General features: G+C 39.7%; 5 protein-coding genes across 6 annotated transcripts; 4 read left to right on the top strand and 1 right to left on the bottom strand.

Annotated features, from left to right (window-relative positions):
* Positions 1-7,451: 7,451 nt before the first annotated feature.
* Positions 7,452-48,100, top strand: cdon (cell adhesion associated, oncogene regulated). The gene is made up of 20 exons (XM_042487392.1): positions 7,452-7,918; positions 21,467-21,598; positions 21,824-21,833; positions 22,569-22,847; positions 23,363-23,509; positions 24,649-24,792; positions 24,890-25,180; positions 25,272-25,541; positions 31,015-31,292; positions 31,783-31,957; positions 34,304-34,420; positions 35,237-35,440; positions 36,530-36,711; positions 37,614-37,719; positions 40,058-40,180; positions 40,450-40,641; positions 42,289-42,584; positions 42,724-42,803; positions 44,866-45,128; positions 47,407-48,100. Exons 2-20 carry the CDS (start codon positions 21,533-21,535, stop codon positions 47,559-47,561), a joined length of 3,378 nt encoding a protein of 1,125 aa, XP_042343326.1. The 5' UTR covers positions 7,452-7,918; positions 21,467-21,532; the 3' UTR covers positions 47,562-48,100.
* A 27,335-nt stretch (positions 48,101-75,435) lies between these two features.
* Positions 75,436-109,359, top strand: bcl9l (bcl9 like). Of its 2 annotated transcripts, none has more exons than XM_042487386.1 (9): positions 75,436-75,783; positions 97,732-97,805; positions 98,675-99,027; positions 101,784-101,906; positions 102,246-102,420; positions 102,611-102,695; positions 103,086-105,474; positions 105,568-105,822; positions 108,127-109,359. In XM_042487386.1, the coding sequence occupies exons 2-9, from the start codon at positions 97,801-97,803 to the stop codon at positions 109,317-109,319; spliced, it is 4,578 nt and encodes a 1,525-aa protein (XP_042343320.1). In that variant the 5' UTR covers positions 75,436-75,783; positions 97,732-97,800; the 3' UTR covers positions 109,320-109,359. The 2 variants fall into 2 exon arrangements, with proteins under 2 accessions (XP_042343320.1, XP_042343321.1); XM_042487387.1 differs by having other exon boundaries at positions 98,621-99,027.
* LOC121943783 (C-X-C chemokine receptor type 5) lies at positions 109,358-112,766 on the bottom strand. The gene is made up of 2 exons (XM_042487391.1): positions 112,630-112,766; positions 109,358-111,203 (listed from the first exon to the last, which is right to left on the bottom strand). Exons 1-2 carry the CDS (start codon positions 112,660-112,662, stop codon positions 110,145-110,147), a joined length of 1,092 nt encoding a protein of 363 aa, XP_042343325.1. The 5' UTR covers positions 112,663-112,766; the 3' UTR covers positions 109,358-110,144.
* Positions 112,767-114,388: 1,622 nt separating this feature from the next.
* On the top strand, positions 114,389-126,914 carry ddx6 (DEAD (Asp-Glu-Ala-Asp) box helicase 6). The gene is made up of 14 exons (XM_042487389.1): positions 114,389-114,486; positions 115,250-115,858; positions 115,978-116,041; positions 116,694-116,798; positions 117,685-117,814; positions 118,198-118,344; positions 119,231-119,325; positions 119,468-119,590; positions 119,714-119,842; positions 120,057-120,173; positions 120,657-120,720; positions 121,980-122,081; positions 122,199-122,378; positions 123,731-126,914. The coding sequence occupies exons 2-13, from the start codon at positions 115,662-115,664 to the stop codon at positions 122,372-122,374; spliced, it is 1,449 nt and encodes a 482-aa protein (XP_042343323.1). The 5' UTR covers positions 114,389-114,486; positions 115,250-115,661; the 3' UTR covers positions 122,375-122,378; positions 123,731-126,914.
* A 187-nt stretch (positions 126,915-127,101) lies between these two features.
* Positions 127,102-137,027, top strand: treh (trehalase (brush-border membrane glycoprotein)). Its single transcript, XM_042487390.1, is given in 17 exon segments — positions 127,102-127,181; positions 127,895-127,992; positions 128,084-128,180; positions 128,258-128,327; positions 129,096-129,196; positions 129,363-129,455; positions 129,639-129,755; positions 130,026-130,126; positions 130,188-130,289; positions 130,900-130,941; positions 130,944-131,039; positions 131,042-131,059; positions 131,164-131,381; positions 133,408-133,519; positions 135,818-135,930; positions 136,023-136,076; positions 136,890-137,027. Coding segments are annotated over 17 exon segments (1,650 nt in total).
* The last annotated feature ends 7,152 nt before the right edge of the window (positions 137,028-144,179 follow it).

Below are 144,179 nucleotides of genomic sequence, written 5' to 3'. Positions count from 1 at the left end.
AGAGTGTGGTGACCTGTAACAGCTCCATGACTCCAGTGTGGGGCTTTAAAATCCACACGCCGGGGTCCTGGATTGAACCCACAGCAGACCTCACTTAAGTATAGACAAGGCAGCCCCAATGGGAAACTGATTGTTTATTTAACTACTGTTTTATGGAATACCTAGTGACAGGAAGTCCTTAAAACAGCAGCAGTTACTATTTATATAGTCCCTTTTCAGAGTAAACACCCTGGCTTGCCCCTCCTCCCTCCAGCAGACACCCTGCCGTTGAGGAATGCACCCATTCACAAGCTGGTGGCCATCTTGGAAGCTTGCCTCTCACTTCCTGTTTCCATGGCTACACTCCAGTGCTACGGGAGATGATAAGCACTAGCAGTCTTGGGTCCTAATCCTCTTCATCTAGCTCATTTTCTACATCACTTCATGCCATTCAGAATAAGCTGGAAAAGCCAGTTAGCCACAAGAATCACATTTTTACGCACATAATCGCGGCACCTGGAGCAAATATACACCAATTGTGGATGCATTTTTGTTTATTTATTTATTTATTCATAATCTGAAAGTATACAGTCCAAAGTGTTATTGATTTGAGTAGACCATTTATGCTTGGGTCTGGAATACACATGTTTGTGTGCAGCTATGGGGCAGCTGTATTCTGATCTGCTCCTCCAGTGCTGCACCATAAATCACAAGGTCACCATGAACCTGTGGGACCAGAGGAAACATCACTGTTAAACAGGAATGAAATTTCACTTCAGCCTTTTCCTGCTCCTCGACTCCCCTGATACCCACTACAACCAACTCCCGAATGTTTTATCATGACAGCTTCACGTCAGTGCCGATTCGCATGTTGGGGATGAGACCGGAACAACACATCCGTATGATTTGGGAATCCATTATAAATCTGTGCTTGGTGGAGGTGATATAGTGCAGGAAGGCAGTTTTCATGGCTTCATAACAGGAGTACCATTCAAAAAATAGCCTGGTAATAGATTTTGTTACTTTACTTGAGAAATAGTGCATTTGGATTATAAACACTTCTGCTCCTTTGCGAATGGTGGCAGGCGTTTGCTTATCTGTTTGCTTTTACATTGTAACACATAAAAAATTGCACTGGTAGTGGGTGTGGAAGGAAATTGTTACACACATTCTATTTTTTTGACTGATTACTTATTACTATACCTAAATACTATACCTAGCAACTGTTAATTGGATATGTCCATGTCATTTTAAAGGAAGAGGTAGATATTATAGATATTGATATTATATTATCAATAGCCTGTTTAGAACATGTGCATTTAACACCCCTGTCTCCCACGGTAAAATTGTGAAAGTAGCAGAGGAATTTTATTTTGAAAAATATTAAAAACATTTATGCCATAAAATTGATGCAGAAAAAGCAAAAAAAATGTGTATAAAAATTAACAAGAATGCAGGAAATTAAGTGTTTGATAATCAAAATGTTCTGGCGGAGGACCCCCAAAACCCCAGATTCAAATGTGTCTGCCAAATGTTGAAGCAAAACCTATGCCCTAGTTTGCGTGCTTATATCAATATCAACCAATACCTTTATGTCATGTACTGTTTGTGTGTGTGTGTGTGTGTGTGTGTGTGTGTGTATATGTGTGTGTGTTTTATCCCTTTGTGGATCAAAAAAGTGCCACTTGTCTGTCTAAAAATCTTAGCATCATCAAATCAATCAAATCAAATCATCAAATTTAAAATGTACTTCATTAACTCTATTCACTAAAAATGACAAAGGAGTGTGAAGGTGGACACCAGGAAGAGTAGCTGCTGCATATGTGGTAGCTAATGGGGATCGAAATAAACAAATAAAGGTAGAAAGAACATATTATTTGAGTTTGTGTTATGTTACTTGTCAAAAATTGGTGAGATCATGAGTATCTGCAAAATTCTCATCGGTTTGTCTAGTTCTATCCCTGTAGGCAAAACAGTGGCTGTGTTTATGTGAATGAATATGTTATATTGTTCAGCTGTGGACAACTGTGGCAAAACAGTGACTATTAAAACTGGAGTTTAGACAGTTTTATACCCCTTACTGTTCTCACAGAGGCACAATATCGGACAGGAGAAAGTTTTAAAGATGGTAAGAGGATGTACGGAGTCACTGTGGTGTCAGGAGGGACGCTCAGGATTGTTCTACATGGTAAAGCGTGGGGAGACGTGTGAATAAGTGAGATGTTACAGACTGATGAAATTCCCAGAGAGCCTACGATGGATAATGTGATCCTACCACAGTGATGCAGAAACCAGATGGAGAGAGGTGCTTTCAAATTTCTCTTTACATCCATGAACACACACAGGCACATACCCGCACCTATACAGAAAGACACAACACACACACAGTCATTGCACACACCTGTCTAAGTCTTAAGATATACAGCCTCCGAGGGGAAATCCATTCAGTCTATGTTGTAAAATATTGTGATTTTTCTCACTCGCGTATATATTTCTTTGCCTGAAAAAAGTTTTCCTTGTCTTATAAAAACTCATGAAAAGACACAAATAAATGTTTTAGATTTTTGCAATAAGCACTCTAGAAAAAAAGAAGCAAACATCTGCTTATTTGTGAAATTTAGTCCTCTAAAATTGGGCATCAGATCTGACAATTGCAACAAATAACAATTAGGCTTTGATATTTTGTCTTGCTGACGAATCCACAAACCCTGACTGGATCAAACAGAGGGATGGTACTCCTGTTATCTGAAAGTGCCTTTTAATAGCACTGGGAGTCAGGCGTCCCTCAGGCCCCTGCTGACAGAGTCAACACAACCCAGGGCTGCTTTGCAGGTCATAAACACTCTGTTGACAGTGGTCAGAGGCTTATTATCCTCAGAGCAAAGGACAGCAAACTGGAAGTACCAACTCCAAACAATCCCAGCCGGTGGATTTAGACAAAGCCTTTGTTAGCAGGACTCCTGCCATTTCCCCTTTTTTAAGGCTATATCAGGATGTCACATGAGAAGCGTTGGTATTTTAATGTATAAAGTGTAAACTGGCATTGTTTTGCAGCCTTTACATGATCATCAAGTAATCTTGTATTGGCTAAATATGTTGTAATCTACTGATATTTGATCAGGGCTGATATGACTAAAGAAACAACCTTCGTATCAGTTCAATGTGGGCCAGAGGTCACGGCTGCTTTGTGCGCTCAGTGTTTCTGCTGCTTCTGCTCACAGTGAGCTGCTTGCTGGAGCTGCTGTGGCTCAACAGTGTGGAGCTGGCAGCTCCGCACAGATAAGTGAGCATGTACCCCAGGGGGCCAGAGACAGCCGAACCCTCAGTGGATGAGAAGTGTCTGTGCTGTCAGCTTTGGTTCCCAGCGTGGCCTCTCCACCTCTGTCGCTCCTCCCGCCCCCACTGAGCCCCTCCCTGGCCCTTTGTGTGTGGACCCTGCTCCCTGTGGACTCGCCACTCTCTGGCCTTTCACATGCGACTGTGTCCAATCACCCAGCTCACCCCCCTCTGAACCCAGAGCCTCTGTCTCCATCTTCAACCAGCTCCTGACCCTGAGAGAGAGACAGACAGAGAGAGAAATGGCTAGATGGATAAAATGGGCTGTACTGTCTAATGAGACATACTAAATACATACAAAAGAGACACGCAAAAAGTTTAGAAGTTAGCTGAATATTGTTATTAGTGGTTAATAAGCCATGTATTCACACTATATAAAGCATTTATAAGAAATTAAAGGTATAATGTTCAGGAATTAAACAGTATTGCCAGTAAAAGTGAAAGCCAACCCCAAATTTACTTTCATTTTGGAACAAGCTTAGTCTGCCTGGTGTTTTGCTTCCCCATATTTGGCTTTTATTTACTGTGCTGGGTCTGCAATTTTTGTGGTTATCTCTTGGATGCATGCTGCTTATGGTCTGGCATCTGGTTGCTACCTTCTTATAAAGTCCCGACTTCACCTAGTGATGAATGATAATTCAGGAGATTATTGTTTTTTTGGAAAATCCTGCATGGTATACCTTTATGAAAGATAACTTTTGGTTTGCCAAGTTGTGAAAAATCAGTTTTTCTGGTCAATATCCACAGTTTACCTGCAGTTACACATGTTAATGAATTGTATTCAACGGCAGAGAAGAATCCACCAAGTCTGTGGTTTGATAGTTTACCCATAACTGAAATTGAATAAAAGCAATACTAATGTCACTAATAATAAATGTAACTATAATAGTCATCTGTAAACATTAGGAGGAATTGGTTGAACTTTTGCATGAGGAAGTAAAGACCCAGTTAGGTTTGAATAAAAAGTTTTTTGGTGGATTACCAACAACTGTCAAACTTCAGGCCACTGTTTGAGATCAACAAACAACAAAAGTAATTGTGTTGTAGTGAGTCAATGCTGTTTTCCCCTCAGATTTTAGGCTTAAAACATGACACAAAATGCAATTTTTTTTACAGAGAAATTATTGCTTTCTATGCCAGCATTTTGCCCCCCCCCCAAAACTGAGGATTTTAATCCAAAACATGATCTTTTCCTAACCACATCAAGTGTTTTTTGTTTTGTTTTTGTGCCTTAACCCAACACACATTAACCACAGCCATGCTGAAATGTAAAGTTTCTGCTATATCTGCTACATAAAAATGGGCAAATGCACCATAACCGCAATTTGCAGGAACGTACAATGCAGACATTTTTTTTCTGGCATTATGGTTGGCTTATTACATTCATAAAACCCATTGTTAAAACTTTTCTAATATATGATATTATAAAGTGGTGCTGTAAGTAACTGGAAAGTATGTGAAGAAAAAACACTTCACAAAGAAAAAAAAATTGGCAAAATGATAGCCTCTGTCCAACTATGAAAACAGAGGTGAAGCATCCGTCCTTCATCGGTCCTGCTCCACCACATCCTCCATCTTGTTTTCCCTCTCCTCCTGTGTCAGAGGTCTGCTGGTTTGTTGGCTTTGGCCCTGATCGCCTGAAGGCTCACACTGGGTCAACCCAGCCTCGGGAGGATTGGATCACACCTTCCATAGGAGTCAGCTGTCAGATGGTGAGCTGCACCTGCTGTCTGAAGCAGGGTGGGCCCGCCACCGCCACCGCCCGGCCAATGCTGGAGCACATAATTATTGCCTCAAAGATGATTATGCTGTTTACTCATGCCCATACACACAACAGATGACTGTTTCACACTCCCTGCTCCCTCTCCCCCGCCTTTCTGTGAAGGCGTTTCACCTAGTGATGAGGAAATAGCTGCAGCCAACCAACATTCAGCACATCCAAGCAACAGGTCTGATGCCAGAAATGACCCGTAGCTATTAGCTGTTCAAACATCCCCCTCCCACATAACTTTATTTCAATTCAATGGGACCAGTGAGAGCTGGTTTAATCTACAAGGCGCAGTGTATTCCAATGAAAAATGAGAGCTGCCTCTATGGCTTTGAGGCAGATGGAACTATCAGTCCTAAACAGAAAAAATCAACCTTGATAGAAATTCTAGAAGAAGTAAAGCTACTTACATTCATGCATATAGTGGATGGTAAAATCTAAACTGTTTAATTAAAATTTTCATATTTTGAGTTGTTTCTTCCTCTTTTCCGTCTGACAAATGTTCATGACATGAATCCTTTGTGCTCATGTCAAGTTTATGTCAGTTAAGGAGATTAAAGTAATGTTTCTGGAAATATAATTAGTTTTGTTTACATGGGTATGAGGTTTTCTCATGATGATCACCTGCCTTCACAAGATAACAGTTGATTGTACATCATAAATAAAACCTTGTTATTTTATCCCATCCTTTCTTTTCATGGCTGCTTCAACATGCAACTTTCAGAAAGCAATAGCTTTATAGTGGTCAGCTTGTTCACAAAAATGGACAGTTAATTTTTACTGATGTAATTTGGGTTTTTTAATTTTTTATTATTGTATATATTTGTCTGTCTTGGTTAACAAATAAGTGTGCCCTCTCACATGTTATCCATGATTCTGTGCATTTGATAGATCAATAAGTAAATCAAAAGTTTCTTCTTCTTTTCAGTCTCAAACAAATGTTTGTGACATGAATCCTTTGTGCTCATGCCATGCTGATGTCAGTTATGAAGATTAAAGTAGTGTTTCTGGAGATATAATTAGTTTTGTTTACATGGCGTGGGTGGTACGTTTTCTCCTGATGATCACATGCCTGCTCAAGATAACAGTTTTAAATAAAACCTTGTCATTTTACGTTATCCCTACTGATCATGGTGGCTTAAATGTACAACCTTGATATTGAATTTGAATATATTTTATTTGATAGGGACGATGCAATTTAATACAGTTCCAATATAGTATGAAATTCATATGTTGAACAAAGCGTGTAGAACTGCTTATATTCAGCTCTTGTCCTTAGTTGGGATTTTATATACAGATGTATATAAAAATATATGTTGTTATTAAAATATTGACATTCAAACATCATAACACACTATAAAAATTTGAGGCACAATGAAATACATTTACCACAATACACATACTACAGTACATATACTACAATACATACATCACAACAACTTATACCACAATAATAATATATTCATATAGCACCTTTAAAAGCAGAGTTTACAAAGTGCTTTGACAAACAAAGCAAAAGCAGAAATTTGACACATACAAGGCAATACAACAACAGAAAGCCAAACAGTCCTATTGAACACAAGTGCTAAGAAACTAGGGTAGAAGTAAAATTTCAATATAAGATTATACAAACGGACCAAAAACAACAAAAGCAATGAAACCACAAATAAAAGGAATAGGAAAAAATAGTACATTAAATAGGTAAAATAAATAAAAAGAAATAAAACGATGACATCACAACAAAGCAAGTCTATAAAAATTAGTTTTAAGAGGTGATTTAATAGAAGTCATTGATTCACCGAGCCCTTTCTCACATTACACATATTGCAACACATACCACAACACATATGCTAAAATACACACGCCACAATATACTTACACTAAAATCCCTTGGAAATGTTCAGCGCAATTAAGAGAGTGTACAGCTTTGGTATGCTTTTAGCCAACACTTGACCACTTGACTAGAGTAAGCAGTAACTGTACAGGTGAAATATTTCTTAATTGTTTTCTTAATAGATTTAAAGATTTTTATTGTGGAATTTTATACATTTGTGTGACTGTGTTTTTAATCAATAAATAAATCAAAATTCAGACTTAAAAGACTGATAAATGCTCTTATTTTGATGTAAATGTGCATATTCGAGTTAAACAAAGGGAAGAGTGTGTTCAGGTGGATTAACCTTTAAATGATAAGTCAAACAGGTAAGTGCGCTCAGAGGAGGAAGGAGGAAGTTTTTTTCTCTGTTTAGATTGTAAAACTTGTTAATGCACAGTCTATATGGGTAACACCCCCATGCCCTCTCTCCCTCCCCTTTCCAGGAGCCGTATTGAGCTGTGGGGCTGGGACATTCCTGGTTTGACGACCAGCTTCGCCGCTGCCATGATTTGCTGAGCAATTCGACACTGGCTTCAAAGATGCGTGTGTGGAAGAGGCAGCGGTAGAGAGAGACGGAGACCGAGAGCTGAAGGAGAAGTTACAATAACGGACAGACACACGCAGCAGAAAGTGAGTGAGGAGCGCAACGAGCCGGGACGTAACGCTTTTTATCCAAACACGCGGACTCCAAACTTCCCTAGAGAAAACTCCACTACCTCAACTCGAGTTTCGACCAGGGGAAGTTGTCGCACCTTGGCCCCGAAGCCTGCGCTGCTCTGCGCGTCTGAAAACTCTCTTCTTCCCCTCTCTGCACCTCTGGCTGTTTTCATGTTCCTCCCGTCGTCTCGCGCTTTGAGCCCGTGTCTAATGGAGGGCCCAGTACGGATTTGCCTCCAGAAGAATGCGTTTTGCTGCTAATTCACCCGACGGCTCGCAGCTTTTGCCCTCCTGCAACAGAGGTAAGGACGGAGGCAGACAGGGGGGAGTCCCGGGCTGGCTGGCTGGTTGGCTGCGAGCGAGTTTAGAGAGGCTTCGGTGTGCGCACCAGGCCAGCTGGTCTTCTCTGGGAATAAAATGAAAAAGTGACGTTCAAAGAAGCAGGGAGCTCCGCGGTGCCAGTTTAATCAGTTTTCCAAACATTGTTGTGTTTTCTTAACTTTGTATTGTGGTGAAAGTGGAGAGAAGCGGCACGGAGAGCAGTACATCCTCCGTCTGTGTGTCAGGCTGGGAAACGGTGGCACCCGTGTCCCAAGATTAATATTATGTTCTTGAATTAACTGCACATTATAGACTACATCAGTAGTTGCATGGACATTACACTCTGACTCCAACCTTACTTTCATACGTCAACATTTGCTCCTTTAGGTTCATATTACCTAATTACAATGACAACACTTTGATTACTGGAAATGAAGTTCAATGAAGTTTCAGGATATGAGTCTGGGCTATAGTTTGGATTTTTTTTTTTTTTACTTCAGGCTTTATCTTTGTTAGATTGTAGTCTGCAGAGAGAAAAAAAATGCACAATTGAGTTGGATTTTTGTGCAAAACCATGCATTGTATTTTTCTAAAAATGTACCAAAAAACATTTAGACTATATTATTATTACTCAGAAGTTATCTGTTATCTCTGTGCATTCTGATACAACTCAGTGTACTTTGTTGTCTGAGGTGAATGAAATCCATGAATATTTGTTTGGTAAACAGCTCTGGAAGGCAGAGGCACTTCACTTAACATCCCAGTTGAAAACAGATGGCCTGCGGCTGCATTTCTGCTTTGAAAGATGAAAGAACATTTTGAGATATGGCAAATATGTCCCTCCGGTGACACACTGGTGTCACAGTCATAAAAGGTGAAAATGGACTGGGGATATGTGAAGAATTGCTTTGTTCTAAAGATGTACTTTTATTATGGATCCTCTTTGGGAGCCAGCTTTCTGCTACAGTTACCACTGTGCAGGAATATGGTGGCTTAGACTAATATTTGAAGTTCTGTTTTTTTTCCTCTCTCCAAAGACAGAAAGCCTTTATTGTTAAAGATAAATCCCCTGAGGATGTCATAAACGTCAGTTTGGTAAATCCATGTTGGTGTTGCTGTAAAATTTGGCAAGTGCACAAATGACAAAAGCAACCCTACCTGTCTGTGTGAATGAAGGTGCCATTGTTTACTGATTTGGAGAGTGATTTTTTGCTGAATTTTGTTTTCAGATTAGTTTAGTTCCACATATGATAAAAAAGAGCCAAAATAGTGGATGGTAAAAAAACAGTAAATATGCATAATGTAGTCTGATCAAGATCATCTAACAGCTTTTACTTTGTTGCTGTTGGCTCCATTTCAAATATTTCTTTAGGATCTCACTCTTCTTTCAATGTGGGAAATACTTCAAAAGCAAGAAACATTTTTGATGTGTCAAAAAAATGCTCTCTCTAACAGTAAAGGACGAAGTGTGCAAGTGTGTGCATGAGCTATTCCGCTTAGGTCTTGTTGTGTTGTGATCTGCACCGCTGCACTTCAGGAACTTTGAGGAAGACAACTCAAACCTTTAGTGTTATTGAGTCAAATACCAGCTTTTAAAAAATGTACATGGATTTATATTGTTAAAATCTAAATTTCTTTCTGAAAATGTCCAATGAGCAAAGAAAGTTTTTTACATTGTTACTAAAAACATTTATTTTTATCAAAGTAGATCACACACCAAACATGCAGATTTACATGTACAAGGCACCATATATGTTGAGGATTGTGGACATACAATCATTTATAATCTAAGATTAGACTTGACTTGGTTTAGTGTGTCAGAACACAAATACATGGAATGGCAGAGTAAAAGTGATAGTAATGATGTGGCTGCAGAGACAAGCTCCTCACTTACATCCCTCAAGTAATTTCCTCTGTCTACTCTTTGCCCCGATTGTCAGAGCTTCACAGGGACTTTTGTTACATAGGGGTAACTCTGAGAAAACTGAACACTTATTGAACAAGTTATTGAGAACAAAGTCTTGAATCCCTCTCAAATGCATGACATCCAGTCAGAGGGACACACATGGCTGCTCTCAGATAAAACACTTTCAAGTTCAAACAGTTGCTCGTGCATTGTTGCGTCGGTGGGGGACAAGAAGACACTTCCGATGCCTTTCAAATCCTTTCAGTGCTCCCCAATATTGGGTGAGCTTTTGACAGGGGCAGAGAGAGATTTGCTCTTTGTGTTCAGGCGCGGACGCTGACGGCGTTCACTTTGAAAGAGCAGTCCTCCTTCAGAGTTTGAATCTGTTTAAGGAATTTTTTGGGGGGGAATGTGGTGTAATTTTGTTCCCTCCAACCTGCCTCATTCTAACTTAATTCAGGCTGTGATTAAGCATTTTTCCTTAAAGACCTTTCTCCCTTGCTCTAACTACTGCTGCATTGCATTCTGGTCAGTCTGCGGGGAAATTGGTTGTCCTTTGGCAACTTGAGCATCATGTTGTTAGGCAGTTTCATCATAGAAAGTATAAAAATACTCTACAACAAAACAGACCCATAAATCTAAGCTACAATACCAACAACGGCTGGATTTAAAGCTGAACATAAAGCATGTGGAGTATTTTTAGTCCAACTGACCATGTGGGATTTTCCCCACAGTAACTACATATTGGAAATGTGATGGAAGTAGACAATGACAGAGCCTCGGAGTCATTTTTTTGTTTTCACAACATTTTTTGTGACTTTTGGGGGAAATTAATAAACCATTAGTGGCCCGGCTCTTATCAGACAAACCCGAACAAAGCACAACTATGCCATTAAGCGAGCTCAAATAATGTTTGGCCATTAGGGTGCTCGATAATGATAAACACATGTTGCTGTAGGAGAACTATGTTAAGTGGGCAATTTGAATGTAAGCACGTGTAATGATACCAGCCGTTGCTTTCATAATGGCTCTTTGATTTTTTTTCTGATGCAGTATTATAATCACACAACCACATACACACCAACAGTGACAAATAATTGTTAAATAGTAGCAGTAGAGATCTTGTGTTTCCATGGTAATGATAAGGCTTTATTTGAGGTAAAACCAGGAAGTGAGGTTAAAAAAATCTTTCAGTTTTTGTCATTTAAATCAAGACACTTTTTCTGATAATTTGGGGCATTGTGATTGGCATTTTCAGTTCATAGAATGAACAAAAATCAATAACCCCAAAAAGTATTAGAAAATAATAGTCAGTTGCACCTACTTTCAGCTAAAAGAATTTCAGTGACGGTTAGGTGGATGAATGTCTATCGGAGGTCAGTGTGGTGAGAGAGGGTGTGTCTAAACGAGTGACTAAGTGTATTTTGGGAACCTTCCACATTCTCCTGTTTTCTAGGCCATACAGATTTAAGGGCCAGGCAGCAAACCTCTCAATAAAATTGAAATTAATTTAAAACCTACATCTATGTGGTTTAGTTGTTTATTTGTTTCATGCTGTGATCTGTGATTGATTACCCCAAAGGATCAACCTTTGGCTGGGAAAAATCAGCCAAAGAGACTCATAAAACAGGAGAAAAATCTAATTTTTGAGCAGCCACCTTATTTTTCATCATCGTCACAATATTTTGACAGCTGTAATTAGTCCTTTTGTAGATCTCTGATGGCTAATCCATTTCAGCTTCTTAGTATAATAAAGTAGTATTTAGTGGACTCTTGTATGGTTGGTGGTTGACCCTCCAAGCAACTAAAAAACTAAAACCTGGTTTGTTTTGAACCCTTGACACATAGCCATGCTTTTACTCTCATTGCTCAGGGATTGAGTCATACTACATCTCTTTTTCCCATTTTCTAATGCTGGCCTTTACTCTGTGAGCTTCAGCTCCAATTCGTCAAGGACAGAGCCAGAGATCAGGCCCCATTAGATGGACAGAGTGGAGTTTTGGGCAGCATGCCAAAGAGCCCCCATGTTCAAGGAGCCAGGGGGTGCTGATTGACAACACCCAGCAGCCATGAGCAAGGGGTTGATGGGAAAGATGGTCAGGTCGGAGAAAGGGTTTGAGTTCTCGTGACTGCTGGGTTGGTGAGTGCACCCTGCAGCTGCAGTGCTAACAAAAAAAGACTTTACTTTCCACCCTCCGTTTCCCTCCCTAAATTTATTCTAGGGACAAGCTGTGAGTGGAATTGGATAAATTGAAGCTGTGTTGAAGAGGCCGTGAAGGCAAGCGCAGTAGCTGAAGGTGTCACTCGTGTTTACATGAAGCTGTCATTAGTAACACCTCTTATCTGCTCTGAGCTCACACTGTCATTATTTTAACTACACAATGTGTATGTCTCTCAGTGGGACCCCCTCCCCGTTTTCTACCATGTCCCCCTACTCTGACAGATGATCCAAACAGCCCGGCGCTGACTTGCTTTACTTTGCAAGCATGTTACTCCAGCAGGTTACAGATAGGCTGCATGCTTCCTCTGGTACAACTCCTCTGAAATGTCAAAGGTGAGCCGACTGTAGCCTGATGTATACACCAGCTTTCAACAGATGGTCATATTGAGTTTCTAAAAATTCAGAACCTTGAAGGACCTGAAACTAGATAATGACTTTCGAGAGATTTGAGAAATGAAATGAGAAACATCAGGGTGTAATTGTTAAGACAAACAAACAGTGTTTAGAGCAGCAGAAACAGATGTTTCCAGCCAGCCACCGAAATGCAGCGGGACAAAACCGTACAGGCTGGAGATAGGCAGGCAGAGGAGGTCTGCTTCTTCTCTGGAGAGGGCTTGTTTTCTGTTAACGTAATGGAAACGCAAGCCTCAGCTAAATATGTATGTCTGTGTTCTTAATATGATAAGAGAATGTAAACTAATGCCACACACAGCGCTATTGAGGAAAAACACTGTGCAGGCGGGTAAAGATAATGAAAATACCTCAGCAGCAGATGGACCCTCTTTGATAAACACTGATTTTTACTGTAGGATGAAATCTTATATGTAGAGGAAAGACCAAAAGACTGCGACAGACTGCAAAATACTTTGGCCTAAGCCGCTTGAAGCACACTATGAGTCTTTTTTAGCCACACGGTTTGAAGTATGTTGCTTATGCCTTTTTATTATGTGCTTATAATGATTCGAGGGAGTGCTTTTTGGCATGTGTAGCTATATGTGTCTTTAACATGATGCAGAACCGCCACGTGCATGAGAGGAAACAAAAAGTTACCCAAGAAAGTTCGACGTGGCATTTTGCACAATACTTGCCTGTCGCCAAAACCAACAATTTTTCTCATAATTGTCGAGCAAATATATGATCAGACCCATTGTTCCACAGCCTTGTCTCATGTAGTGCTCATAATGATTCCTCAGCCCCAGGGAAGATTTCAGGGAGTGAACTTCTGAACCAGACCCTTGCTGACAGCTCTCACAGCAGAGTATTTCAGAACATTAGAGGGGAATTTTTTTTTTTTTGCATCCTCAGCGTCTTCCTGTTTGCAAGATTCATTTCTTTTTCCCTTCCTGAAACTGACCCTACTAAATATGCCTGACTTAGTGTGTCGCCTCAGCGCGGGCCCCTAAGAGTTAGTCTTTTCTTCCTGAATCTGTGAGCAACCACAGCTTTCTATTTCAAATGTTGAACCAATAAGTCACATCTGACATGGGTTTTCTGCGAACCAGAATGTGTGTGCTGTTGAAAAGCCAGCGCAAGGATCAGGCAAGACTATATTAAGGCAAAACTAGTGGCTGGCACTCCCCTCCGGCTGACAAACAGGCTACTTGTTTGAAGGGCTGTTTTTCTCCCAGATGAGAGTGTGAGGCAGTGTGGGTACTGCTGCTGCCTGCCTCTGGGCCTGTGGTTATGGGTGCCATTTTGGGCCTTCCCTGCTACAAGATTAAGCCCCTTAGGGAGCAATGGAACCCCTTATTTATGACAGATATTCAAAGTGAGCGCAGGAATCTGAGTCGGAGGGATTAAACATATGGCTGGACCTCAGCATTGTTCTGGGAAGATTGTAACAGATACTCACCAAACTGCAGGCTGTATTTCTGCCTTGTGATGAATGAAAACACATCTTTGGTTTGACTGACACTAATCAAGTGAAGTAAATCATCTCTTTGTGGTGTTCCTACAGTAAACAGTAGCAAACATTCACAGACCTATGCACTGAGATAACATGGTTTCTGTATCATTGCTGTGTTTTGATCTTGTCATGAGGTTGTGTTTCTTTTGGTGGCATCAGGGCACTATGTCATCTACCAAAAGCTCTTCTCACCTCCAACACCGCAGCAATGAGCAGCCTGGACCCTAAATATGTTGCAGAGGTTTTTTTTAACGCTTTGACCAAGAGCCAGAAATGGAAACCTAGCCGGTGTGTGTGTTGACGTATCACCACCAAGTTTATTTTGTGATCACTTGATTGCCGCACAACAAGCGTGGAGTGTTACATGGCGAGACGGATAAACATTTAGACAAACTAAATAAAGCATTTACACACTCTGTTTGGGACTGCGTATTTATCTTTGGGGTCCTCAAACTTGTTCGTACAAGGGAGCTGGTTTGTTTGTTTGGGTTTTTGCAAGAGATTTGTGGAGTTGGTGAAGAAGACTAATTATATTTTAACCTTTTTACATGTGTTTGTTTTTGTTCTGCTGTCTGGCTGTGCAGTTCAGGCAGCACTTTCTGTCCCGTAAATCTTCCCCCTGTGAGTATATGACCATCACTCCATTATATTTGGAGAGTCAATTTATCTTTCTGAGAAATGAGAATACTCTGTGTGTACAGTACTTTCTTTCTCACGCCTCTCAAGTGACAAACAAAGAAAAGGCAAACACCCTGAAAGCAGACCAGTTTTATTTCTGGTTGGTTTTAAATACTGACTTTGCAAAACTGAGTTTCTTGTTAGGATCTATTTGGATGCCCTGTCATTTTGTTTTCATTGCACATGTTTGAAATTACTTTATTTAATATATGTTTTAGTTTGAAAGTACTTTTGGTCGCCAGCCAGGGACCTATCAGGAGGAGACTGAACAGAAACTGTTGTCTGCGTCTTTGCCGCTTGTTGCCGTAGAGACATGGGCAGTGATGGAATCCAGGAGAGCTGGGGAGGGACGAGAGACTGAGGGGAGAAAGGGTGGGGGCAGCTGGATCGGATCACTGTATGCTCTATGTTAACAGCCCACACAACAGCATTTAAAAAACACAGATAGTGCCTTGACTCCCCCAGAGAAGGTGGACATTTTCAAGCCATTTGGCAGACTTGTTAATTTTTCCCCTCCCTTGCATCAATGTGTTTTCCCATCATCTCTCTAATCAACGCTGATATTGAGGAATGTGAATCTGCGGCCCTCCTCTGCTTCGGTGCCACGGCTACAAAATCCCAGCTCCCCTCTTGCCTGGCGTGATGAATCAGACTCTTGGCACATGTTGGAGATCAGTGTTATAACACACCCTGCGGGCAAGACGGCCTTCTTGTGCATTCCTCCTTTCCATCAGAATTACCTTTTCGTCCGAGCAGACGTTCCCCTGTGGGCTGAAAGGCCTGTGAAATCAGCCGGAAGGGCCCAGAGAGCTCCGACAATGGGGAAGGGTTGTTAGTTACATGCACTTTGCAAAAGGTCTCGAGGTGGCCTTGTATAGTGGCGATACCCAGGGATCTGTTTCCAGTGTCCGAGGCCGCTATTGAGTTTCAATCCTGCGGTTAATCCCGCTGTTCAGGACCTTGGGAAACAACCGTACCTCCCCACCCTCCTGTCCCTCCCCCTCGCAGATTCCCAGGAAAAACAAGACATTGCAGAACAATCTCCAATTAAGATGGGTCTAACGTACTGTACCATTCAGTCCCCACTCTCTCTCCCCTGCGTCTCAACCTCCCTCCCTTTCTCTCCCCATCTCAGCTCTCTGCTTGTGTCCTCGGCCAACAAGCCTCGGGGTAGAATTAGCGCTGTCTCCCAGGTCCCGGCCCTGGCACTTTGGGAGGGTCGGGCTTTGGTGAACGGAGATGTTTGGAGGAGAGGAGGTGAAGGGAGGGGTGGATGTGTGTCCTTAGTAAACAGGGCTTTGTGGGATGTGACTGTCTGATCCCTGGGGGCCTCTCCTTTCATTCCTCCTCTCTTCTGATCCCACACCACGACCGTGTTGTCAGGGCTGTGGCGTCTCTGGGTTCTGGGACCTGCTTGGCCCCGTCATCACCCTGCACCTTCCGGACTGCTTCAGCTCTGTCCTCCTGCAGACACATAGACAGAGACAGAGACAGAAAGAGAGAGAGAGAGGGAGAGAGAGAAAAGCAGCAGTGTCTGAAAACTGCCCTTGAAGATGAATCTCATTTGGTTTCTGCAGTCACTTTAAATGATTTATTGAGGAGACTTGCATTAACTTTCCGCAGAATGTCAGGTTCAGATGAGGGCAGTCATTCTGTATTATGGATCGGCTAAACCCTTTGAATGTGATTTTCTCATTGTAAAACAAAATCACCCCTCTTATCTCCCCTCTTAATTCCCTTATTTGATTCCAAATCATGTCTCTCTTTCTTTTTCTCTCTTTCTCTCCCCTTCTTCAGCTCACTCCCCTTCTCTTTGTCTGTTCCACTTTTAATAACGTCTCAGTCTTTAATCAGACAGAGTTAGGCCATACCAGAGGCCCAGTGTTTCCACTCATTAGTTTCCTCTGTGGCCCCGGGCTGCCTCAGTGGGCTCACCCAGACCAACAGAAGAAGCCCATAATGGTCCCCTAGAGTCTCCTCTCTTAGGAGGCTATTCCCAAGTTTTTTGGGTCGAGCTGAATGCAGTTAAGCTGAATCATCAGTCAGTTTTGGCAGACATGGATGCGAGCTCAGCCATTATCTGTACGTCTATCTCTGAGCCAAATCAAGAGGGAGGAGAAATGAGTCGGGGCTTGGCAACTTTTCACCTCCTAGTGAATGTTTCACCTCTTTTTACCCTCATCTCCTTTTACTCCTCTCCCAGAGAGTTTTTCTTTCTATGTTCTCTTGTATGCTCCCCCTCCCCACTGCCTCTCATCTTCTTGTTTTGAATTTATCTCCCATCTCTTGTGTATGTGTCTTTCTCTGTCTCTTTATGTGTGTCCGTTGTTCTCTCTCTCTCTCTCTCTCTCTCTCTCTCTCTCTCTCTCTCTGTGGAGCTGAGGAATGTGCACGCTGCAGATCCTCTGTCCGTGAGATGTGGTGCGAGTGCAGACAGGTTTGGGGTATAGCATGTGAGTCAGCTTCAGTGCACAGGTCAGATTAGACCATCATACCAGAAAAGACTTGCTCATTTTCTTACACCCCACTGCTCCTTCACCCTGAACATCTTTATCTTGAACTCTGGGCTCTGTTCAGTTCAACGCATTTGTTACAATTCTCTTTTCTGAAGATGAAACTGTCTGATATATTGGATTTTTACCACCCTTACATCGACTTCAGGAGCAGGCAGGATTGACGTTTGACTTTTATTCAGTTGTGTGCTCTTGTGAAGCAGAAAGGGCCAGGCCCCAGCCTCAGTCAGCGGCACCAGTTGTGACCTGTTCTTCTCCTGCCCTCCAGGTCTTTGATGCTCCGCCGCGTTGCTTTTGTCCCTGTTTACCCAATATGACAGGGATATGGGCCAGCCCCTCATGCGGGCAGATGGGGCTTTAAGTAGTTCCTGCAGAGAGGAGGCCAAAAAGAAGTGCAGGTGCGAACCCCCCTCAGAACTTGAACCCCTGAGGGCAGCCTGTCAGTGTGTTTATTTTCTCCCGTGTCATCACCAGGGATCCCTCTTGTCCTACCAGGGGATATATGGTGCTATTCCTGTGCCTGAGTTTTGTATAACGCCTAAGATGAATAAAGGTGCTGCCTGTCAACAGTATATCTCTACTATGGATTTCTAGGTAAGGAAGCATGAAAGCATGAAAAACATTAAAAAAAAATGCAAGTTACAAAGATCAACAAGGGGACACAAGTTGTTTTTTCTTGCTTTTACATACTTGAGCCAGGTGTCAGTCAAACATTTCCCAAACATACCTGGGTCAATCCCCCCACCCCCACCCTAAAAAAATAGGACCTTTCCCACTTGAACTCACTGACACTAACCTCATTTATTTTCATAAACTGTCTCTGTGTCTGCATATCAGCTTTCAACGGTGCAGAGTCTGTTTTGTATGCTGGATGTCTCTTCAATTTTCAGCCGGTCGATCCCGTCTTGAGAATGGCCATGCATCTGAAACACAAGTGCAAAAACAGAGGGTAACACAAGATCAGATTTGGGATAGGAGGAGGAAATCTGGAACACAGGCTTTTTTCCTTTAACCCTTTGAAACTTGGATCATCATCAGTTTTCTTGTGCTGCGTTCAGACACCTTTCACAAGCTTCTTGAGGACTGAGCAAATTGGTCTGATTTCTTTTGAAAATATTGGGGGAAAAAAGGAAATGACCAGCTTGGCACAAAATGTTCCACAAATTGCAAGAAATTAGTGAAAGGTCACAAGACAATTACTTAAAAACTGATAAAATGTAATGGTTATTAAAAAAATATCCAAAAAATTAGGGGATATGTCTACTTCTAATAATATTATATTTAAATTAATATTATGTTTGTAACATAATTTAAAATTATGTTACAGAAAAATATAATAAATCCATTTTTTTCCAGCACATTTTTAGCCTTTTTGTGTGTTACTGTTGTTTATTTTCAGGTTATTTTCTTGTTAATTTTTTCCACACATTTTTAATTAATTTTTCGGCCATTTCCTGTTAAGTTGCCCATTGCCTTTTCTCCATGCTTTTGAACAAAATCAAACTATTTTACTCAGGCTGCAAAAGGTTAAGTAGTACAGTCTGGAGTTTTGAGAAGGAGAGCAGAGGAGTGAGGGAGTGGGCTGGCTGCAGATCAACATTGGACCAGAGGAGACGGCTCTCAGGCTGATCAGACTTCATTTGACAGGGACTTCCCTTTCGTCAAATGGCCACTCCAGCTTTTGTCTGGGCGTCTGCTCAGGAAGAAGCAGGACTTGCCTTTCCATACAGCCGGTGCTGCCAGCATCAGGATGACTCTCTGTGATGGGGGATACAAGATATCCTCACAGTGTCTGTCTCCACTGAGGTGGCTTCATGGTGGCGGATGTTAGAGGAAAGCCAAACAGATAAGAAGCAGGAATGATGCCCCTGTATTTCCTCGTTGAGCCAGATCAATGGACCAGATAGGCAGCTGTGTGTGTGTTTACACAAGGGCACCCAGTCGGGGCTGTAGTGCCTAACTGCTACTCCCACTGGGAGGAAGTAACTGGTTAAAATGAGACAGGGAAAGAAAGGTGAATACAGAGGGCCCTGTCTGTAGTAACAGAATCGGCTCCGGTTTCTCATCATACCGTGTGCCAAGGTGCATGTGCTTGGCTCTGCATTTTTATAGCGCTGTTGTTATTATTGTAATTATATATCATTATTCCGGCAGAGAGAGAAAGATAGTTTCCACTGATGATATGGGGGCAGTGTGCAGGGCCTGTTGCAACTCGTGGGATGGAGAAAAGCTAGCCTTGAAGATGTGTGTTTGATCTGCTTGAATGAGCGTGCACACTTAAACTGGAGCCTGAAGTGCCGAGCGTACAGCACATACATTATGTAGTATGTTCAATCCTGAAGTGAAAATTACAGATTGTTGCACGTTGTTGCAATTCAGTCAGAAGCAAGATGAAGTGTAAACTTTTGTGGAATGACAATGAATGTGTTTTTACCCTTTTTAAAGTTTCTGTTAAGCACTTTTACACTTGTTTTGTGTGGAATGTTTGGTAATGAGTGTAAAAACGGTGAAAATGTGTGAGTGAAACAGAGGGAGCTGGAGGTGACCTCTGTGGGCTGGTCCAGGGCCACCAGACACCCGCTGGTCCACCCTCTTTCTCTGCTCTTCCCTGACCTTTGACCTTGGGGTGAGAAGGGGGCATGGGCCAGGAGCTGGGAGAGTTTATTATTTCCTGCCTCTTCTCTCCTCCTCCTCCTCATCTCATGATGCCCTCAGAGAGGGAGAGCAAGATGAAGAGAGTGAAAATGAATGCATGGATAAAACATCTGTGTATCACTGGTGAGATTATAGAGGAACAAACATTCTACCAGCATCTCTCACCTCTCAAATAGTGCTGAAACAATTAATCAATCAACAGAAACATATTTTTCTATATTGAGATGGTGCAGAATAGTATGGTGTAAGTGTGGTGATGGACATTTGGACAGAGTCGGTTCATGATTGTGGATTAATAGTTTAGTATGGAGAAGGGGTCAGAGTAGACACGCATTTTTCTTCTTCCTACTTCTTTTCAGACATGAAATGTAAAGTTTACATATAATTTACTTATTGAAAATCTGTTATTGAAAATCTGTATATATATTTGTGTGTGTGTGTGTGTGTGTGTGTGTGTGTGTGTGTGTGTGCGTGTGTGTAACTATAATTTTTGTTTGTGTTTTTAGTATATTCAAGTATATTCAATTAAAAATGAACTGACAATAGCTTTGGTAGGTGATTATTGGCTCAGGCCATTTATCAAGCAAAATATGCAGAACTTTTGCTTTTTCCAAATTGTCAAATGTGAAGATATGCTGCTTTTCTCCACTTTACATAATTGTACATTGAATGTCTTTGGGTTTGAGAGACAATTTGAAGAGATCAGATTGGAATATAAGAAGCTTAGAAGGGCAATTTCCACCTTTTAAACACATACATTTATTAATTGCAGCCCCACTGGGACCAACTTGTTATTTTCTAGCCGTACCGCACCTTTGAGAGAAGGCTAAACACACTGACCTGCTTTAGTGTGAAGCAGATGAAACAATGTTTAGGTTAGAGAATGAGGGTTAGAAACCTGTTCGGCTTCACCAATCTCACCCAGACATCATCCTTTTAATTTGACCCACCCTTTAGCCCAGGTCAGCCCTTCTGCTAACGTCTGCGAGCCACCGAAGCGCCAGTGTGAATATCACAGCTGGACGGCCATTGTCCCTCCGGCCTCAGGCTCAAACCCTGGTAACCAACCAGGAACCTGGGATCAAAGCTTTCTCGGATTACTCTTAGAAAAAAGGAGGAGGAGGTGCCGCAGTCGGAGGGGGTCGGGTTGAAAAGGATAGAGGAATGCTCCTAATTACGTGCCCTCCAGTGTGTCTGGGCCTGCACTTCAGGCTACAGTGAACCTATGAGGAAGCAACACAGTGTGACAAGAGAGTGATATTAAGAGTGAGGCGACAGTCTCTCCACGGCCACTCCATTAGCAGGAGATCTCAGCAGCCCAGTGGGAGAGAGAAGCAGGGGGGCAAAGCGGCTGGACATTCCAGCCTCCGTGGAGACACTGAAGTGGGTGAGAACAGGGGTCCAAGGAGAGGGTGGGAGGTGGAGATCAAGGGGTGTGTAAAGAGGATGTGTCGTGAAGATTAGAGGGATTGACGTACAGGATTCATTTGGAATCTTATAGATTTTTTTTCCCCTGCACAGATCCCACCTCTGAAATCCTCCTCTGGCTTGTTCAGTCATTTCTTTTTTTGTCTTCTTTTGCTCATGTGGATGCTGTCATGTTTCCACACAGAGCTCTGTTTTGATGTGTTTTTCCTCTCTTCTGTGCAGGTTTGCTGGACAGACGAGGGCGTGCGCACTGGGCAACACGGCTGCTGGCAGGGGTCAGAGTGCACCATGGACAGTGGCCTAAGGGTCCTCCTGTCCACTGTGCTGTGTCTCAGCCAGTCCCTGCTACACAAAGTATGGCTGTGACTTTATCGTTCTCACAGGATGTGCTCATTGCCAGTTTACACAGCAACAGAAAGATTTGTTTAAACCAAAAACCATTATTTTTATATTAACAATAGAGCAAATGATTGTGTAATGTGAAAGGTCACCCTCATGGTGATGACAGCACAGAGGTAATCACTAACTCTGCAGCTCTAAGCAGCTTTCATGCATGCTTTCATCAGTTTCTAGCAACAGTGTGGCAGCTGTTTCAAGCAAAATAGCTCAGATAAACCCAATCTGCGCTACCTTCCAACACCAAGCAGTTGAAGAAAGTGGCAATAATAGCAGCTGAAGAAACAGATATTTTTCTGATTATTGGAGTCTCTATCTATCTATCTATCTATCTATCTATCTATCTATCTATCTATCTATCTATCTATCTATCTATCTATCTATCTATCTCTCTATCTGTCTGTCTGTCTGTCCATTGCTCAAGATAATTCACAGACCTTGTTATGAGCAATTGCACGTAGGAACAATTTTTTTTCTACCATACTATGCCTGCCAGCCGAATTACTGTGCAGAAGGAAGCATGCAGCTACTGCTAACTTACTTAGCACCACCACTGAGCTTGATAATGTTATCGCTCAGCTGAGGAGGACACCATTGATGTTTACACCTCTCTAAGCACATGCCTCAAGTTGTAGCTTGACAGAAAGAAAGTAGTTCCCACATGTAACTGTTTACCAATAGATCTGTGGATTATCTTGAGTAACCAGGTCATGAAAAAAAACATTATTTTTTTGTATTAAATATCTGTAGAGCTATCTCCATGGTTATGAGGTATTTCTCACTTACCTTTCCTTTGAGCACCTCTATTTTATTGCGATGGGCTGAGGCATCTGCATGAGAATATGTTTTATAATTGATAATAATGAAGTATCCATAACAAAATGATTGATTTAGAAATCTGAACCTGTTTTTTCTGTCTCCCCACCAGCTCAATATTTCTCTTTCCGCTCTGAGCCTGCATCTTTGGTCCAGAGTCAAGGCTCTGTCGCTCGTCTGTTCTGCTTAGTAAGTCCACCATCAGCAGTGGTTTCTTGGCGCTTCAGAGGCCGTCCCCTGGACCAGGACACCCTGCCTGGTGTGGAGCTCAATGGGGGCTCCCTCACCATCTCCTCCCTTAAGCCCAGCCATGTTGGCATCTATCAGTGCGTGGCACGCTTAGACCATGGGCCAGCCATCGCCAGCCGCCATGCGCGTGTGGCTATAGCAGGTACGGATACAGAGAATTACCCTTCTGTGTATACTTCTACTCACTTCAAAGCAGAGCGCTAAAAAAGGAGGAAGTTGCCTTGAGAAAAGGAAGGCCATTTTGCGCGTGTTGAACACTCAGAAAGAATGCCTGTCGTCGGCTGCCTGCTGCTGAGCGGCGGAGGGGAAGGAAGCAGTAGGAGTTTGTACTCGGGCACCCATCCAAATGCCTCTTGACCAGTATCCTTAATGAGCCTTGGGCTTTCCTGTGTGGTGTGTTATGTTCCTGCTGGGATGCTGCTTGCTGTTGGACACTACACTACAGGGTTGACCCTGATCTGGAAATGAATCAGGCATGAATAGAATCTCTTACTACAACAATAAACAAACCCAGTGATCCAACACAGACAGCTAAACTCAAGTAGCGCTGCTCGCCTTCGTTCCTGACTGCTGATATTTAGCTTTTATAAAATGTCTAATATTCTGCAAAGAAAGTGAGTTTAACTGAAGGAGTCTTCTTTTTCTTTGTCACTGCAGAAATATCAGAATATGAAGATGGCCGACGACGGTCATTATCAGTGCAGGAAGGCAGCACTGTTCTTTTAGAGTGTCCGCTACCACACAGCGTCCCTCCAGCCCTTCCTAGACTGAGAGTACGAGGGGAGCGGATAGAAGTGTCAACAGGTTTGTTTGAGACCAGTAAAGAAAATGTAAAGTTTCTTTTTCTAAACAAAGAGAAAAAAACTCCTGCACATGGTCCTGCTTACTGCTGACAAATTTATTGAATGAAAATGAATGATTTTTCATTCAATCAATATGTCAGCAGGAAGCGGAATAGTGTGCGGGAGTTTTTCTCTTTGTTTAGAAGTTGCATCCTCCTCCAACACACCTGTCACACATTCTGTGCACAGATTATATTCAGAAAGTTTCTTTGAAAAAAAAAACATTTCAGGTTTTATTAGGTTATTTCAGGCAATGCTGAAAGTCATTGAGCAGGACTACTTGTGCATCAGATGTTCTGATACCACTTTTTTCATCTAGATACTGATTCTAATACCTGAACTTGTGTATCGGCCAATATGGAGTAACAATCCAATAAAGAATTAGCAGCTGTATACCACTGAGCCTGAACGGATGTAAAATGATTGCTATTATTGCTGTAAGATATGGCTCAGGTTAAACTCAATGAAGACCATGAACAAATGCACACAGAGAGTGAATGTGATAGGAATTTGCCACATTGCTGACATTTTGCAAACGGTTTGCACTTTCCCGCTGTAAAACAGAAGTTGCCATTGGCTGCACAGTGCATCTTACCGTGTAGGCTAAACTTTTAGAGCGTTGAAGAAGAAATGATTTCCAAAAAAACTACAGTTGTCTACTGGTGTGAAATTACATAAAAGTTTATTCATAAACTATGTGGTATCGATTGGTGCATTGCTTTTCGTACTCTCTGATACCTGATCAAGCATTTTAGTGAGTATCGGAGGCATTTACAGTACTGGTATCAATACTGGAACAACTTTAGCATCAATGTGATGACATTTCTTGATTTTCTTTTTTTTATGACAAGATTTATCAAAAACAATCATTTTCATTTGGTTATTTTATATATAATTGTACAACTTCAGAAAATGTATTAATACCACCATATAAAATCATATGTACTATCATTTAAAAAAAATTTCATTTTTTTTTCATTTTTTTCAATTCATTTTATTCCTTTGTTGTTTACCTGCTCATTGTGTAACACGCACACACTATCTTGATACTGTGGATGTTCTCTGTGCCATCACTGAAACTGCTGTTTCACTTTTTTTCAGATGACTATTTAGTTCTTCCGTCTGGAAACCTCCAGATTATCTCTGTTTCAGACCGGCACCAGGGCATGTATAAATGTGGTGCTTTTAACCCTGTTACTGGAGAAACCGTCATGCAGCCTCATGGTACTAAACTGTCAGTAAAAAGTAAGTCTGATAACGTTTACTTTAGGATTCTGAAGTTTTGATATTTTAGCTGTGTTTTCTGTTATCGTCTGCTAACGTGGCTCATTTGTTTGTTTAGATTCAGACTCCTCCCCCTCAGTGCGGATAGTTTATCCCAGTGCCCCAGTGACTATTTCGGTGCAGCAGTCACAGTCGCTGACGTTGGAGTGTATCGTATCTGGTAGTCCAGCACCAGCAGCCAGATGGTTTAAGAACGGTAAGGAGGTCACACCAGGACCTTCCCACCAACGACAGCATAACAATCTGGCCTTTGCTGCGGTGACTAGAAGCGATGAAGGGAGTTATACCTGTGCTGCAGAGACCAAGCAGGGGACTGTGATCAGCGCTAACTATACTGTGAATGTTCTTGGTAAGTAAAGCACATTGAAGGATGTTGCGGTGTGGTGATGGTTTGCAGCAGACCTCATGGAGATGCTGATCTTTCCCCCTCTTCTCCACAGAGCCTGTGTCTATCACAGAGGGCCTGACCGACCAGCTTGTCTCCCCTGGCTCCTCCACTCATTTTACCTGTGTAGCAAAAGGAAACCCTTCCCCAAACATCACCTGGCTGTTCAACACTGAACCCATCACACCATCAGGACACTTTCAGATCTCTGGATCCTCGCTTGTCATTACAGACGTGACATCACAGGATGAGGGTGTGTTTCAGTGTCTGCTCGACAACGGTATTGGCTCGGTGCAGTCATATGGAATGCTTAAGACACAATCAGGTATGCATCAGTCATCTTCAACTGATTTGTTACTTGGCTTCCGCTGTGGAATGTAACTAAGTACATGTACTCAAGGATTGTACTTTGGTACAAATTTAAGACACTTGTACTTTACTTGAGTATTTTCTGTTCATGACACTCTATATTTTTACTCCATTATATTTCAGAGTGAAATTTTGTACTTTTTACTTCACTACATTTATGTGACAGCTTTAGTCTCTAGTTACTTTATAGATATATATTTGCATTAAAATCATAAGAAAAGTTTATGTTGAAGTTGATACAAGTACAGCTGAAATGATTACATGATTAGTCTATAAGCTGATTGATAGAAAATACATTGCCGACTATTCTCTATAAACATTTAAGTGTTTTTCTATTTTTTCAAATTTTCTTTCTTTCTTTCTTTTTTTTTTTAGATTTGTCTGTATTGGATACACTTTACTTTTAATACTTTAAGTACATTTTCCTGATTATGCTTACTTACCATTATTTGAGTAACATTTTCAATGCAATTTACTTGGAACAGAGTATTTTCAATGTGGTATTAGTTGTTAATGGTATATAATATATAATAATGAAATGTCCAAGATCATGCCAATTTTTAGTGGGTTACGAGACATCTTTCAAAACTGTTTAAAGGTATACAATGCAGGATTGTTGGTTAGTGTTTGTTAACATGCCAACCAGCTGTGAAAGTAAAAGTCACCCCCAGATTCACAGTCATTATACATTTCGCCTTGCAGTTTTTGAGTTTTTGGTGCTGTGTCTCTTGGATGCCTGCTGCTTACAGTCTGGCACCTGGTTTTTATAAAGCCCCGACCTCACCTGAGTGCTGGTGGGGTGGGGATGCACACCCATAAAAGTGCTGAGCACAAAAAATTAGAAGAAGAGCAGAGTCTCTGCAGAAATATAAATTTCCAGATACCTTTTCTTGGGTCATAAGTAATGATTTAGAGGGATTACTTCTGTACAAGATTACATACTGTTCTTTAGGAAAATTCTTTACAATATATTTTGAAACAATTAATCAGTTAGTCTATAAAATGTCAGAAAACAATATCGATCCAAAAGCGACATCTTCAAATTGCCTCTTTAACCCAAACAACTTTCCAAAACGTCATAATTTGGTCGTTCACAGCAGAGCCCTCCATTGGTGTCTCCAGTCATCCCGATCCTCCATGCATCTGGTTAGCTTGCCACTGCTTTCTGTTCCTGCATCTTTCTTTAGGACATCCAAGTATGTTGATGTTGGACGTCCTTGTGAACGGTGTCCCTGTGTTGGCTGCCACAGCACCAGTTTGCTGGCTCGGAGCTTCCGGTGTTTTTTGGCAGTGACCAGCAAGTTTCTGGATACTATTTTCTTTCGCCCATCCTAGGCAGTGACGTGCATGCAATGGTCGATGTTCAAATTACAGTCATTTAAAATAGTCATAATAATCAATAAATCCTCACATTTGAGCAGCTGAAATCAGAGAGCGGTTGGCTTTTTTGCTTGATAAATGAGTTAAACAAAAATTCAAATTGTTGATTTTAAGTCATTCTGCATTTCCCAATATCCTGTTTAATTTCCCTTTACCAAAGCAAGACAAAACTGGATTCAGTACTGCATTGCCACTGTACTGTAAGATCATGACCAACCTCACGACATGTACGCTGTTGCTGGAGGCCTCACAGAGCTTAAGAGTTTACAATAGGGAGCATTTTAAGAATTGCCACTTTATTGTAAATTGTTGCAAAAGCTGTTGCTCGTGTTGGAAAGGGTTAAGGCATCTTACCAGGCGGGATCCCTGTGTGCCTGCACATACAGTATCTGCAGGGAGTCCTTTCTCTTTGAGTGTGAATGTGTGTGTGAATTTCAGAGGGCTGGTAGGAGAGGCTTAGCCAAGGCCGCCCGCCTCCTGAGCCTTGAACTGAGTTTGAGCGTGAGAGTGAGCTTTGTGCACGCCGTCGGGGATAAGCCCCCGTACACTGGAATGTAAGGAGTAGCCATGGAGGGTTATGACGAGGACCAGACCACCCAGCTGTCAACATCATACACAACTGCCTTTTATTTATTAACACATCACAACACCCCCCCTCCTCCACCACTCTTCCCCAAGCCTCCCCTCTCCTCCCTCCCCAGCCGCTCTACGCCAGGGCCCCATTCCTCAGCTCACCCCTCTATCTGCAAAATGATTAATACGGCTACATGTGGTACATAGGGAGTACAAATCAGACAGGATCAGCCGGGTTCACTGCAAAACATTTGCTCCCCGTCCACAGACTCCAGGAAGAAGAATGAGAATTAATATCTTTTGTGCAGATATACTCAAAATATGAGGCTGATAAGCAGGATATGCCAAGCAGAGGTAAACTCTCTGAGGTCAGATTGTGTTCAGGTTGTTTTTTAGGTACCAGGCACCAGAGCTTATCGAATGCCCTCTGCATCAAATTAAACAGTATCACTGATGTGATAAGTCTGGTATTAAGTAGTAATTCATCACAGAGAGCAATTTGAAATGTGTTTGATTTTCTGTTTGTTGTTTTCATCACCATGACAACTCCCCGCTGTCATCCGTTAAGTAAGATGCACCACAGTGGAGATGTAGTGTCCTTATTCTATCATGTGATTGGCTGTTTTGTCCTAGATCCCAAATGACAAAGCTAGAATCCCGCCTCTAGCTATTAGTGCTGAAATGATCATTTGATTACATGATTGACAGAAAATGCATCAAGAATAATTGCGGGAAAACATCAATATGTCATTAACCTCTTGAAACCTGGATCGAAATCAGTTTCCATGTGCTGTGTTGAGATTCCTTTCTCAAACTAACCCCTTTAACCCTTTAAACCTAAGCAAATTGGTTTGCTTTCTTTTGGAAACATGAGGAAAAAGGCAGTGAGCAACAAGAAATGTTCTGCAAATTGCAACAGATTAGAAAAAGGTTGCAATAAAATGGCCTGAATATAATAAATTCATACATATATTTTTTTAGGACTTTCGTGGGTCATTTTCTTGTTTGACTTAGTTTTTCTCTTTTCTTTTGTTTTTTTAATAAACTTTTTTCAGGTACGTTTCTTGTTACATTATAATAATAATAATAATAATAATAATAATAATATTATTAACTATTATTATTATTATTATTATTATTATTATTATTATTATTATTATTATTATTATTATTATTATTATTATTATTATCATTAATTTCCTGGTAATGTCTTGTTAAGTTGCTCATTGCTTTCTACCCTTTTTATTGTTTTGATTGTTTTTTGAAAGAAGTCAAACTAATTTGCTCAGGTTTTAAAGGTTGATAAACTGTTCTCTGTTCTATCATTGCTCATAGAATATCTTTGGGTTTTGGACTGTTGGTCTGACAAAATGAGCATTTTAAAGACATTTCCTCAGACTTTTTTCCCTATTTTCTGTTATTTCTAAACCAAAGGATTAAACAATGCATCTTCATAGAAAAAAAATCATTGTTTGCCACCTCCTCGCAACATCAGGAAAGAGCTATTCCAGGCAGTCAGTCAGGAAAATTAAGAAAATACATTCACTTGTCCTCCAATAAGCTGAGCTCTGTCCAAACTGAGACTCTCGTCTCTGTTAGTAATCCCCCGTGATTTACTTTCATATTTACTCCCAGGTTTTCATTTTTAATGTACTGACCTTTTTCTGGGAAGGACCTGGCAGTGAATCTCTGTCCAGGTATAGCTGCACTTACTTAAGATATATCACGCCTCTCCATCAGGACTGTAAGGACGCCGTGGCCTTAATTGCCTCCTCCTGTATCAGTGTGTCAGAGGAGGAGCCCCAGCTGTGGTTAAGCTATGAGTCAGAGCTGTGGAGAGGGCAGAAGGAGGGAATGAGCAGGAGAGTGTGCTGGGCTGGATGTAGTGCCGGGGTTTGATTCTCTCCGGTATTTTAATGGTTGGTGTGTGGAATGTGTGGCAGCTGGCTGCAGTCCCAGGATCAGGTCTAGTGTTACCAGCTCCGGGCCCGTTTGTTTTACAAAGTGAACCGGTGCTGCACACAAAACAGCCCAAAACTGGACCCAGGACCCCGCAGCGTGCCCCCTGTGGCAAGCCTCGCTGCTTTAACCTCGTTACTCACTTGTTTAGGTTTAATATTCAATTATGATGCTCTTTGACCTCAGTGGTGTGGCTCAGAGTCGAGCGGTCCCTGCTCCTGTGGGCTGTGCTCAGTGTCCTCCAGAAGTCTGTGAAAAATTCCACCCAGGCTCTGCCAAACCGGTGTCAGCCATAATAAAGCTCCCAGCTTGCATGATTCGTCCAGGTGGACTGCTCTGGCTCTGGCGAAGATTTAATGAAAAAAGCAAACAAAGCATGATTATGTAGTGCTGCGGAGATCCAGGTTTTTCTTGTTATTTTATGTAGATTAAAAAGCTTGTTCCAAATGTAAAACTTTCCAGGACTGGCTGTCCTTTGTGGACATGTAGGGCCACCTCAGTTAGTCGTTGACTGAGTAACTTTGTTGCCATTGCTTCAGCTTTCATTACGCTGTGCTTTCTCCAGTGACCCGTCTTTTTAATCTGGCAGTGTTGATACATGATTTATCAGTTATATACAATACAATATATTGTGATGCAATAATGTGACGATTTGTATTTTAGAGCTAAAAAAATATTGCAATATGAGTTAAATCTGATTGGTTGTGATAATTAAAGGTACTAAGTGTTATTTGTATAATCCCACAAGTTAAATAGCTATCAGAAGTCATGTCTTAATATCTAAATCAGTCTTTGTTCAGCTGTCTACATTTGGAGACGGTTACTCCCAAGAACAGTCAGGCTTTTCCGAGACATTTTTTCCATCAGTTTAGTTTAATCTTGACAAAGATATGTTTGTTTAAAAAAGGACTACAAGTAATGATTATTTTCATTGTTGATTAATTTGACTTTTATTTTTTTCAATTAATTGATTCAGCTCTTTGGTCCATAAAATGTCAGTAAATGGTGAAAAATGTTGATCAGTGTTTCCCAGAGCCTGAGATAATGTCTTTAGATGTCTTGTTTTTTTCACAACTTAAAGATACTGTGTTTACTGTCACAAAGGAGTAAACAAACCAGAACATTTAAGAAGCTGTAATCAATGAATTTTGACTTTTTTTCTCTAAAATTTACTCAAAACAGATCATCAAATTAATTGGTTATTGTATTAATAGTTGAAAAATAATTGACTAATTTATTTAGTATAGTATAGTTTTATAAAATAATTAATTTCCCATCTAAATGAGCCAATTAAGTGCATTTTGAACTAAAACCTCTATGAAAGGCTTATTAAAAGGAAAAGTAGTGAAATGTGAAAGCAGGTTTTTTTGTACATTTTCCATTTATGTAGAAATAAACAAGACATTTAATCACAGTTTGCTTTTATTCTAGCTGTAATAAAATGACTATAAATCTGACTGAACTGTGATCTGACTCTTGTTATATTTTAATAATGTGTTGATTTCTCTTTCTGACAGATCCACAGATGGACTCCACAACTGGTGTTCTGCTGGAGGCTTCTCCATCACTCCACCCCATGCAGAGCGACGAGGGCCACGAGCGCTTTCTCACGGAAAATGACGATGGCGACACGATCAACCTGCCTGCTGACAGGAGCAGTGACCGTCCGACTCCAGAGGCGCCGATCATCATCAGCCCGCCTCAGACTCACAAGCCTGATGTGTACGACCTGGAGTGGAGAGCAGGGCGTGACGGAGGGAGTCAAATCAACGCCTATTTTGTCAAATACCGTAAGGTGAGGGGAAAAATACATGGTGCCATGTTTCACTTCTTTCTTGCCATCGTCTTCGACAGATTTTAGTTTTACCACAAACACATGACCTTTTTTTGGAGTGCTGTGCCTAAACCAACTGAGAAGGGGCGAATGTAATTTGCTCATTAAATAAAGATGGAAGGACCAGGACCTGAATTGACTGATTTATTTCCTGTTTAAATCCCATGTTTTCTTCAGTAATAAGCTCACTCTGACTATTAAACTGCAGCGATACGAGTTAAGACTTTGCTGGCAGCAGGACTCAGTTCCGCTGGAGCTGGAAATTGTGACAGAAATCTCACAGGGATTGTTTCTGAGGCTGTTCCCTGCCGTTATTCAAGCTCGGAAGGAAAGAGAGTGAACTGTGGAGGATTGCAGAGCGACACATGATTTTGTTTTTCCCTCTGTCGTTTTTAGTAATGTGTTTGTGTTTGTCTGTGTGTGTGTGGCCTTTCATCTGTATGTGTGTCAGGTTGATGAAATGGGAACAGTGGTGGGGAGCTGGCACACAGTTCGTGTCCCTGGCAGTGAGAAGACCCTGCGGCTGTCGGAGCTGGAATCCTCCAGTCTCTATGAGGTGCTGATGGTCGCTCGAAGTTCAGCAGGCGAGGGCCAGCCAGCCATGCTCACCTTTCGCACCGGCAAAGGTCAGTTTAACCACGGGCTCTCAACAAAATAACACTTTAACTGCTCTTAATAGCAATTTACCTTCACTTCCTGTGTGTATTAGGCTGTTAAGTTTTTCTTCTTGTATTCTTGGGATGAACTGACTACTGGAAGACCCCACATCACCACTTTCCCAACACAGCTACAATAGAGAAACATTTTCAGCTGCCTTAAACATGAACTGTAAATGTCAGCTTTTGGTGTCATCTTCTCCAAGTTAAAGAGCATCTGGTTGTTTCCGGACTCAAGATTTTGCACCGACATTAAACAGACATGCAGAAAGGAATTTATCAGAAGAAGCAGAAACACCTGTTTCTTCCACCATCGATAGCTGTCTCACAAGAACAGAAAACATGTAAAGCACTTTGTGTTTTCAGAGTTAGGGGTGTAGGAAAATGTACTATAGCTTTCTGGGGTAATATCTGTGCTCCTATCTTGTGAGCATACCCATGTGTAATCACATTCTGTTTGGGATTTATGGAAAAGGAAGAACCATAAAATATTTTCAACAAGCCTACTACTGGCTGAAGTGCATAGCAAAGTAAAATCCCACAAAAGTCCTGTGGACTTTGAAATGTTAACCCTTTAAAACCTTGATTGACATCAGTGTCCATGTGCTGTGTTCAGTCACCTTACAGAAGCATTTAAAGCTTTAAAACCTGAGCAAATTGATTTGATTGCTTTGAAAAAGGTTAATCAGCAACTTGGCGTAACACATCCTCCAAATTGCAAGAAATTATTATAAGGTACAAGAAAATTACCTGAAAATTAGCTAAAAATAAAAGTGTGCGAGATAATTATAAGAAAATCATCAAAACAAAGTCCAGAAAATGATATTAATAATTCTTATGATTATATATTTAAAATTGGGTTACAGAAAAATGCTTTATATTTTTTAAATATTTTTTCTTTTTATTTACACAAATTGTTTTGCACTTTCTTCAGATCACTTTCTGTGTTTTTGTTTTTACTATTTTTCCCTTTTTTCATTCTAATTTCTGCAGAGATTCTTGTAACATTTTACTAATATTTTGCTAATATTTGGTGCATGTCTAGTTAACGTTCTCATTGCCTTCTTTCCATTTTTTTGAAAGAAATCAAGTGACAAACACCAAAACATAAAAAGATGACGTCCCCATGATAAACAATTGCTGGATGATTTTAAATGTAACAGTAGAATATTCCCTCAAATGACCACTTCTACCACAGTGTCCAATAATATTCCATAAGTACAATCATAATGATAAGTATCATAATCACAGTGAATGACTGAGCAAGTTTTTGGTGTTTTTTGAGACAAATAGAAACAAGAACAACCACAAATGTTCCAAAAACTATACTGCTATACCACAGCAGGGCTGACAAAATGTTCCCTGGTCAGAAATATGCAAAATACTGCCAGATACTACAAAAATGACTGTATCCCAAGGGTGGTTCTTTTACAAAATTGTCCTGGACCGAAAAAAATGCCAACCAGTCCAAAACCAGGCTCTTATGTTCAGCTGCAGCTCCAAAGTTGCCAGATCAACGCCACCTCCCCCAAGAATATATTTGGCGTATCCTCAATAAGGTCAATTTTTTGTCTCAATTGTATTCATTTGATGAGTCAGCTGTAAGGTGTGTCTCCTTCATACACAATGCTTGTTTCAAACCTTTCCCCCACACTGCTAGTAGTATAATCTGGTGGGGAAATATTGAAACAAATTAAAAAAAGAAAAGTTAAACAAATACATTAAAAAAATAAAAAATAAAATCAGCCTTTAAAACCCGCCACATGTATATAAATAAAAAGCTCAAATACATGGGCACAATATCAAGGACATTACCTTGGTATACTATGTGAAATAACTACAAAATTATTGTTCTTTAATCTTTACTTAAGAATTTAATAGCATTTATTTTTCTATTTAACCTTTACTTAACCAGAAAAAAACCTCTTGAGATTAAAATCTTTTTCAAGAGTGTCTGAGCCAAGACAGGCAGCAACATAATTTACAGACGACATTGAACAAAAAACACAAAATCAAAATTTGCAACTCCAAAACCAACATTAGCATTTCTGTCCCTGTAAAGTCTTAAATTGGACACATATTCACATCACACACACTCATCCAAGCCACAGCACAGCTCAGTGTAACTACAGTCTTGTCCAACAGAAACCCAAAAACTCACCCTGATAAAACCCAAAGAGCTCCAGAAACCAGGAGGAAATTTTAGATTTCAGAGCCAACATCCGGAGCTGTTCTATGTGCTTCTGGTGGAACTGATAGCCCTGAAGACCTGTTTGGCCCTGTTGTCCTTACCTGCTTTTCTTTTTCCTCTCTCAGAAAAGAGCACCACCTCCAACAAGAATCCGTCCAAGCCTCCTGTCATCTCCATGCCCCCTAAAGCCCCAGAGGACAAAACCCCCAACACACACTTTGGTGTCGTCATACATGACCGAGGTAGGTGGAGAGTCACTGAGTGTTTTGTTGATGCATCTGCTGGACTAAGTGCAGACAGTTAACGTGGGATGTTTCTGAGGAAGTTCTGGGGCTCTCTGTCGGGCAGATCGTTATTGTTGAGTTCATGACCGGACTCTGCTGAATAGATCTCAGAGCTTAATGTTTAGATGTGGTCTGCTTTGTTTCTTTGTGCCTCGCAGTACAAACAGTGAAACTATAGTTGACACCCTGTAATGACTCTTGATGAAACATGCTGTAAGCAGAAAGCTGTGAGATTGCACACGGCTTTGGGGTCAGACCTGTGTGTGTGTGTGTGTTTGTGTGTTTGTGTGTGTGTGTGTGTGTGTGTGTGTGTGTCTGTGTCTGCGTCTGTGTCTGTGTCTGTGTCTGTGTTTGTGTTTGTGTTTGTGTTTTGTGTTTCTGTTTCTGTTTCTGTTTCTGTTTGTGTGTCTGTGTGTGTGTGTGTGTGTGTGTGTGTGTCTGTGTGTCTGTGCGTGTCTGTGTGTGTCTGTGTGTGTGCATGTTTACTCGCATTACAAGCGGCGTACTTTCCTGAAACTCACACTGGTCTTTTCACTAACCCTCATTTCTCTCTCTCTTACTCTCCCCTGCCCTCTCTAACTTTGTGGCTAAGAGCCCAGGCAGTAAGTACACATTCCTCCACGTCATGCCGTCTATTTTTCTTCCTCTGTGAACTTGTTTCATCATTACATGAGTTGGGATGCAGTGGTGATGCTTGCCAGTTCAGTGTGTGTGTGTTTTTAATTGGATTTGCAGACATTTGCATGACTCAAAGGTTATTTGTTTCTGCCCCAGTGCCCGAGGCCCCTGATCGCCCCACCATCTCAATGGCCACTGAAAGTTCGGTGTATGTCACCTGGATCCCCAGAGCCAATGGCGGGTCTCCCATCACAGCTTTCCGTGTCGAGTACAGACGTGGTCGCAGTGCAGAGTGGGTCGTGGCTGCAGATAATATCTCACCTCTCAAGCTGTCTGTGGAAGTTCGCAATCTGGAGCCTGGTGAGCTTTTCACAAACTTTTCTCTACAGTCCAGTGAAGCATGACATGATTCCTCTGCACAGATAACACTCTCTTGATCTCAAGTTATCATGTGATGCTAAGTGACTAGTTTGCTTATCTGTCATTGTCTTTATTTTTCTGTTGAGATTTTGATCAGTCAAACTTAATCCAGAATAATGTTACCTGTTTCCCTGCAGCATACAGTGACCATCATCTTAGTGAAAGACAACTATTGGCCCAAAGTGAAAAAAGCATGTAATCATTGCTTTGTGGCGCAATGATGATATTGTTTTTGCAGCACGGTCATCACATTTTTTGTAAAAAAGTAGATAACACAAAGAATAAACCTATCAAATGATTAAATAATACAGCATTTTTTAAGCAAAAAAAAATAAAAATCAAACAAATTAATTTCTGCCCCTAACAATGACTATAGCACCTCTCAACTTTAGTTTTACAATTAAAATAAATCATTAGAAATACAGTCAACAGTCTGACTAAATTAACATGCAGTAAATATGCAAAACCTATCAAATGATTAAATAATACAGCATTTTTTAAGCAAAAAAAAAAAAAAATTTTCATGAATATTATTGTTTTCATGCAGCCGCGCATGCTGCAGTTTGTCCCCTTACATGTTGTTTATCACGTCAAAATAAAGACGTGATAAAATATACTTAGTGTGTTTACCACACACTAAGTGTGTGGTAAACTTAAGCTACACTAATAATATGACTGACTTTGCATAGTTATATTTTTTACAAAAGACAAATTCATATATGATTACAAACAGATGAGAGGCTGTGTGTTTTAAACCACAGTAAAAACCCCACTGAGACGTAAATTCTGACTGCGCCATCTACATGTACAAAGAATGCTCCTTAAACCTGAATAATATAAGCATATCCCACATGTCATTAGCATGCTATTTACATGACCTGCATTAAATTCAGGATATTGTCATATTTTTTTTCGGAATATTAGTTTGCATGTAAATGTAGTCATTGATCTATGCCACAGGATAATATTCAGTTGTTTCTCAGCACCACTGTAGTGTAACATTGCCCCATCATTGTTTTCCTTTCTCAGGATCCTCCTATAAGTTTCGTGTTGTAGCCATGAACATGTACGGTGAGAGTCCTCACAGCATTCCTTCAAAGCCATACCAGGTGCCACAAGCCAGCCCACGTATGGCAGACCGTCCTGTGGTCGGACCTCACATCTCATCCACAGACGCCATCAGTGACACACAGATCATGCTGCGCTGGACTGTGAGTACACTACTGACACAAAACATCTATAAAGCCAGTGGAGGAAAGTTTTTATATCTTTTCAATGCTTCATCAACATTTTACTAATTACTTATTTTCATAATTTTGATTAAATATCATTCTTATCAGTAAAACTCACATTACACTGTACTTAAGTTAATTACTGAGATCAGAAAAAAAAGTTGCTAAGAAGAAGTCAGACGGGGCAAATAAACCTACTCTACTTGTCATAGTTGCTGGCACACAGTTTTTCTGTACAAGGAGAGAATATAATTGATGTCAATTCCAGTTTGCTGCCAAATAAAGTAGTTGGAGAAGAGATGATCTGGATAAACTGTAGGTTTGTTAAAAATCTGCTTGATGTCTCATGTGTACTGCCTCATGTGTTGTTTTTTTTTTTTGTTCTTGGATTTTACAAAGTCAAAACTTGAATTATTAACTTTTTGACAGCACGTAAGACCAGCGGGTTACAGACTTACTTGGATGATGCAGTATGTTTTCCAGCTGGCTTACCTGTGTTTGAGCTACTGGTACTTCTTTGGCAGCAGAGAATCAACCAGACCTTTAATTGAGCTGCTGTGCTGATTAGAGCTCTAACAGAGATTAAGAGGCCCGTCAATCTACGTTTTGGATCCGCCCTCTTCAAAGCTGTTTCTCGTCCTCACCACAGTTTGGGCTGCAGATGGGCTGCAGATAGTTCCCCACATTTACTTAACCTCAAACAGTCTCATTATCTCCTGAACTTTAGACAGAAAGTGCAATCACAGTCTTGCTCGCAGTCCTGTACATCTGCTGATAACAAGCCCCGCCATTAGTTGCCGGAAAATTTCCCCTCTTTGTATAATAATTGCCCACCAGACTGCGGCAGTCTTAACGTAATCTTTTTTTCCATCCCCATCCAGTATAGTCCCTCGAGTAACAACAACACTCCAATCCAAGGTTTCTACATTTACTACCGGCCCACGGACAGTGACAATGACAGCGACTACAAAAGAGATGTAGTTGAAGGTGAGTGGAAATGCAGATTTGATTGTTGGTGTGTCTGTGTTTCGCTGCAGATTGACTGTGTAGCTGCTGTCGATTGTTTGTCGACAGCCCTGTTCTGTCCCGGATGTTAAGCTCGTGCTCTGCAAATAAACTTGGGGAGGGGGGGGGGGGGGGGGTGTTAATGGATAATCTGTGTAGAGAGGGTGTAGTAGTCAAGAGGGGCATTTCTGTTGTTTGATTTATAGAGAGTGCTGTCCCTGGGTAGCAGGGCTTTCAGAAATGTGTTTTTAATAAATGGTTGCCAGAGTTGAAATATGAGCCCGGCCAGAGAAGGGGAGCTCAGGTTGCCGGGTGGAATGCTAACAGTGGAGCCTGGTACAGGAAGGGAAGGAGGGATGTCCTCTCACTCCGCCCAACTCTGTTATATCTTAACGTCCAGTTTTCAACAAAGTCCTCACTGTCAGGGACATGTGTGTCAGGCTGGCTACCAAGGGAGCACTGTTTTGGTGATTTGGAGCTCAAATGATGTCAACATATTTAGATTTAAAAATTGGTTAAGTTCATTTAAAAAGGTGAAGGATTTTTTTTTGCATGATGAAGTTATAAATAACTGTGTTTCCACAACAATTTCACATGTAGTTAAGACCCCATTCCACTTGATATATAAGTATTTATTTAGATTTGTAACCCAGACACCTAAAACTTTATAACTAGTCCAGTCTCACAGCCATTTTGTGAGATTTAAAATCTAACTTTGGCACCCCAGTTTTAAAAGAAGATACTGACAGACTTAAGATATAGACTTTTAATTCAATTCAATTTTACCTGGATTGTCTAATTTTTCTACTAAAATGTATGATTATACAATAATTTGAAGGATGTCCATATATACAGTATATTGTTTTTTTAACCTGTAAATGTTATAAAAAAGTGCCAATAAGGCTTCAGCTGTATATGATCAAACTGAATATTGATGTTTATCATACTCTGTACATTTGCCCAGCTACAGTACTGAAAAGAAGATACAACCACCACAGAAGATGCATGCACATTTCGTTACCTTCTCCACTGCCTGTCAGACTTTTTATACATAGGCTACTTCGAGATATTATTTATTTAGTAATTAAAATAACGCATTTGTTCAAACTTTAAAAAAAACAACAACTTATAAGGGTAATTCTAACTGATAATAATAATAATAATAATATTGTAATACTGTATACAATGATAACTAACCACAATATTTTCTGAGACACTTATCATAACATGAAAATCTCATAAAATCGCAACCCTAGTGCCAATATGATGAGGGATCCAATTGATTCCATTGATTTAAGGAATATATGCACGTTTTCTGACATAAATTCTTTTATGTTCATGTATCAATAAAAGTTCTGAATGAATCAGAATCTTATGTCTTAACGAAAGTAACAATTTATAAAAATTTTGCCCAAAAAGCCCAAACTAATAATCTGAAAAACTGACTTTTGGTACCCAGCAGTTTTATTATTGGTGCTACAGTCACATTGCGATCAGCACTCAGTAAGTGCTAAGGTTCAGTTCGCTGCCTGTCATGCATGCTGCAGTCTCCTAAGATAATCTGTGCTTGTCATGTTTACATGTATTTGAAATCTGGGATTGAGCACAACCTGGTGTTTATTTGTGCATGAAACTTCTGCCTCTGTATTGACTCTGCTTTACAGCCCAGAATAGATTTAACTTCAGCAGCAGCTTTCTTTTATTGTTCCCACTTCCAACAGTTAAAATCTACCTTGGGGCAGTGGAAGCACTTGTGCAGTGATTTTTTTTTACTTCATATGAAACAGAACACAGCAAGAACAGCAGCTCATTTCAGCCTCATTTATTGGAAATGTAGCATTTCCATGTTGGAGATTGTAGTCTCATCTGCGATTCCAAAGCATGTAGTGGTGTGATTGTGTGTGGCAGTGCAGCGGCGGAGTGTGTGTTGTGTGTGTGTGCGTGTGTGCATGCGTGCGTGCGTGCGTACGCATGTGCGCGCGCGCAGGGAGTGGGAATACTGGAGGCAAGCCAGGACAAACATGAAGCTGCCATATATGGAGCTCATCTAGAGTAAGGCAACTGTCTGAGCTCTCGTGGGACTGACAAGAGTTAGAGAGAAGGGTGGGGGTGCTGAAGCAAGGAGAGAGAGGGGTGACGGAGAGAGAGCATGAAAGAACACGACCTGAGTTGTGAGACATGAAGAGAAGTTAGAGAAGGAGGGAAATACTGATAGTGAGTTTACATAGGAGCAGTGTGAGTCAACAAAGGGCTCATAGAGGAAATGATATCTCACCTTTGTCCCCCTTTCTTTCCACCTCCCTTTCTCCCTCCTCCTCAGGTGTAAAACACTGGCACATGATTGGACATCTCCAGCCTGAGACCTCCTATGACATCAAGATGCAGTGCTTTAATGATGGGGGAGAGAGTGAATACAGCAACGTCATGATCTGTGAGACCAAAGGTAAGAAAACATAAACTTAACCGCACAAGAAATGACTCGTGCGTCAACCAAACCTCCATTTTATCAGAAGTCCGGGCATGTTTCTGCAAAGGCTGTAACATCAATGATAGATACGATCGCCATAATTACACAACATAAATGTACTGAGTTTTATGAGACGAACAACAATGGTTTGCTTTCTATAGTTTGGCGCTGTGTTATTTTCCTTTTTTGCTAGCGGGTAAAAAGCTGTTCCTCACGGTACCTCCTCCCTCCTGTCTCTGCTATAGCACGTCAGTCTCCAGGGTCGCCCAGCCAGCACCCCATCACCCCACCTTACCCCCACCCGCAGGAGCCACCCAGCCCACCTGGAGGTCTGCTGTACCTGATTGTGGGCTGTGTTTTGGGAGTGATGGTGCTCATCCTGCTGGCTTTTATTGCCATGTGTCTATGGAGGAATCGCCAGCAGAACAACATGCACAGTGAGTTTATAGACAACCTCAAGCTGGATAATGTGTTAGATCTATCACATAGCATATGGAGTTTTTCAGTAGTGAAGTTTGCAGCACCAGCACACACACACAAAGAGTTAACTCCACTTTAAATGTCTCATATTTAAAGATAGTTGGCCCCCAGACAGCATGTGCAGCTTATTCCAAGTGTTCATAGTACATATATGGATCCCACAGCGCTTGCAAAAGTGTTTGCCATTATTGGACGGGCTCTTTACCAGACATTTTCGGTCTGTAAATTTTTGGGGCTTTGCAGCCTAAAAGTTTTAGGGAAAACGTGAAGATTAAGTCACAGGTGTTGACTTTCTATGTGATATTTCACATCAGAGTGAAGTCAACTATAGGATGATTTTCTTTAATACTGGTGGACAATTGTAATAGTAAAACGTTGTTTTTCATTAACTTGTTTTTACAAATATGAACAGTTTTGTATAAATACTGTCTCTTAATGTATAAAGTAGGCCAAACTTCTTTAAGTGCAAAGTTTCATGTTGATCTGACCCTTTGAACCAGGAGCGACATCACTTTTCTTGTGCTGCTTTCAGACGCCTTTCATTGGTACTTTTAACTTTTGAACCCTGAGCAAATTGGTGCAAGTTCTAACAAAAACATGGGGAAGAAGGTAATGATTGACTTGGTAAGAAATGTGCTGCAAATTGCAAGGAATTAGTAAATCTAGAAAATTATTTTAAAATGTTTAGGAAAAAAAAAAGAAAAAAGGTAGGGAAAAACGATATTTATTTAACAATTTTTATTTATTGGTTTGTTTGTTTGTTTTACTTTCTTTTTCTCCAGATAATTTTCTTTTATAATTACTTTACTAATTACTTTCTCATTTTTTATCTTTTTTTTTTTTAAATGAAGCCAGTAACAACAACACTGTAATTATAATGTAATTGTTAAAAAAAACTGCATAAAATGTACAAAATTGGGGGGCATTGGTATTTGAAAATTATCAAAAATAAAAGACTAATAAAAATTTGAGTGTTAGAGCCAATTCTTAGTATGTAATATACTGCTGTATGACAGAAAAAAACTGCAGACTGACAAATAACTGAAAGTGGATCCTCAGATGCAAAAAACCCCACTTCCTATTCAAAAATGTTAAAAGAGTCAGGATAAAAACAAGAAAGGTAAACAATGCTTTCATGGGACCATTGTGAGTAGAAGATACCACTTAATTCTGTGTTTCTGAGAATATTACTTATGATATCAGATGACTAGAAAAGAACAAATTAGCTTTACATTGTTATTGCACAGTGGTCTATGGACAGATTGTGATATGTACAGTTTTAAAGTTTTAAGCTTGAATACCTAGCTTACTTGATATTAAAATGATTTTCTTGTTGTCATGAATTATTTCTTTAAAGGTATACTATGCAGGATTGTTACTGTTTGCATAAACTTGCTCTTCAGTGAAAGTCAATGGAAAAGCCAACCCTGAATTCACGCTCATTTTGTATATTGGCTCACTATATTTGTGGGAGTTTTCGACGCTGTGTTTCTTGGATGCTTGCTGCTTAACTAGCCTAAAATTTGTCTCTACCTCTATCCTAACCATTCTACCTCTCGATCCTCTCCTTTCTCATTCTCTCTGTCTCTGTCTCTCTGCTGTAGAGTATGACCCTCCTGGCTACCTGTACCAGCCAGCGGAGATGAATGGCCATGTTCTCGAGTACACCACTCTGCCTGGCACTAGCCGCATCAATGGGGGTGTCCACGGGGGCTATGGGCGCAGCGGCCCCATGTTACCCCAAGGGTGCCATCACCTCCACCACAAACTCCCCAACGGCTTGGCTCTGCTCAATGGTTCGGGCAGCCTGTTCTCACCCGGCCACCCACACGGTCACGATGGCACCCTGCCCCACAGCACCCGAGAGTGCGAGCACTCGCATCCCCACCACCACCATAATGTGAGTGCTGCAGTCCATACCTAGAGACTGGACGCATTATTCCTATCCAAGTATTGAATGACCAAGTATGGCATTTTACATCAGTAGTTGCAAATCCAGTTTGCTCTGGCTAAATGTGGTGTTTGTGTTCTCTTGTCAGGGTGGAGGCATGTACACAGCTCTCCCCCAAACAGAGACATCTGATTGTATGAGCTGTCAGAATCTCTGCAACAATAACAGGTAAAAGAACAAGTTTTTGTCATTGATTTTATCATTTCATTTATGGATATCTTTTTCTTTTGTTGAGTACATCTGGAACACAATGGGGTAATTCACCATTATTATTATTATCATGATATAAGGTGAGGGTGAATGTTTCTGTAAGAAATGAATACCTTACTTTGAACGCTGCCTTGTCACTTTTTGTCCCGTCTGTCCGAACCCCCCTTGATGTTTTCTAGAGTGATCTGTCACTAATTATTAGATGGCATAGTACCTAATAACATAGCTCATGTTAACTGTTAGTGTTGTGCCCATTTTGGAAGTCCCTAAACCTTTTTTTAAAAAATGAAAATAATAATACAAATATTATAAATGAAAAAGATATTATTGTCATATAAATCCTATAATATAATTCAACTGTAGAACTGAAAAAAAATCACAATAACCCATTATTCTGCTCAAACATGTCAGCACAAAATGTGCTTAAGAGTGCTCTTTTATTTGCATAGATTCTGTTCAAATTGTAATTCAAGTCATCATCATCATCATCATCATCATCATCATCATCATCATCATCATCATCAAACCATTGTTTATTCAGGGAAGATTGACTGGGCATTAAGCTCCTTTACAGCTATGTCCTGAATTCAAATTAGTAAGCTAAAAGGATACAAACATATGATAGCAATCGCAAATAATACAATAAATTCAATAAAAGCCAATAAATAGCAGCAATGGTTGTCAAAAGTTATACATAGCCATAAAGTAATAAGGATGAAAAAGCTAAATATCAAACAAATCTGCCATTAGTGAAAAAATGCATATATACAACAACAGCAGAAAAAAACAACAGTAAAATGTTAAAAATAAAAACTATAAGTAAAGATCATGTCTGAGAATCAACCAAAGCAGGAGCACTGTACAGCAGCCATATTATCTAGCATACACTTAAAATGATCTACCAACACATGCCTATCTAATTCCAATGCCTCTTGTATCTTGTTCCATTCATTTGGTGCAAAATAACTCAAATCTAATTTACCAAGCTCAATACTGATCTGAGGAGTTTAAAGGGATAACTTTTCCTGTGAGCATGTGTGATGGAAAATAGATTTTAAGATTTTCCATTTAAATGAGAAAACATTGGTGAATGTCAGATTCTTCATAAAACCTGTGTAAGTGCGTTTCAAGAACAAATTTCTTCTTAAGAACGGTTGGTGAATGAGGCCCATTGTTTCTGAGTTTTATTTTTCAAGAAATCTGGGGAGTTATTGCTGTTAATTTATAATAAATAAATAAATAAACAAACAATAATATAAAAATCCAGGCAAGAATTGGATGTGTGAAAAACACCCCAAAGACATACTTTAGCTTAATCATTCTTCCTTGAAGGGACTCTTTGTTTGCTGTTTGTCACAAGTGCACAAACAGCTCAGACTGAAAAAGATGAGCCTTATGGATTTTGTAAGGCAATGCACATTGCTCATATTTCATAAGATGCTGCTAAGTAAAAGTGCACACCCACACACACGCACACACACACACACACATTTCCCCTCCTGCTAGTCTTGTTTATGTACTTAAGGGTCCCCAGCATCACAGTTTACCCTGTGTGCACCCAGCCAGCAGACCTAATGAGCCCTGTGTTTATTTACCTCCGGCTGCTGGGAAAAGAGGGGGTGTGGTCATAATCCAATCGTGTGCCGATAGAGAGAAGCTGAGTTCAGGGAAACATGGTGAAGCTCGCTGCGTGTAACTGTCTGCGTATTGGAACTTCACTGGAGAGCAAAACCACAATGTGTCTCAGTTATTTAGAGGCAGTGAGACTGGACGTTTAATCTCCAGTTGAACTGTTGAAAATGCATTTCGCAGCTGTGCGAGAGCGCTCCAGCCGTGTTAGAGCTGTCGTTGTTTTGTACACTGTTAGGGGTATTAACACAAGAGGTTCTGTGTCTGGTGGAAAACCCACAGATATCTGCAGAGAGGAAGAAGCAGGGCTCTCAGTGGGTCGGCGCCCAGCAGTGCACTGGCAACTTTATAAACGTTTGTTCTGATTTTCTTTCCATCTCCCTCTGTGCAGATGTTACAACAAGACCAATGGCACTTTCTCCAGCAGCACTCTGCCTGTAATGCATCGTGTGGCGCCCTGCCAGCAGGACGGGCTGGAGATGGTGCCTCTGGGCCAGGTCTCGTCACAGTGCCACGGCCCTGACAGCCATATGCACTCTGCTGACCAGGGGGCCGACGCAGGGTACCAGCCAGACGAGCACAGGGAGTCCTCGCCCTCGCAGCATTCCTGCTGTCTGGTCGGGAACAATGAAAACTGTCCAGCAGACAACACTGGTGAGACACATTTTTATACCAAGTGCCCACAAAATCTTTCTAAGTATTCAGTCTTTTTCCTCCTCCACTACTTTTGTCTTCCTCAAATACAGTGAACTGCAACTTATCACTGTCTTTCCAGCCCTGGTGATATATTTGAATTACCTATCGTCTTCAGAAAATCTGTAACTACAATTTACTTTCGGATAATATTTGAATAATGAGGCTAAAGACTAAGACTTTAGAAAATAAGATACACTAAAAGTAGATCAACTTTAGCAGGGATGATCTTAAGTGCATATAATGTCTTGTAATCATGTATTTTTCTTATAGCCAACAGTGGTAGTATTTGGAATAGTGATGGAACATGATCATAGAAGAAACAGTGACGTGTTTTTGTTGTTTTCTTATTCCAGTCAGTTTTCACTGCAAGAACATTTTGTTGTGTTGGATGCTAGTAGTGTCTCTGAACAGCAGCTTGTGGCCAGTGAAATAATTAACGATAAATGAAGAAATAGACAGTTAAAAGATTATCTAGATATTTTGGGAAGTATGTTTATTCACGGGGAATGGACATGGTCATGGATAACCTGGAAAAGTCATGTAATTTTGTTAACTATGCGCCAAAAGCTTTAAGAGCAGTGGGCTCGGACAACATTTTTAAATTATAGCTGAAACCTATTTATTAAATATTATTTCAAACCAATTCTCTCATTTTTACCATGCTTACTAGTCTCTGTGCTTTATATTTTTGTTTTTATATTTCACTTATCATCAACTGTCTTTTGATTATCTAATCTTGTTGTCTTTCTGCATTTGTGTTGCATTTTTATTGTGAAGCTCTTTGACGCATTATGTATCTATTGTATAAAAAGTGCTCTATAAATAAAAGTAATAATTATTATTATCATTAGGATTAGTAAAATCCTTGAAAGTTTTGAAAATGACATGGGACTTTGTTGTGTGTAATGAGATTAATTGTCACAGTAATCTCTAGTGGATAACCTAAATGTAATGTAATGTAACATAATAGCCAGTTTATTTGTGTAAGCTGTTAATGTAATGAACCCCTTATATGCATCAATGTGTGACAGCGTTTTGTTTACTATCATGTATGTTTCTTTATTTTCTTTCAACTTTCCATTTCTCCTTCCATATATGACAGCGAGCTGGAATTATGTTTAAATCGAGTTTGAATCTGATATAGAATGAAACCATTCTCATATCTGTCCAGTAAATATAATGCTACAACCAACAGGCACTTAGCTTTACGTAGCTTGAGTACTGGAAATTTTTTTCGTAACTTCCAGTAGTCTTGTCATCGCTTTGAAGTTGTAGCCAGTGGAGATTCCAGGAAGTCACTTCTACCTTCCAAGAAAAAAATCAGGCAAATTCCCCCCAAAATCTTAACTACTTGAAGCCCAAAATTGGCTTATTTTCTTTCAAAAACATGGAAAGCAGGCAGTGGGCAATTTTGAAAAAGTACCAAAAAAAAGAAAATTTATAAAAAAAATTACCCATAATTATCCAACTAAAAATAAAAATAAAAGTAAAAGAACCAAAAACAGAACCATAAATAAAATAATAATTTAATTATTATAATTATAAATATATTTTTTGGTATTTTCCTTAGTTATTTGAAAATTTTCTAATGATTTTCTCTCTCTCTCTCTCTCTCTCTCTCTCTCTCTCTCTCTCTCTCTCTCTTTTTCCTACCTAATTTTAAGGTATTTTTCTTGGTACCTTTTACATTTTTTTTCAACTCATGCAAAGTTGCTTAATAACTTTTTCCCCATGTTTTTGAAAGGAATCGCACAAATTTGCTCAATGTTGCAAAGGTTTAAATTCTTGGGAAAGGCACAAGAAAAAAATGACAACAATCAAGGTTTTAAAGGGTTTATTTGTCATTGTTAACTTGTCTGAATGGGCAAACTCTTCCCATCTGTTCCCCCTCTGTGTAAAGCTTAACTAACCTGCACCTAGCTATAGCTTCAAATTTGCAATACAGTGTGGTATTAGTCTTTTAAGCATATTTCCCAAAATGTCAAACAATTTCATTAAGACATTAGAGTGTAAAAACATTTACATGTTTCAAAACCATTATGAAATTGAACTCTGACATCTTTTTTTCTACATTCCTTACAAGTAAGTTTTTAAATCATTACCAATCCTCATGTTGTTTGCAGACAAACTATGCAGCGTCACCACAAATTACACTGTGGGCCTCTCCAGAATCTGTTCTTGTCTTTTTTAATATAAAGTATAAACCAAAGACTCTCCTCTCTCTCCATGTGTGCAGCTGAGGAGGAGCTGGAGTGCATGGACACGGAGGGGCCTGTGGTGTGCTGGGAGAGTCTCGGCCTACCAGACTTGGACTGTGACGAAAAGCCTGGGTGGATCTCCAGCAGCAGCCTGGCAGGCGAGCTGATACAGCCCAGCCCACAGGAGGTCTGAACACAGCCCACACACAAACACACTCTACTGCGGTGTGGAGGGTTTAGAGGAACCAGGCAGAGAGACTGGACAAAAGACCGTGGATGAAATATCATTGACAAAGTGGACCAGCAGTGGGATAGTCAGAGACACTGCATGTTTCGGTGACAAGGACACAAAACTTTGGATGGACTGAGCAAAGTGTGAAAAGAGAGTGACTTCAAGAGAGTGAGAGCAAAGCCAGATGGAGGGAAACACAGAGAGCGGAAACACTGCTCAAAGACAGACATTATATCCCACTGGAGGGAAGACTCTCATAAAAGATCAAAAACTCTTGAGATGACTTATTTATTTTTTGTAGTAGTGAAATATTATTTCATATGAATGTATCTGTTTTAAAGTAAAAAAAAGTTTGTCTTTTATATTATTTATGCCTTTTGGATGAGAAATACTTTTTATTTTTTGTTGTTTTGTCCCTCTGTGTTCCACTCAAGTGTGGAGATTAGCAATTGTCTGTGTAAAGTTTTGTAATAATATAAAGAGAAGATATGGAAGAGTAATCGACAACCTATTTTCAATGTCTTTCCTCCCCTCCTTCATGTGCAGCACCCAGTGAATGATTGCCAAAGTGAATTTCCCGGCCCGGGTCCAAACCCATCGATATTTCTGGCAGGCCTTTGATGTGGCTCTGTGATGGGCTGTTCCACTGCAGTGACCCCTGAACGGGGTGAACACTCCCTTCACTGTTCAAAATAAGGCTGCTGCTGTTTGCTTCAGTGAATACTTGATAGCTCATCACTTTACGCAAAACGCACTGTTGCTTTCAGAGCACTGCTGACCTACTGGCCCCAATCTGTTAGAGAAGTGCTTTAGTCGCATTAAAACAGAATTGTTAAGTGCGAACAGCCCTCTCACACAAATCGTTGGATGTTAAAACTACTCTGCCACTAGTGACACAATATTTTCCCATCCCTTCTACTTTTGAGATAGTAAAAGTGAAGTTATCTGACCAGGTGAAATTGTGGTTTCAGGTATAAACTCCTAGCCCTAGGAAATACTAAATTGAAAGTAAAACATTATCTGTGTCAAGAACACTACCAAATACTTCAAGAGGAAATTCTATCCTTGCTGATCAATCTGGCATTCTTGCTGTTAAAAAATCAGTTCACCCAAATATTGAAAAACATGTTTTATTTTTTTAATGAAAGGAATAGTGTGTAGTGGCATCTAGCAGTGGGGATTGCAGATTGATATCAGCTAAAACTTCTCCTATGTGCCAAGTGTGAACTCCCAGTTAGGATTCCTTCAGTGTTGTTGTTCAAGAGGTTTTAACCGGAAACACAATTATTTGCAGAGGCCTCCTTTTTCCCAAATCAAATGGACCTGCTGATTTAAATCAGTTAAAAAAATACTTATTAAGGCAGCTGTCTTGTGTAAAATCAGTGTTTTTCAGACACTGCTCATTGCGGACAGGCCCTGTCTAGAGCCAGTGTTTGACTTGTTCGTTCTGGGCTACTGTAGAAACATGATGGTGCAACATAGTGGACTTAATGGATCAGGACCCACTCCCTATGTAGTTATAAACAGCTCATTCTAATTTAACAAAAGCACAATGATGCTTCTTTTCAGGTGATTATAAACCAAGGAAACTTATTGTGTCATATTCCATTTCTGACAATATGTCCCCCTAAATCCCAAACTCTAGACCTTTAACACTGATGAATCATTTCATTGTACTGACAAAGAAGTTGGCCCAATTTGTGCCTGTGCATTAACAAGAGTAAAAGGGACATGCTTAAGGACAGACATTTCCATCACATTCATTGTACTGCGTTGTAGGCAAAAATCTTAGAAACTCAAAGCTTAAACATTTGAAACCAAAACTGTCTGCATGGCTGGTTACCACCAGGGGGCTGAATGGCAAAACATATTATTTTGTGATTTGGATGAACAAACCATTTAAGTAATCACAAAGTGGAAAGGTTGGTAAAAATGGCTATCTGTCCCAGTTTAATGACATTGCATCCCATGATTTCTCCAAATTGAAGGTTGCATTGCCAGTTGGAGCTGCTAACATGTAAAGTGTTCTGTACTGATGATCCCAGACTATGGGGGGTCCCAGGTAAAGAAACTACTTAACTTAGAGTCTTGAGTTGTCATTTAGTATGAAGAAGTGGCCCAACTTAGGGGTTTTTGGGGCAGTGATAGCTCACTGTATATCGCTTGTATGGAAGGTTTCAGGAGGTTCACAGTTGTTATTGCAAAATGTGCCAATATGAGTGGCCACCTTGAGGTCATTTTTTCCCCCATTTTTTTCTGGTTTGTCTCTCCTGACGGTGCACCCCTGGTTTTCTGTTGGAGCTTTCATATCTTTCTAGACAGCAGTGCATTAAAGACAGGCAAATGGCGAGTTGAGATGAGCAATTCTGTCGTCAAAAGTTGCTCTGTGCTGCTCCTGATGTGTGAAAAATACTGCGGAGAACTCATTCATAAAATCAGTTTTAATGTAGTCTTCTCAGGTTTCAGTCTGTGTTCGCCAAACCCATTTTCTGAAGGCTTAAACCCTCCATTGGTTTTAGAATAATCTCCATGGTGTGCTGGCTGATTGGAGTTGATAGGATTGCAGCGTGCAGATGACAGGGCTGGCCCTGCTTCACTGAGGATGACTGCGGTGCAGGCTTTCCATGCCTGGTGCCTGTCTGCCTGTGTTTGTGCCAGACTTGGCTGCCAGTCCTCAGGCCCCGGCTCGCCTGGCATCTCTCCTCCCACTGATGGTATATGGGATATTCCTGGCACCCAGATTTACTCGCCTGCTGCTGAGGCGTGGCATAGCCTCTTCCGCCTGTTATTTTTAGTCTTGATGGAGGCTGGCGGCATTCGTTCAGTTGACTTGACTGAAACTCTTTCCCAGGAGCAGCCTGCCTGAGTTTCTCAGCCTTAAAGTGTTTCAGATGTACACTCATTTGATTTTGCTTCTGATGTGTGAATCCAAAACTGAAAGTGATTAGCATGATGAAATAAACTGGCCAGTCCCAGTCCTTTCACCATTTATTTTATTTCCTCACAGTAGCTCACTCTAGTGTCCATTATGATTCCCTCTCTGCCATTAGAAAGAAAAAAGGAACAAAACAATGGGTAGGAAATGAAGTGGAAGGAAAGGAAGGAGAAATGGTACAGGGAGGGAGAGGGGCTGCTGACAGATGCAGGCTGGGCCGATGAGGAGAAGATAAGGGCAGGGTTGTCTCTAAATGAGCTGCTTCTCCATCTCCCACGTCTATCAGTCGGCACTCTCCCTCAGCCCTGCCCTGCACCCTCTACCCACGCAGCTACACCCCTTCATTAAGGAGCCCATGGGAACAAGAAAGCTCATTGTCTGCCCAGGAATTTCTGCCCCTTGCTGCAGAGCCGACCTGTTAACGCCAGTCCCTCTCCCCTCCGCCCACCATTCTTCCTCTCTCCCTTCTCCAGCACACCCTGAATGAATGCAGTTCTTATGAATCGGGCAGTGTGTTGTTAAGTTGCTTGTTTCAGCCCTGGGCGGTTTTATCCTTGAGATGTCACAAACTACAAATGAAGCATGTTGTGGTTGGATGGACTCCAGCACCATTCCAGCGGGTCCTTGCAAATGATGAGTTCATATAAATACGAATAATCTATGTCTTCCCTCAAGGATATCCGCTATTTATTTGTTATCAGGGTCAAGTCTCGGTGCAGGTAGATGCCTCACTCATGCTGATATAACCACGACATTTATAGACTGCACCTGTTGGATACAATCAGGGAAATACCATCTCATAATTATTCCAGCTGCATCCATTTAACCTCCTCCTCCTTTTCTCATTGCCAACAGACTTAACATTTTCAGTGCGATCATACTTCTCTGGATCAATAATGAGCATATTGATGACAAGCAGGTTGGGCCTGTTGACATGAGCTAACTTTCAGAATGAATTAATGGTGTTCTCATGAGCCAGAAGAGATTCTGAGAGCCAAAATTGCTGAAAAATAAATCATCCATGTAGTCATTTCTATTCACCAACCACTCCAGAATATCTGTGCACAGATATGAGTAATGATATGTTTATTTTATATGGATGAATTAATCAAGAGAACATTTGTCTCGTGTGCAAAGATTTCTATCAAGGTATGTGACAGTTCAAAGGAGCTAAAAGGTTCCCTCGAGTGACGTGCTTTAAAATGTTGACGTATTGGTCCTCTGTGGATGTGCCACAGTCTCTGTTGAAGGTGACAGCACATGCAGTGAAATAACAGCACAGCCTAAAACACTTAGAGAAAGAAAAACAACACAGCAGGGTGGTTAATAGAATTAAGAAGAAACACTAATGAAGAATATAATTCAAGAAAAACAACACCAGATAGTCTTATCTAATGAACTTGCTGCCCAGATGGTTTTAATAATCAACACAATATACAAGCCAAGTGAGGTATTTGAAATGGAAACCACAACCTTAGGTGAACATGGTGTCACGCTTTGTAAATTTATGTGGCTACCAAGACTGCAGGAGACAATAGCACAGTCTCTTACTGATCAAAGTGTTTCAGTGTGTATTACAGTCCAGTCTAGTGCTAAAACGTCTGCTCCTCAAAATAATAAGAAACACTTTTCCCACTTAGCCGTTGTGGTATTTAACCCAGTAGTTTTAAGTTTATTTCCTCAGGTTTTGAGTCACCTGTTTCTGCCTCCGCTCCAATGCAATGTGAGTGGAATTTATTTGTCATGCTTACAGAACTGAAAAATAACCTTCAGAAAATGTGCAGCAAAGTGTATATCCAAAAACATCCTCACTCACTGTTAAGATAATCCACAGACCACAATTTTAATGTTTTTAGAGACTATGACTTCAGCAGAAAGCACTTCTGATTAAATCCAATCCAATCCAATCCAATTTTTTTTATAAAGCACATTTAAAAACAACAGTAGACCAAAGGGCTGTAAATAATCAATAAATACAGTAAAAATGATAATAAAAATAGATAAATAAATATCAAATTGTAAACTGTACATAGCAAAGTCTGTGGATTGTGCAACAAAACAAAACAAAACAAAACAAAACAAAACAAAACAAAACAAAACAAAACAAAACAAAACAAAACAAAACAAAACAAAACAAAACAAAACAAAACACATGCATAATACACATTGAGAAAAGTTATAAGACAAATGTATCCTCCAACAATTTTGTGTTGGACTCCCAGTAAAGCCTGGGGACTCACAAATAACAGATTAAAAAGGGAATGTACAAAATCAGAGCAGCAGAGGCTGAGATATCCCAGTTTTTATTTTCTTGTATTTGTCAAGCCATGAAAATGCTGGATCCTACATTTCCCACAATGCAACTCAAAAGTTCTTCCTGTTGTGCTTGGAAAATACCACCATCTTTGAAACTCCACACCACCACAAGCCTTTTGTTTCAGAGTCATATAAAACAGCTGTTTTCACAGGTTAGGCCTAGTACTTTCTTGGGTGAGTAAACGATTTTGATTTGTAAATTTTCTTGGAAAGAGATGATGGAGAGGGCCGCATTTGTGAAGTCAAGTGAGAAATTGTCAGACAAAAAAAGCACACTGTGGTGTCATTAATAGTTGGTTCATGCTTGTTTTGAGTAGAAATGAATATCTTTAAAAACAGAACAAATGTTTGCGGGTAAACAATGTAACTTGCCATTTTTCTACTTCTGTTTACATCTGTTGTGCATCGTGCAATGCTCTCTGTTGACAACACATCCTTGATTATAATGGTTCTGGTTGAAACATGGGCTTCTTAGCTAGATAGCACCAATGTTCCAAGACTCCTGAATAGAACGGCTCTAGAACCAAAGCTAAGTGGTATCAGACAAAGATACCTCAAATCTTGGGCAAAAACAATCTGCAGAGATACTACTAGAGATAGGTTTGAGAGTAGGTTTTGAGGGATTAAACTCTTTAAAGCAGATGATTTGAAGATACACACATTTTTGAACTGATAAGACTAATGTGAACAAAATGCAACATCAATCGTTGTCCACATCCAGCCGGGTTAAGTAGAAAGTTATCCTGGCTCCTTCGTCTGTATCATACAAAGCCTGGCAGGTGTACATCCCCTCTGCATCCTTCTGAAGCTCCTCTATGACTAAAGCAGACGTGTTGTCAGGTACCTGCATGTGGCCTAGGCTGCTGGACTGAGACTGGAGCATTGGGCCTTGCCCAGAGTTGTAAGCCACCGCTACATTATTGTCAGTTCCTGGTTTGGTGAAGCCCCAGATGAAGATTGTGGGCAAAGTGGAGCCACAGTCCAAGGTGACTGAGCCTCCCACTGTCGCTGTAGCATTGGTGCAAACGTATTCCACCTCCTCTGGGTCAAGTATCTCCAGACCTGTAACACGAGACACCAGAGTCAGTTAAATTAGTGTAGAGAAAGAAAGCTCTTGTGTTGTTGTTTTCAACACATCGACAAAAACAGCCCCAACAACTTTAGTATTGACAGATGTTTATTAGTGAGTGTCTTCAAAAAACTTTAGCAAGACCTCACAGCTTGTTGGGAATGGACTGCATCAGCTTTTTAGGATGAGCTACACATAATTAAACACACTTGTAGTTTATTTGCCTCTGGCCTATTTGATGGATTGAATTTTATGACCCTGCCTTTGGCTGCACTTAGCAATTTGATATAATAATGGCAGCAGTTTGCGATTAAGAGAGATTCGCCTCAACTTGTCTTAAACTCTACATCTTTGTTGTCAAAGCACAATGATCTTTTACCTTGTAATGGAGGAGCCAGCCAGCAGAGGAGCAAGCAGAAATAACAAATCATCCTCAGATGCCCCATGGTGCCACAAAGCCTCATTTGGAAATCTCAAGTCAGGAGGCTATTAAAAGCCTATCACAGCGGTGGAAGCGTGTCTCCTCTCCAGTCCACACTGCTGTCTGTACACACAGAGAGTGACTGAGTGAGGCTGAAGGACTAACATGGAGAATTCTTGCAAACTACACTGGATTCACTTTAAATTATTCATCAGCGCGTCTACCTCTCCAGTGTCGCTCCATTTTGCCTTTCTCTCCAGCTCCTCCACTCATGACTGGGCTAATAGCTAGACCTGAGAGTGAAAGGTGTAGGGTGTCAGGGTGATGCCATCACCTAATGTATTATTGAATGAACTGCTGGAGATAGCCTTTTTAGAAATTCCATCACTTCCCATGTGAAATGAAAAACCAGGGCCCGGCAAGGGTAGAAAACCGGTGCGGAGGCTCCCACGCAGACACACGCAAGTTATTATTTACCCAATGGGAGGCATGCAGTTAGAATAAAATCACAGCTGATTCACATCATCTACTGATATTTCCCATGAATGAGTGTGCCATCGCCAAGCTTAGACATGTGAATCATGTAAGCAATGCACACAGACACTCAGAAATGCATTGGTTTTTGCATAATTCACATATGGATATTAAAATCCTTAAATGCCCGTTGAAGTAGGATATTTGTGAAAATATCTCTTATAATGAAAAAAAAGGCTCTGTTTAGACTATATGCAGGAGTAGAAAAACAGTGAACATTATTAGTAGTGCCACGCAGCCGCCACCAGTAAAAACTCTGTTTCCCAGAGCCTCTGGCTGATGTTTGGGCCTGCTAGCTGCAACAGAAGAGGCTAAAGCTGAGTAGCGCTGCCCTGCAAGCCGCCTGTAAACCGGCTTTTACTGGAGGCAGCCCCAGACTGAGAAGAAGGCTCTAATTAGTAGTGTTCGGCTCTTTTTGGGGGGAGAAGAGGAGGGCTATATTTAGAAGCTGCTGGAAGACAGACAGATGTAATAAAAATGCAGCATAAAACAACATGGTTTCTGAGGACAGATTGCACTGGCAGATGAAGTTCAAAGATGTTACAGGGAAACAGTGCGATGTGAGCAAGTAAACACATTGCACAATGATGTTTCTGCTAAAATTGCCAAGAGGTGTGCAGCAGTGGAAAATATTGACCTGTACCAAAGACCAAAATGTTGCAAATGAGCAATAAAAGTGGAAGACATGAAAGAGTCAGAAAATATGGAAAAGAAATACATGAGGATTTAACAAATTTGGGAAACTTTTAACTTGATGTTATCTTTCTTCTTTCTCTTTCTTTCTTTCTTTCTTTCTTTCTTTCTTTCTTTCTTTCTTTCTTTCTTTCTTTCTTTTTAACAATCAAAAATGAGAAAAACATTATTGTAAGGCTATAGACCAGGTAAAAATCAAATATTTGTTTACTGAATGTGATGGTGGCTGCAGGACTCGTGTTTGATGAGTTTTTATTTTATTAGTCCAATTCTTTTTATCAATTGTTCAGAGTTATTTAACACTACGATCAGTATGAAACTAGAAAAAAAAAACATATCCAAGCCTTCAGTCCCTTACCCTTTGCCATCTCCCATCTCAGGTCATGAAGCACATGGAGACAAGCCAGAAGAAGAAAATAATACTACTACTAATAATAACAACAGTGTTTAAAATAATAATAAAAATAAATAAATAATAAAATAGATAAAATATAACATAGAGAAATTAAATTGAAGGGTGGGGGAAGGGGTGGACTTGATGTTTTCTTTTTGGAAAGAACTATTAGTTGGATGGCAGTTTTAAGTTATTTGCACCTCACTGGCTCATACCCCGCCGTACATAACAGGCATGGCTCACAATACATGTTATTAACTGTGAAGGGCAGCATTCGACATCACAGCCTACAGCGTGCCAAAAATCCATTAGAGACGCTTTAGCTTTATTGTATCTGATCTGAATTAGGCCTTAAATAAGCAATACGGTCATCCTCGATATAGAGGCCGCAGACACAACCGTGACAGTGCTGTCTTGCAGCTGCTGCACCAGGCTTTAATGTCCAAGCTATGACAAAGACAAAGAGAGCAGGAGTGTGATTTGACATTAATGGGACCAGGAAGTCCTGTACTTTTGGAGTACGAGCTGACCAAATTCTTTACTGGTGAAGCATATCCTTTCTATGTGCTTCAGTCCTGCTCACAAGGGCCTGCCACATCTGCTGGCTGCTTGCCTGATTTGCTGCCTGGCTGCTTGCAACTTTAAAAAAAAAAAAAAAAAAATGGGAAGGAAGAAGACCAGGCGACTGGAAAATGTGAGTTGTTGCAAAACAAAATGTTTTGGATGGTGGTGGGTGTGGAGGAGGTGGCCTTTTTTGGGGAGAGTTAGCGACCATGGAAGGTTAAATCTTATCTGGACCCTCTTAGCCCTGTAAAAGCTCTCAGGTGCAGTGCCCCATTGAGTGGATCCGGCCACGCCAAGCATGAGCAACTTTTTTTTGTTATTGGCAGCAGATGAGAGAACAGAATCAGACCCAGATAGCTGAGACTATATGGGGATCTGGGTAACACATTACTGCCACCCCAACATGTGCCAGCCGCCCCGACTGTGAGCGCTTGGCAAGACTGCACTTTATGTGCGAGCAAAGCTGGCAAAACAGGTGGGTTCCATGAGCATGCCCTATGATTAGATCAGTCATTACCACTGGCATTGTTGAAAGCAAAGCTAACCTCTCATTTCAGAGGACCACCTGTATTGGAACGTGTTACTAAAGCTTAACAGCAGATGATTCAGTCTCTGGATGAGAAAAATAGTCTTGGCTTACAGTGAGGATGTGTGTTTCCACTTATCATCTAATGAGACTGAGATTCACAGTGCTGCACAGCCACTGTGTTTATTTTTGTAACTCAGGTTTTATCAGAGTTGTCCCGCATCCAACTATGTTGACTTCCTCTTATTTGTAAGTGTAGTTGTCCTCTGTGCCCTGCGTCCTTGGACTTGAGTCCCATACATTTCACCCTGGCTGCAGCTGTGAGGTTTCCTCCTCATCCTCCTCACCCTCCTCCTCTGCCTCCCTGCTTTTTCTTCAGTTGACAGTTGTGTCAGGGACCACACATTGCGGAGGTGGAGCGAAGCTGTTGTACTATTCTGGCAGACAGGGTAACATATATTAGCCAGCCTACCCATATTTCTGCTCTATCATCATTTATCTACCAGGCAGGCAGAGCGGAGGTAAGCAAGGCTGTGCAGAGGCTTGTGCTCGTAAAGCACAGGGGCCCACCCCCATGACCTCCATTTCCCTACTGACTCACTCATCTCACAGTCTCAGACCTTGCCATACTGGCCTCCTCGGCAGAGGGCTCCCTGTTGGGCCCCTACCTGAATCACAGAGCAGAGCAAAGCCACAGCTGACTGGCCTTGGGACAAGGGCAGCAGGAAGGGGCCCCTCTCCTCGTCTGAGCCCCAGGAGGACACAGGCACAAAATATTGTTTTACAGAAAAGCTGCTGATAACCTCTGCAGTTTTGCAGCCACGCACAAATGCATTGTTCTCTGCGGGGTTAGAATCAAGTTTTCTTCTGTGACAACACAGGTAAGCGTGAGTGAGATAGTTTTACTTGTCTTACAGAATGCTGAGATAATAATCAAAATATAACATTAGGCGACTTGCATCAGAAACAAGTATGAAAGTAGAGCTCACACCTCTATCCTCAAAGCAGTGATTGATTTTTTTAAAAAACATTTTGTGACTTTCCATTATAAATCCATTTTTTTTTTACCAAATACCAGGGTGGGCACTGCAGTGCACATTGTATTTATATCCTTTATTTAACCAGGTAAAAGACTCATTGAGATTTAAAAATTCTTTTCTAAGAGTGACCTGACCAAGAGGGCAGCTTAAAACATGTGTAACATGTACACTATGTTTATTCAGAAAATGTTTTATGCCCTTTGCCCTTAAGAGTGCCCCAGGGATGACACTTTCTGTAGGTCAGTCTGGAGATTAATGTCACCCCGGGTCCCTCGTCAAAAAGCCTACAGGATTTTTTACATTGGATTTTGGATTATTGAAGAAAAAAGGTTCTATGGTAAATTAATGTTTATGATACTTTATGATACTGATGTTTTGTTCAGCCAGATAACCTTCATAAATGAACACCACTTTAGGGATTTCTGAGTCCTAAATGTAATAGCCAGAAGTAAAAATCAATCGTAGTGAACACTACGGTTGCATCGCCTCCATTATTACGAGGCTGTTCAGCGTGACCATTTTCTGTAGTCTCATTTAGCTACTTTTTTAGCAACTGCCTTTTTTAAGACACATAAAAGCTTCAAAGTTTGTGATTGGGGTATGTATTAACACATTTTATTTTGTAGAACAAAATGTGAAAGTCTTAAGCTTGTATTAACAACATACTTTATTTAAGGCTTCTAACCAAAAACCCATTCAAAACAACCCAATGACTGTGAGGCAAGAGAACTGTTATTACTGGGGTTCTTTATTTGATTGTTCAGCTACAGAGTGAGTGGAAAGGGGGAGATGATGGGCAACATGTACCAAAGGGCCCCTGGGTCAGAATAAAATCTGGGCCACTGCAGCAAGAGCACAACCTTAGAACAGGGAACACATGCTCTATCAGGTGAGCTTCTGGGGCGCATCATTGTGTCGGTTGTTGCAGCTTGTTGTAATTCCAAAGTCATCAAATACTGCCACTTTCACAGTCCTCTCAGCATTTGATCCCGATGCCAAAACCACCACAGAGTCCACATGATACGCCTCTGGACGGCATCAGTGGAGAACGTGGCCAGACAGAGCTGGCCATGGCGTTATTAGACGCCACTGGAGGCCACCTACCACATCAGCCTGATATGTGGACAGGCGGTGTCACCTGAGAATGTGGACAGAAGGATTGTTGTGTCCGTGTAATAGAACGCCGTCAGGTTGAAACGCTGCAGGTTATGACATATTATAATGAGCATGACGGTAGACAGAATAGGTGGAGGATGGGTCCAACAAACCCCAGACTTTGTTTTCTTCACCTTACCATGTGCCTCCTTTCCCTTATCTCAACCATCTGTGGCTGCATCTGTGTTTGTTGACATCCCGACATTGGTTGTCATGTGCTTGTGTTGCTTAAACTTAACTACATTCAGCACAAACTCACTGTGTGCTTTGCTTTGACATCATAGTTATGGCATCCCGGAAAGTAATTAGCAGACACAGAAGGACACCTAGAGCATAATATGTAGACGTAGAAGTATACAGCAAAGCAGCAATATGTGACATCTTGGGACAAGAACATGTTGATTGTTTAAGTGCACACAACAGTAAGTAACAGGAGAGAAGTTAAGGCAACAAGCACTGGATTTGTTAATGACAACAGAACTTTGTGCACATAGACAGTTTTTACTCTTAAAAATTCAAATGGGTACAATGCAGAAGAGCTAAACTGATCACTTTTTACTTCAAAACAAAAGAATCATATCTGCAATATCAATATTTGGGTATAAATCCACCTAATAAAGACACCACTCTAATATTTGTCTGGACGGCTTAGCTTTGCTTAAAACAGGTAGAAACAGCCTGCTTGACTCTGTCCAAAGGTTAAAAAAATCATTCAAGCAGAAACTAGAAAGCTCAGTGTCATATTATTGTAATATCATAATAACATTCCTTGTAATAACTGAGACGCTTTAGTTTTAAGTGGATGAGCTCAGTTGGCTTTCAAAGATACATTTTTTCTCACAACCGAACTAGAGAGGATTTGATGATCACTTCAAACTGCACAAAAACTTAAATCATAGCAAGTCCTTTAGTTTAATATTTAGTGTTAACATCTTGTTTTTCTCAAAACAAGAAGAAGAATTTGTCATTGGGGTAAGATTATTTAACTTGTTCCCAATTAAAATCAACTTGTGTAAACGACTGACTTGAATCAAGTGTTGTCTCTTGAGACTAGTGGGGAGATATGCTTATTCTACTTTGTTTCAAGATGTTTACACTCACACAGAGTTCTGTAACAAGAGAACCCACATTGGATCGAACAGGAGTCTCACTCCGCTGACAGAAGTTTTATTGTGGTTGCAGAAGGAGGATGGATGGAAGGATGTTAAGACTTAGTGTAATGCTAAACTGGGTCTGGCTGTGGTCATTTTTTTACAGTGTGCTGGTCTGAGTGGAGCTTGCGACATGCTAGGTTGGATATGTAAACCACAGGACTACAGAGGGCCTGGCACTCTCCCCTCCTGTGAAGCAGAAAGCAGGTCCATGTCAGGGAACGTGTGTGAAGTCCTGGACAAGCTGACCGGAAAGAGCCAGATGGGGATTGGGGTTTAAGCACCATAGAGGCCTTTTGCAAACAACATGTGGAAAGGCTTTGGCGGTTAATGTAGCGTGGAGTATTTATGTACTGAGTGCAGACTTGACCACTGTCCATCAGGATCTGTAGAGCAGATATGCCACATACAGCCACGACCTCCACAACCATTTCCACAAGACCACCTCGTCTGGACCAGCCGACTCCCAACCCCATCCCCAGCACCTCCCCCCTTCTCTAGTCTTTCTCCCTATGGGACTCTCATACTGCTCCTGGTTCAGCTGTTTAGTGTACAGTAGCTCATACCCACAATCCTCTCTGAGCAGGTGGTCTGTCATAGGCCTCTTTGTTTTCCAGAGTCTCGCATGGCAGCTGAGGGCAGAGAAAAAGAGGAACATGCGATAATCCAGCACTTGAGGCTCCTTTGGCTGCCATTTTTCTGGTTTAATTCATTTAGTCAGAATGTCATCAGACTGGGAGGGCAAGTTTGACACTGTGGTTCTCACAATGAATATTTAATTTAGTGGTTTTACATACGGTGTTTTATAAAGCTTATAGGGCCATATTGAAACCAGCAGTGACTGCAGCAAGTTCAGCTTTGATGTTACTACAACGAAATGTGTACATTGTACAACATACGAATTTAAACTTATTCCTCCTTGATCTTAATGATTTTTGAGTGTGTCCTGTAACTATTGTAATTTATTGGGATGGAGTGGTGGTGAGGTTAATGAGACGTACCAAAAACTCAGAAACCGAATACCTGTTTTATATTCACAAGATGCCAAAAGATCAGATGAAAAATTTTGCCCTAGGTTAAATGCGTTTGTGCCTTATCAGAACCTGCACGGATACCCACAAAGGATTATTTTGTGTAACATCAAATTCCTACATGAAGTCTCATTGTGAAGAAATACCCAAGTTGGCACAAAAAAGTATTGTAATTGAGACTGGTGGGCATGGTGATAATTTAATTTTGCATGTTTTAAAATGAATAGTTTTGGCATGGCTTTCTCACTGAGAGTTAGATGAAAAGATCACTTTTGCTTTAATTCATTTAAAGTGTAAAAATCACCTAAATTCACCTAAAACGCCTATCCAAGGCTTACCCAAAGTAAATTGACAGGTGCTCCATTTTTTTAGTGCGCATTTTCTCATTAGAAATGCAACACTCACATTTAGCTGGGAGTTAGTTTAGTTAGCTGGGGAACACAATGGGGTCACAGAAGAAAGCCTTACCATTCCAAATTCATAATCACAGAAAATTGACATTTTACACAAGTTTTCAGGTTTTTTCATAGGCTAGCTGTACAATAAATTTGACTATAGCTAGCAGCTGGTTAACTTAGCATAAAGATTGTAAACAGGGGGAAACAGTTACATTTTTAATTGAAAACATTGAGATTAAAAAAAAACATTTTAATGACATCAAACTCTTTCTGGAAATATTACATTAAGTCATAGTATATTGATTTGTTTGCAATACTTGTATGATGCATAGTGCACTTTACTTTTAAACTCAGGTTTTTCAAATATTTGTTTCCAATATTTGCAGGAGGTATAATGCACCTTGATTTTAAACTCAGGTTTTAACTTAGTTCATTGTTTCTGCTCATTTTTTTTTTTAATCTAATGTTTATACTACTTTTATTATTGCTTTGCATGAAGGAAGACTGCATTTTAAGAATTTCATTATACCGCTGTGATTTTATTGTGCACATGACAAAACACTTTCTTAAATCTTGTTGCTGGTAGTGCACTCAATATCCCTTTAGGGCAAAGTTGTCTGTTGAATGACAGATGACAATGACTTCATATATTTTATTTTGTATTGTCTGCAACTGTGATGATGATGTGTGTAATGCAGACTTTTTTAGTCAATCTGCATTACCATCCAACAGTATGACAAAGTTGAAAGCCTTTGCATATTGATTTTTATTGTGTTCTGAAGTGAAAAGGGCTAATGGGAATACCTGGAAGTTGGTAAAAACAGTTAAAAAAAAACTTTAACTATAACATTTCAAAACTGGTTAGCAGTAATGTTAAATGTAAAGCATTTGATGTGTGGTAAATGGGATAAAACATGGAGAAACACAAGTGTTTAAATAGCTTTGGGCAGACACTAACTTAATTTTTTTCCTTCAGTGTCAGACAACATATTTCACTGTCACCGTGACCCTCGTTTTCTTGTTCAAACTGTTTATATGACAACATTTGGGGAACACTTTGTATTATTATCCAATTTATCACCAGATGTACAACAGTAAATTATCAGACTCCCTCAACAGAAGCCAACACTGTAGCATGTCGACAGTTTAAAAATGTTGAGACGTTTCCCTAAAACCAAAAATTAGCTTCAAAAATGCTTCAAACATGACAGTGAAATTACTATTTTGTTTCTACTGGTGGAATGGAGTTGTCAAACATGGTTTAACTCCTTCGTCCGATGGAGAAAAACTATATTCTGTGTGTAATTTATGAGCACACTACTAATTTGTGCAAGCGAGGGTGTGAACGTGCAGGATGCTGGCTGGCATAATGCTTGCTTATCCCGAAGTGGCAGAAATCTGAGAGTCCCTTCTGCAGAGTCTTAATAACATCTCCCATGAGTTCACAGTTCACTTAATATGCAGATTGAATTCGTTTCTGAAATTTCTCTCTCTCTCTCTCTCTCTCTCTCTATATATATATATATATATATATATATATATATAATATATCATTTTATCAAAAAAAAGTTTAAAATGCATCAAAATAACAGTCTTTTAGAACTTCTTCCCATTCTCTGCTTCTCCACACTCAAATTCACAGGAGGACAACTTTACAATAATTACGGGTTCATGTGAATTTCCGGACCTAACAACACAACACGTCTTCAGGCTAGAAAGTGTTGAAGCCTTTCCAGCATTGAATAAATATATCTGTAATCTATAGTGACTTAATGGAACCAACTATGATCTCAGCTAAACATCAAGTCCCTTCATAACTCCCAAGCTGCTAGCTATAATGTGTGTATATATTTCCCCACCCATTTGTTGGCTCACATCTGAAGTACTACGACTAGTGATCAACTTTCAGGCTGAGATATTAATAAAATACAGCCGATGCTGTTGCTGTGAAGTAAAACTAATGAAATCCCTTTTTTTCTGCAACAAAGGGAACATAAGAAAATGATCTTTAGCATTTGAACCATATCGTCACATTTAATGAGTGAAAGCAGGATAAACACACACGCCATTTTAAAAGAAATCTGGACAGCAGGACAACAGGGGATTGCGTTTCATTAATTTAAATTTTAAACTGATGCTTAATGCAGAAAAAAGAATATTGTCATATTCTGTTTGACATTTCAATACTGATGTTAATGCACTTAGCTCAACTAATTGATGACTCAGCCTGTAACATCTAATATGGAGGTGCCTGTTCTGCTGCTCTCTGCCTTTTAATTTTACTGATTAACATCATAAACTTAAACAGAGAGGCGAGGCTGCACGGTTTATGGCAGTATTTTATCAATGTTTAAAAAGTTAATGGCTAGCTGGCAATTTTGAATTTAGCTGCCAGCTTATTATTCTCAACTACAGTAAGAGCTTAACCCTTTGAAACATGGATCCATACCACTTTTCTTGAGCTCCGTAAGGATTCCTCCGTAAGTATTTGAAACCTTTAAACTTTGAGCAGATTGGTTTTATTTCTTTCAGAAAGATGAGAAATAAGGCAATAAGCAACTTGGCAAGAAATATGCTGCAAATTGCAAGAAATTAATAGATTTAGAAAATTAAAAAGCTAGAGAAACATTTCCAGATAACTACATTTAAGAATATTTTATAGAATTATCATAATTGTTGTATTTATTTATTTATTTTGCAAATCATTTAGTTGTTTTTTGTTGTGGCTTTTACTTTCCCATTTGTTTGTTTTTTTTTTTTTTTTTAAATCTTCTAATTTTCTTGTACTTTCATAATTTCTCGCACATTTCTGGGTAATTCATTAACAGGTTCATTGCCTTCTTCCCATGTTTTAAAAAAAAATCAAGCCAGGTTCCCATGTTTTAAAGGGTTAAAAGCTATAAAGCTTCTGAAACTACAGTTGTACATTGTAATTATACTTTTCAATGAGTATTGCCTCAAGGAGTTTCACAAAGACCAGTATACAGTGCATTATGACTTAAAGTAATCCTCTGCACAGTCATTTATACATTAAAAGAAGATGTTGATAGTGGGAAAAAAATCACTTTATTGTCACATTAATCTTCAGGACTCTGCTGGACTCTTTCTTGTAATCTAAAACACATCAGTGTAACACGTGACAGATGTTTCCATGTAAAACAAAGGTTAAAACCTACCATAGATTCCTCCCGTCTTTTTGTTCCCTTTAGCTGCTTTACAAGCTTCTTAAATGGATACTTGCTCATTCTGAGTGGTTTCTGCCATTTATATGAAGGAGGTCGCGAGAGCCTTTTGGGTGGGAAAGGTGACTGTTAAGTGGTTGGTAACTGTTGCTTTTATTTCTCCTCTTATTATTTGGACCATACGAGTGCCAAGAGACTTATGTTGTCACAGATGGAAAATGTGTATATTGTTTTATCTTTTGAAAAAACTGAACTTTGAATGTTTCCTAGCGTGGATTCCACACTTATGAATGAAGGTATAAATATAAATTAGTGGAGCTGAAGTCTTTTTTACAGTCCAGTAAGTAAAGACACACATCTTACTTTTATGTTCAACACCTGGATTGCCATCACTTTTCTTGTGCTGTGTTCAGATGCCTTTTACAAGCATTTAAATCTCTAAAACCTGGGAAAAAACTGGTTTGATTTCTTTCAAAAACACAATGAACAACTTGAAATGTAATGCAAACTGCAAAAAAATAGTTAAAGGTGATAAGGAAACGATCTGTACATTAGCTGTGATGATTATTAGATATTATCAAAAAGGGGAGAAATGTCCAAGAATATTTCATTTATAATTCTATTAATTATATATTTAAAAAGAAAAAAAACATTTTATAGTTCTTTTTGTTGAGGCCATTTTAACAGAGTTAAAACAAATTAAGTTAACAAATCTGGAAGACTTTTAACTTGATGTTTTCTTTTTCTTTCTTGCTTGCTTATTTTCAAGTGTTTTACTATTTTCTTGCTATTTTAAGGCCATTTCATGTTAAGTTGCTTGTTGGCCTCCCTCCATGTTTTTGAAATAAATCAAGCCAATTTGTATTAAAGGGTTAATGTGCCCTTAAGATGAAATCTAAAATTAAAGATGTGGATATTGTGTAAATAATTTCACCAGCACCTTAAGTGTGCACACAGCATAAACTGTACTCAAAGAGGCTGATCTGTTCCAAAAGCTCGTAAACCTTTTCCATAATTACTTACACAGTCACCAGGATCTTCTGTTCACACGTACAGTAGCCATGTAAACAAACACCAACAAGGATAAACTGAACTACATGGCCCATGAGTTCAAGAGAGAGACAGTTCTGTGATTGGCTGCATCATGTAGGTTTCTCCTTTTGCTGCACGGTTTTTGTAAGGTAAAGACATTAAAGCATTACATTTTTTTTCAAAAACAAACTTGAACCCCAGAGTGCCTTTCCCATCTGGAAGCAGTAGAGGGCTTGTCTAAAAGATAAAAACGATATGAATCGCTGCTGGCAACTCAAATGTCCAGTCTGGGATCAATTACCTAGACAGTATTCAGCGAAAGAGAGAGAGAGAGAGCAGGCAGCACAGATTCTATATCACAGCTACAGCCTGGTCCAGCATAGGCATGTAGCCCACATACACCCACAAACACCCCCCCACACACACACGCACACACACACACACACACACACACACACACACACACACACACACACACACTAAACAAACTGCTCTGTGACCTGCAGCTTGTGCACACGGCTCCCAGTGGTTATGGATTGGCTGAGACCACATGCTGCCATGTTCCCGCCCCGCTCGCACACTGCATTTAACAAGCGACTGATGGCAGTGCCAGATGAGGCCACTCTCAGCCAGCTGCTCTGTCATGTGGGTTGGGGCAAGGATTTCTGCTAGGATCAATAGAATGAGATGGCTGTCTCTTTTACAGCTCGGTGTGGCTTTAAAGTATAAAAGTAATCTCATACGAACATGTTAATTATTCAATTTTAAGGATTATTTTCCGGCTTTATGTTCAATATCCAAGTTTGTCTAACATTTCTGTGCAGAGGATTCATATGGTTCAGCACCATGAAAACATCTGCCCAGCAGCCTCAGCGAAATGCATTGTGGGATGCTGTGAGATGGAGGGGAGGAGGGCCGTAATGGAATGAATATGAATAACACAAAGTAAAAACAGACAGCACAACCAGGAGGGGAGAATGGGAGAGAGACAAAAGGATTTAATAGGATCCAGATTGTTTTGAGCTCTCACTGTTTCAAAAGGAGACGCTGCCATATGTATGTCTACACTCACTGGGTTTGTTGCAGGCCAATCCAGGCATTCAGAGCTTTACAAAAGGTCACGGCAACACCTCTAGTCCTCATAACCTTTTTAGGGTCAGGCTTCAATTCACAAATAGTGCGGGACCTCACCTCATGTGGCCCCTTTAAACTTCATAGGCATGGCCTGCATTGTGTCTCCTATTACCCTCACAAGTGAAGATACACAATTGCAATCAGTCGGTTGTTACACATTATCGCACAGTGATATTTTGATTTGTATGCCACTTACATGGACTATCAGATTTGTTAGATTAGTCTGAGTTCAAATAAAACATAGCCTATTAGTATAATGAGTTATTCTAAAACAGAGCTACACCTGCAAAGCAAATGTCCAACAGAGGATTTATATCCCTGTCTTGTTTTGATGAATAATATTTATACTGTAGGTATATTTGTTTTATTTTTTAACCTCTTCTTTTTCATAACTTAAGAAAAATGAGTTCAACATTAGTATATATACATCTTAATTATTTGTTTCAATTACCGGCACCTGTTGATTTTACGTTTTTATTAATGGTAACAGCTTTATTTATATAGCGCCTTTCAAAATAGTGTTACAAAGTGCTTCACATTACACAAAACCAAAATCCCCCCCACCTCCAACCACCCAAGAAAGAAGCGAAGAATTAAAAAATGTTTCAGAGGTAAGTTACAGAGAAGCAAATTTATAAAAATGAGTTTTAAGTAGGTACTTAAAAGAAGTTAGTGAAACTGCAAGACGGATTTCAACAGGAAGACTGTTCCAAAGTTTTGAGGTCCTGATAGCAAAAGCACAGCCTCCTTTAGTTGTAAGCCTTGATCGAGGGACTGTTAGTAGGCTTTTGTCGAATGATCTTTTCACCTTTTCACTTCATTGTTTCAAAACAGTTTAATATGAATTTATCAAAAACGTCTAATGTTTGTGAACTAGTTATTAAGTTTATCCTCAGATATGTTTGTGTACTAACCCAAGACCTAGTTTTGTGCAGTTGGATTTTTAGATGAGGAATTCTGAGCTAACATGGCACCAAAAAAGCAGTTTATACAAAATCTGAATTTGCCCACTTTTGAAAGACATTTGGATCCTGATGTGAATATTTTTGGAATCTAACTTTTTCTGCTTGTCAATGAGTCATACCTGCAAAGCAAAACTGTCTCTACAGAGGGAACAATGAATGAATGTGGCCATGATGAAAATTCACCAGAATAACTCCACTGCCATCTACTGTCTGCTCTGGTTTTCCACAGTGAGAAGTGTGCAAATGGTCTATTGTGTTGTGGAGTTGAATGTTGAACATTAAGTAGGAGGAGAATACTAAAAGAAGAGCAGCATTGGTTTTAACTGACTGTTATGATATGGAAGAGCCTATATAAGCTAGTTGTGCCCAAATTGGACAGAGTATATGTGTGAAAGGGAGAGAGTGGGGGGACAACATGGAGCAAAGGGTTGAGGTCGGAATTGAACCCGCAACTGTTGCAGCGAGGACTCAGCCTCTTTACATGGGGCGCCTGCTCTATCCACTACGCCGCCCCACCCCATCTGGGTTCACATTGAATGTATTCCTGTAGTTTAGTTATAGTTAGGGATGCACAATATTGGATTCTTTGTTGATATTCGACATGCAACCATGTAACAACTCATCTGGCCAGTAACTGATGCCAGTATAGATATATTCACTTTTATTCTAACACTAATTTTAGTGATCATCAAGTCTTGTCTGTAGTGGAATTCATCATAATATGCATGCATGCTCTCATCATAATGAAATAAAATAAAATGAATAAAAAACACAATAATTTTCACTGTAAATTCTATTCATTTATTGTGCACAAAAGAAAAATACTTCAACTTGTTTTGTAGATGTTCACTTTGTCAGTTAAAAAAAAAACCCATAAAATATTGTTTTGTCATATCATTAAAAATCAGCATGTCCGATACTGATATTTCATTTTAAAGCCAATATCGGTTGATACCGACGACCTGCCAATATTATTGTGCATCTTTAACTGTAGTAACTGTGTAAAACATTAACATTCAATCCTATCCCTATGAGGGAGTCAAAATTTGAACCTTTGTGTTTTAATGACCACTGTGCTGTCAGTGTGAAAATCACTGAGCCCACAAAAGCAATCTAAAATTTCCTTCATTCACCTCCTACCTGGGCCTAATCCAAAAACAAGTTGGCCATTTACTGCAGAGAATTGGTCACATGGGTATTTACGTGTGCCAACAGCCTTGATCATAACACAAACAAGACTGTGGAGATTAGATTGACTTCCTCAAGAACCCAGATGCTTATCTCCCCCCCGGTAATCAACAACACTACCTCTTGCACACAGCTGAGACGATTAAATGTATCCAAGACTGAAAGATGCTCTTCCTGTCTCAAACATGTCATAGCAATTTGTCCAAGTTCTTAACAATCATCATCATCATCATCATCATCATCATCATCATTCATCACTGCTCACTCTGGATCTGCCCACTTCCTCTCTGAGCAGTTTGTCATTTCTTTGTCTGTTGGCTGCCCTCCATCAAAAAGCTGCATGATTTTAGAGTAAGAGCAAGAGGAAAACATGATTGTTGCTGACTTTGCCCATCTGGGAAACCACCTGTTTGAGATATTGCTCCTGTGCATCCGTGCCTGCACCAGCCGCCACGGCAACCGCTTCTCCCCAATTACAATTACGCTCTCACCAAAAACATACACACCCTGCCATCAGACTGACTGAACAAACAAACAAATCTGAACATGACTGCTGGTTATTAGGTTATTCAAGCTATTTATCAATGTCAGCCACTGACGCACCATTGCCACTTTGTTTTGTGCTTCACTGCATACTCAAGTTGATCCTTTTCTGTTTGACATATTTAGGATTATGACTGATAATGGCAGCAAAGTATGTCAACATCACTGTACTGTTTCTGTTTACTCCAGTATTTTACATGTACCTACTGAGTCAATTCATGCCTTTGTTACTATCTTGCATGTTATGTGTTTTGTTATTATACGCACATCATTTTCTGCAACTATTGTCGATGAAATTCAGCATTAACCTTAAATATGAACCTTATGCATAAAGACGTGCACTGCATAAAGAAAAGTGTCTTTTATGCAAAATAAATATGACAAACTAATCTGCAAATGTTTGATACTTTTGCATGCACACACACACACAGACGCACACACACACACCAGAGCACAAGCTATTGTCTATCGAGTACATGCTGTTCTCAGATGTACTCTGTTTTTCACTCTGAGAGCAGCGGTAGAGATTGTAGGTGAGGGACTTGACTTCCTACACTGCTATACACAATGGCATGGCTAGTGTTTGTCACCACGGAAACCATTAGTTTCTTGGCAACATTCCTATCATCTCTAGCTGACTAAAATCAAATGTAATGATGGGATTCCAGCAGTTGACTGAAAGATTGCTGGGAAATGCTTTAGCAGTGGGTAAAAGTGTATACAGGTGAGAGGGAAAATGATGAGGTGTTGCAAACTTTCTCTGTTTTGGTCTCTACACAATGGGTTTGCACAGACTTCCTGCTGACAGGTGGCTTTCTAAAGCACAGACATTTAGGCATGAATCCTGTCATTTGTAATGTTCTTCAATGAAAAGCATGAGCAGACTACTGGTAAACTCCATCACTAAATGTCACCCGACACAATACATCCCTTTCATGCATCTTGGTCACTAGTGTGGACAACTATCTCAAGACCATTTTCTTGTATATGCATGAGTTTTGATTTTCTAGGTGCATGTAAGCTGCTACAGTGGATCATGTTACATCTTTCCATACACTGCCATCCACTGGCCAGGTGTTGGAAGTGCATCACATATCTCTTAAAATGGCCAAAGATATTAAAAAAAAAATTGCAACTTAAAATGATCCTTCTTTAACAAGCAATTCCTGCAGGTAAATCACATTTGGCATCAGCAAGAAACATATAAAGACTAAGACAGTTGCTAAAATTTCCAAATATTGTTTTATGTTGGAAGGAAACAATGATTAATCATCTGTCCACTGAAGTGGACATCATGCATCACTGGCCGTATTCAAACTACAGAGAGGTTCCCAACTGGTCCAGTCATGGGGTCTAGATTTTGAGCTTAGTCATGATTTCAAGGTCTACACATAGGACAAATTACCACATCTTCTTTTTTATTTCACCAAAAGTATGCAATACGTTGGGCTTAGAATACAATAAAATAAAACATTGCAAGAATAGAGTGAGATTACTCAAACCTTGGTAAATAAAAACCTCTGCAACCAAAAAAGTGCATGTTAAGGCACAGCATGTTAATTGTACATATAATACCAAGAACATAGCAATACAATAGCAGCTGATCAGCACAAAATGGTCATTCAAAATAAAAACTGTGCTGCAAATTCACTGTACTTAGAAATAAAGTGTGTTTTTTTACAAACATGATATAGTAGCGAGTCATTTACAGTCCATTCAAAATGACACATGCCCCACTTTTGGACCATGACCCACCATTAGGAACCACTGAAGAACAGTTAATACTATTTCTGTACCTTTGTTGTTCTTGAAAATACTATTATCTACAGTGACTCTTCGGCTTTTAATCAAATGTATCGCATTATTAGAATATAACTACCAGTTGTTATTTTAATATTTTAATATTTTTTGTGTTTTAGTGGAAAATGTTCACTGAAAAAATATAGATAGTTTAACAGGGGGAGGTGTGAGGGGTGGGCTAAGGAGTCAAGCAGAAGGTTCAAGGCTTTTGATTTGCTTTGAACACTATAGAATATGTTAAAATATGTGACACACAAATTTACAGCATTTAAAATATGTTTTTAAAGTTTCACATAATATATTTCTGTTTTTCTTTGGTTTTTATTTCTGTAGTTGAAAATTTTATTCTATGATGTCTACCCAAGTGGGCATATGAAAAACTGAAAAATATATTTTTAATTTTTTTTTGAATGTATACATCATAACTAAAGAGGAGTAAAAAAAACTCGACTGAGGTAGTCATAAATCATGCATGAAAGCGATACAATTCCTGATATGCAGCAGTAACTGAGCCACAAGTTGCTTCCCCAAATTAGTAATTCACACAACCACACTGACCTCTGCACCTCACAAACTGATACATTTTTTAATTAGTCATTTGTAAGTAACTGCTCAGACAGAGATTAGGGCTGATCCTCCCAACTACCACCATCTCCACCTACTATGGAGTCACACAAAGCTCTACATTTAAAGATCTATCTCTCTGTCATTAACATTACTAATATACGTTTTTTTGTTTCACATCTCTTTGTTTTCATAAAATTTTATGGAGGGTCCTCTCTTAAATACATCTCCCTGCTTATTTCTTCCCTGTAGCACCATCACATTCCCTAAGGGTAAACCAATTTACATTCTTGTTTTGCTCTTCAGATCCATGCCAGTTTCCATGACAACATAGTTTCACTTTCTCATCCTCTCTGTCTCACTCCCTCTATCTCCCTCCTCTCTCTCCCCTGTTCTCTCATTCCCCACTGCTCCTTTCTTATGTTCTCTTGACCTTCCTCCAATGTTTCATTTTCTTTCTCTCCAAATACTGGGCTCCAAATTCCTCCTCTCCTCTCATTTCCTCACCTAATTGAGCTCATTCCTCTGCTTGCCATATACCAGCAGAGAATAATGGACTCAGATAAAATATATCTCAGGGGGGAACAGTGGGATGGAATTCACAGCATCTTTTTGTATTTTCGTCATAAAATACAAATGCAGGCATACTCTGTCTGCAGGCTGTTTTATTTGCTCTTAAATATCCCTGGGCTGGTCTGTTTGGCAGGAGTGATGCCTGGAACCCAAAATGATTGAATCAAAACAATGTGCCACAGAGTATTCTTTCCTTTGATTGAAATAGTATTTTTGTTTGGCAATTAGTGTCCACACAATAGCAAACACAACTCAAAGACAATGAGAAAAACAAGATGCCTCTGTCAAATATCCATATACATTTCGTAATCCTTTAATTTAGTTATTCAAAGCTTTCATACTAAATCCAGTTTATTTCCATTTTGATTTGGCATATGACAGAACAATGTCTAGTGCACATCTCTACCTAGTGGCATAATTAAAATCTCAAGCTTTTTAATAACTCAATGATTAAAAATGTCTGCTGCCAACAGGTGTGATGGTCCTTCCTCGGCTGATTAATACCAGTCCCTTCTGCCTTATCTGAAAAGAGAAGGTCATGAAGACAGTGGTCCGTCTCCTGCATGTCTTTGACCAGTCTGGCTGCTCTCGCTCTGTGTCTGCAGGTCAGAGAGTCTCAGTAAGTCACCCCTGTGGGCTGTGATTACTTTCACTGCTCCATTCTGACCTGTCTTCACTGCATATCTGCATTTTATTCCTCTCACTCTCAATAGAAAGCATTGCTGCTTCCTCCTCAATGATTTATGATTTTATTGTATGTGTCCTTCCCTATAATCAGCTCATAGGATTTCTTAAGAAAACGGAAACATCCTTACACTATCATCCTAGAGCGGTCATGTCCATAATCTGGCCTGGGGGCTACTTGTGGCCCTCAGACTAATTTCAAATGACCCTCGGCTTGTCTTTCAAAATGTTCTATATGATTAACACAATAATTGTTAATAAAGCAAAATCACTTTATATTTTTTTTATTAAACTCAAGATGACTGGACAATCATACACTTTGTAGACATACACAAAGTAGAAACTATGGGGCAAAACTAATGTGTCTTCATAAACAGACGGTAAAAAAACAAATAAACGGTTACCTAACAACAGATATTTCTTGAAATATAGTAAACATGGCCACAACAAAGAAGCATAAAGTTGACAGTGAGGGCTGCTGCTTTAAGGAGCAATGGGAAGGTAAATACTTTTTTACTCAAAGATGAAACTGTTGTGTTTGTATCATTTGTATGTGATTTTTTTTAATAACCCAAAATGATGCAAGATGCAGTCGGCCACCAGGTATTTTCACATTATCTAATCTGGCCCTTATTCAAAAAGATTTAGACACCCCTATCCTACATTATGGGTGGTCTATAGACCTAGATCCTAGAGATTATAAGCAACTGTTGCAGGTGCAAATGTGGCAACATCGTGACTAAAAAGCATGTGAGATGTGCTCTTTGCCCAAACAATGTCACATGTTGATTTGATTATGGCCATTACCTTGGTAGGGCTTAGTATCCAGCAAAGGAAAGGTATTGATGTCTTATACTCCTAGATATAGCCTTCTCTAAGCTCTAAGTTCTTAACTGTATAAATTGCTGAAGTAAAACAAATGTCAGCATTTACTTTGTATCAAACAATGTATGACTCACATCTGAATTTAAAACACAGTCAGTGCACCTTTATCCCAAGTTCACTTGGATGCACTTTGCGCAGACTACTCCTGCTACCCACACCACCAGAGGGAGTATTAAACTGAAAAAGGGCTGGTTTAACAGTGCAACAACTGGATCTTCTCTCTGATAAACTTTATAATGGTTCCCCCAAACCTTAAGCTCAGTTCACAGTGTTTCTGATTTACATTGAATTTGAAATCTACTGTAGGATGGTGACTGATAGAAATATGGCATGAAGTGGAAAGAGTGTTTATTTTGATAAGATATGCTCAATTAAATGGAAATAAAACATGTACAATCTGTTATTTTAATGATTTATTGATTCTCCCAAGTTTAGAAAAATGAATCTACAGTGCATTTAAGTTGGAACATTTTATATGAGTATGTTGCTATATTCATCATCTGAAAATATCATAAATATTAATTCTGTTTTTTAAGTGTCATTCATGTAACCTTTAGCAAGATTATAGTTTCAGTTTCAAAGATCTTTAATAAACAATAAAATACAAAACATATAGAAGTGATATAAATCAATCATGATTATATCACAGGCTATACAGTAAACAAAAAGAGAAAGACAAATGCCAAAAGACAATATTCATTCATACAAATACATAAAAGACTAACACTACCATCATCTTAACTGCCTTCTTGTGTTGTATGTATTGTTTGGTTTCAATTTCAAATGTAAAGAATGAGGTTATTGTACTTTGTGGATTTGTGGATATGATATTTTTGCCCAAATATTTTTTGAGTTAATAATATATTATTTGATTTTACTGCCACTGTATCATTGAAACCAAACAAAAAATTCTCTAGGCATGAAGTGAAATCAGATCACAATAACAAATCTTCTCAAGTCCAAAAAAAAAAAAAAAAAAAAGAAAAAAAAAAAAACCCAACAAAAACTGAGCCACCACAGAAGTCCAGTATGACATATCAGCACAGTGACATACGGATACCCGTGTGGCCACACTAATTATTGTCAGCGGCTGGGAGTGATATGGACTCGCAGAGAAATGCAACGTCCTGCCCTTCTACATCTTGAATAGTGGGAGTCATGAACCGCTGCAAGGTGACGCGTCCCCTGATTTCAACCGAAACTTCAACCTAGACACGCCGTGTTATTTATCACCATCTGAACCTCCCGTCAAACTGCACCAGCTCCTTTCTTATCAAACATCGGGATCGGGACCATCTTGCGCAGTGGTACGGCGAGCGGAGCAAGCAGTGGCGGCGGCGGCCACTCCGGGGAATGTCGACTGGCCGTCAGTCCTGACATCGGCCTCTTCTGATCTCACACACCAGGTAGAGTACACAGCATTTCAAAAACACTGTCACTGCCGAGACATGCTAGCTCTTCGCCTATTTCAGAGCTGTCTCCCTAACGTGTGGACTCGTGTAACTTTCTCTTCCTTTTATGAAGTCTTCGGCTCGCTAGCAAGCCAATAACAAAGTTCAAATCCCGTTAGCTAGCATTGGTTCGCTTGCAGATGTGTGCTACGTCAGTTTACAAGCAAGTAGCCTAGCGAAGACATGAATTAGCATGCTAAGTTAGCCCGTGGACCTGGCTGGCGCAGCAAGTCTCCACTCAGGAGCGCAGGGGTTCACACCAGGGGCATGTGTCCTTAAATTCTCCTCACAAGAATGCGGTGCTTGCTCAACTTCTGTGCTTTCAGGTGCCGATAAGAGCATGTTAATCCATGATGTGTATACAACTAATATTAGCTTGTCAGGAGGCTAATCTGACAGATGCAGGCAGAGCAGCATTTGAATGGTTTTTGTGCTAAGCAGCCACACTGTGTTCAGTAAGGTGACAGACTGCGTAACGATACCTGTCACTTCAACACAGACTCAGCGTGGGCATGTGGAGACCAACATGCTGTGAATAATACTGCCACTGCTCAACACTATCTGCCTCTTTACTGCTGCCGTGGTCAACCTTAGCTTTAATGTAGAAATATTACATGCAATTCTTGTTTTAAAAATCTATATTTTAGTAGGCATGTTCTGCTCCCGCTGTGACTCCGGTACACACAGCATAATGTGCAGCTGGAGTAAATACCGAAAACGTTTCCTGGTTAGCTGTCAGAATGTATATGTTGAAATAATCATTACCACAATAAGGATTGTAGTTATTTTAATTATATAGCTAAATGCTGCCCCACAGACTGTGTGTTTAATCACACAAGTCGAGCTTATTTATATAGCACATTTTATATGACAGGCTCAATGTGTGTAAGATAAAATAACATCATAAATGACTAAAGTCATATAAAATAAAAACATGTACAATAGGAAAATATTACATATATAAACAAAAAAGATTTTAAAAAACACAGCACAAAACATAACAGTTAGGACACTATAAAGGAATCAGATAAAAAGGCATTATTATTATTATGCCTGTTAAAAAGTGAATAATAATGTGGCAACTTCAGCAAAAGTAGAGACAGGAAGCCATTCTATGTAGGGATATACGATATTGGATTTTTTGCTGATATCCTTTATCAGATATAGAACAACTTTTTGGGCCGATAATCAATACCGATATATAAACTTTTTTCCACACCTAATTTTAGTGATCATCAAGTCTCTTCTGTAGTGGAATTGATATCATATTAAGAAATCTCTTATCGTGATGGACCACCAGCAGATGAAAACATAACACTTAGTGTTGATGTTTTGTGCATGTTCATTTTGTCAATTAAATATTAATCTGTCTGTGATATTATCAGAAATCAGCATGCTGTTCAGTTCCGCTATTTCATTTTGAAACCGACATCAGCCAATTCTGATAGCAGGCCTACATTAATATCCAATCCAAATTCCACCTGATGGTAACTATGTATTGATAAACAACACAATTAGCATTGAAGTCAAAATGTAATGGGAAAATACAGCTGGAGAAATGAAAGGCAATCGTCAACTCACTGATAGTGTGAGCAACAATTTAACACAAAAATTGTATTATTCAACATAAAGCATAATGTTATGTATAGGCACATAACTAACACTAACAAAAGTGCCTTTTGTATTTTAGAACATCAAATGGCAAACTAAAAAGCAACCTACAAACTTCTCTGTCCAGCACAAGGCATGATGGAGCTGTTGGCATCACTACAATAAAACAATAAAAAGAATTTATAATAATAAAAAAAGTAATGTTAATAATGACTACAGTACTAATTCTTAATTAAAGTGCCACCAGTTATACAATCATTTATGTCCTAGCAAAAACACGCTTTTCCCTTTTCACCCTTTCTCTCTCTTTCAGCGTATTTGTGTGTGGTCTTAGTCCAGTAACCTTATGACAACCTATGACCCTGCTCACTTCAGCCTGTTGAATATGGTGTGACAATGCTTCACTTGAACCAGTTCACAGAGACATACTACAGCTTTTCTCTTTAGCTGTACATCATTTCCCTGTGTGTGTGTGTGTGTGTGTGTGTGTGTGTGTGTGTGTGTGTGTGTGTGTGCGCGCGCACACGCACGCACGCACAGGCGCGTCATGCTGTTTGTGTATCTACAATATCCTGGTGAGCTATATATAGCACCTAACAGAGTTTGCAACTTGATCTGAATTGTCTTTCAGGGCTACAGTGCACTGTACGTTGCTTTCCACTGGAAGTGAGATGTCTCTGAGTTCAGAGCATCTTTTTCTTTTTTGACTTTTTGTCAAAACGGACAGTCCACTGAAGACTTCTAGTGCAAGTTTCAGTTTGTGCTTTTGTTGTGTTTTATTCTTAGGAGTTCCTGTGAATGAGGTTGAAGTGGATAATAGTGGAAACTTAATCTAATATGTCAGGGCTTAATGGAACAAAGTATATTTTGTTTTTGTCCATCCAATTCTCAGCATTTTGCAAATTGACATTTTAGAAATCAACTATGTGCGCTTATGTGGGCTACATTTTTCTTGGATACAACACATGACAGAACAGGTGATTCTTATGACAACAAGAAGGCTAACGTGTCTATAATTGTACAGTAGAACAAAGTTTAAGCCTGCTTGTATTGACCGACATCCTCTAGGTGTGACTGAAAAGTCTATTTCCTGCGTCTTTTGTGTTTGTCCAGAGTTGATTTGAATGAATAAGCATGTGGCGGCTGCTGCATGTCCACACAGACTGCTACAGTGCAAGCAGAGACAGATTTGGTGAGCTGCTGACAAAGTGTTTCTTATCTGGTTAGGTGATCTGAGAACTTTGGGGTGAGTTACAGAGAGCACTGCTAAGGTGTGCTATGAAAGAATAATGTGACATTGAGAACGATTCCACATGACAGAATATACTAAGACACGTAAGCACTGGACTCTGTAGGCCTAGTGAAAAAAGCAAGGCCTTTCTAATCCTTAAATAGGAAGCATTTAGTCCAAACATTTTTGTCACTTGCATTATGGTTCACATTAATGTCCCGGTGTCTGGTTCTGTGCCTTTCTCTGTGCTTATCTTTTTGCATATTTTTGCATACAGTCTTTGTAGACAAAAGTACTCTGTCCACACTGTTGCTGGTCCTCAACCTTTCAAATCGCATAATATATTTCGTCACACCAGGCGGTGTATTCAGGCTCTTAATGTTAGGTTAGGTTAGGTTAGCTTGTTTGGTCAGGTGAGAACAAAGCCATTTGAACTCAGGTGTGTTGCAAATAACCACACTGAAACCTTGCATGTCTTTGGTAAACTGTGCTGCTGTTCACTTAAAGTGAAACTGTATGAACCAAATATAGGATTTAACCCTCAGACAATGTGCACAGCTTTATGGGTGCAAGAGGACAGATTTTCACCTGAGTCTGTCAGCACTTACTTGCGCTTGGAAAGCCTTGTGTAACAAATTAAGTCTCAGTGGAAGATATTGAGATATAAGATATTAAGATATTTTTTCATGTGTTCAAAGCTGATGTGAACCTGAGAAAATGTATGATTTACGAAAAAGCAGAGCCAAGTGCTTACTTGTTCCGCATTCCCACCAAAATTAGCGTGTGCACGTAGGAGTTTTAAATATGGGTTAACCCGCTAAATATGAGTGAGTAGCTGGTTTCCTACTGCCACTGAACTCACCTCTGGAGAGTGTGTTGGCCTTTCTGTCAGCTGGCATGTGTGTTGTTTTGTTTGTGTGTCTGTGCGACGTCACAGACAGGCAGGAGAACAGGTGAACAGTAGACAGCAGCAGTAACAGAGGTCTTTAAAAACATTTTACAGTGGTTTCTTCCATTTAAATATCTCTTGCATGTTCAGTCTCTCTTTCAAATTTGGTGCAGACTAATTTGGAACATTGTTTTAGTGCTGCTTTGGAGGACACAGACAGTAATTGGTGATGGTACGTCATTGCATCTTGCCGGTTAAGGAGCTGAAATTACCGCGTTCATGGTTGTCCCATCAAAGCTGATCGGAGCCAGAGGTGATAAAAACCTGTGCACTGTCTACTGCAGAGTCAATTGACCTGGGTGTGAATGCTGTTCGTACGCCTTCCCATTGCATTTAAAAGCCAGATGTTAGCAGATGTTGGTGGGTTTTTTGTGCAGTGGGAATGAGGCTTTGGTTACAGGGAGAGGAATTTTGATTTGTTTCAACTCCTGTCACAGCCACAATGTCCTAATATCCAATAAATATCATACTTGATGGTCTGTGTGACTTTTGTTTACAAGTTTGAAACATGTCTGTGTTATTAAACTAGATGACTCAAGCAGGAAAATGCGTCAAAGTAAACTTTTCCAGCTACAAACCCAACCGTAGGTGTGATGATCACAGGCTTGGTGACCAACAAGGTCACATTCCTCCTTTACCATGAGGCCTGAGCTCTGATCAGATCTAACCAGTCATCACAGCCACCTTTTTAAACAATATTATAAACTGGGTAAGCTAAGTTTGCTCTGTTAAAGAAAAATGTGGGAACTGAGTGTTGCCATCACATTTCCCAAGATTGATATAATGAACACAAGTATGGTTGAGTATGTATAGAGGATCTTGTTTGCTGTGAAACATTACATTTTAAAGTGACTCATTGATGTCAAAACAGGTAGCTTCCAAAACTTGAGTATTTAAATTACTATGGCATAATATCACTTGGATTTTCATCACCTAAAATCATTTGCAGGATTCTGTGACAGCATGGTGCTGAAAGCTGCTTTAGAGTGTTTAAGCAATATTTGATAACTGTGCAGTGTGTATTCTTTGGCTTAACTGTCGGCTAGTCAGTAATCCTTTATCAAAGAAAAGAAAAATTGCAAATATATTGAAGGCCCCTTTAGAGTCTTCTACATTCTAGTGGTGCTTCTTAGGGCCCTTTCACACTAAGCTGATGATCGGCCATTGGTCAGTGTCAGGCTGTCTGTGAGGTTCTGTCACACCTATTTAGGCCTACACCGTTTGCATTGCTTGGCCCTTGTTAGCCCTTGTTAGGCCTTGTTGGTCCTTGTCCTCTTTTTAGATTCTGCCTGTTAAATCAGCGTCTGAGATGGCAGAAACCTTTGGTGAGTGAAATCACTGATTGGCAGTGCAGCTCAGTACGCAATTGCTCGAGTCAAGAGGGCATGAGATTGGAACAAACGTTTCATTTTAGGTAAGACTATTTGAGCTCTTCAGAGGAAACAGAATGTAATTGTTTTTGATATTGTTCGCTATCTCACCATAAATATCCTTTGTGCTTTCAGTATCAGGTTGTTTTGTGAATGTGGCTAACTAGAAGCTTGAATCAATCCTGTTGGTCTCGTGGTCTCCCTTTTTGAATGATGAATACAGAATAACGTCGCCCGCTGGAGCGTTATTTCCTCGCAGTTGGAGAACGTATGTGCTAGTCGGCCATTAGCTGTAATCTTTGCACTTTTCAGGTGCAACATTCTAGTCCAGACACAGGTGACAATAGCAGATGCAGCAATCATCACTAGGGATGTAACGATGCATCGCAAGGCAGTTAAAAATTGATAAAAAAAAATATTTGAGATTCAAAATGGTGAGATGAAAAAAAAAGCCGCAATTTTTTTTAACAGCTGAGGGCGTAATCTACTTTTGGCTTTGCTTGCTCGCTGTGCACGTCATTACGTGTTTAACGTCCTATGTCATCACCGAGACAAGAGAAAGTTCGCTAACATAAATAAGACGAAGCAAAGGCTCCACCACAGGCGATATTGAAGTAGAAGACGCACTCTCCAGTTTCAAACGGAAGTGTGATGGCATGTGAGCCGGCATCATAGTGAGGAGCTCCGGTCAGCCCCGCCTGCACAAGTTACTTGTAACGACAACTATGCGGCCAACTCACATTGACAAGCGCATTTGCAACCCCACTCGCACAAATGAGTACAAGAGCCAGAGAGAGAGCCCATCTCATCACCCACGAGTAGGAAAGGGCCAACTTAGTTCTTCAAACACGCCCTCTCTGCTTTCCCCTCTAGCAAAAGCAAACCTTTCCACACCAGCCACCTCAGTCCCATGTGAAAGGTTTTTTTGTTTTTTGCTTTTTACCAGCAGGGGACATTGTGAATGTCCAGAATGGCATTTATTGCATAGTTTGTTTTGCATTTATACCCTACCTCAGAAATAATAAGGGACTCTTTAATTTTATATGGAAAAAAAGAGAAAATGTAGTATTTTGTACCATTTTTGTTTGATTGAATAATTAATAGAATATTTTTCAGTCATAATTCTTGTAATCTCATTTTATATTTAAAAAAATCATGAGAAAATCATATCGTGAAGCCAGTATTGTGGATTGTATTGAATCTTGACTTGAGTGACATGTTACATCCCTCACCATCGTCACAGCTAGTTCTTTGATGTCGGTTTGGTGTGTGCCTTTACACCCAAACCAATCTCAGTGTTTTGAACAAAGCAGCTAACAGTGCCATTATAATAATAATAATACCCATAGCAAGGCTAAAAATGCTTAAGAACAGAAGCTGTTGATAAACATGTGTAGGAACTCTCTGGGTGAAGAATGGATTTGCTCAAGTTTAATAACTGTCTGACTTTTATAAAAACCAAAGAACTGTAATTGCAAGCGCTGTTGGAGAATCAATACACAACATCTTAATCCTGCTATGTGAATGCTGAATTCTTCACAAGTTGACTTGTGCTGCCTGCTGTATGAATGCACAATAGTATTTTATCTTTGTGTGGGTCTCGTGGAGCTCTGTGTGGCTTTAACAGTGGGTACCATTATTCTGTCTAAGCAGTGTGTTCTACAAAAAATGTATTACAAACAGACGTACAAACAAACAGGCTCCAACAGGGATTCTACACCCGGATATTGCGTCTGTCAACACCTCTATCCTCCTTAAACTTTTTAGTCCTATGCTTTTGTAATTATGCCATCACTTACAGTTGGTGTGTAATTGGCATTTGTTAAAAACTCTTACCCAGTGAGTATGTTTTTATCAAAGAACACCAGTTTTCAACAAAAGTTTGTTACTCTACGTAATCTCTGTTGGAGTGCAAACTGTAAATTGGCCTGCAAAGGCCAAACATATGTGAACACTTTGATGATCTGGAGGTAATTTCCCACCTTGCTTATATCCACTGCAATAATTACAAGTATGCTTGTTTAATCCAGGTGATTTTTCCTATTTATTTTGCCTTTTAAAAAAATATCTTTTACATCTTAAGTTCCTCACAGCTTGCATCTTTTCTTCAGTTTAGGACACTTACCTTTCTTTTCTACCTTTACCTCTTTTCACTCAGTTATGCCTTGTAGTAGGGCCATGTCTGGGTTGGATGCCATTGGTGTCAATTTTGACGTTCCTCTAATTGGAATCCTTCTCTCCCCCAATTTCTTGAATTCTAGGGCATGTTATTTTAGTTAAGTTATGTTTGGGCTAATGTGTTGATCACTGTTTATGGTTAGTCTAGTGTTGTTTTGGGAAGAAGATGCTGTATTTAATGCTCCACAGGCATCCAGCAGTTAAACCTTTAGTTATATAGGTTAATTTGCCAAATCTGAATAAAAAGGTTCAGATGTGAAAAACATCTTCTACAAACCCATATATGCATTCTTAAATTGCTGATTATGATCATTGACCTGCGGGACAAATCAAGACACTATCTGGTTGAACAGACTGGTCATCCTCTCTTGAGCAGACTGGAAGGTGTGTGTTCATTTTAACACTTGATGGCTTCTGTCCATCAGCTTACTGCCTCTGTGCCATAATGCCTGCCTTCTGTCTGTTCTAAGGCTGCAGTTTGGTCTTTTTCCTTGCTCTAGTTGGCTTTTTTCCCAGAATGTGTTGGAAAGGATACAACCCTTGACCCTCTGTACAAAATGAGCCCAGTACTTCCCTGTCCCTGAGCTGAGGCAAAACCAGGGACTAGATGCCCACAGTCTGCTTACTACTTAATATCCAGCCTGTTGGGGAGGTCTTTATCACTGTTTGTCTGGAGTAGCCAACAAATCCTGAATAAAATGTCCACATTTCCATGCCTACCTCAGTTCAGCCAGTCCTGAACACAAAAGTTACAAACATGTCCAATATATAAACCACATATAAACCAAAGGTGGCTTCACTGAATCAGATATTTTAGCTTAAAGCCATTTTTCTTCCTCTGCTCAACTCTGTACTTTTTGTACAGTTCACAGTGTTTCCACTTGGTGTAAAGAGAAACGTACATCTTAGGTCATCTCTTTTGCCATCAATGTTCAGCGAGGCCGGTTACATCAAAAGACAGCGATGCTTTAAGATCTTTACAAATGTCTCACTTTTCCTTTTTTCCTTTGGCCTTTCCTCTGTTGCAGGCCCTTCTCTCTGCACATCGCCTACTGGTTAGCCTATATTTACTCAGCCCCATGACATGTTTTGTTGCCACAGCAACCTGCCACAACCCCCCTAGTGTGCTGATTTTTTTGTTGGCTGTCACCTGTGTACTGTCCCACAATGCACTGCAGTTACCCCCAGCAATTGCTACGAGCAGACTGAGAAATGTGAGTGCAGAGAGAGCAGCAATGCAGATCACAGACTTACATATAGAGTTTGTGGGTAAACTTCTCCCAAAAGAAAAACTACCTTTTAACACAATAAATGAACGAAGCAACTGAATACTTGGATGCTGACCTTCTGTAACCTCCTGTTATGCTTGTAGACTAATACATTCCAACAACACCAGGCTGCAGAAAAACAAAGTGTTGGAAGAAGAGAACAAACGTGTGATTGAAAAAAAGGCGAGAGGAAAGAGAAAAAAGTTATGGCAAGGACTATAAAAGCAAGAAATAGATATGGCTATCGGGCTGAATGTGGTCAATAATCCATGAGCAGGGTTCTCCCGCCTGTTACACTCTTAGCAGGCCCACTTCAGTGCTCTGACCAAAAATGCCAAACATCCAGTATTGTTTTTTTTCCTCCTGCAAGACTTTTGAACAAGTTCCAGTTGTGTCCTTTCCTTGCCTACAGCATACAAATATAGACTTCTCTCTACTTAAAAGTTCTGAGTTTTGAGTGTACTGCCTCTGTGCAAGACACATCCACACAGTCTGCATCAACACCAGATCATTTCCACAAGAGGGATAGTAGTTTCTGAATTTATTTTCTGGAATCAGCTGCTCAGTGTGATCAGACATGGGTTGGGTTGGTTCCAATTAAAGGGGTACTTTTTAGTGCCATTAAACTCCGCGCCTCCCCCTGAAAAGGCAAATTTTATTTTATTTTATATATAGTGCCAAATCACAACATAAGTCATCTAAGATCACTTTTCACATACAATAGGTCTAGAACATGTTTTTTTATTAAATAAACCAAATACATTTATGTTATTTATCAAATATATGTTTTAGTCTCTACGTCGTTGCTGTCAATTCTCCTCCACTCTGTCGGGGCTTCCCCCCCAACACGCACACACACATGCGCACATGCTGTTGTCTGTTGTAAAGAAGTGCCATCCATCCATTTTCTTTCGCTTATCCAGAGTCGGGTCGCGAGGGCAGCAGCCTAAGTGCAGCTTTTGCGATTGATACGTCACCTGACAAAGACCCAGAAATCATTAATGGAGAGATATCGACCCCAACCATCTGAAAAGAAGGCAAAAATAAATGCAATTATTGAGACACACACAGCATGAAACTAGCATCACTGGCAAAGATGCAAACATTAGCCCTGCTGCTATAAAGTACCAGCCTGAGTGCTAGCAGCTCTCTTGCTGCTGGTTCAAGTCCTGCACAGAACACTACCAGTTCTCCCGCTGGAACTTCATTCCCTGGCAAGCACCACAGGACTCACCACAAGATGAGGACAAGAGAGGATGAGGGACTATCCTCAGTCAGCCCAGCCCCTTTTTTTCCCCAGTTTTCTCTGGTGATTTAACACCATTTTTTGAACAATACCAGACTGAGAATTACGCAAGTCAAATGAGATTTGGCTGTTAAATATGAATACTCGACAGTTTGTTTTGTTTCTCCATATAAAGTTTGAACAAGCTCTGCGGGACATTCAGTGTGACAGCAGCATTTATGTCATATAGTAAATTAACAAACTAACAGTGCTAATGATGGGCCATGAATGTGCAACAACATTTTTTTTCCAACACTAAATATCAAACAAAAGCCAGAGTCTGTTTTTTACTACGTTGCTGTGAGCTGTAAATTCACCACTTCTCTCTCTCTCCTCCTTTGTGCCACTGCCTGCATGTCTGCTACTCCCTCTACCAGAATAGCATTAAAGTTAAGAGTACTCACTCTGCAGCAAAAACTCAGGGCCAAAACATACTCAGAGGCACACTATACAGCACACTGACTCACAAAAAAAACACCAAACAAGCATACAAAACCCTCCGCTCGACTTGAAGCTATCTCACTCGATTTAGGGCTCTCAGACTGATGATTCAGATCCCTGACTTTCATTGGGTGGCACTAACTGATTTCAAATGGATTTCCCTTTTTCAACTGCATAGGAAGCTCAGGTTGGTGAAAAAAAATCTTTCCAGCAGTGAAATATTTCTTAAAGTGCATTTTCAGTGGTCACATTGTTGCCCATTAGAGACTTTTTTTGCCTGCAGAATCTGAAACAGTAGTCATTAAAGAGAGTCTCAAGGTTTTACTTTACTGGATGCTGGCACCAATGATCTCTCAAAAAGTACTGACGGCTGTCACTTGGAAGCAGTGTCACGTTATTGGTGTCAGTTGGTTTTTCCATGAGTGAAAGTTGGCAGGGGCTTGATAGCTGATTCAACATCTTTAAACCTAGCAGAGCTCGCCTGTCACCATCCTTGTTGACTTTTCTAAAGTCGCATGGCTTGCAAATCAAGCCGGCTTTTGCATCAGAATGGTTGCTGACAAAACCATTTCAACTGTAGTAATTTTAATGCGGGAAAGTACAGCTCGCTATAGATTTCAAATCAGTTGGGATGTTTGAAATTCATTAGCAGATCTCTAGACAATTCTCACTGAGTTGAGGGGTTTATTTTATAAAGTGTTATAGTTTTATGGCACTGAAGCATACTTATTTAATATGCAGGTGGGATTTGAACCACAGGAGACAGTGACAGCACTCTTCTGTATTCTTTGTCCACAGGTCTAATCTAAATTAAACTCCTTATACCAACAACAGACTGGTCATAGCTTTGTTTTCTGTTTTACTGCAGATAGATTGACAATCCTTTTTTCAGTTTCAGTTGTGTGCTTTAGCTTTGTTTAGCTGTGATCAAGGATTGTAAAGGTTCTATTGCTGATATGTGTTCACCTTCACTCGTGCTGCAATCTGTAGTTTTGGTATTTTCAAAAGTAATGTATGAAGCAGCTTTGCCAGTAACTTACACAGTTTTGAGAAGTGACTCCAGTCATTGCTTTCCCCCTTAATTTTATAACACTATATCCCATGTTATAGCAGTGTGTCCCAATCAAACTGTTCTCTCACAGAAGCTTCAGTGTGGTCATGGTGGATATTTCTAAGATAAAAAAGGTTCAGAGCTGTCCGCGTCACATCACATTTCCTAAAATTTGCCATGGTTCTCTTAAAGGTTGATTTAATTTATTAAAGAAAGAGCACAGGTAGATCCACCAGCAGAAATTGAAATATTCAGCATGTCTAACTCAGTGGGAAGTGGAGATAAAGGTGACAATTTGGGCTTGTTTGAAACCTTTGTGTGTGGACATGAAGGGAGTCATTACACCAACCACACAGCCCACATTACATTTGTGTAACTTAAAAGCAGGCGAAGAAAAAACCCCTTCAGAGGTGTGTTGTGTGCTCCATTTGGGCAGGTTGTGATGAGCCCGACCAGCATGTTAATGTTTTAGAAAGCGTCACTTGAGCAAAGGAATTTCAGTTTTTGGTGGCACATACAAAAATTAAGTAGCACAGTAGATTTACAGTTAAATTAATGCTTTGTCTAAAAAACAGTCTTTAGTTAAAAAATTTAACTGTAAAGAAAAAAACAGCAGAAGATGAAAGTTTCAAACTTGATTTAATAATCACAATGTAAGTAAGTGCACTTAAAGTATTCAGTGATAAATGATAAATAAACAATAAAACTGTTTTGTAGAATGTCCTGCAACTCAGGATTTTGTGTTTAAAACTGAGATTTTGTTAAATATATACTATCCAAGATTTTCCAAAAAAACAACATATTGACTCATACAAAAGTAGTCTCTCTTAACTACCACTTATGATCCACTAGAAGTGTGTGGCAGTGTATTTATCTGAAGAGACTCTGCCCTCTGCCTGCATTTTCTTATTTTCCTTACTATATTCCAGACATTCCTGTGTACAGTGCACAGGTGAGGTTGGGACTTTATAAAAAGGTAGCAACCAGCTGCCAGACTGTAAGCAACCCCATCAGACAGGAAGCTACGACAATCGCAGACATAGTGCTGAAAAAACATATATTGCAAAGCGAAACACCAAGCAGATAAATTTCATTCCAAAAGGAATCTGGTGTTTGCTTTCACTTTCACTTTTACTGGTGATACTGTTAACAAACAGTAGCCGACAGTTCCTGCACAGTATAACATTAAGTCCTGACTGAAGTCTTCTTGAAAGTGCAACTCAGACTCAGGGACTTTCTCATTAGTTTCAAAACAACGCATTTACCATTTTCTGCAGTGCATGTCCCGACAGGTTTTTCATAAATAACGTGTTGGAAAATGGATGCAGTCATTCTGGAGGGTGCGACTAGACTTCAGATGAAGAATGGAAATATTTTGAACAACTTTATGATATGGTTAAGTGGAAACTATGCCTTAGATGGTGAGAATTAGCAGTGAAGACTCATAAACACTTGCCAAATATGAATGAGAAAAAGTTCAAATAGATAGACTTAAAAAAAAGAGTAAGAGCATGCTTATAAAAAAAGATAAGTACTGAGAAATGCATATTGTCACCTTAAAATTGTTTTGATATAATAGGACTGAACATTAAAAATATTTGGGCAATCTTTTGTTTTTAACAATTTCATGTGTTGGTGCTTGTCGCATTAAAAAAAAAAAATCCTCAATCAATCCTGTTGCATACTACGTCAGTTATAGCCAATAACTCACCACAGAGATCACCACAACAACTGATAAAAACTGAAGGACTTGGTTGACCCTGCAAGGTAACGTTTTTATTCAAGAAGTCCTTCACAGAGCATTTATTTTGGTAACAGTCATACATGTTGTGTTAGCCTTGTGCTAAGTTAGAGAGTAAAGTGGCCAAGCACATTTAACTTATTTTCCTTCTCTTGACTGGCGCCATGAGCAAATGCAGTTAAACTGTCAAAAAAATCTGAACTGTGTATCTTTGTGTAACCATGTGCACTCCTGCGTCATACACATTATTCATTCATCAGTACTGTTAAACACTTTGGCCTCAGTGTTTACTGGTGTCAATCCACAGTGCAGCACTGTGGCATCTGTGTTTTGGACTTGGCTTCATATTTTGTTCTCACTGTTGGCCCTGACTTCCCAGGACTCTCTGGCTCTATTAATACCAGCTCACTCTAAAAATACACAGTACTGTGTGACCCACTGGGACTAAATAGGAGCTCAACCTCTTACCGTACCGTAGGTACACTGACATACGCATAAACAGCAGACATAAATTCTGACCTGTAATATAGTTGTTGTACTGTTGTCCTGGGATTCACACTGAAACCTAGTAATGAAATCACCCGTGAGTTTTCTAAAATACCCGAATGGTTGGCTGAAAAAAATAAACAGAACAAGTATTTTCCACACTCAAAGACAAATACCATTTGGCAAATTCATTTAAATCATTAATCAAACCTTCAGGCCAACAGTAATGTTTGTTTCAGTTGATGTTAAAGGAATGTAGGGGTGTGTCTTAGTGTGTGTTGGCCTGCTTTGTGTGCACATGTACTTATCATGGCCCTAATTGAGCTGGCCTCATACGTAAAGACCATGTGCCATGAATTTTAAAACTCATTGGATTATTTCCTTAATTTGTTTGAAGCAATGGTTGGATGCATCTGGAGAAGGTCCATCTGTTAAATTAAATTCTTTTCCCAAACAACTTGTGAAAATGTCAAATGAGGAAAGGGAAAAAGAAAACATTTTATGCCCCAACACATTTCTTGATTGGATAACAGCTCACCTTTGCATAAACATTTGGCCACCTGATTGAACGGGAGCAACATGTTTTATATAAGGCTAAAAATGTATCTCACATAAAAGATGGCAATAACACAAAACATGTACATCAGGATATAAACATGGTAGTGCCAGCCATCATATTTCTCTTTTCAGTTTGTCTGCTGGCTCAATGTGTCATGGACAGTGATTTATTGATTCAGAAATCTTTAAAAGGAGGTCAGTCCGACTGGATTCTCTTTACTAGATACATTTTGGTAACTTTGGCAGTTATACGTTGTCATGAATAATTTTTGTGTGGTATGCATGATGCTTTGGAAGGTGTAAGACAATAACTTTTTTGTTGCATCTAAAGGCACCAGCATATTTAATACCATTTGATACCAGCAAACAGTGATTATCTCTAATGCCTCAGTTGGAGATATCTTCATTAAAGAATTGGCTCCCCCTTGACATAACGCCTCCAGTGCTGAAATATGTTCAGTTCACTAATGGTGGAAACTGTTCTCCACATACAGTTTCTTGTACATATGCTGCACTACACAGGCTGCTATGGAATGAACAGGGATGACTTTAGGTGGTCTGTTTGCAACAAATCACCTTTTGCTATCTAAAGATATAGCAGAGCAATGGTGAGCCGTTTGGGACAGTTTTGTTAGTTTCGATTGAAAAATTTCTGTTGGGTTCTAGAGAACATGAGAATCATTTCTAACAAGGGGAGACTAATTGTAATACCCCTTTTCCATCAAAACTTGGTACACAGTTTTTTTATACATAATTAATCTCACTAAAAATAGGCTATAGATTACTTTAACATTGGTAGACGAGAGCTGTGTTCACGGCTCTACCGAGGACCAGCATGTATGTGTGGGTTTTTTGGTGTTAGTAAACATTAGAAGGCAGCATGGAGGCCTATGAAAACTTTATGGTGGTTACTTTTCTTTATATCGATTCCTTATTCAGTCTATCTTTCAATCGGTGTGCAGACTAATTTGGATCAATGTTTGAGTGCTGCTTGGGCCAAGACGAACAGTATTTTGTGTGTGTCATAGCATCTCGACGGTTAATGGGCTTAGATTAGAGCATTCACCCAGGTGTTGTATTTCCATCAATGCCAATCCAGAGCTGATAAATACCTGTTACTGCTGCAAAGTCATTTGACCCTGGTGTGAATGGCAATTATAACCTTTCCCATTACATTAAAAAGCCAGATGTTAGCTGGTGTTTTTGTGCAGTGCAAAATCAGCTTAAGAAACACCTTAAGATGATGCAATATAATTCAACAGCACCATGCACTGCATGTCCTAAAATGACCATTCCAGCCGAAATTGAATATTATAATCTCCACATAATCTTCATTTATTGTTATAGATTACTTAAATTTAAGCCAAAAGTGAAATTTTCAGAGATATTTGACTTGAGAGGATTCAAACAAGAGACACTATTCTAGTCTGAAAGACCCCACTGTTCCAGTCTAGTGTTGTCATAACAATTGACTGATACATATGGATTTTGATATTTGAAACTATTTCAGTACTCATTTTGTGTATTGATACACAGGTGCCAGCTGCGTTTTCTCACTCTCTTTTATTGTTAATGTTTTCTACAGTCATTCTGCTCTGCTACTAAAAAGAAAAATAATCATTGTCATGTTTTAGCCATGTCATATTTGTCTCTAAAAAACATACAAATTGTATGCCCCCAATGTCAACCTTTCCCTGTGGGATCAAAATATAGTCAAATGTCAATATTTTTCAAGGCAAAATTCCAGTATGATGACAACACTATTTCAGCCAGTCAGTATGAGTCTGTAGAGTGTACATTCTATTGAAGTAGTAGTACATTCTCGGATGACTGAGCAGATGCCTGAATGAAAAGGTAGCATTTCTTGGTTATCTGGAAAATTCCTCTGTACCCAGGTACCCAGGTGTCAAGGGTAACATTTTTTGAATGTGTAAAAAAACAGTATTACCCTTAAATTACAGTAATTGTTTGTGCTGTCAAATTCTTTTTAGAATGTGAATGTATGTTTATTCATCGTTTTTCTCAAAAGAATACCATCAAACTGTTCAGCAGTAAGAACTGAAGAGACAGTTTGCAACTCAAAAACCCAGAGCAGTTCTTTTTTTCTTCAGTTGTGAGTGCCAGACTTTAGGGGATCCAGATAACCAAGAGTTTGTCTATGGTAGATTGTCTACATTTTGAAACACTGTTTTTGAGTGAAAACACAATTTTTCAGGTAGTTTTTGTCGAGGCTTATGTCCCCTGTAAAATGCCTGAACAACATGAAAACTGCTAAATCTCCTCTTCACCCTCTGTTCATTTGGCAAACAACAAAAATGCACATCACAGAAAACATCTGGTAAGGAGTGGGACAGACCGCCCAGCTGTGCAAACCATTATTTCATGGTCGGGACATCATCTGACAAGATCAACAAAATATCTACAGGTTAATGACAACATCTGTGGTGTATGATCAGCTATTTTGATATTTAAACAGTGTGATTATAGAAAAAGTTAGAGACAAGAGAAAGTTGGGTTAACTTTGTTGTCTTACAGCCTGTTTCTCTGTCGAATGGCCGCCCGTTGCACCTCCATTCAGTTTCCTCCTGCTCACTGTGGTTACCTATACTGTGTTGTAATACAACCAAATTCATAATATTGTTCTCATTTACAGTTTTTTTCTGTTTCTGTTTTCAGATAACTAAGCACAGAATTATTATTTAATTGTGGTGCTTTAAACATTTATTGTTAACAAGCAGTGATTTCCAAGCTGTAGCACTACAAACAGGGCTCCGCAGGATGTTCAGCATGTCAGTGGCATTCACTTAATATAGTAAACACGCCAACGCCGCTAATGATGTGTCGTAAGTGCGCAACAACATATCAAACAAAAGCAGAGAATGGTGAATTTACCACTTCTAAGCAGAGGAGAGAAGATAATGTTATCACAGAAAGTTACAGTCCAGAGCGCTCCCCCAGCAGCAAAATCTAGGGAACACCCTTAGAGGAGGGCAGAAGGATAAATTATTTTATGAAATGCATCAGATAAATGGCTGTGCTTGCAATTATTAGATAAAGGTTTGTAGATAGTCAAATAGTCACAAAAAAGTCCTAATTTTCAGAGCATTTTTTGCCAACTTTTACTAATTTCCCCTGTCTTTGAAAGAAATTACATCATTTTTTAAGTCATGAGATTTTTTAACAGGCTGTGACCTTCAACATGAAATGGTGATGGCACATACAGTTTTTCTTGCACAAGAAGAGCATTAGATTTCCATAAAAAGAAATATTTTTGGTAACTGCTGTCTATCAACTACAATACAAGACTATTTTTCATAGTTGTTCCCATGAACCAGTACGGTACTTGGCAGTCGTGCACCTTATTAGGAATTACTTTCTTATTTTTTTTTCTAGCTACTGGGAGCTGACAGTGTGTTATCTACTGAGCGATGTACATTTAAGTAAATCCAAGAGTCAAATGTCACCTTACTTTAGCTGTAATTATTTTTTTAAGCTTTTAGAAGTGTGAGAAACGATTACAGTGGTGTCTTTTCTCAGCAATTGGTCTGCTGCGAGTCAATATGGGTGATGCCAGATTTTTGATTAGTCAGTCTCTGTACATACCAGGTACTTGTGATTATAAATCATAGGAGCCAGTGTTCTTTACATACCAAGCTAAACTGGAATTTGTGCATTTCCAAGTGTGACAGCATGCATCTATCTATCCATCTGTTATCTCCTCTTGCTTATCCTTTTCACGGTTGCTGGAGGCTGAAGCTGATTCAAGTTCAACTTGGATGAGAAATTTTTCAGAGACTTTCACGTCTAGTGTCAGATATTACCTCTTGTCCAAACTATCTTACCCATTTGTTAAATGATAGTCTGAAGAAGTGCAATAGGCATTTTGGAACCACAGATTCAAATAAATGCAAGCAACATATTTTCATTGCCACTGAGAAGTTGTTAAACCATGAGAAGAAACTGCAGGAGACCCTGTTTGATAAGGAAAGCTACAGTCTGTCAGGCCAGATGGAGATCTGCAACCTTGTCAACATGAACACAAAAGCTAGACTTAAAATGAGTGTTCCAACCTGCTTTGGCAGAAACAGTTTGACTGGGTAAGGGGGAGGGAATGTGAGAACGCCTCCCTTAAGGGACATGAAGTTTGATTTTACAACCTTGATTTTATTGCAGATTAATTGCATAGCAGCCAGGCTGATTTGATTTAATTAATCATTCAAATGTCACCATGATTAAGTACTAATCATTTCTCAAGCTTAGGTGTTAAATGTCTTGTTAAGTTCACGTGTTGAGATCAGGATGTAATGAATGCAGATGACACCAATTAGGTTGAGTGTTGGTGTGTGTCTAGTGTGTCTAGTTAGTCAACGTTGATAAACAAAAATCAGAGCTGAACATGCAAATCAGATTCTGCTTGTGTCTTTGCTACTGTTCAATGTACAGAACAGTACATGTAACAACTATTGAAACATGTGGCATTTTCTTTTTTCAGTTCTACTGCATTGAATCAAAGTGGGTATAATTTGGCTTATTATTATCATTATCAAAACAAACTGATGGAAATTAAGGACAAATACAATACAGTAATACCATGACACACCCAAGTCATCACCGGTGCAACCAGTTGTTTTATGATGTTGCATAATAAATTAGTTGGAAATCACTCATGTGTAATAAAGGTGTGACAAATGAGTTTTGAATTCATAAGCTTCAAATTAATAACTTGTTTAGTTAATCATTTGTATTAAATTTGTAGGATTAGTGTGATATATTGGCAGAAATTGAGTATATTTTCTTCAGTTTATAATCACCTGAAAATAACAATCAATGTGTTTTGATAATGAAACGTCAGCACCTAGTCCAGGTACTCCTGCAGAAGGTCAAGGAATTACATTTTTGTAAATATTATTCATAAAGGTCAGAAATAGTTGTAGTAATTTTCATATATTACAGAACCTAAAAAAACGCTTATAACCCTCTCAAACAAAAACTCATGCAGTTTGAAAAAAGCTTTAGCTGCTCTAAAGTCACTGTAATGTTCCTTGAGGCTGATTACTTAAATACAGGCTCCATACACGTGGCATGGAGTGGGGATAATAGTAGTGCAAGGCCTGACTCCAGGTTTACAAAATGGTCAAATGAAACAAAACATCTAGTGCCTTTAACCCTTTGAAACCTGGACCGACACACTTCAAAGGGATTAAAACCCTTTGAAGTGTGAGCAAGTTGGTTTGCTTTCTTTTGGAAACATGGAAAAAAGGCAATGAGCAACTTCGCAAGAACTGTTGTGCAAATTGAAAGAAGTTAGTAGATTTAGAAAATTGTTCTTAAAAAAGCTTGGGAAAAAAAAATGGAAAAAAAAACACTATATTGATAATTACCATAATGATATATTTAAAATATTTTATAAAAGTATTATTATCATTAAGAATTTCTTTAGGGTTTTTTTTTATTGTTAGTTGTTTTTTTCTTTCACTTTATTTTTCTGTTATTTTTTTCCTCTCTAATTTTCAGGTATTTTAAGTGTACTTTTTACATTTGTTCTTTGCAAATTTTTGGGTCATTACTTCCCAAGTTTCTCATTGCCTTTTACCTATATTTTCTGAAAGACATCGAGCCATTTTGTTCAGGTCTTCAAGCCTTGAGTGACTTGTTCCTGTTTCAGTGTGCTTTTACAGCCTATAGTGGACTCAATAAGACTTCCTCAGGCTTCTCCAATGTTGATCGTATCAAGTACAGCAGAAATGACTGGGAGTCTCCTGGATATCTCTTAGACTGGCATTCACTTTAGATAGGCCTATCTTTTCTTGACTGTCAACTCGAAGGTCAGCGACTCACCATATGATTAGTCTGCCTCCACTCTGTGTCGCACAAAGCAAGTGAGTCACACTTTGTCAACAGGAGCGACGTCTGACTGTCCCCGTTTGAGTTAATGAGTGATGAAATCCTAAGCCAACGAACAAGGCACCTTTCTGTGCTGACATGAGCCGGTGATAGTTAATGACTAATTACAGCATTGTGTTTACCATTACCTGTCAAGGTGAGTGAGTGGTACAGATGGTTCTGTAAGAGCGTGACAGCTGACCTGACTGACTACGCCGTGTGGGATTGTGTCATTGACCAAAAATGGAAACCAGTGGAAATGTTTACATGAGATCTGCAGCGTGTCAGCCAAATATCTCGGCTAGATGTTTTTGAGCAGGCTGTGATGACTGTTTTGACCAACTATTGTTCACCAGCAACAGGTGTGGAAGGGTTTTGTTCAGACCTGCAAATACTGAGGAACTGTTTAATGCTCTGTGCACACGCAGCTTTTGTGGGATGCACAGCAAGAAAATTTTGTGTTTAACAAGTTACATACAAATTCTTTGACACACAGAGAAGCACACCCCAGTTGCAAAGGTTAAAATCTGAAGCTTGGGGTTATGGACACAGGCAGGTGGTGGTGTCAGGAGGGCGTCAGCTTGCAGCTATCGACTTGAACCCAGAATGAAGCCTCGTGTGCTGCAAAGTGTCGTCCATTCTTAAAGTTGAACTTGAATCCTGCTCAGTTTAAGGCTCATTTTGTTTCCTCACATTACTGGTAAACCTAAAATGAGATATCTGAGAGCTGAGGACTTATCATCTGGGCTCTTAGGTCACACTTAAATAGTTTAAAAACAAATGCTGATAAACCCATGGGGTCTAAACAGGCCTAAATTAAAATCTGTTATAATCAGGTAATGAGTGCTTGCCTGTTTGTGCTTTACACAAGTGTGAAACTGAGAGAAAGAGTCTCTCTGAGTGAGGGAGGGAGGGAGAGACAGGTATTGCTACAGACAGTGTTGTGGAATGTGTGGTGGAGTTTTTGTGGTTTGCAAAGTGTTTGGTAGAGGGAGGGACCTATAACACTGCTGAGCTACTTCTGAGCTGCAGATCCCTCCCCCCAGCTCAAACTCACTCTTTGCTCTCTTTCTCTTAAAGGAACAGTCACCTCACAGTAGTCCCTTTTACACAGTTCGTTGAAGGTGGGACTGTGGTGCTGTTATTCCTCCACTCTGTTCTGTATGAAAGCTACGGACACAGAATTGGGCGGTCGTAGTCACAGGGCCAAATCGGCGTCTATGTAAAATAGACAGTGGGCATGAAGGGACAACGCACACAGATAGATGCTGATTGTTGTGTTTACACTAGGGTTGCAGCGCTCTACTGGTTTTAAGGTATACAATGATATGAAAGTTGAAGATGATTAAACTGATCAAGCTTTGCACATTTGCATATCTATGATTTTGAGAAAAAATGCAGCCAGATAGAAAATTTCACCTTTATTTTAGTTATTATCAAAATAGTGATAAAACATTTGTTCAACTAAATTTAAGCCTTCTGTTTTCATTCCGTTAATGGTCCTTCTGAAACATAATAATGATAATAATACCACAATATTTTCTGAGACGGCTATCATACCATGAAAATCTCGCTCCGTTGCATCCCTTGTTTACAAGTTAAACCTCTTTTTGCTTCTTAAACACCGGCATGCTATCTAAAATCACACACTGGAGCAGCATTATGCTGGCATTATTTGGTTCTGTGCAAAAAAGCACTTGTGTGTCTTTGCTCCTGCTCTCTTATCAATCTTTTGGTCCCTTCTCTCTTGTCTGTCTTTGCTCATGAAGTTGATGTTGACCCACAGATAAAGCTGACTGTAAAGGCTGCTATCCGGCTCCAATGATGAAGTTTCTCATTTGTTGTCCCCAGGTCCATGTGTGGTCAGTGAAGCATCCTGGAGAGCAGCATGGCATTGTATCAGCTGAGCATCTGGTTGAGATGAGGTGAGTGAACAGGCGGAAAAGTTTGCTCTCAAGGCCTAACCTGGAAGCTAAGTGTGTTACTAATCAGCCACTCAGTTAAGGCACAATATCAAGTTTATTTTTTTGAAAAACGTAAGCTGAAATAGATCTATAAACCAGGGTTCAAACAAGGTGCTCGAGATGCTTGAAGTGCTTGAATTTGACACTCAGAAATTCAAGTTCTGGATTACTTTGAAAATCAGACTTTTTTAACTTGCTCCTTGAAAAACTACTTGAATATCAATGAGAAGAGGGCAGAAGGATAAATTATTTTATGAAATGTATCAGATAAATGGCTGTTCTTGCAATTATTATATAAAGGTTAGTAGACAGTCGTAACCAGGATGTTTTGGAAGCCTCCACAACACACACAGTGTTGCAGTCAGCCATTAGCACAACGTTGAGCTTCGTCAGTAACATGCCTGAAAATTAATAACAAACTGATTAATAATTACTTAATTGTAGGCCTTGGTAGCATGTTTGCTATAGCAAATTTGCACAATTCTTTTGCAATTGATAGTTGGGTGGAAAAAATTTCATCCCTTAAAATAAGTGCTTAAACAGTACTTGAAAGTCCTTGAATTCGACTTCCCCCATCTGTATGAACTCTGATCAACTCTGTCCTGTAGCAACTATGTGATTAGTAGTTTTCATTTCCAAATTGCTGCTTGTGCAGTGGTCAGATTTGTATTTACTCCCAGGTCAGGTCTTGTGGAGAAATGGTCTTAAATTTTCTTTCAACTCCTAGAGGATTTATGTCTGAAATATTGTCTCTTGATTTTTCTTTTCTTCATCAGTGTCGCTTGTAAGCAATGTGAGCTTCACTGACAAACAGCTTTTCTCCATACCAGACCTCCACCTCAATCACCAGCCAATCAAATGCACCCAGACAATAAACTGGCCAATCATGGCAAGCAGGTCACCAGTGACGGCCGATCCCAAATACCCAATGTAAACCAGCAGGCTCAGCAGCAGCAGGGAGCTGCTGGCCACCTGGGTCCAAAGGGCGTTGGTGCCGGGAGCCATGGAGTCAAAACCAACCAGATTTCCCCCGGCAACCCTGGACTGAAGGCTGTAAGCCAATCAGTGAGCAGCATCGGAGGGATGCTGAAAACCAAATCCAAGCGGGAGCGGAGCGTCTCAATTGACTCTGGCGAATCAAGAAATGCTGTTCCTCCAGCTCTTGAGACTGATGCCAAAGGAGGTAAGACATGAACACACAGATGAAACTGTGTCAGCGTCTGGGACGTATACACAGTGTGTCTCTGTTCTAAGTATGCACAAGTTCACTTCCTTTGCCTTCCTATCAGCCAAATCTTTACCCGAAATAAAAGATTACGTGCATTCACCTCCTCCACAGCAGGAACTTGTTTTCTTTCTCGTTGAAATGCCCTGACCTTTCAGTGAAGCGTCAAAATTTCCCCCTGGCTTTTGATAGTTTTTGCTATGCCCGCGCTGCAGTGACGTGCCTCAGATGAAAAAGCATCTGGGCTTTCAGTAGTGCTCAGAGGGAGAGACAGGTCATGAGGTTGCGAAAACTTAGTAAGCCTAGAGAGCTTGTTATTAAAGCAAAGACGGTGAGTGGGTGGGAAGAGTTAAAGTTCCTAAGTTCCTTTTGTGAGTGTTTGGTAAACACTTGTGTTCATGTGGTTCAGTGCAAAGTGTTTGATTTGCATTCGTTTGCTGTTGCTTATTTAAGCCTCCATGTGTTCATGCAAGTGTTTGACTGTAGTTGATAATATGATTTTGTGAAACTCATCTGGGCTTCCTGTTCATGACTTGAACTTCATTAAACACACACACACACACACACACACACACACATGTTGACGCACTGTGAGGGAGAGGTGTGGTTCCAACACAAAGAGCGGCAGGGTAAAAGAGGGAGAGAAAGAAAGATAGGGTGGATCATTTTAGGGAAAATCTTTTTTGGCTCTATTTGACCTCCACACACACACACACACACACACACACACACACACTCTCCTGTCTGTCTGTCTTTGTGTCTCACTCCCCGCGATCTAATTTCTGCTTTTAGAGAAGTGCAATCAAATAAACCACAAGCCTTAAAATCACTCTGCCATCAAACCTGTAGAGAGTCAGTGACAAATAGTCTAGTTAGGTTTCTTTTCATACTAGGTTTCTTGTTAAGATAAACCAGTAAATGCTGTAACAAAAACATTCACAGAAGACAAGGTCAGCTCTTTTATAGTGCCTCTCTGTGTCAAGGTAGCAGCAGCCCTCCCTCTGCTGTCCTTTTCTCTGTATTGTCACTGCACACTTCCTTCCTCCCTTACTGTACATTTGTACGTCTTTTAAGTCTGTGGTTACCCGAGCTCATCTGATGTGTTTACTGCAAGGTAGTTTTCTGCCACAAAGTCAGCAAGATGTTGAGTAATGAACCTGAAAAATCTTCTCTGTTTTGTTTAAAGAGCTTCTCTAAATATGTGACAGTAATCAGGGACATTTCCAGTGTGCTCTCCTCTCCTATCACTATTTAGAGTTTAAACCCGCCGTTGTATTTGCTGTCAGAAGTTGGTTCTTCCTCTTTTCCTGCCAGTTTACCTTCTGGAAATGTTAAAGCTGCTACATGTTTCCTGCAGCTGCTAGCAATCACTGCTGCATAGCAGCTTGTGCATCCACAAAATCGTAATTGCACCATGTGAGAAGGCTCAGCACATGCTTCTCGAAACATTGCATCTGCAGATGTGATTAGCATGCACGGCATTTTGTTGGGAAAAGAAAAAAGAACCATAATAGAGAAGAGCAGAACTGCAAATGATTTCTAGTGTTTCATTTTTACCTATAAGTCCTTAATTATAATAATGTATAATTCAGATGTGTATTTTTTTTAATTATTTTATTTAACCAGAAAAAAACTCCTCCTGGCCAAGACAGGCAGCAATTCAAGTTACAGACACAAACACAGAACAAAAATACAAAATCAAAAAAGCAAATCAAAGCAATTAAAACACAAAAAGAACACAAAACGAAATTCCTACAAAGAAAGACTGAGAAGTACAGTACAGTACAAGTACACCCTGGCATTGGCGGTGATGATTTACAAAATTCCTGCAACAGTGCTTTGAAACACCCTGAGGAAACAAAAAGAGCAACTTCAAATCCTGCTGCAGAAAGTCAAATTTTTAGGAGCTCTAGTTAACATAATTCATAATTTAACATGACTTTGGAACATTTTACTAACATGACTTCATGATGCAGCTAATTGCCTTTTTTTAAACTTAAAGCATTGGATAATGCTTTAACTGATTCGGACATCCTTTTCAGATTTAAAGTGATTTGTTGCATTTGTCAAGACAGCTGTTAGCTGGGACGAAATAACTTCTAGCAAGTAATACAAACTGCAGCAGTACATTACCCAGCTAGCAGGGAACATTCCCACAACATTGGTGTACTTTACCTACTAGGTGTAACAATGTTTTAAATAAAACATTTTAATCCTATGTTCAAAGAACATTCTAAGGATGCTTATCATGCTGAATAATGTTCCTGTAACATTAAATGCTGAGTAAGACGTAACGTTTTAATTGCAACATTATGATGATGTTTTGGTGATGTTGAGAGGTGGCAGATCATAGAATGTTCTTTTTATTAAACAGTCCCACAATGTTACATGAGAACAAAGGAAAAACATTTTCAAAGCAACATTCAGAAAAATGTCTGTAATGATGATAATGATAATTATAGAGAATGTTACCCTAACCATGAGAAGAACTTTCTAGGAACTATAAGAAAACATTACTAAAACATTGCATAGTACCATTCTTATAATCTTTTTGTAACCAAAAATTGCAAGCTGGGTAGCGTCTGGCTCTGGAAAATACAGCAGTGGATTTTGACCTTTTGTGGTGAATTATACAAACAAAGTAGTTTTGATAATACCCTTTAAAGAAACAATACTATAGAAGTTAATGTTGATGTGTGTGTTTTATCCTTTAGAGGGTGTTATGCGCAGTAAGCGGCGCTGTGTCCTGGAGAAGAAACAGCCGTACAGTGGAGATGAATGGTGCTCTGGACCTGACACAGAGGAAGATGATGACAAGCCGCACACTGCGACCAACCGTGAGTCTGCCTGTCTCCACAGATAGGGAAACACACTGCCAGTTGCTGTTGTCTAAATGTAGTGAAGTCCTCACTAACAATTGTGTCATTGTAGCCACAACTTTGAGGTTAAATCCATAAATTATCCATAGCTGTTTTCAGGTCCTATACACACACTCAAAGGAAGATGATGTAAGCTTGGAGTGCCATACTGTTACTTTCCACTGATTTGACTTTACATGTTTTTTAGCTCCATCTAGTGTTTAGATGTTGCAGCCAAAAGGATGTACTGCTATCACAATTATAAACCAGGACACCACTTAAACTAAATTAAACCAGTGTACTGCTGATTTTTCTCAGGAGAGCGTGGGCTGGCAGGTCCTATCCAAGGGCTCTCTGACCGCCTGTCTGCAGGACCAGTGTCTGAACCTACTGGTGCTGTAATGGGATGTGGAGTGGGAGCAGGGCTAAAGACAGAGCCACCTCAGCCTTCACAGCAAGTGGTGTATGTTTTCACAACCAGCCTAGCCAACAGGTGATAACCATTCCCAGGCCCGACATGCAGGTTATAATTCTCAGAAGTGGAGAGGTCTAGATTTTCTTTATCTAATCAACCAGCCTATTTGTTTTGGGATTTTTTGGATTCAGATTAGATCTTCAGTTAAAAACTGAAGTATTTAACTGCTGTGATCATATGATTTGTAATACTGCTCTTTGTTTGACAGTGCTGCAGAGGCAGTAATGAAAGGACAGACCGATTCCATCCTTCTGTTTCACCAGCAAAATGTTTCACTCACCAAGTTGGACCAGGTCAGAGGCAAATTAAACAAAATGTCAAGTTTGTATTAAACCATGGGGGAGTTAAAAGTGTTTTCCACAGTACAGACCACAAGTGCAAAGTATGTGGGGAGGTAAATTTGTTAAGCTATTTTGGTCTTACATACCCCTTTGTTCCTGTTTCTATTAGCAGCTGATACGACTGCTGTTGGTGCTTGCACTGAGAAAGTCAAATGCAGTGTGTTGTTTTGACAAATAAAGTATGTCTATCTATCTATCTATCTATCTATCTATCTATCTATCTATCTAAAAATACCAAACAGACAATTTACAGTGTATAATAACTACAATTACTGCTGCTATTGCTACTGAAAATGAAAATAATACACTTAATATAAATGTTTCTTTTTTTGTCTGTCACAGGGCCACACATCAGGGAAGCTTGCTAACCAGTCTGAGAAGGTAAACTCCAGCAGCTCTCCACCCACAGGCACCCCAAAATCCCAAAGTGGAACTCCGCGGCCGGCCTCTGCAGGAGTTGGAGGAGCGTTACATCCTGCAGGGACGCCATCATCAGCAGGACACTCAGATAATGAATCCTCTCAGACCAGACCTGGCGGAGCTTCCAGCAATAACAGCATCAGCGTCCATAGGTCAGAGGGAGGGAGCACGGCCGCACCTGCAGGCTCAGTCCCAGGAACTGGAGATGGGGAGTGTGCAGGAGCTATGTCACTTCCTGTTGCTACTGTTTCTCCCTCTCGGAGTCCCTCCATTCTTTCTGCGCACCTACAGGGTGATGCAGGCCAGAGGGGGGGGCCAGGGCACACGGATGGTCTGTCCAAAGAGCAGCTGGAACACAGGGAACGCTCTTTGCAGACACTGAGAGACATAGAGAGGCTGCTTTTGCGCAGTGGGGCAAGTGGAGGTCCTGGAGACACAGGAGGCCCCAACAACAATGCAAGTAATAACTCCTCCAACCTTAATAATAACAACAATACTGATAGGAGCGGTATTCTAGAAGATGGTGACAGTGGTACTAATAACTCTAATATGCTATCGTCAGCCTTGGCTCCGATGGGAGGTATGAAGAAATATGAAGAACCCCTGCAGTCCATCATTTCTCAAACACAGTCCCTTGCCGGACCTGCCCTTGACAGCCCTCAAATGGACTCTCACCATAATTTACCACAACACCCCCATCACCAGCTGTCTTCACCTGGGGTCGACATGGGTCCTTTACTCGGACCAGAAGGGCTGACCCCAGAGCAAATGGCATGGAGAAAACTTCAAGAAGAATACTACCAAGAGAAGAGACGGCAACAGGAAATACAACCTCCAACGCATCCACAGCACTTTAGAATGATGAGTGAAATTGGTATGCATGGAGGTCCAATGATGATGAGAGGACCCCCTCCACCCTACCACAGCAAGCCTGGAGACCAGCAGTGGGGTCCTGGCAATATGATGGGAGGAGGAATGGGTGGAAATGCACGAATGGTAGACATGCACCAAGAAGGGCCCCGTGGCCCAAGGTTCCTGGGACAGATGCAGAGAGGGCCACCTGGAGGAGGTGGTTTTCCTGGTAACCCTTTATCAGTAGAGGGTTTAGGGCCCCAAAGGCCCACCAGGTCAGGGATGATTTGGCTCGATGATATGTCCAACAACATAGGTGGTGGAGGTCCCTTTCATGGCTGCTACCCTGGTGGACCTCCTCAGCACTTGCAGGGCGACCCAGAACATCTGTTAACACATGAGGAAATGTTTCGCCTCATGGAGAAACGGCAAATGCAGGGGCTTCCCAGATTTGAACTTGACAGATTAGCTAAACAGCAGCAACAGGGCAACCTAGGCTCAAGAATAATAGATAATCCCGGGGGCCCAGACTTTCACAATTTGGGAATGGGCCGAGGTCCACCCTCTTCACGAGGTGATCCAATGGACTTTCCTAGTTCACGGGAGATTATGGGCTCTCCTGGAGGGGGTCCTCAGATAAGAGACCTGGTGGATTCTCATCTGGGGAGCAACCTCACAATGAACATGAACCCGCAGATGAATGTTCAGCAACAACAGCAGATGATGCTGTCTCAGAAGCTCAGAGGAGCTCCTGTAGGAGGGGGGCCTATAGGTGACATGTTTAGTCCTGGAGAGATTTCGCGAATCAGGGCATCACAGAATGGAAGAGGGGGAAATAAGGGAATGATCCCAGGACCTGATGGCCCCTTCCAGTTTCCCAATCAAGGGCCCTTCTCTGGAGGACAGGTGGAAGGGCCCTATCTTCAACAACCTGGCCCTGAAATGTTTGGGCCTGACCAACAAGGTCATACTCAAATGGGAGGTACGTCCCGGCTTAGTCATATGCCGATGACTGGAGGCCTCAGGGGAATCGACCTCGTTTCGAGGCACCCTTCTGACCTATCAATCAACGTCAACCCCCTGACCTCTCCTTCAGTGCCTCGTCCTCATCAGCTCAAGTCTCCATCCCTCAACCAAGAGCCATCTCCTCTCCTACCTTCCCCCTCTGCTCCAGGACTGAAGTCACCCTCACAGGTCTCCTCCGCAGGGCATCATGCCACTCTTCCCCCTGCTTCTGGTGCTGGGACTCCTTCCTCCTCTTCCATGAAGTCCCCCCAGATCATGGGGTCTGTCAACCTTGGGTTGCACTCTCCGTCTGCCTCTCCTGGAAGACTCAAGTCCCCTGCAATGGCTGTGGGCTCTCCAGGGTGGGCATCTCCCAAAACAGCTCTTCCAAGTCCAGGTGGTCCAACCAGTGGGAAGATTGTGGGCAATGGAGGAAGTAGTTCCACTGAGACAGGTACAGTCAAAATCCACAATGACATTTGATTATTTTAAATGCTTTTTTTGTATTGCTATAGCATTAATCAATTATTTTTAATGTTCTTTGCAGGCCAATCACTTCCCCCCAGGAGTTCCAATTCTACACCTATAAGCCAGCCAGGCTCTATGAATCCTAGTATGCCATTTACTTCCTCCCCCGATAATCCTCCATCTCAGAATCCTTTATCTCTTATAATGTCTCAGATGTCCAAGTATGCCATGCCCAGTTCTACTCCTCTCTACCATGATGCAATCAAAACAATTGCCACTTCAGATGATGAGATGCTGCCAGATCGACCTCTTCTATCTGGTGTCAGCATTGGAGGTATGAAAAAAACAAAACAACGACCCTCATTTATTAATCAAACATGAAGCCCAGCTCAGATCTGAGTGCTGAAATCATTGTGGGATAGGGTTCACGTCCGATTCATCAAATGTTCTTATCTCACCAATCACAGTGTATGAATGACTCGCTGTTGATAAATGTGGTCGCTGAAAACAGTTGTCATTTACAAAAAGTTACCCCAAAAGTTTACAACAGGGAGAGGTATAATATGTACAAAAACAGAAACTTCTCTGGGCTAGAAATGGATATGCCGAGGTCCAATTTAACCAACTGGTTCTGTTTAGCAGTCAGAAAAGTGTCATCAAAGGAAGTCAAAAAAACACAGTATGGAAAGAAAACAGAGCTGCAGCTGATAGCGTTACAGTGGACAATCGTACTCCAGCTGAGGTTTAAGTATTTAATTTATACATCCATATTTACCAGTCGATAGACAACATATATTAATAATATTAGCCCATATATTTTATAACACTGATATTTTGTCGAGTTCATATAAAAAATTTGAACTGACCAAGAACGCAGATCGTGTGGCCATGCATATCAGGGTTGCATTCATAACAGGTAACAAAGGTGAAAGACGCACCGCTTGTGTCTGAGCCGGGCACCAGTAAAAATCTAATTGCCTAGGCTGCTAAAATTTAGATAATTACAATGTTTCAGAGTTTATTTCCTTGTAATGAAAAATGATATAGATATTTTTTGGCTTATCAGTGTTCAAAATAAAAGTTTCACATAAATTAGAGCAGGTTCCAGTGCTTTTCAGCTTTCGGTCAGCATTTGCACAGAGCCAGGATACTGCCAGCTGTGATACAGACCGCACAGATGCAGGCCTTTACAAAACATATTTTCTCAGTTAACTCTACATTTTCCAGTGATTAATATGTGACTGCAAGTACTAAGATGCCAGTCAGAATGTGGTCTAACAACAATTCTCCAGCTCAGCCAGATTTACTGTGTTGCATCTCATGTCCACGCTGACTCAAACCTGCGTACACGTGTTGACTTCGCTCACATCCATATTGATTTTTTTTTTAAATTTCATTTTAAAGGGCCCATGTACAGTAAAAAAAGTAAAACATAAATGCTACCATTTGATGCGCCGTTCCAGATTATAGCTTAGAGCTAATGCAGCTCTGCAGTCCCTTGGCAGGTCAGTACAATAACATGATTATATAAATTTGTACAAGAAAAAAGATGAAAAAAAGAACCACACAAGACAAATAATACACACAATAGAGTGGTGAAGTAATGAGTCCTAAAACGCGGCAGTCTGTCAGCCTGGTTGGCCTACAAAAATATGTTATTCCTTCACCACTCTATAGAACATGATATAAAATGATACAAAGACAAAGACACAAGGCAGACGATACCTAATAAAACTACACAAAAAAACGCATCTCTTACAAAACACAGAATAAAAAGCTACTCACAATAGCGCATCACAATTGAAATTGTCGATTTTAAAACAAGTTATAAAGTCCAGAGTTCAAGGTCAGTGAATACAGCGCTCAGTAGCTTTTAAACGTCTTTTCAAGGCGGTTTTGAAAGTCCTGATAGAGCTTAAGCTCCTCACATGGTCAGGCAGTCTTCCACTGACTTGTAGCTCTTAAAGAAAAAGATGATTGCCTAAATGCAGTGCGACAAAGTGGTATGTTAGAGTCTTGTATAGAGGATAAGCTAGAGGATTAAATAGAAGCTCAGTACATTGTATTTCTCCAGTATCCCACAGTGATGATAGTGCAGGGCCAAGAGAGAGACCGTTTCTAATTTGTCTGAAGTTTTCCAGGTTAAACTTTATAGTTTTCACCATTGTATTTATGTGTTTCTTGAAGTTGAAATTTTTATCCAGAATCACACCAAGATATTTAAAATCAGTAACTATGTGATAGAGAAACTTTGCATGGAAATGACTAAAGCCCAGTTTTGTGTTGTACGTTCGTTTCATAAATGAGGGCCATTGTGACACAGACAGAACACGCATTATACACTTCAGCAGCATGTAGAAGGGTGGTAGTAGAATGACTCTGCTTCATTGTGTCATTTATAGATACCGCCATGCCATTAAAGAAAGATTGCCTGAATGTATAAATAAAGTGTGTTTATTCTTAGATCTATTTAGCTTTTCCTATGGAAACCATCTCTCAGTCTAAACCTTCATATTAAAGTATTGCTGCGTGAAAATAGGAATACACCTTCATTGATATTTCATCAGCATAATGGGTTAAGGAAAGGGCAGTCTATTCTTGAATGTTAATGGTGTGATTTTTCTTGTTTTATTACCAGGAAACATGGGGAACCCCCAGACCTCCCAGATACTTGTCTCCCAGGGCTCCATTGGTCCCCACAGTGATCCCCAAAGCCCCATGAGTATTGTAAGCCAAGGCCAGCAACACCTGCCCCATGATGCCTCAGGACCTGTGCTCTCTTCCCCAAACCAAATGGGCATGCCTGCCATGAATTCTGCCATGATGGGAGGAGGTGCACCTGATGGAATGGGGCCCTGCAATGTCTCACCTATATCTCAGAACCAGATGACTGGTTTCCCTCGCATCCAACCGCCACCTCATGGGCACATGCACTCACCTATTGGAGGAATGTCACAGAATTTCTCTCAGTCTAATGAGGATATTCTCTCTCCTCAACAGTTACACCTGCTTAGAAAAGGTCATCCTCACCAGCGTCCCTCTCATCACTCAGACTCATTTGCCTCTGTGCCCATTGGGGACGGCCCCGATCTAAGCGAAGTCATTCGGCCCTCTCACACAGGGATACCAGAGTTCGATCTCTCCCGCATCATTCCTTCTGATAAGCCCAGTAGCACTCTTCAGTATTTCCCCAAGAGTGAGCCACATCAGAATCCACATCAGGGGCCACCATCCCAGCAACCTACTCAACAGCAGCTCCTCAAGCAGCTGTCGTCTTCTGGCCCACCGCACAGCAGCGGCCCATCATCCAACCCCCACTTAGCAAATCTGCAGAATATGATGGCTGAACAGCAGCTGCCACTTCATCCCTCACATGGTGGAATACGCCAAAACATGGGCATTCCTCAGGGGGGCTCTAGGGGTATGGTGTCTGGTGGGGGCATGGGCCCAATGTGCCCCCCTGGACATATGATGGGAAGGACAGGCATGGGGCCTCAGCAGCAACTCCAGCAACAGCAAGCCATGATGGCAAACAGCCTTCTCCACCATCCTTCCAATCCTTACCCCGGCATGATGTCCTCCCAGCAGCACCCACACAATCTGATGGCACAGCAAAACATTATGATGATGCAGGCGAAGCAGCGAAGCATGCCAATTCCAGGGGATCCCTTTGGCCCCCAGGGTCCTCTCATGTCCCCTCAGGGTCCCATGATGGGCCCCTCCCACCCACAGTCTGGTATGATGGGCCCCCAGTCTCTCAGACAGCGGGGAATGTCTTTGGACAGTCCCATTGGCTATGGCCCTGGAGGTATGGCCAATATGCCGTTTTGATCCAGCTTACATAAAATGTAAAAAAAAAAAAAAAAAAAAAAAACAAAACACAAAAAACATGTCCACTAGGTCACCTTCCCATTGTGTCTGATTTTTTTCATTATTCTTGCAGTTATTTGAAAAGAGGAACTGTAAAAACAATATATCCAATGATAATCTTTAAATTTTGGAATACAGCTAGTTAAAATTGAATATTTAAAAGCACTGTAACACAGTTCAATAACAAATCTGAAGCCATTTTCTAAAATACTGTAAAATATGTATATTTCAAAGATGTGTGTACTTGTCATGGGAACAGAGTGGCAGTCGGGAGAGGAGTGCCTCAAATTTCTATTTGTTTTAATATCATTGATTTATTTTCTCCAACTACCAAACTGTTGTGCAAAGGAATTATATATAATATATACTTGCTGTATATAAGATGCAATTTGTGATTGTTTGCAGTTGTTCTGTATAACAGTGTTTTAATAGAAGTCTAAAAATAGAATAATACTGATCTCTAAGGTGGTTTTAGTTTTGGTTATTGTGTTGTCAATTATTGTTGTTTAATAACATTGACAAAGGGACACAGTGGCTGTGTAATATAATGACATCTTTATTAAATTCAAGCAGCAGAAGCTAAAATACAAACAAAAACCGATTCCATGCAACAAGAATTTTTTTTCCTTGACTGGGTAAATAAGACATATTTTAAATGCAATCATAAAGTTGTAATGGGTGTTATAATGTCAAAACATCTGATAAAATTTAAAAAATAATTCCAAAAGAAATGCTGAAGAAGAGAACAAAGGCATTTAATTACAGCTGATGTAGTACAAGAGTTAATTAGATGAGGATGGTGCTGCTGGTTGTTGCTCCATCAGAAATGGACGGTCGACTGTGACCCTGAGCTCTGATGAAAGGCAGGCAAACGCGGCTGCAGCCCAGCTTATAAAGTAATTGTATTAAGTCTTTGCGGAACCGCACTCCCACAAAGGCATACAAGAAAGGGTTCAGGTAGCAGTGTGAGAATCCCAGTCCCTTTGTCACATCAAGGGCTGATAGCAGTTGGACAGAAAGTTCACAGGTTTCAATTAATTTCAGGTCTACCATCGTTTTTATCAGTAAGGTGATATTATAAGGTAGCCAACAGTAGAAAAACGCAAGAGTGACAAGTAAAGCCAGTCGAATTGCTCCTTTTTTTGCATGGCTTCTTTGACTGCTGCGCAAAGTAACCACCACTGCCGTGTAACAATAGCTCATGACAGCCAGAGGTAGGAAAAAACACACATGATCAAAGACTCTGCTGGCCAAAACCCAGTTGTTTGCATTTATACCATGAAGATGATAGGAGCAGGAGAGTCTGTGTGCATGTGTGTCTTCTACAGAAAGAAACACAACATTAGGTATTGATAAACCAAAACACACCAGCCATAACAAAATGCATGTTTGGTGCACCGTTCTTGGACGTCGGCTCTGCATACTAGGAATAGCATGAACAATAGCCAAATAGCGATCAAACCCAATGCACGCAAGAAGGAAACACCCACAGTGGAGGTTAAGATTTCTCATCAGGCCTGTCAGCCTGCAGAGGAACTCCCCAAACAGCCAACCTTTGATACTGTCAACTATATCAATAGGAAATGTAATAAGGAGCATGAGGTCAGCCAGGGCGAGGTGCATCAGGTAGATCTCAGTGATGCGCAGGAGGCGCCAGCGTCTCAGGAGGACAGTCATCATCAGGCCATTCCCTGCCATACCCAGCAGAAAGATCAAGCTGTACAGCAGGGGCTTGAACACGACACGAATGGTCTGCAGGCCGATCCCCTCATCCTCTGCACAGAAGGTTTCCTCTGTGTCGTTTAAGTTGTCTGTGGAATTCCCAAGATCTATTGTATCATTCAGCTGTAAAATATGAAGAGAGACATGTTCATTTGAACTACCTCATCACAGTTTGAGAGTTATGTTGCTTTGCAATAATACACAATTGCACACTCAAATGATTCAGGCTAAATTTGCATATCTTTTTAAAACTAAATGAAATAGTAATCGTAACATAATCTTAAATCAGCTTTAAAAGCACTACATTGATTTTTTGCTTTTTCTTCCTTGTGGTTTTCTCTGTAAAATAATTGGGCAGGAAACAGGCCAGATTTTTCTCACTTCCCCTTCGCAGTAGTAGTAACATTTAATGGCATATATGCCAACACATCCTACTATGGCTGTATATTAATAAAGTAAAACTTAAGACTGTTTACCCCCATTCAAAAGCTAAGTTAATATTCTATCTGTTGGAGAAATCACAGCTATTAAAACTATTGAAATATCAATTTCTTCTTTTTTTAGTGATGGCATTAAGTCAGTGGCTGAGGAAAACACCAAAAATACATTTTTTTGTATCCTCTTAAATTTAATTGCATTCAGATGTAATATTAGTAACATATCTGTGCTAATTACTTTCTTACTTTCATGTAATTTGTAATAAACAGAAAATGTACATGTATGCATGATAATTTTCTGATACATCTCCCTTCTTATAAAGTGAAAATTCTGTTTGACGAAACAAAACTTTACATTGTAAACTATATAAACTAAGTAGAAGTTACATGAACTAATTATTGATATTTCAATTTATGTTAATATTAATCCTTATTAAGGAGAAAATATTAGAATAGATTTTTTCGACAATCAAGTTTATACATTTAATTTATGTTACAAGCAATAATTATTAGGATAGTATAATACGTACTTTTTTTTATACTTAAATCAGTGCGATGATGAATGAATGATGAATGAATTGCAAACCATTTGAAGCCTGCGATTAGACTCTCTGTTAATGACAAACCTATAGGATGCATTACAGTAAATTTCTTCTTCGCTTATTTCCCTGGTGAGTTAACAGGAAAGAGGCAGTATGTAACAAACCCACATCTGTTTAGGTGCATTTTTACGGTCCAGTAATTCAAGCCAAGGAAGTTTTATGAATTATGTTTCTCAACTTTGTGTGAATGTATAAATATCGTAGTTTAATGTTGATCACAGAAAGCAGCTACAGGTTGCATACTAACTTAAAAACTTGTACTTTAAAATGCAAGATGCTGCAGTGGCGGCTTAGGAAATTTTAATTAGTTAAACTGTCTAAACAGCAAGCTGTAGCACCTGGAAGGTGTCAACTAGCAGTCAAAGGATAATTGACAACAGATTAAATTAAATTAAGCCTTTTGCTATAACAACCAATCAAAATTACAAAGTAAATATACACATTTTACACATCAGAGAGAAAAAAAAATCTACAGCAATTTCCCATTCACTTCAATAATTCTTGCCTTACCTCAAAAACTGTAAAAGTGGTTGTTACAGCCATGTGGGTAAATCTTGGTCACTTGATTGTATATCTTAATAGTGCCGTAGTGAAATATGATAGCACTTCCTGATTCTTCTAAATGTGCTTTGCTGATGTCTTCGTTAGGGGGTGCACTTGGAAGAAACAGCAAGTCAAATCGGACAAAAGCTTTAAATATCAGGCTTTCTGTAGTAAACATGAGTGAGCAGTGGTGCAAATCCAAGTAACCACACCCACTAGTACAATCTTACCATTAACAAACAAGAGGCAACCATACAGAACTAGGCAGATTTTATTTATTTTTGACAACTCTCACACACTCATAAATTTTACAACATCCAGCCATCCAAACAAGAATAATATGTGGGTGTGAAACATCATCCAGCTTTGTCACTGGTATCAGTCCAATGCTTTTGATTGCAATAAATAAAGTACCTTAAGTAGCTATTTTGCACATAACTGGAGGGCAGTGTTAAGAGCAATTGGTTTGCGACCAGAAAGTCAAATTTGTTATAGGTTGTTGGTTTGCAGGATACATTCAGGTTGGGAAAGCCTCTGAGGAAGTCTTTAAGAGGGCCCTGAACCCCCAGCTCTGCTTTAGAGCTGCTCCATGGCCAGCAGATCAGACTGTGGTTGTACTGGACTGCTTTTAGGTGTGAGTATGTGGGTATGAACGCAACATTGACCACATTTCTTTCAGTGATGTGGCCCTAAAGTTTTTTTTTTTTTTAAAAAAAAAAAAAAGCTGAACATGAATATTCAGTAAATGTCACATACTGATTTCAGCACCGTTATAAAACTGTCCCCCTTATTATCTGCATGCTATTTAGGAGTTCTGAGCTACTCAGCTGTTGAATCAAAAAACTACAAATGTAATATTTATGTAGACCTTGAAACGTTTGGTAATATAAGTGACAGAGCAGAGTGAAGGTTAGGCTATTGAACTGTAAGAAATTTGAAATACTGCCAAGGTATTTGTCTATGGAATAGCAAAATATGGTGTGTGAAAGAGATTTTAAAAAAAAATCAAAATATACAAAAATAGTCTACCTTAATCACATTGGGGTGTTTCCTGTGGGTTTACTAGATATTTCTATCATGTTTTTGTTTTCATATTTTAATTTTTTTTTAAATATATAGATATATATTTTTTTAGATAAATACTGCCAAGTTATTCATCTATGAAATAACAAAATATGGTGTGTGACAAAGATTGAAAATAAATAAATAAAATCAAAATCAAAATATACAAACATAATCTACCTTAATCACCTTAGGGTGTTTCCTGTGGGTTTGCCAGATATTTCCATCATATTTTTTTCTTCACAGTTTTCAAAAACATTTTTTTTCATCTCAAATGTTGTTACAGATAAATACTGCCATGTTGTGTGTGTGTGTATGGAGTGTGACAGAGACAAAAAAATACTATATATATGTGTGTATGTATTTTTGTGTAAGTAATGATATAAGTAATAATAGCGGTTAAAATTATGTTGTTTTTGTTGTTATTCTCACACTTATTTTATTTGGCAAAAACCCAAAGAAAGTAGATCAGCATCACGTGCACACATTTAAGTGAAAGAAAACACTGACAGTACAACAAAACTCGTAAGTGAGGTGGAGTTAGTGAATTAAGATGGTTTTAAAGTATAATTTTGGCCGGACTCTCGATAGTAAATTCCTGATTTGAAATGAAATCAGCTGATCAGTTGGTTGGGGGCGGGCTCAAATACGAGTGGAAGCCATCTTGAACGCTTGGTTGACAAGACTCTTTCGTAGTCAGCTAAAAAATTGAGTACATCTTACAAACACCGCACAGGGAACCGGTTATTTCAGTTATCCAAGGTAAATGCGTGTACATCAAAACAAGTTGTACTTCTGGGGATGCCTTAGCGAGATATGTTATTATTTTGTGGCGAGTTTTACAGCCAGCGTTAACTGTAAATGTTATTTCGCCATCTTTAGCCAATTTGTTAGCTTGCTAGCAGCCTTAGCACGACGGTCGGGTCGGCTGAACTAGCTAATATTAGCAAGTAGATATCATGTTTTGTATGTTAGCTAACAATGTAAATTGTGCCGAGTATTACCTACACCAGCATTGTAACCTGCCGACTGGATTACAATAATATCATTTGGGAATTTCAACGTTAGTTCACGGAACCAGCACAACGTAAGCATGAAGCTAAAGCTACGTGTGCTAGTTAGCCAGATGTCGGTGGCTAGCTAAAGGGTAACGTTAACTTGGCTCGCCACTAGCTGGTTGTATTTAACAGATAGAAAAGACTCCTTGCCCTTCATGTGGTCAAATATTTATCTGCTAGGCTTTTTAGACTACAAAGTTGGGGGTAATTGTACAGACTATGCATTTATTTGACTAACTTTTCGAATATTTACGTTGTCTCCACTATTTTGGCAATGGTTACCTAAATAATACGAGCCACCGCTGTGTCGGTTAACTTCTTACGCTAGGCCATCAATTTACTGATACTCTTATTGATCAGCGAATTATTAACTCGACAAGTATAATTTCCCCTCAAATACAGTATATAGTTTTCTGCCACACAGTATCATGGCATTGTTATTTTTCTCTGTGTCTCGTGTGTTTCAGGGTTGGAGAAACCTGAGAAAGGACGCAGCGGCTCAGTCAAGCTACACAAGCCGGCTTGCTTAACAGTTTGCCAACACTTGAAAGCTAGCTAAGCCCTCCTGGTGTATGGTTTTCCTTTATAACAATGGAAGATTACTTCCGTATTAAACCCGAATTTGTTTAATAAACCCATGCTTAGAAGATTTAGAAACATTGTGAGGAAGAATTTGTTTTTTGACACTAGATGTCTCAGAGGCAACAGTATTGCTGAGTAACCTGCTGAAGCAAAATATTTGGAAAACCTGTATTTGGATATTTACTAAAGTCTCATCAGGGAAGGACAATCTTGAGTTTTGAGTGGTCCGGGCATATTGGACCCACTTCAACCATAGGTTTTATTGCTGTTGTAACAGAAAAGTTAAGCTAGGTAAACATGAGCACCGCCAGGACAGAGAACCCAGTGATTTTGGGATTGTCCAACCAGAATGGACAGCTCAGAGGCTCAGTGAAGCCTGCTGGAGCACCAGGTGGAGGTGGAGGAGGCCCGCAACAACAGCAACTTAATCAGATGAAAGGCACAATCAACAATGGCAATTCCCAACCAGCCCCCACAACTAATGCTGTCATCAAGTAAGATATACAATGCTATAAAATCTGAATTTTGATTGTATGTTTTCTGCATTTTGGCGCTATCATCACTGTCAGTTCTTTATTATGCTTATTGCTTACTATAACTTAACCCCTCACAGGCCTGGAGATGACTGGAAGAAAAGTTTGAAATTGCCCCCCAAAGACATGAGGATGAAAACTTCGGTTGGTACAAGAAAACTGTCCTTAAATTGAGTTGAGAGTCATCCAGTTTGGGACTAGAAATTGCAGATATGTTACACTTTTTGCTTTTGACTTGTCCCTCGCCAGTCATGTCAATGATATGCAGTGATTTTTAAATTGTGTTCATTAAACACCATGCAAATTATGTGGTTTTTGCTGGCCTCTAGCCATGCTAGACAATCCTCCTAAGCTTGGCTCTTTTAATAAGGAGACATATTGTCTGTAGTCTTAAAATAAACAAGGCACAGATGATAAAACTTTTGCTTTAAAAAAGTGCTGAGCAATACACAGGTGTCATTTTTATTGGGATCACCGTACCTTTGGTGTATGCCTTAGAGGGAATTCTGTACTATGATTCCTGTGCTTTACTATGGATTTTTTAAAGTATATATTTGCACGCCACTGTTGTACTCACAGTCATGCAGAAAAAAAACAAATTTTTTTGGCTTCTTTGCAATTGTTGCAGTTGCCTGCTAAGTTTTCCTAACATTGCCTCTCGTCGAGCTCTAAGAGAAACATGCTACATAACTGCAATTTACAGTTGTTTTAATAACATTAGTTTACAAGCTCACGATCTGTTAACATTTGTTGTCACTAAATGCTAATTAATCTACAATTTATATGATGATTACAGGATGTGACTGCAACTAAAGGCAATGAGTTTGAAGATTATTGCCTAAAGAGGGAGCTGCTCATGGGAATCTTTGAGATGGGCTGGGAAAAGCCCTCTCCAATTCAGGTACATTCAGACACACAACTCAGATTTGATCTCTTTCAAAAGCTTAATGAGAAAGTGTCTTTGTGCTTGAGGAAGGACATGCTTTCATAATAACAGAATTGGGTATATTTGACATATCCTGGCAGTCATTCCAGTACGTTGACTTTGGCATGCTACCAAGCTTTTCTTTGATACCTTTGTTTAATTAAAACAATATGAAATGCTACTTTAGTAAGTCACACTCTAATTGTCTATCATTAAATGACTTCAGTGTCTTAACTAAAAAATTAAGATATAATATAATGTACTGGGTTTTCATGTGAAAGAATTGTTCTTTTAGTTCAAAGTTAATCCTAGCGATGGGGGTTGTCTAAAATCTGGTTAGTGTGGGGTCCAAGGCTAAAAAATTTTTTTAAAAAAGGTTAGACTTAGGTTTGATCCTAAATCAGACTCCAATGCAACAAATAAGAGAGATACTTGAAGTTTATCTATTTTTAGCCATGCTAGTGAAGTAGCAATGTAGGCTGGCTCAGACTTAAATCTCAAAAGCTATTAGATTGATTGCCATGGTTTCTAGGTTTTCTACATGAATGTTCCCCAGGTTATGTATTCTTCTATCCCATGATTTTTCCTCATCTGACCTATTCAGATAGATCCTCTAAGCATGTATAACCTACATTGTGGAGTGATCTTAATGGGGAATTAGTGAGCAATTGACCCCAGATTTTTAAAATGACTTTTCATTCTGTCAGTACATGCCATTAATGTGGCCAAACCTCTGAATTAAATATTTGAATATATTTTGTTAAAGCTGACACCATCTGGTATTTACCAAACATGCACTGTCTGTACCAAGTTAAAAAAAACTAGTATTGTGTATGAATCTGTTGTTACTGATTTTGTGCAGGAGGAAAGCATTCCCATTGCACTGTCAGGAAGGGATATCTTGGCCAGAGCCAAGAACGGCACGGGAAAGAGTGGAGCCTACCTCATTCCCTTACTTGAACGCATTGACCTGAAGAGGGACTGCATACAAGGTGAGACACTCATTTTATGGCACGATAACTGCTGGGAAGTTGACTTTTGGCTGTGACCTAATCTCAGTCAATGTCAGTCATAATTTTAAAGGCAAAATTCTCCGGTTTCAGGTTTTTAATTATGAATATTTGCTGGTTTCCTCATTTTTATGTATACTCAGTATCTCACAAAATCAACTGATAGGTGTAAAACTACTTTCTTTTGGCACTGTATTTAATATCTAAGTAAAAGCAATAATCAAAGTGTCTTTGCTTGTTAAATATTCAAGCAGTTTCTACCTGTAGTTGTTGTAATTTTATGGTTTTGAAAAGCTTTGTTCATGTGTCCACTAAGCCGGCTGGTTTGAGGGCTCTATCACAAAAGTGTTTCTCGTTTTTTCCAGCTGTTGTCATAGTGCCCACCAGAGAATTGGCTCTGCAAGTAAGCCAAATATGTATCCAGGTCAGCAAACACATGGGTGGAGTGAAGGTAATGGCAACCACAGGTGGCACCAACCTCCGCGATGACATCATGAGACTTGATGAAACGGGTAACTCCACAATTTTAAAATTTTGTAACGTTCTGTTGGGCTGTTTTTTTTTTTTCTTTGTCTGTTTTCTAAAAGCTATGTTTTTATCAATCAGATGTGACTAAATATTCATGTGGGTACTTCAGCTGTCAGTCTAAGCCATCCTGTTTGACAAAAGCCAATCAATGTGTAAATAATATTTCAATGTAAGCAAATAGAAATGGCATCTTATCATTTAAAGCATAATTCCTAATTTCTATGTATTGGCACTGCACTGCGGAGAAGAGTAAAATTAAATGCAGTGTAGATATTTTGAGGTCCAGATGATGGAGGTCAGTCTGGCTCATGTATAATGTCTGGAGTCTGGAAAGTCTGTCTGATCTGTCAGTATCAGACACAGATAATGAAGGGGCTCTGTCTTGTTTTCTTGGATATTGGCAATCCAAGTCTCCCAAAAAGCAATCTATTTCTAACTTACTGACCACATCACAAAATCACAATGTGAGGTGGTTGATTCTTTCTATTGTTAATTATTGACCATACTGTTTGTTTTACTATGGAATATCAGACAACTTCATCGTGATTTTTTTGGTTTTAATTACTGGTGGATATACAGCTACATTTTTGCCAGACAAGGGGTGCTGACTATTGAAATATGTCAGCTAATAAAAACACATGCTCTGTGGCTGAGTGAGCTGTGCCAGATAAATGGATTTCCCTTTACTGCACTTTGATCATTGTCTATATATTTCCAAAACAGACACATAATCCTTGACATTCAAAATGGTACTCTGTAAGCTATACAAGCTATATTAGTCCTCAGTCAAGTAGTAACACTGCTATTATTTTCTGCAAATCCCATGTATATGTGTGAGTGTATTTATTTGCCAATGTTTTTATTTTACAGTACATGTGATCATTGCCACTCCTGGGAGGATTTTAGACCTCATCAAAAAAGGAGTGGCCAAAGTCACTCAAGTGCAGATGATCGTTCTGGATGAAGTGAGTTAAATCGCTCAGTTTTTCATTTTGTTTGACCCATTTTGCTTTTTTTTCCCTAAATAAATCAGAGTGCCTTTGATATTTAACAGCTGCTTAAGGCAGCTCTCAATGTGTCTTTCCCTCGTGTCCCTCTGCTCAACAGGCTGACAAACTCCTGTCTCAGGACTTTGTGGTTATGATGGAGGAAATGCTGGGCTTCCTGCCCAAACAGAGGCAGATTCTGCTTTATTCTGCAACCTTCCCTCTCAGCGTGCAGAAGTTTATGGTGCATATTGCTCATTTTTCATTTAAGTACTTGTTTCATCATTTCTTATTGCTGATAAACAAACCAGCCTTCATAATGTGTAGCACAAGTTGAACATAACTCCTTTCTTCACCTGCTCTGTAGAACGCACACTTGCAGAAACCCTATGAGATCAACCTGATGGAGGAGCTTACACTGAAGGGTGTGACTCAGTATTACGCTTATGTAACTGAAAGGCAAAAAGTCCATTGCCTTAACACCTTGTTCTCCAGGGTAAGTGGTGCCTTATGCGTGTCATGATCCTGCTTTAATTAACTTCAGCTGTTAAATGCAAACAGCTGTAAGAGGATTTTAATGCAGATGGCTGCTGTCATAAATCAGTTATTTTTGATTCAGTTTAAACACTTGTGCTTTGCATTGGACATTGAAGTATTTATTATTAGATGCTTAAAAGCATTGGCTGGAATCCTCTGTTCTGTTTTTTCAGCTCCAGATCAACCAGTCTATAATCTTCTGCAACTCTTCTCAGAGAGTTGAGCTCCTTGCCAAGAAGATCTCCCAGCTTGGTTATTCATGTTTCTACATTCATGCCAAGATGAGACAGGTTAGTTCTAACTACTGCCTCAAAAATACCAACTCAACCCGCTTCAAGACCAGAATACACACAGGTGATGATGGATGCATGCCAGAACAGCTGCTGCAGTTACTTTTGGTGTGCGTCAGAGTGGTGCATCTTGTAGATGTGCATGGACCTCTACTTGATGTGTTGCTACAGTTCACACCAACAATCTATTTCTGGAGTGTTGCTGTTGCCACTGCCAGTTTTTCCCCAATGAGACAGTCCTGTTGACATCTGAGTAACTGGACGACATGTACTATGTACAACAATTTTTGGACTGTACATTATTTGTTATCAGCTGTACTCACATTTGACCCTAGTTTTGCAACTTATCTTGTGCTCTACATAGTTTTACAGTCTATAATTTTAGGCTACATAGCACGGTTCTTTTCCAGAGCAAAAAACAGAATTGCACTGCAGAATTCACCACATACGAGATTTACATGACATCTCTTTTCTGCTCTTCAGGAGCATCGCAACCGTGTGTTCCATGACTTCAGAAATGGCCTCTGCCGGAATCTTGTCTGCACTGGTAGGTGTTGAAGCCATGTATCAGGGTCCCGGCCGATCCTTAAAAAGTTTTAAAAGGCGTAAAATTCATGAATCTAAAAATAAGGCATCGATTAGTATTAAAATATCTTAAACCAGTCTTTTCCAAAATGTCTTCTTAAATACAAAGACATTGGAAGAAAAATGCTATGAATTGCTTTTTTCTGATGTTACATTGTAAAATCAAAATAATTCGTAACAATTCCTCTTTTTAGATTCTTCATGATAAGAATTAAAGCAGTGTCAGGTTTTTAAACTTCACCACTGAGATGCATGTTCAGATGACTTTAGTATCAACCCTGCTTGCCACTGATTTTTTTAAAGTGTGTCCAATCAGATTACATGTGACCTAGATTCTGAAAGTGTCTGAGATGCCAGAGAATTAACATTTGTCTGTTTAAAAAATTAATACTTGAGGTGCTGGAATTTCAGTTCTTGTTGAAAGTGATGTGATGACATATCAGTGTTGAGCTGAGCTAATGGTACCAACATAGTCCAACGCAGCAGCGAGTACAGTTCATATGTGTGAGAAGCTGAAGTTCACCTAAGGGGTCATCTAACCTAAAGTTAGGACATAGCGTGATTGATGCATCACTCAAGGTGGTGGGTAAATCTTTGTAACTGTGCTGCTTCTACTTGTAAAAATATAAATATTTGTTGAAGCTTTTGCACAGAGAAGAAGAATAAAGAAAACAAAGAATACGCAGATAGGATTGCAGTACACTCAAGGCCGCATAGTGATCTATACAAGATCCGGTTGGCACAAATCCTTGTACTGGAATTACCCATCTTATCATGGAACAGTGGAAACATGCTGATAGATTTAGCTAGCCAGCCTGAGTGCACTGATTAAAGCCAAATGGGGTGCCACAGTTCAGCCACAATGACCTCATGTTGCCTCTGGGAGCACACCAGACAGTTTTGTTGAGAGTGTGCTGTTGGCCTTGGTTTGGCACCGGGAGGGCTCTGCAGTTATGATAGGATTGTGAGAACCGAAAGAAGGTGAAACGAAAGTATGACACATCCTCTGTGTAATTTGGATGACAACATTCACACGAATACTGTCATGGTGCCTTGTCAGTTAGACTTCTAGCTTCTAGCTTCTTTTGTTTTTAGTTTGTAGTGACTTGGTTTTAATAAGCTAATGCTTGTTTCATGAAATTCTTTTTCTGCAGTTACTCAACATTTTAGTCCAGATGTATGACATGTTTGTGTTGTTGTGAATTGATTTATTTTCTGTAGACCTCTTCACAAGAGGAATTGACATTCAAGCTGTGAATGTTGTGATCAATTTCGATTTCCCCAAGCTGGGAGAAACATACCTTCATCGCATTGGTAGATCTGGTAAGAGAATGTGTTTGTTTTTCAACTATGTAGCCTCTTCTGTTATACAAATATTTATTTTAGGTAGCAAACAATGATAAAATAATAATTTTCAACCCTCACATCCTTAATATCCAGGCCGCTTTGGACACTTGGGTCTAGCCATCAACCTCATCACTTATGATGACCGCTTCAACCTGAAAGGGATTGAGGAGCAGCTTGGAACAGAGATCAAGCCTATCCCTGGCATCATTGACAAGAGCCTATATGTGGCAGAGTACCACAGTGAGAGTGGCGAAGAAGTCAAGCCATGAGCCAGTGAGTACACAGACATTGACAGCCAATATACACATATATTTACTTTTTCAGGACAATTACAGTATAATTTACCTGCTTTTCAGTCTTCTCATTTTCATTTTGATGTCAATCTGAGCATTTTAGCACAGGAATGGATAAAAGATTTTTATAAGTAGACTCATTAATGGCAGACATTGCATTTTGCTCTGCTAGTGCTTTGCTATTGGGCATGCTGGTATAACTCACTAGCACAACAAAAGTTAATTTAGGCATTATTACTGTCAATACTTAGATGGTGCATTTCCTGCTGTGCCAAATAGAAATGCCCCCTGTGTGAAAGGTCTCTTACCTTATTAAACATAAAGAAAGACTTGAGCAAAAAAAAAAAAAGAGCAATAACTCCAGTCAATCAAATTGTCCTTTTAATGCAGTTGTTACTGTGCTGTGACAAGGCTGCAATTTTTGAGCTTGAAAGATTGTGTTTAAGTCCCATGTAACACAAGGTGTCTGACCTGAAGTGTCCTTGAGCCAGATATTTGATTTCCACCAGCTATATTCTATGATATTCTTTGTTATTTTTAAGAGGTTTTTGTTGCAAAAGTTAAAAGTAAATCTGAAATGTCATCAAGTGTTTTTTTTTGGCCCCAATTCGAGTTCTTAAATATTGGGCATTTGCTGATACCAGGACCGATCTGCTACTTGGTGAAATATGTATTTGATGCATTGAAAAAAATAAAAAGTGTACAAAGTTCCCATGGATCCTTAAAAAGTCTTAAAAGCTATTAAATTCATTAATTTAAAAGTAATACCTTAATTGATATTAAAATGACTTAAATTAATCTTTCAAAAGTCTTAAAAACACTCAGACATGAGAAGTGGGATTTTATGAATTCATTTCTCTGACGCTGAGTTGTTAAGTCTCAAAGAAAGTGGTAATATCTCTTTTTTTTTCTCGTTTTATGCCAAACATTTGGGCTAAATAAAACTGTCTTCAAGTTTAAAAGATTTAAAATATAGTTTTAAACTTCATTACAAGTGGCATTACAAAGTCCTAAATGTACTGTGCTTCCAGCTGCAGGAACCCCAGTGTAGCTTGCTAAAGTTGTGCCCCTCATTTGTCAGGGTCAATTTTTTTTGTCTAAATGTCTTGGTTCAAAACATATTCTGTTTGTAAGCTTAAATTAATATATGAATTAAAGTTTCACTGGAAAATGCGCCTGTTGGAGTTTTAGACTGATTGTAAACTACAAGTAATCTTCAAAATCCTGCATGCTGAAATCATTCCAAAACTTTAAAAAAGCCTCAGGGGCACTGCTGTAGATACCAAATTTTGTTTAAATAACTCACTTATTTTCACTCTCCTCTCTCAACAGATCAGTCCATCCTCCATTCCCCTTTGTATCTTTTTTCATCCCTCCCCTGTCTTGGAGTTCTCTTTTTTTTATTTTATTTTTTAATGTACAGTTTCTGTCTGTCTTCCTTTTTTGGATGCCACCATAAGGAATGTGTATTTTGATGGACGCGTTTCGGAAGAACTCATTTGCCTTTTTAATAGGGCTCTGTGCTGCACCACCACACCCTGAAGACATAAAGCACCGTGAGGAAAGCATGGGACCAAGTCGAAAATATATCAATGCACATTATGAAGATTCATATCCACCAATGACACAAAGCCAGCACCAATAGACCGCTCTCTGACACCCTCCATTCTCCACATTTTATTTTATAAGTTTTAACCAATTTGTATCAAGTGCCTTAACAAGCAGTTCAACTCGTTCTAAAGTAATAACCCATCATTATTCGTCATCTTGCTCACATCATACCACACACTCACGTTCACCTAATTAAAAATTTGTTACACTAATTTAATGTTCAATCACGTAGGTGAATTCATTTTTGGTTGGGTCATCTGTTTGCAAGCAAAGGAGATAATTAGGAGGGAGGCTGGTCTGAAATATCTTTTTGCTGGCTTGGCTGCACTTGAGTCTGGCTGATAAATGTGGACAAACTTGGATGTTCCATGGACAGAGATGCTGGATTTTTTTCCAAGAGACAGCCAGACTGTCCAGTTGCTTGTGAAGAAGCTTGTGCTTCTAAAAGACCCAGACCCTTTCCTCTGTCTTCAGCACCAGAACACTAAAAATGAATAAGCAGCCTCTCAACACCATGAGTCATGAGGATTCCTGTTTCGGTGGAGTTTAATTGTAGGGAAGGCGTTTTTCCTTTTTTGTCCTGTGTTTCACCTTCCTATGGATGGCCATACTTACATCAGCGAGATGTGCACCCAACCTGTGGGGTGCATCTTACACCTTATGTATATACCTTCATTTTAAGATTGTTTTAAACAAGTTCAAAAGGCTGGCCAACAAAGTGAAAAGCTTTTTCTCCCCCTTTCTCTCGTTAGCACTGGAGACTGTTTCCTTAACTGCCAGTTTGTTTGTTCTGCAATATTGGCCTGTGAATTTATTTATAATTTTAGAAATTGCAGAATTTATTAGGATCCAAAACATTTAAATGACCTTGTGCATGAAATGTTTTTGGAGGCAGAGTTATTACTGATCATCTTTTAGCCCCTCCAAATTTGATTGTGAGTGCAATTCTTCAAAGCTGCACTAAAACTGAGATGGTTTAAATTATTGCCCTTATTCTCCTGCTACCAGTGTTAACAAGTGTTCAGTCTAGACAGATGGCTTTGTTAAGCTTGTGCATTTGAGTAATGAATTCTTTGTTGTCACCAGCCTTAACTTGTGAAACCGACTCTTGAGAAACACTCTAAGATCTCCAGTTGTAGTGTGTTGCTATTGGAAGAGAAAATAATCATGTAGTAGTACTACTTGCTGCAGTGCAGCTGAATTGGCAGAGAATTTGTTTTCTGGGGGAGGTTTTAGCTGTTACATTGATCTATGTGCTCTTTAAGCACAGCTACATTGCTTCACAAATGTTGAGGAGGAAGCTGTGGATTTATTTTCCCCCTTTTTGAAGAATGTTGGCCAAATGCATCAAAATGAACCATCTGACATAAAATGTAGCAGGAATTCATTCTCTGTGCATCACAAGTTAGCTGGCTTTACTGAAAACCAGCTAACAAAAAGATGCCTCACTTAAAACAACCTGAGCAGGTTGGGCTGCACTTAACGCACAGAGAGATGGGTTCAGGCAATAACACTGACTGCACTGCTTTTTGTACACCCATGATGCCCACATGGGAGAGAAGTCTGATGCAGAACATACAAAAAAAAAAAATTAAAATTGGCAAGGGGGGGGGGGATGGGCATGAAGGATAAAATATTACTATAAGTCGGACTGCTTGTTTAAAAAATAACCTGGGCACCTCAGACTGCTGAGTTTATGGCTTATTTTGCTGCCCTTTATTGCGTTGATATTTTTGGGGTTTGGGTTACAGTTGTTTTTTGCATTTTTATGCAACATAACCTTATTTTGCATTAAGGTCTTCTGACCACTTGTTTGTTCAGCTGAAACCTGTCTGCATATGAGGTTCCCCATGTTATGGTGAGATGCTCTCTTCACTGTTCTAATCAATGAGAAGTACTATTGCACATTTAATTGAGGCTCTTTTTAAAATATAAGTGACAATGTTGATCAGTTTGAAATTACATCATTTTATTTCTCATTGGTTAGGACTGTGATTCCTGTTCACTCAGCTCTGTTGTTGTCCCAGAAATACTTGCACATATAATTTGGCTGTTGTGGCTTATGGGTTGGGTGGGAGGGCTGTACTTGATCAAAATATTAAGATAAAATTAATCATCCGTTGAGTGAACAGGGATCTAATTGTTCAGGCACTTGGCAGCTGCTTGTTTCTTGTCAGTTCACTGGCAGTAATCGCCACAGCAAATGCTTTCATGTCTAAATCTGAAAGTTTTAGAGTATTGCTACCTGCGGCTTTACTGCCAGGGGCTGCCATTTTGATAACCTTAAAGACTGAGACAAGAGCATCTTGCCCCAGATTGGGTGTCTAAATTGGATAGTTTGTGTAACTAAATTGTCTCATTTTTTAAGGTCTTTTAAAAAAAATCTTGTGGGGTGGTTAGATTAGCGCTTTTGCTGCCCTGATGCACATGTTCATCCTCTCTTGATAGTTCAGATACATTTACGACAACACAGCTTTTGTGTACAATCTGGCTGTCCTATTACTCATCTGTCGAGGAGGATGTGACAGGAGTCCCTCAGGGATTTCTTTCAAAACTGATGCGTCGGTCAAATAAAAAGGAGAAGAGCCTTTGGGCATTACAAAAACAAAATATGATCTAAAGATCCAAAGTTATGGTAATGGGTATAAAAAGTTATGGAAAAATTGCCCTAAGATTTGGATTTTTTTTGTTCAAATGAAACGTTCAAGTGGAGTAAAGTCTCCAAATTTAAGTGAAGAATTTAAAGCCTGAGTTTTTTTTTCTTTTTTATGAGAATTTGGTCGTTATTTAATTGGCTATTTTTTTCAGTGAGGCAAGTTTTACAGTGGATTAAGTTTAATGGATGTTCTGAATATTGAATACAATTGGAAAAAGTTTTGTTGAGAATAAAGCTCACTGAAATTTATTGTCTGAAGTTTGTGTTTTCCCTTGTAACCACAGTGTGGTGTTAAACTGCTGTTTTAAAACTAGGGGTCAGTATCTTGCTGCTATTCTGTTTAGATGTTATGCCTTAATATGAACTCTGACCTGGAGGAAGTTCTCAGATCACAGGCTTACTTTTACACTGCTGTCGCTTCAGTGTATAACTCGAGATGCAGGAGTTAGTGTTTTGCTTTTCATCAGTGGCTCTTTTCGCCTGTGTGAACAGTGCTTTTCCACCACCATGTGACAGGTAAGAAATGTTTTTCTGAAAAAGGTATTTGTATGTAAGAGACTGTATTGAGACAGTTCCCTGTCATTGAACTTTTGTTCATTATTATAAATTCTGGTTAATTGATGGCTGTTAAATTGTTCGGTTAATCTAAAACCTTCATCTCAATACATAGGAAATCTCAGATTTTTTTTTCTTCTTTTCATTTGAATTTGTCACAAAGAATTATTGATCTGTTTGATTGAAAATTGTGATGCTTCCAGTCTAAAATATTGGAATATCTCCATTTTGTCAAATCTACTTATCCTTTTTTTTCATCTGATATCCTAGATACTGTGTGTTTGAATTTTTTTCTAAAGAAATTACACTGTGGTGGCAGAAAAGCATAAAGTTATCTTGGCAGCAGTGAGCCATTTTTGCTTTTCTTAGGCAAAGTGTTTATGGAATAACATCAGCCCTTGGCTGCTGAACTCCTGGAATGGGTGTTGTTTTTTGTAAATGTTGAGTCAACACTCTTCTGCAGCCAGCAAACAAACATTTCTCATAATTTTTGTGTTGTATTATCTCCTTCAGCTTGTATTATGTTGTCAGCAGACCTTTGCCCTCACCTGCTTTTTTTCTTGCGATATGGTTTAATTGCTTCCTTGCGGGACTCTAACAAGAGGTCGGTAAATTGCACTGATACACATATTTTCTGTCTTGTCTAACGATTCACAGCTCTAAATGAATTTAAATGAAATATACTGCACTGGGCCTGTCTTACAGGTGCAGAAAGCCAAAGTGTTCGATGATGACAAGCATTTTGTTGACATGAAGCTGAAGGAATTTCCTGGTGAGTCATAAGTCAGTCAGTGATTCCTTTATGTGTGTTTAGCTGATCATAACGTGACTGCTTTTGTTGCCCTCTGTGTCTGTTCCTGCAGATGTAGTTTTGTCTGCTTTTGTCAACCTTTCGAATGAATCGCCAAACACAACTGGGATGGAGTTTGAGTCATGGACACCACATGACTGGCATGACAAGTGAGAATCGGACTCGGATAGTGCTGTATTTTTTTTGTTAGTGTGTGTGTGGCTGACATGGGCTGATTTTTATGCAGGCTGAAGTTCCTGGGAGGAATAGCAGACCAAGAACTATGCAGCTGGGCTAAAAAGACAAAATCAGACAGAGCACAATAAGCAATGAAAGAAGAAATTACCCCAAAAATGACCTAGGAAGCTGTAAAAAAATACAAGAACATTACCTGAAAATTATGGGGAAAAAGTTGAAGGAAAAACAAAACACTAAGGAAATGATCTGGAAAAAGTACTTTAAAAGTTATTATTATTTTGTAACATAATTCTGATAATTATGAATAGAGTTTTTCCCTCACTTTTCTTTATTCTATTGACATTTTAAATCTACTCATTTCTTGCAGTTTGTGTAGCATTTACCAAGTTCATTGTCCCCCCCATGTGTTTGAATGGAATTGCACCAATTTGCTCAGAGTTAAAAAGTTTAAATACTTGTAATAGACACATGAAAGCAGCACAACACAAGTTAAAAGAAAAGTAGCTCTAGGTTTCAAAGGGTTAATTGACTTTATTTAGCCTAACCCTAACTATTTCGTAATAATTTTTAATCGTCATTTTGAGCAAAATGCTAAAAAATAACTGGTTTCTCTAACGTGTATTCATTCGTAGTCTGTCAGTAAGCTGAATGTCTTTGGCTTTTGTGCTGTTAGTTGGACAAAAACAAGTTATCTGAGTATGTCAAATTGGGCTTTAGGAAATCCTTATCGACTCTTATTTAAAAACCAAATAGCCATTTGAAAAATAATTCAGATTCATCAACCATGAAAAATTATTGTTAGCTGCAGCCCTGATAATATGGTTGAAGCATCCATGTATACCATGTGAGCCAACAGCTTTTAAATTTCAAAAGGATTTCTCTTCCAGATCCACGCTGGTGTTAAAGATCACCCAGAGCTCTACTTGCAGATATACACCCCACATCCTGTTGTTGTGCCGGGGGGACGCTTCAGGGAACTCTACTACCGGTGAGTGAATGATGAAGCCTGTCTCAGCTGCCTGTGTGAGAGGAAAGAGTCACCAGGTCAGAACGAGGAGAGATCACAGCCAGGCTCAGTCAGGGGTCTCTGCTGTTGAAATCCCACCCAGGTGCCATGTGCCGACAGTGACGTGCGCCTCTCGGTGCCCCAACAGGGACTCCTACTGGGTCATCAATGGGCTCCTGCTGTCAGAGATGACAGGCACGGCCTCCAGGGTGATTCAGAACTTCCTCTGCCTCGTCAACAGGTAAGCCTTACAGCACATTTAATCTTTCATAGCACTTTAAAGTCCAGCTCGCTGCAGGTTGTTCAGCGGGCTCATTTTGAATAATAAGTCATCTAGCAACCCAAGTTGTACACTTTGGATGCGATGCTCTTGGGAAGATTTCAAGACTTGTGGAATAAAAGATTTTTTCAATCACTCCTACAGATATGGCTTTACTCCAAACGGTGGGAGGATTTACTATGAAAGGCGCAGTCAGCCTCCATTCCTCACGCTAATGGTAGAGAGCTACTATCAAGCAACCAAGGATAAAGACTTCCTCAGGTGATATTTAGGCCTGAGCTGATGTCTTGCAAGACACATTATCATTTTTCAGCTACCTCGCGTCTCTTCCAGAATAGAAAGAAAGGCACATTTAACATCAAAACCTCAGTGCTCGTGTCTGCCTGCGCCTCGGGTGTTTTGTTTTTTTTCTGATACGCTTAATTAGACTGTGAAACCCAAACTTTTGTGTGTAATGATATTAAGGACTGTGAAAAGTAGTCTGAATTAAAACATGGCTCTCTGCTGTCTGTAAAAACGTGTTTGGTTTAGAGCAGCTTTCCCAGCTCTGGAGCAGGAGTACTGATTTTGGATGCAGAATCGCTCTGTTGCTGTGACAGTAAATGGGGCAGAACATGTACTGAACTGGTATCGTGCAGGTGGGCTTGCCAAGGTGCGAAAAATATATCTAGAGAATAATAAAACAAAATCAAGATATTGATATTTTTTAGTTTGTGCCTTGACCTACACTAATCATGTCCTTTACGAATGAATCCTACACCGATGATCTGGAATTAGCCAAAGGACTTGCTGATGGTAATGGCTTATTAGTGTTCTTTGTTGCTGAATAAATCCCCCTTCATGAGCCCTGCTATGGGCATTTTATTCTATGAGAGAAAATAAGGATAATGATGTGGCGTACGCTGTCCTGAATGAATGTGCTTTACAGTTTATAATTGATCTTCAATAATAAAGTAAAATTTATTCTCCTCGATTCAAGGATCCCCTGTACAAAACAAATTTGTCCTGAGAACACTTCATTACCATGTTTGAATAAATATATATGTTAAACACAGTCATTTTTTAATATTGCAGCTGAACAATTTGACCACTAATTTGTTTGCTTAAATGTACAATTTTGTCTGCCAGCAAAATGTTTTTGCTTAGATTTCTGAGGATTATTCCCATCAATGTAAGAACATATCAACAAATAGTCAAGGTCAAGTTATTTCCTCTTCCAAAGAGGACACATTTTAGCTTTTGAAAAATGTTGCAAAACTGAAGCAAACATGTTGTTCAGGGGCTGCATATTTTACTTCCACATCCAGTTGACAAATGGCACACACATGAATAAATAACACATTTTAGATGCTGATTTGTTGTGGCTCTACTAGTGACTTAATGTTTTTTTCCCCCTTGCCCTCAGACCGTAAGGAGCAGCTGTGGATGAATCTGAAAGCGGGTGCAGAGTCTGGTACATAGACAGTGACGGCCACAACAACGGCACCCTGGGGGAGACCAGCACCAGTGAGATCCTGCCCACTGACCTCAATGCTCTTCTGTGCCTCAGTTTCACAGGATACTAGGCAAGTACATGAGCAGCCTTTGACCTTGGAACTGACTTTGGTCTGCACACTGCTTCTAGCTCCTAACTGGTGTTACATAACATTGATGTGCTGTTTCCTGACAGGTGATGGTGACTCAGCTGCACTGTATAACCGAGCTGCAGCCTGCAGACTGCAGGCGATGGAGTCTGTGCTGTGGAATGCTGAGAGGGGAGCATGGTTTGACTACAACCTGGTGACGCACTCCAAACACTTTGAGTTTTACCTCTCCAACCTGACACCTGTTTGGGCACAGTGCTATTCTCGGCCTGAGATGGGAGAGAAGGCGCTGCATTAGCTGAAGGTCAGTGGACTTTCTAGATTTCATTGCGGTCTCATAGTATATAACTAGTTTTTAAAAGGTTTCATCAAAATTACAAAAGATGCATGCGTATTTCCTCCACTTACCTCCAAAAATATCTGCTATTCACTAGTATGTGGAAACTGGGAGTCTGAAGTCTCCAAGTTGTCTATTATTTTGTTTGAGATAATCGAAGTTTGTTTTTTTTAAACAGCAGTTTACAACAAAAGTTCCCCTGTAATGTATGGTACCCACTGTCAGTAGTGTAATCATAGACTGTTAAAAAAAAAAAATTTAAAAAAGTATTTAGGTATTAGTTCCAATGACAAGATGAAAATAGCCAAATTACTACTAACCTCCATCTCTATATTGCAGTAGCATCCAAACCTGTCTAAAATAAATCAAAAGATGTTTTTATTGTTGTCTTACCTATTTACATAAATGAGGTTTGGGGGCAAAATATTAGAAACATCTCTGAATATAATGCAGTCCAAAACCAGAAGCAAACACGTAAGTGCCAAAAACTACAGTTCCACAATCACCCACTTGAGGTTGGCTCCAAGATCGAGTCAGTAGACCCCATGTTAAAATGCCCAACTTCACAGCAGAAATAAATATTTTTCAGCCTTGCACAAAAAAAGTTTTTGGTCTAGCTAATAGCTAATTAGCTAATAGCTAATAGCTAATTTTAACATTCACAACAACTTTACAGGGGCTTATTTGTATAATTTACCATTTTAATTTTATTACGGCTATATATACAGCAATTAAGTGCCTGGACGCTTTGAATGACAGGCTGTCTGCGAATCATTGCTACAGTCCGAGTCAGATCTAACCCTTGCTCCACAGCTCCAACTTCTTATCTGTCACCTCAGGTCACCTCTGGCTCCAAAAATCCAAAATGGTGACAGCTAAAATGCTTCCTTTCTTTACAATACATCCATGCCAGAATGCCAAGCTTTAGGGCTCAAAACAGAAGTCAACAGACCAATGAGTGATGTCATGGCTGCTACATCTATCATTCAGATAGCTGAATTATAATAGTATGACAATACTAAACATTATAAGCATCATAAAAAGAAAATTTGTTGCAGATCTGTTGTGCAGCTAATAATTTGACCACAGAGTGTATGTATTCATATGTAAAATAATTCTTTAACCTGTATACGTCCTGATAAGGTTCACAACTTTCCAGTATGATTAGTCGGACTGTGCCCAACTTGGAATTATGCCCAGCCGAATTGGGCTGTTCAGTTCAAATATTCAACGATTCGTTTTGTTTTCCATGCAAAGTTCCCGCAGGACGTTCAATGTGACAGCGGCATTCACGTCAGATAGTAAACAAGCTAATGGTGCTTACAGTGGGTCGTAAATGTGCAACATTTTTTGCACACTAGGATCAAACAGAAGCCAGTACTGTATTGTATTAAGTTGCTGTGAGCTGCAAAATCACCACTTTCAAGCATGAGGTCTCTGCCGTGCCATTGCTCAACTTGAAGCAATCTCAGTCAACTGAGGGGTCTCCGACTGGTGATTAGAATCTCAGACTTTCAAGAGGCAGCCCTAATGATTTGTCTCCTCCTCTGTGGCCACTGCAGCTCCTCTTACAGATACAGCAGATCCAATTAACCACTCAGCTGTGGCACATTAAACACATAAACATACCTGCAAATGTCACTTCAGGCTTAGATGCTGGTGTGGTCCTTATTCATTAACACCGGTAACATGAAACTGTAAGACCATGACACATTGACATTTTTTATTACAAAAAGGGGAATGGCTAAATGTGATTTTAGTTGGACTTAACAATGTTTTGCTGATGTTCTTGAAAGTTGCTGAGGGAGAATAGATTGTTACTCATTTTATTTCCCCACCATGTTTGCTCATGAATCTGCCCCCTGCTCAGAAACCTAAGATCTTACATGTGCTGCATAAACTGTGCTCATTTGGTCCAGCAGATGGTGCACAAACACCGCTCTGCTATAATCCATACATGCTCTTACAGTTGCTGGTTTTCATGTGTGTTCAGGGGAGTGGTGCTCTCCAGTTTCCCAAAAGAGTTCTAACGTCGCTGAGAGGGTCAGGGCAGCAGTGGGACTATCCTAATGCATGGCCTCTACTACAACACATGCTCATCGATGGTAGGTGGCAATAAATTAATCTACTACTATGAGAATTTCTTAACACCTGTACTGATGCACCAGCTTTTCAACATGTAACCAGGCCAGCCATTAGGAATTTTGGGCAGGGGGACAAAGTTTGCCAAAGTGGGCTTCCCTCAGAGGTAGTCATGTGGGTCCTTGGTTGAAAAAATGTCCTCCATTGAGAAGTTAGGGAAGTAAAATCAAGTTAGTAAAATCAAACAATACCCAATTTATGCAATTCCAAGACTGTTCAGGGACCCAAGTACACAGAAATATTAAATGCAGTGTTTTGTAAAATGGTAAGGAACTGTTCTTTATTTATCAGAAGAGAGGAGTGGCCGGGGCAAAATGCATGCACCTCTTTTCACCATAAATGGCCACATTTCACGGTTTCTGGCTGTGATAAATAGTGTGATTTTTGATTTTTTAAAAAGAAAACATACCTTTTAAACCCAGCTGCAAGTTTTTAACCCTGTGAAAGCTGGAGTGACATCACTTTTCTTTTGCTGTGTTCAGACACCTTCACAAGTATTTAAACCTTCAAAATATGAGCAAATTAGTGTACTTTCTTTTGAAAACGAGGAAAAAGGCAATTAGCAACTTGGCAAGAACTGTCCAAAAAATTCAAGAAATTAATAGATCTGGAGATTTATTTTTAAAGAAGCTAGGAAAAATGTTCAAGAAACTGTGTTTGTGATTATCATAATTATGCATTAAAATGATTGTTTTAAAAAAAATATTTTTAAGCACTTTTTTTTCATATCATTCCCCGCCTTTTTATTTGGTTGCGTATTGTATTTTTATTAATTTAATTTTCTCAGGTTTTTCAATAATTTTCATGTACTTTTTATGTACTTTTTTTAACTTTTTTTTTTTTTTTTTTACAAATTTTTGATAATTTATTTTTAAGTTGCTCATTGCCTTTTTGACCTATGTTTTTGAAAGACATCATGCCAATGTGCTCATGGTTCAAAAAGTTAATACAAAATACAACTGCTTCAAGTTGACTGTTCCTCCCCTAGGCCAAATCAAAAAACATTATTCCCTCCTCAGTGTTTACAAAAAATATCTGAAGTGTCTCAGCTGTTTGGCATGGCCCTCTTCCCTCTCATAAATAAGGACCAGTCCCTAATACCACTCTTTCCCTTGCAAAAGTTTAGCATAACTTTGGAGCGTTGTTAAGCCCCCTATTTAACGAGATAGCATGACATTTTTGGTACCAATGGATGCTTTAGATCATCTAGTTTATTGTGACATGTGTCCTCTAGCTGGCTTTAAATCTGAGCGCACTACAGCAGGTTTAATTTACCAACATTAGTCTTTCATTGTCTTTCATTGTTGTTCATTGCTTGTTCTCTCTGCCTTTCATAGACACCTTCTTTGGCCTGGGCTCGGAGGTCATCCTTTGACCTCCCTAATAAGCGGGCCTGCATGTTGCTCTGTTGTCTTTGCATAATACTTGAAAATGCAGTGGTTGTAGGGTAGTGCTTTATTTTATTCACTCTAGCTTTGTATTCTAGGACACTGATTTAAAATAAAAACAAAGCAGGTTAAGCTACTGACCTTCATGTTTAATTTCATGCTGTTTACATTCACGCTCTTAAAGGTGCCCTGTGGAGTTTCCTTGAAAACAATTAATAGTTATGTTTCTGTTGAGTGTTCTTTACCAAAAAACACACTGTGTATCCTTCAGCTCTAACTAACATGTTTAATTTATCCCCTTATTGAACATTTACAAAGCAAGGAAAGTTTTAAGCTGATATTGTTATATTCATACTTGCTTTCAAGCAGTTTTCTTCTTACCTGCCTTTTCTGGAACATTGCTGTGTTTGTTTGCATTCCTATTAGTGGAATAGCGTGAAACCATTTGCAGGAGTGTGTATCATATCATCCACTTCTACTTTTAAAAACATTGCTGCATCCAGTGCAACCAGTGCTCATCACCTTTAGATCATACAGAAAGTAACTGGACAAGTTACACGAAGTTGTATTTAATATTTGACTTCAAATCCAACCACCCACAGTGATCTGCAGATACTTGATATCTGCCCTGGTGATGCTCTGCCAGGCCATTAATGCAGCCGGCTTCACTAGTTTCTTATTTAGAGTGTTTTTTCTGCCTTTAGCCTGGTCTTCAGTGAGTGTGACTAATGATAAGAGTGGCTTATTTTTGGCCTTAAAAACTCCTTGGTTGTTTGGTCTGTATGATTGGTCTGAATGTTCCTGTGCCTCATGTATGTTTTAAAAAACTTTCTTTTTTTTTTTTTAATGATTTAAATCTTCATTTATTTTTAGGTTTATCGAAACTGCCTTCAGAAGATGCTAAACAGCTAGCTTTTGACTTGGCCCAGCGCTGGATAAAGACAAACTGGTTGGCGTACATGAAGGATGAAGCTATGTTTGAGAAGGTGAGTCTTTTAAGGTTTTGGTATGTCAGAGCTGGTGTTGCACAGTGATAACACAAATGGCTCAGAATGTGTGATTTTCTTCCTCTTGACAGTATGATGTGAATGGCAATGGCAAACCTGGTGGTGGAGGAGAATATGAAGTTCAGGTATTTCTTTTCATGTGCTGATGGTGTAAAACGAATGTGCTTATAGTCTTTCTAATTTCATAGAGCCCTGTCAATTCTTTCTACCTCATTTCTACTGCTTCACATGAACACATTTACATGTGCACAAATAATCTCACCCCTCCTCGCCTCTTTTTCATTATGCATCTTTATATGCCTCTGTGCTGGCAATAGTCAAGGCCGCAAGCATTATGTTTTCGGGTTGTCCATCCATCCGTCTGTCCGTCCAACACATTCTTTCAAATGTGGTATCTTAACAAAGCCTCATCGGAATTTCTTTAAATTTTGCACAAACATTCATTTGGATTCAACAATAAAGTGATTAGATTTTGCCATTCAAAGGTTAAGTTCACTGTGACCTCATCAGGCTTATTCTTGTGAATCTTGAGAACACCTTGGGGAAATTTCTTTAAAATTGGCACGAAGATTCGATTGGTCTAAATGATGAGCTGATTAGTATTTGGTGGTCAAAGGTCACTGTGACCTTGAAACTGCTGACTGTAGAGATCTTCTCTGCGTGAAGTGTCCATGTTTTCACAGATACGGAAGTAAACTGTAAGTGCGAGTTGACTTGTGCTTGGAGGCATATACAACCGTGAGGCAGTATATCTATCTAGTTTTTTGGTATAATTTTCTACCCTGTTGGGTCTTGTTGTCATCTACTTTTCACTTTGGTTTTCTTACGTATTTCCATCAGCACAGATTAATCATGTTTCATTACTGATAATTGTATTTCTTAGTGTTATATGAAAAAGAAAACATCCCTTATGCTTTCTTGTGTTGCCCTTTCTGTAGCTCCGTTTTGGCTGGACCAGTGGTGTAGCCCTGCAGCTCCTGGACCAGTATGGGGCGACTCTCGCCTCAGGAAACAGACAAGGGTCTTCTGGCCTCCTGCCGCCTCTCGTCATCTCAGTTGCTTTCATGCTCCAGTGAATCAGTGGTGCGAGAAGAGTCTGACTGGAGGTTAGATTGTATTTTTTTGGTCTCATTGCACTACATCACTCCTGTCCACTGACAGACTTCAAACAAACAGAGACTGACATTAAAAATGAGACTAAATTGTGCATATTTTAACAAAGTCTGATGTCTTTCTGAATCATATATTATCAGGATCACTCTTATTTGCAGAGGGAACAGGATATGACTTAACAAACTAAGAATTCCTTTGATTAATATTTTAGTATTTATCCTCAGAGGTAAATGATCTCTTAAGATATCAGAAGATGCAGATCATGTAGACACTTCAATAGACTCTCCCCAGTATTACAGACTGTTGGTGCTGGCTGCTGCTTGGATCACAACATTAACTTGTCCCAGATATTGAACTGACATTACAAACAGCTATTCACCTAATTCAATTATAAAGTTTATTGCTCTGCTGCAGCTTAACTCACTCTGAGGTCTCCTATTTGCATGCAAAATGAAGTTGGAATGTAAACAAGCTCATGTGAGAAATAAAATGCAAAGTGAATACATTAGTGATGTTTAAAACTTAGTGTCTTTATAACATCTTTATTATATATGTCTCCTCAAGACGCCTTTATTCAATATTACAAATTAGTTGAGAAATTTCAGATTACAGTGTTTGTACAATAATCACAAAATCACGTTATATATAAGGGATTCCTGCATACTGTCACACTAAGTTTATTTGAAATGCAATGTTTTGGTCTTATACCTTTATTGGGCATGGCTGGTCTGTCAAAGGATCTGTCAAAATCCTACACACCCCTCTACCAATACCAATCTACTTAACAGACAAGATTCAACATAAGATTGCATGTTCCTCTTTAAAGAGAGCATAGGTTCATTTGGTTTCAGTTTGGTGCAAAACACAACACTGCCAACCACAGAGACCAAACACATTGCCTGTAGCTGCTTCACATTAAAAGCCACCCTGTATTCTGCCAGTTGAAAGCTTTAATAATGAGCAGTAGGACGTTAGGTTTGCATTATTGTTAACCTAATACAGCTCTGACGTGATGGAAAGACAGTGAACAACAGTAAGGCCAATATCAATGAAATAAAATTACACTGGATTGCATCTATGCATTGTTTTCCTGTGAATCCCTAGTACACGTGACAGTAAATTAAATCCAGGATGGGAATGGAAGATGCCACTAACAATAAAAATCTGCTGTATAGAGACATAATAACTAAATGTAAATACAATGAAAGGCTAATGCATAAAAAATATATAGAAATGGTATCAAAAACTGGCTGTGGTGTCTAAGTGACTAAAGGAGACAATTTTTCTAATGTTGTGCAAGAGGGCTGCAGCCAGCAGCCGCGAAACAGGCTGTGATGTAAACACTCTGGGCAATTATGCACTGTCAATATACAGTACATCCACTAAAACTTGTTGTTTGCAACTGATTCCGATTGTTATTATAAGTGTCTGACATCATAATGGAAAGAACCCTAAAGAGAAATGAAATAGTTTTCTTTACCTTTCACTTCTGTTTGTGATTGTGTCTAAACAAGCTAGCACAAGAAGTCTTCTTCTGAAATCTCAGTTGAAACAGCTGAATTGCTAGTAACAGTTAGTGAAGATTGCAAGGAAGTTTGTTGAAGTACAGAAAGCATAGCTTAGTGTTATCTATTGTCAATGTCTAGGGTGAATATTAGCTGGTTTCAATGATGTAAATTCTGCAAGATTTCAGAATGAGACTTCTCCTTGAGCGAGATTTGATAACAGACTGTATCAAGCAGAAGCTAAAGAAAAACATTTTCTCTGTTGCGTCCTTTCCATAATGTTTTCAGACACCGATAATAAAATTCTGAGCCTGTCAATGGCAGAAAACAATGACTTGAATGGAAATTGATGGTGTGTAATTGCCAAGAGTGGTTACATTTCAGCTCATTTCGTGAACATGGGAAATGGGGTCGCGGTGGAGAAATACAAAAATGATACCTACTTTTTCCCCATTTTAGTAAAGGTAATTTTTGAAATGCTGTGTTTTGCACCTAAAGGCCACCATATTACACATTAAGCCCCTTTGATGTTACAATAGACTACTTCGACATTTTGGGTAATTGTGTTCTCACTTCAGTTTATACTCAGGCTCACACAACAGAGAGTAAGAAAAGTCAGGAACCTTGAAAAATGTATGAAGGCACTGAAAACATTTGACTGTAAACACACAAATGTACCGTTAATCTAAAAAGAAACAAAGACAAGTCAACAATTAATTTTTTTTTCCATTTCTGATTGTTCAAAGCAAGTCATTTTCTCTTTGGCATTTCTGCTTACATCTATGGTAAAATGCAGGTCAAGCATGAAATTAGGTCCATATAGATATTCAAATGGTTGTTGGAAAAAAAAGTAATGAGGCCTTATACTTAGCAGAGAATTTCGCTGCATCCCTCTCCTTAGCATGAGTGCACACGAGGGATTGACTGTGCAACTTAAATGGGCAAAAGGCCAATAGGTGCAGCAGTCTGTGCAACCCCAAAGATCACACCCTAGTAATGTGCTATTGTGAGCTTCCATCTAAAAGTCATATTGTCATCTTTTTTTTTCTTTATCCCTACGCATAACTGTGACACCCACACAGTAGCAGCAGAGTGTATTATGCTGTTTTTAGAGAGGTTTAAGCAGCATGCAGCAGTCATTATGTTTTCAGCCCTCGTTGACAGCAGTAACTCAAGTAGAACCTGCTCCTTTTGATAACTTGCACATTACCATGCCGTTTTAGCAGAAATGTGTTGTGTTCTGGTAATGAGGTGGATCTGTAAAGTGTGGAATAAGTTGTCCGGCAGTTAAGTGGCAATGAGGTGAAACTACAATTTGTTGGTGTGTGCACGTGCATTTATGCCTTTTAATTGCACAAATGAGAGGACATTATTCTGAGAAGCACGTTCCATGGGCGGTCCATGAATTGTAAGCAGCGGCAACAAGTGCATTACATGTTGTTTTGAAAGTAAAGGTCAGGGTGTCTTGTCCTCATCAGTCATCCCATAACTCCCACAGCATGCAAACTAGCATGTACATACCAAATTGTTCTTTCTTTTAAAAGTGTTCCACATTATAGATTTATTGGTCTTTGTGGAAAATGTACAGCTTACAGAAAAGAAAATATGTTTGAAGTCGTGTAGCTAGAGCAGTGATATCCTAAGGTGCAGGGTGGCCCCCAAACCATTTTCTAATTTACCATAAAAATAAAGTGATTTGCACTAGTAACTGCTCTTTTTACTTTCAGTATACATAAGGTGCCAGAGTATATGTATATATAGCATAAAACAGCGCCAAAATAGAGCTTCGAACTTATCAATAAAAATGCCAGTGGAGGATCCCCCGCACCCATGAAAGAGGTCCTAGCGAAGCCCCTAATGTCCTTAAGATACGAGAGACAATCCTAAATTCTTAGAAATGTCCTAAAATCTGAGAAATGTTCTAAAATCCAAGACACATCCTAAATCCTAGACATGTCCTAAATTCTGGAAACGTCCTAAAATCCTAGAAATGTCCTAAAATCCTAGGAATGTCCAAAAATCCTAGGAATGTCCAAAAATCCTATTAACGTCTTGAAATCCTGGAAATGCCCTAAAATCCTAGAAAGTGCTATAATCTGAGAAATGTCCTAAATTCAAGAAATGTCCTAATAACCTAGAAATGTCCAAAATTCCTAGAAACATGTATGGGGCTGCTACGACTGGCCCCTGGTCCCATCATTTTGCAAAAGTGTATGCCTGGGCTACAGACAAGAAAGTCTTTTTTGTTTAAGATTTCATTCATTCTTATGTCGTTAAAATTCTACATGTATCCCTACAAGTCTTATATGATATGTTAAAAAAAGATACCTAGGTGTGTAACGCAATCCCTGATTTCCATAACCAGAATAAGATGCAGGATTATGTGCATAAATGTGTGAAATCTTATCAAACAAGTGCGGAAGTGAAAAAAAAGTAGATGTATAGGACAATGAAGGTGGATTCATGTCTCTGAATGTCTGTGTGGCTTTAGACGGAGGCCTGTGGTTCATTACTGTTCCCCAGCTCAGCCTTCACTAGCCCCTGCAGCACACATCACAAAGACTACTCATTATCCAGAGTCCTCCTGTTGCCGCTTAGTCCTGCTTGGTGCTGCAGGAACCCTGCTCTGCACTGCCAGGGTAATCCACCCCACCCACCCACAACCCCGCAGTCAGTGAAGACCCACGATGGGACTGAGCAGGGAGGTTGTCTGTCCTCTGATGGTGAATCAAAGAGCCAGGGATGGTTCCACTGACTCCCATTCAATATGCTCTGATCAATAACTCATTGAAGGATCATGCCGGCCTTTCTGCGTAATGTATTTCCCTAATTATGACCATAGCCTCCACAAAATATTGGTTTGTCTCTGGATTAGCAACTAAATTGTTTGGAGAATAGGCCATCTCCTTGACCTCTAAACTGGAAGCATTGGCTAACTGGAGGCATTATAGGGATAGATATGAGATAGCTTAGTAATATTGATTTGGCACTGTCCGGAGATATCAGGCTTTAATAATCGATAACTCTTGAAGAATCGTTCCTATAGAATTTCTCCTGCTTAAGAGGAGATTTTAAAATCCAATCTAATGGAAGGAAGAGCTATCAGCAAGAGAAAATGTAATATTGTCTCAGCTGATCTGCACCCTTGAACTCAAGACTGGGAGGAGATCTCTGAAAAAAGAAAACTGCATCAAAAGCATTTCACCTTGCTTATGCATTTACAAGTTGTATATCTCTTTGTGGGAGTCCTAGGTGGCTCTTACATATTTCTCTATGATAGTGTGAAGAGTGGCTGTGGGTATATTCATGCCTTTATGTTTTGGAATAAATGTATCAGCTTCGCTCGCACATGGCATTTCTGATTCAAGAAACACCATAAACCTTTAATGTATTTTATATCATCATGTAAAGAGCTCACTTTGGTCTTATCTAAATATTTGATTACAAAAGTCTGTATTTAAAATTACACTCGCCTAAAATTTAAAACAAAAAGTTTTTAAAGTCTTTAGGTACTTCTTTTACATTAAATATTTATGACTAAATATGCAGCAATTACAGAAAAAGTATCATTAGTTATTATCAGTTTAACACAGAAAGTCAGCTAATTTGCTTTTTTGGGATCATTTGGATGTGCTTTGATCAGATACGTGCTAGCAGCGCAAGCAAACAACTCTACAAATGTCATTGTATCCTGATTCACCTTTTTCTAACTGCCCCATATCAGTAGGAAAAGATAAAATAAAAACAAAAACAAACAAAGGAGTGTGATCATGTCACATCACTCACAGTGAGATGCTGAGTGACAGAATATGTTTTAAGGCCTTTAATGTAAATACCACTTAATTAAAAAAATTAAGATAATTTATGTTAAAATTAGAAAAGGTAATGGATGAGCTCAATATACAGAAATATATATTCTTGATTAACTAATGTTAGGGCTCAACAAACTCTTCTTGCTCCAATGTTGATATTTCAACAGTTTTCCTTGCTCAGAAAAGCCCATTTTGTTGAAATTTCCCAGACATCTCAGAAGGATAAACACACAGATTTACGACTTGATGTCCCTCCTCCCGTCCAAAACTTCCCCGCAAAAAAATTAGGACTGTTGCCCAAATGTGCCACTGTGAGGCAGTAGAGCTCTGTGTTGTATAGGATGATGCGCCTTGTTTTTCCAGTCATGCCATTTTGTTCTGGTGGGCATACACATCATGGACACCACAAAAGCCTATCAGCATTTGCAGTGTGGCACAGTGTCCATGCCTGCTGCTTTTACCAGACACTTGACATGGCTAAAGAATGAGTCACATTCTGTGAGTTTGTCTTCAAAGATGGTTCTGTTGCTTGAACCATAAGCCAAGAGAATCACACGCAATATTTCACACTGATTTTTCCATTATCCAGCTGAGTGGGATGTCAGTATGATGACTGGCTCAGATCAATAGTGTGCTGTTGGTGTGGAGTTGAATTGTTAGATCTTGGGCTGTTCACTCTTCCCTGGGAGAGGGAGATGGTTTTGTTTTGTCTGAGTAATTGAGAGTGATCACGCATTGTGTACATGCCACAGAGAGAACACGAATAAGGTTATCACATCTATGCTTGCAGCCTGATTTCAGGGAAAGATGAAAGCAGTGTTGTGCAAACTGGCTGAGCTTGCTGCGTAATGGCAGGGCAGGACATTTTGTGTGTGTGTGTTGTGTGTGTGTGTGTGTGTGTGTGTGTGAGAAAAGTGTCTGAGACGTTTTTGCAAACAGGGAGTTTGACTGCATGGTAGCTCTATCATGGGATGCAAACAAGTCAGTCAAACAGCCATGCAGGGGAGGCCATGCCTGGAGAGGGGGGATGAGTCCTGCTTATTACAGCTGCACAGATGGTGCAGCAGATGAGATGGAAGGGATAGATGGATACATAAGGAGGGAGAGTAAGACAGGGAGAGAGAGAAATGGTATGAGAGCACGTGATTGACAGTGTACACAAGGAGCGCCGGATTGGAGAACTTCCAAAGGAAACACTTAAATATTTATTGTTTTGTGGCTGGTCGGAAACTTTCTTTCCACCTCCAATACACCAGCAAGAAAAATGGCTGAGGAGCTGCTGTGAAATATTAATTCTATTGCGGGGAAGCGGGATGCTGAAGGTACGAAGGATAGAGCGACATATGGTGGGAGATCCTGAGGGAAAGAACACCGGCAAAGAACACTCCACAGACGAGAGAGGGTCGGTGCAGTGAGGATGTGAGGCGTAGTGAAGGGAAAGAAGGAGGGAAATCAAATTATTGGGAGGAGGATTCAGTGGAGCTCATGAGTCTGCATTTGCAAGGGAGCAATATTTGAACAGGCCAGACTTTGTGCTTTGTAAGCTATTATTGCAGGCACAGTCAATATTCATTCAGTCTGTCTTCCAGTGATAAATGGAGAAGTAATAGGGAAGATGACACTTCTCTCGTATTAAAAAAGGCAACCTTAGCTGACACAGAGGCTTCACAGTTCTCCTCGCTGGTTTTAAGTAATATGTTTGACAGTCAACCACTTTTGGTTTCTTTTGTCAGATTTTAAGAGTGCAATTCAGATACTCCAGATTTAAGTCGTATTTGTGTCATACAAGACAAGTTTT

Source organism: Plectropomus leopardus, chromosome 5, assembly GCF_008729295.1.
Source record: "Plectropomus leopardus isolate mb chromosome 5, YSFRI_Pleo_2.0, whole genome shotgun sequence".
Lineage (NCBI taxonomy): Eukaryota > Metazoa > Chordata > Actinopteri > Perciformes > Serranidae > Plectropomus > Plectropomus leopardus.
Note: the sequence above shows the minus strand (reverse complement) of the source record. Positions and strands in the feature narration are given on the sequence as shown.

Excerpts from the sequence above, each read along its gene's own strand:
- cdon (XM_042487392.1), top strand. The coding sequence starts at position 21,533 with ATGGACAGTGGCCTAAGGGTCCTCCTGTCCACTGTGCTGTGTCTCAGC. Across the intron at positions 23,510-24,648 it reads GCGGATAGAAGTGTCAACAG|ATGACTATTTAGTTCTTCCG; the intron begins GTTTGTTTGAGA and ends ACTTTTTTTCAG. Across the intron at positions 31,293-31,782 it reads ATTTTGTCAAATACCGTAAG|GTTGATGAAATGGGAACAGT; the intron begins GTGAGGGGAAAA and ends TATGTGTGTCAG.
- bcl9l (XM_042487386.1), top strand. Across the intron at positions 102,421-102,610 it reads ACAACCAGCCTAGCCAACAG|TGCTGCAGAGGCAGTAATGA; the intron begins GTGATAACCATT and ends TTTGTTTGACAG. Across the intron at positions 105,475-105,567 it reads AAGTAGTTCCACTGAGACAG|GCCAATCACTTCCCCCCAGG; the intron begins GTACAGTCAAAA and ends TGTTCTTTGCAG.
- LOC121943783 (XM_042487391.1), bottom strand. The coding sequence starts at position 112,662 with ATGGCTGTAACAACCACTTTTACAGTTTTTGAG. Across the intron at positions 111,204-112,629 it reads CCACTTTTACAGTTTTTGAG|CTGAATGATACAATAGATCT; the intron begins GTAAGGCAAGAA and ends CATATTTTACAG.
- ddx6 (XM_042487389.1), top strand. The coding sequence starts at position 115,662 with ATGAGCACCGCCAGGACAGAGAACCCAGTGATTTTGGGATTGTCCAAC. Across the intron at positions 118,345-119,230 it reads CATGAGACTTGATGAAACGG|TACATGTGATCATTGCCACT; the intron begins GTAACTCCACAA and ends TTTATTTTACAG. Across the intron at positions 119,326-119,467 it reads AGATGATCGTTCTGGATGAA|GCTGACAAACTCCTGTCTCA; the intron begins GTGAGTTAAATC and ends TCTGCTCAACAG.